Here is a 144,179-nt window from a genome sequence, read left to right on the forward strand (position 1 = left end):
TGTCCTTTATCAATGTACTTATAATGACGGGTAGTTGTTCATGTACCATCACTCTGCAACTTATTTTCCTTTGCCCTCCATTTTCTACACATCAGATCTACATTTACTCTTACCATAAGGTTGGTACTGAAGAAGTTTAGCTACGCATTGCTCTTGGCTGTAACTTTTGCCTGTATCACTGCACTTACATTTATAGCTACTTGGTTATGTAGCATCACTCTTCATCTTATCTTAAATATTCTCCATTTTTCGTATATTATCACATCTATATTTACTCTTAACAAAATATAGAATAAAGGCAATGCTTTTGAAGAAGATTCTGTGGTAAACTTCTTGAATTCCCCCCCCCATCAGCATGGACAAGGCCTTTATATAGCCTGTCTTCACCAATAATGTAAGTTTGTCCATCTCAAGCCTTCAAACTTTGTTGTATATATTTGGTTAGGCATTACTGCAACAGCTGTTTATTTTTGGTGTTTGCATCAAATTGCTTGTTTAAAGTTTATTATATGTAGTTCATAAACAGAAGTTCGTCCTTTCTCAATTTAAGTTTTCAGTTGTACAACCAAGTTCCTTCTTCATACCATGTAAATTAAACTATACAGAGCAAGTGATCTTCTTTTGCACTTCATGTATGCTTCTGTTCTTCATCTGTAATCCAGTGGTGTGGTGAACCTACCCACTACAGCACAATGTCATATTCTGCAATGTCTTAACTATGAACAATGTCATATCATTCTACTATTATTTAAACCGTCTCTTTGTTTGCCAATGTGAAATGGTATAAATTAACAGCACACTAACCATTGATACTTATGAGTTCTTGATCTGTAATCTAGTGGTGTCGTGAAGCTGCCAACTCCTTCACAATGTCATTTCCTGCCATGTCTTGACCTGAACAATACCATATTGTGTTAATGCAAATTTAAACTGTGTCACTTTATTTGTCAGTAAGAAATGTGATGAATTGTCAGCACTGATACTTTTATGTGCAAAACCTGTCATCTGTCTGCTTGTTTATCTTTCAGAGTGAGGAAGATACAAGTGTTAAACAAGCGCAGTCTCACCATCTTGCTTAGCTGCTTGCCCAGCAGCTCCCCAGCAGGGCTAACCTTTCTTGAACTCTATTGAAGTGATGTCGGTTTTGTATATTATTTTGTCGGCGTGTTTATTTGCACTGGTGGCGATCTTTGATGCCCAGTGTATGTAATATGCTGTCTCCTTGTGCTTTATTATCATAGTGGCGAACTTTGATGCCCAGTGGATGTAATATGCCGTAATTTCTTTATTGTATAGTCTAGGTTTTTTCTTATTCACGATGTTGCAGTTATTTTACTGTATATATATCTTGTCTTCACAGTAAACCGGCCAAACCGTAAAATTACGGTACATAATCGGGCCGTCATGCAATCACGATGTAGGTTGGGCCTGAAACGTGCCGATCAGCTCACGGGCCGGCAGCAGCCCGAAATGAACCCCGACCCATGATTGTGCGAATCAAATCATGGGCTTTTAACAGGCCGAAATATTGTCTCGGTCCTTGTTTAGCCCAATCAGATATCGGCTGCGAGCAGGCCGGATGCAAACCGGGCCGTAGTTAGGCCCAACTATATGACGGGCTTTTAACAGGCTGAAATTAATATAGGGCCAAAATGTTAAACGGGCCCTTAACAGGACCAAACTAATATCAGGCCGAATTACTAAGTGGGCCTTTAGCAAGTGGGCCCAAAAGCATAGTGTCCAGTTGACGGGCCGAATCTGATATGGGCCATATTTGAGCCCAAAGCGTCTTAAAGGGACGGACCTGATCTGGGCCGTAATTTGGCCCAGAACGTGGTAGGCCTTTAACGGGCCGAATCTCATATGGGCCACTATTAGGCCCGGAGCATGACAGGCCATTAATGGACCGGATCAAATATGGGCCGGCATTTGGCCCAAAACATGGCAGGCAGTTAATGGGCCGGCCTACTAGGGTACTCAAAATCTTGTGGGCCTACAGCTGGGTCGGCCCATTAATGTCGGCGAAATCTCGTGGGCCTTTAGCTGGGCTGGCCCATTATGATATGCCAGAATCTTGTGGGCCTTTACCTAGGCCGGCCCATTACGGCACACAAAAATCTTATGGGCCTTTACCTGGGCTGGCCCATTATGGCCCGCAAAATCTTGTGGGCCTTTAGCTAGGCCAGCCCATTATGGTCCGCAAAATCTCGTGGGCCTTTAGCTAGGCCGGCCCATTATGGTCCACCAAATCCAGTGGGCCGTCAGTTGGGCCGACCCATTTAAACTTGATGGGCCGGTCCACGTGTCAACATATCATAGGCGCGTCTCGCCCATTGGATGAGTTGACACGTGTCTCCTCCAGCCAATGATGATTTTACACGTGGAAAAGCCCCATTGGTTGTGGCTGTTAACGGGTTATCGGATCCAAAACCTGACCCGATAGCTTAACGGCGTTCCGTTATGGTGGATGCCACGTGTCGATCACCCTTGACGAAAGCACTTCTGTGACGCGTGATTTATTGTCATTGAAGTGGACACTTCCGTGATGATACTTTTGGTAATGTCATGGAAAACTTCTACGACAACACAGGTATGACTATCTTGATTCTGTCATAAATTTGTCATGGATGTACATGCATGACAAAAAAAGCGACCTACTGTGACAAACACGTATCATCACGGAAGTGTATTTTTTTGTAGTGTTATCAAGTATCAAACTTATCATAGTATTCAACACACTCATAAGAGAATTTTTATTATTAATCTTGTGTACCAAGCATATTAGGATTTTAAGCAAATTACCATGCTATTTAAGACTCTCAAAATAATCTAAGTGAAGCATGAGAGATTAATAGTTTCTATAAAACAAATCCACCACCGTGCTCTAAAAGATATAAGTGAAGTACTAGAGCAAAATTATATAACTCAAAAGATATAAGCGAAGCACATAGAGTATTCTAACAAATTCCAAATCATGTATGGATCTCTCAAAAGGTGTGTACATCAAGGATGATTGTGGTAAAATAACAAATAAAGACTCAAATAATACAAGATGCTCCAAGCAAAACACATATCATGTGGCGAATAAAAATATAGCTCCAAGTAAAGTTACCGATAGAAGTAGACGAAAGAGGGGATGCCTTCCGGGGCATCCCCAAGATTTGGCTTTTAGGTGTCCTTATATTATCTTGGGGGTGCCATGGGCATCCCCAAGATTAGGCTCTTTCCACTCCTTGTTCCATGATCCATCAAATCTTTACCCAAAACTTGAAAACTTCACAACACAAAACTTAAAGTAGAAAATCTCGTGAGCTCCGTTAGCGAAAGAAAATAAAAGACCACTTCAAGTACTGTAATGAACTCATTATTTATTTATATTGGTGTTATACCTACTGTATTCTAACTTCTCTATGGTTTATAAACTATTTTACTAGCCATAGATTCATCAAAATAAGCAAACAACACACGAAAAATAGAATCTGTCAAAAACAGAACAGTCTGTAGTAATCTGTAGCTAGCGCAAGATCTGGAACCCCAAAAATTCTAAAATACATTTCTGGATGTGAGGAATTTATCTATTAATCATCTGCAAAAATAATTAACTAAATATCACTTTCCAAATAAAAATTGCAGTAGTTCTCGTGAGCGCTAAAGTTTCTGTTTTTTACAGCAAGTTCAACAAGACTTTCCCCAAGTCTTCCCAACGGTTCTACTTGGCACAAACACTAACTAAACACAAAAAACACAACCAAAACAGAGTCTAGATAAATTATTTATTACTAAACAGGAGCAAAAAGCAAGGAATAAAAATAAAATTGGGTTGCCTCCCAACAAGCGCTATCGTTTAACGCCCCTGGCTAGGCATAACAAGCAAGAATAGATCTAGGTATTGCCATCTTTGGTAAGCAATCCATAAGTGGCTCTCATAATAGATTCATAAGGTAATTTAATTTTCTTTCTAGGAAAGTGTTCCATGCCTTTCCTTAATGGAAATTGGAATCTAATATTTCCTTCCTTCATATCAATAATTGCACCAATCGTTCTAAGAAAAGGTCTACCAAGAATAATAGGAGATGAAGGATTGCAATCTATGTCAAGAACAATAAAATCTACGGGCATATAATTCCTATTTGAAACAATAAGAACATCATTAATTCTTCCCATAGGTTTCTTAATAGTGGAATCCGCAAGGTGCAAGTTTAAAGAGCAATCATCAAAATCGCGGAAACCTAACAAATCACACAAAGTCTTTGGAATCGTGGAAACACTAGCACCCAAATCACATAAAGCATAGCATTCATGATCTTTAATTTTAATTTTAATAGTTGGTTCCCACTCATCATAAAGTTTTCTAGGGATAGGAACTTCCAATTCAAGTTTTTCTTCATAAGATTGCATCAAGGCATCAACGATATGTTTAGTAAACGCTTTATTTTGACTATAAGCGTGAGGAGAATTTAGCACGGATTGCAACAAGGAAATACAATCAATCAAAGAGAAATTTTCATAGTTAAATTCCTTGAAATCCATAATAGTGGGTTTAGGAACATCTAGGGTTTTAATTTCTTCCATCCCACTTTTATCAAATTTAGCATCAAGATCAACAAATTCCGAATTCTTAGAACGCCTTCTAGGTAAAGGTGGATCATATTCAGTCCCATCATTATCAAGATTCATATTGCAAAAAAAATTAATAGGGGACACATCAATAACTTTTAGATCTTCATCTTTAATTTCATAGGAACTAGAAGAACACACTCTTATAAAGGCATCTTTCTTAGCACGCATCCTAGCCGTTCTTTCTTTGCACTCATCAATGGAAATTGTCATGGCTTTGAGAGACTCGTTGATATCATGCTTAGGTGGAATAGATCTAAGTTTCAAAGAATCAACATCAAGAGCAATTCTATCAACGTTCCTAGCCAAATCATCAATCTTAAGCATTTTTTCTTTAATCATAGCATTATAATAATTTTGCGAAGTAATAAATTCTTTAATATTAGATTCAAAATCAGAGGGCATATTATTATAATTTCCATAAGAATTGTTGTAGGAATTACCATAATTATTAGAGGGATTACTAGGATAAGGCCTAGGATTGAAATTTCCTCTATACGCATTGTTACCAAAATTGTTCCTACCAACAAAATTCACATCCATAGATTCATTATTATTTTCAATCAAAGTAGACAAGGGCATATCATTTCAGAAGAAACACTCTTATTAGCAAATAATTTCATAAGTTCATCCATCTTTCCACTCAAAACATTAATTTCTTCTATCGCATGCACCTTTTTGTTAGTATATCTTTCAGTGTGCCATTGAGAATAATTAACCATAATATTATCTAGGAGTTTAGTAGCTTCTCCTAAAGTGATTTCCATAAAAGTGCCTCCCGCGGCCGAATCGAAAAGATTTCTAGAAGCAAAATTCAATCCGGCATTAAAAATTTGTATAATCATCCACAAATTTAAACCATGAGTAGGGCAATTACGTATCATTAATTTCATTCTCTCCCAAGCTTGTGCAACATGTTCATGATCAAGTTGATTAAAATTCATAATATCGTTTCTAAGAGAGACGATCTTAGCAGGAGGAAAATACTTAGAGTTAAAAGCATCTTTGCACTTGTTCCATGAATCAATACTATTTTTAGTCAAAGACGAAAACCAAGCTTTAGCATGATCTCTAAGCGAAAAAGGAAATAGGTTCAATTTAACAATATCATTATCCACATATTTCTTATTTTGCATGTCACACAAATCAATGAAGCTATTTAGATGGGTAGCGGCAACTTCACTAGGAAGGCCGAAAAACGGATCTTTCATGACAAGATTCAGCAAAGCAGTATTAATTTCACAAGATTCAGCATCGGTAAGAGGAGCAATCGGAGTGCTAATAAAATTATTGTTATTGGTATTGGTGAAGTCACACAATTTAGTATTATCTTGAGCCATCGTGACAAGCAAACAAACTAACACACAAGCAAACAAAAAAAGCAAGCGGGCAAAAAGAGGCAAATAGAGAGGGAGGATAGAGAGAGAGAGAGGGCGAATAAAACGACAAGGGTGAAGTGGGAGGAGAGGAAAACGAGAGGCAAATGGCAAATAATGTAATGCGGGAGATAAGGGTATGTGATGGGTACTTGGTATGTTGACTTTTGTGTAGGCCTCCCCGGCAACGGCGCCAGAAATCCTTCTTGCTACCTCTTGAGCACTGCGTTGGTTTTCCCCGAAGAGGAAGGGATGATGCAACAAAGTAGCGTAAGTATTTCCCTCAGTTTTTGAGAACCAAGGTATCAATCCAGTAGGAGGCTATGCGCGAATCCCTCGTACCTGCACAAAACAAATAAATCCTCGCAACCAACGCAAATAGGGGTTGTCAATCCCTATAAGGCCACTTACGAGAGTGAGATATGATAGATATGATAAGATAATATTTTTGGTATTTTTATGATAAAAGATGCAAAGTAAAATAAAGGCAAAGTAAATAACAAAGGAAATAACTAAGTAGTAGGAAATCAATATGATAAAGATAGACCCGGGGGCCATAGGTTTCACTAGTGGCTTCTCTCGAGAGCATAAGTATTCTACGGTGGGTGAACAAATTACTGTTGAGCAATTGACAGAATTGAGCATAGTTATGAGAATATCTAGGTATGATCATGTATATAGGAATCACGTCCGAGACAAGTAGACCGACTCCTGCCTGGATCTACTACTATTACTCCACTCATCGACCGCTATCCAGCATGCATCTAGAGTATTAAGTTAGAAACAGAGTAACGCCTTAAGCAAGATGACAGGATGTAGAGGGATAGACTCATGCAATATGAAGAAAACCCCATCTTGTTATCCTCGATGGCAACAATACAATACGTGCCTTGTTGCCCCTACTGTCACTGGGAAAGGACAGTGCAAGATTGAACCCAAAGCTAAGCACTTCTCCCATTGCAAGAAAGATCAATCTAGTAGCCAAACCAAACTGATAATTCGAAGAGACTTGCAAAGATAACCAATCATACATAAAAGAATTCAGAGAAGATTCAAATATTATTCATAGATAGACTTGATCATAAACACACAATTCATCGGTCTCAACAAACACACTGCAAAAAGAATATTACATCGAATAGATCTCCACAAGAGAGGGGGGAACGTTGTATTGAGATCCAAAAAGAGAGAAGAAGCCATCTAGCTACTAACTATGGACCCATAGGTCTGAGGTAAACTACTCACACTTCATCGGAGAGGCTATGGTGTTGATGTAGAAGCCCTCCGTGATTTATGCCCCCTCCGGCGGAGCTCCGAAACAGGCCCCAAGATGGGATCTCGTGGATACAGAAAGTTGTGGTGGTGGAATTAGGTTTTTGGCTCCTTATCTGATCGTTTGGGGGTACATGGATATATATAGGAGGAAGGAGTACGTCGGTGGAGCAACAGTGGGTCCACGAGGGTGGAGGGCGCGCCTGGTGGGGGTGGGCGCGCCCCCTACCTCGTGGCCTCCTGTTTTATTTCTTGACGTAGGGTCCAAGTCTCTCTGGTCTTATTCGTTGAGAAAATCACGTTCCCGAAGGTTTCATTCCGTTTGGACTCTGTTTGATATTCCTTTTCTTCGAAACCCTAAAATAGGCAAAAAACAGCAATTCTGGGCTGGGCCTCCGGTTAATTGGTTAGTCCCAAAAATAATATAAAAGTGGATAATAAAGCCCAATAATGTCCAAAACAGTAGATAATATAGCATGGAGCAATCAAAAATTATAGATACGTTGGAGACGTATCAGTCCAGTAGTAACTTGATCTGACGTTTCATGATCATCATCATTAGCTTCCTCTCTAGTTGGTGTAGGCATCACGGGAACAGATTTCTTTGATATGCTAATTTCCAATTTGAGAGAAGGTACAATTACCTCATCAAGTTCTACTTTCCGCCCACTCAATTCTTTCGAGAGAAACTCCTTCTCTAGAAAGGACCCATTCTTAGCAATAAAGATATTGCCTTCAGATCTGTTGTAGAAGGTGTACCCAATTATTTCCTTAGGGTATCCTATGAAGACGCACTTCTCCGATTTAGGTTCGAGCTTATCAGGCTGAAGCCTTTTGACATAACACTAGTACGTGTCAGTCTATATAAACGGTTTCTAACCCCTTTCCACGACGACATATGGAACCGTCGCCAAGTGAGTGTGGGCGAAAGGGGGTCCTTCCCACACGACCCAGAAACCGTCGGGGATTGGGAGCCTTGATGCATACAATTGTCCCTATATAACCGTTTTTGATATCTCGAATATCCCAAATGCTTCATCCTTGCTACTCGTTTGTGCTCGCATTGCCATCGTAGTCGGTGTTTTTTGGTTTTGCCTAAAACCAGGCAGATTCCACGCATGAGAGTTTTCTAGGCATGTACAAAACTGGTTCTACGTTTACGATGCCTGGCACATCACAAACAGTTCATGGTTATAAACCGTGTATGATAGGTAGATAATCACACACATTTAGTTTTCCCGCACCGTATGTGATAGTGTCTAACATCACACATGCTTTGCAAATAGCAACTGTGTGCATTGTTACACACGTTTTCTCTCTGTGAACCGTGTCGGATTATGATGTATATCACACAAGTTGTGAGTTATTAACAATGTGTGCTATAATGACCTGCACACTATAATTTCGACCTAATTTAATTGCTGCTATTTAAAACTATACCTAATTTAAACTTGAAAGTAGGCTATAGCTTTATTCATATCCATCAGGTTCAAACAACCAATGCATTATTCGATTTACAGGTACATATGTTTAAGAATTACATAAGCACCAAATAAAGAATGATGAACCATGGTTCTATACTTGTACTATTACAGATGGTAAAGAAAGAGGCGACAGACATTTTGGTTGCTAAACAAGGTGAAGCGGAATGGCCCTATTGTGCTCTCCTGGATGCGAAAGGCACGCACGACTCTAGTCCAACCCCTTGTGATGGTCGGCCGCCAATCATGTAGTTTGAGAGGTAATCTTGACTAAACTGCTTCAGGATCCACTGCAAAGGAAAAAGATTCAGACATTGTCATCTAACACAACTCATTACGGGCAGTAAAAAGAAGGCTACAGGGTTCTTAGTTACCATCCTGCAATTCACTGTTGTCTTGCATAAAGTGTAAACAAATAGTTCGATTGACATCTTTTGACCCATTTTAATAACAATCTTTATCAGTTTCCTCACTTGATGCTGGTTCATGAATATCTCATTGCCCCATACGCAAAAGGGTCAAAGTGTGGATCTTTGGCAATGGCATATGTACCTAACAGCATCAAGTTAATATTAGAAGCTAAACAACAATTGCAAAATGACGCAGTACAACACTCCTTCCATCCCATTATATAAGATTTTATTACATGTATATCTAGACTTCATCAGAACATTAAGGTAACACTCTTCCTTGTTGCTATGTAGCCTGGGATTGCATATTTAGTCATTCAGTACAATGCATGTTGCTATGTAGCCTCAGATATATTAAATATGGCCCTAGTTAACCTGCTGATAAATGGGTTACAGATATATTCAGTCAAGTGTTCGATTCGATGATTAGTCCCCTATCAGCCCTAAGGCTATATGGTACCAGCTACCGATATCCTGAACGGTGAGTACATATAAGCAATGCCATAAAACTAACCTCGATGGAAAATAGCACTGTTCTCAATATTGTCCTATATGAGTACATATAAAGGCATGTTAAGCATACCAGGCTAAATATCAACCAAATATATCCATGGTAGACAACATATTCTACAAATCATAGTTTCAGTGTGGAGGCTTAATCACGCTAGTTAAGCAAAACAAGAAGTGGAAAGTGTGTTAACTGCATCAGGCATAACATTTAAAAACAAGCAAATAGTCATTCAAACTGGTATTGTGTGATGTCGCTTGAAACTATGTCAGTATTTCCCCAAAGAGGAAGGGATGATGCAACACAATGGCGGTAGGTATTTCCCTCATATATGAAACCAAGGTTATCGAACTAGTAGGAGAACCAAGCAACACAATGTAAACATCACCTGGACACAAATAACAACTACTCGCAACCCGGCGTGTAAAAGGGGATGTCAATCCCTTTCGGGTAACGGCGCCAAAAATTGGCAAACGGACGTGAGAGAGTTGTAAATATTGATAGATCGAACTCCAAATAAAATAAATTTCAGCAAGGTATTTTTGTATGTTTTGGTTTAGTAGATCTGGAAATAAAAAGGCAAATAAAAATAGATCGCAAAGGCAAATAATATGAGAAAGAGACCCAGGGGCCGTAGGTTTCACTAGTGGCTTCTCTTGAGAAAAATAGCAAATGGTGGGTAAACAAATTACTGTTGGGAAATTGATAGAACTTCAAATAATCATGATGATATCCAGGCAATGATCATTACATAGGCATCTCGTCCAAGATTAGTAGACCGACTCCTGCCTGCATCAACTACTATTACTCCACACATGGACTACTATCCAGCATGCATCTAGTGTATTAAGTTCATCGAGAAACGGAGTAATGCAATAAGAATGATGACATGATGTAGACAAGATCTATCTATGTAGAGATAGACCATCCTTAGTAGCAACGATACATACGTGTCAGTTCCCCTTCTGTCACTGGGATCAAGCACCGTAAGATCGAACCCACTAGAAAGCACCGCTTCCCATTGCAAGATAAATAGATCAAGTTGGCCAAATAAAACCCAAATATCAAAGAAGAAATACGAGGCCATAAGCAATCATGCATAAAAGAGATCAAAGAAACTCAAATACTTTCATGGATATAAAAAGATAGATCTGATCATAAACTCAAAGTTCATCCGATCCCAACAAACACACCGTAAAAAGAGTTACATCATATGGATCTCCAAGAGACCATTGTATTGAGAATCAAACGAGAGAGAGGAAGCCATCTAGCTACTAACTACGGACCCGAAGGTCTACAAAGAACTACTCACGCATCATCGGAGAGGCACCAATAGAGGTGGTGAACCCCATCCGTGATGGTGTCTAGATTGGATCTGGTGTTTCTAGACTCTGCGGCAGCTGGAATTGATTTTCGTCGACTCCCCTAGGGTTTCTGGAATATTGGGGTATTTATAGAGCAAAGAGGTGGTCCGAGGGCACCCGAGGTGGGCATAACCCACTAGGGTGTGCCTGGGCCTCCTAGCGCGCCCTGGTAGGTTGTGCTCCCCTCGGAGGACCCCCCCCCCCCCCGAGGCGCTTCCTTGGCCCATCTGGTCCATAAAAAATCTTCTTAAAGTTTTGCTGCATTTGACTCCGTTTGGTATTGATTTTCTGCGATGTAAAAAACATGCAAAAAATAGCAACTAGCACTTGGCACTATGTCAATAGGTTAGTACCAAAAAATGACATAAAATGATTATAAAACATCCAATATTGATAATATAACAATATGGAACAATCAAAAATTATAGATACGTTGGAGACGTATCATTGTGCAGGTCTAAAGTACACTAGTTATTGTTAAAAAAGGCATGTTAACTGCAATATCCTTAACAGCAACCAAATATCATAATTCATAGTGGTATTGTTGAAACTGTTATTGTTGAAATTGAACTCCACGGCAAGTAGTTGCACATATAGAGCATCACATTGTGAAGAACTGAAATAAACAAGGCATAAGGCCATCTCTAACCGATCCTTTAAAAGTTAATGGACTAAAACCCTTAGTGGATATATATATATACACACACACATAAACACTATTCTGATCACAGAATCAGAATAATATTCTGATCACAACCTGACCTGCCCCGCTAATAGTACGTTGAACTTCCCTGTGAACGAGGTTGAACTTCCGCCAACATTGCCCAAATGGGGCTTGCGATATACCGTTGGAAAGCTATGGACACCAATATCATGACCCAACTTAAATTTTTGGCAAAATATAAGCGGTTTAAGAGCAGTTTTGAAAACCGTTTTTTCTTCACACAAAAAACGTGAATTGTATTTTTGATCGCATTTCTAAACTGTTTATCGGAATGAGGCATATAATATGGCGTTGGAAAGCTACTGCAAAACCGCTCCTTCCACATGTTGAATGTTCTCTCTAATTCCCTATGGTTAAAGAGTAATTTGAAAAAACGTAAAATTTCGAAAACCGAACAGTTGAGTTCATTTTTTCGATGTCATTTCTAAACGGCTAATCCAATGGAGGCATATGATATGGCCTTGGAAAGCTTATGAAAATGCGCTACTTTTTCATCTTGAAAGTTTTTTTCTAATTTTGAATGGTTTTAAGAGTAATTTAGAAAATGGTCCAAGTCCTACCGAGTTCGTATTTTCGAGCTAATTTTTTAACTGTGCGTCCGAATGCAGCAAATGATATGGCGTTGGAAAGCTGGAACAAATGCGAAATTTTTTGGTATGTATTGTTTTTCCCAATTCTTTACGGTTTTAAGTCAGTTTCGAAAATGGCGAAAAACGTATTTTCGCCGTAATTTCTACATTTTTATCAGAATTGGGCAAATAATATACCGTTGAAAAGCTACGAAAAATGTGAAACTTTTTCATCTTGATGGTTTTCTCTGATTCTTAGCCGTTTTCAAGTAATTTCGAAAACGGCGGGATCATTCGTTCTGCCTCTATCGTGAAACATATTCTTCGAAAATGCACCGCGTGAAGAATCTAAACTTCTCGGCACGTGTACCTGAACTTCACTCTGTTTTTTCACGTGCTTTTATTGCTCGTAGCTCTTCATCCACTGCTCGTAGCTCTCCATCCGCTCACTGGAATTGAGCAAGTGATATACCGATGGAAAGCTATTGTAAACACGCAACTTTCCCGTGTTGATCATTTTTTCATAGTCGCTATGGTTTTAAAAGTTTTTCATCTCAAATTCATTCACTATAGTAGTTGAACTTCGTTCTGTTTTCACGTTGAACTTCTGTGACGTATTTTCCTTTGTAATTTTCTCATCCATTTCGTCAGTGCTGCACAAATGATATTTCTTTTGTTCAAACCTCTCTCACAATAATTTTTTTTAACTTTCTTTGATCGAGGACTTGAACTTACACAGATGATATTCCTGTGGTTTTGAAGTAAATTAAAGAAATGAAGAGATCATGATTTCTGCCTTCATTGCAAATGGAAACGCACTGCGTGAAGTTGTTGGACTTCACGGGCATGTCTGTTTGAACCTCACACTGTTTTTGACGTGCTGTTTTTTGCACTGTGTGAAGTAGTTGAACTTCTGGGGCATGTCTGTTTGAACTTCACTCTGTTTCACTTTATTGGTTTTTTCCATATATGAAATACACACCATGTAGTACGTGAACTTCTGTTTTATTATCACTTTGAACTTCTCTCTGGTTTGAGAGAATTATTTTAAAACACGAAAAACAACATATTTTTTATGTATTTTGGACATCTAAATACACGGTGAACCTGTCTCACAAGAATTTTTTGAACTTTTCCTCACCGAGCACTTGAACTTCTAGCAACCATTTTTTCGTTTATGAGTTGTTTTTAAAAGTGCAAAAAATGGCGTTGTGATTTTTATTTTTTGAACAGGTAAATCCTAGGTTTTAATAAACTCTGAACTTCTCTGTTATTTCAATATGAACTTCACCTTTTTATATTTTTGAGTAAAGAATTGTATTCGATTTTTATACGGAAAAAATTGAACATGGAAATACAAGGTGAACCTCTCTCGCAAGAATTTTTTAACTTCTCCGGACAGAGCACTTGAACTTCTTTCAACTAACCTTTTAAGCTTTTATTTTTCTACACTTTTATTTTCTCACGTGAAATGCATTCCTTGCAGTACTTGAACTTCTCATTGTTTTCACCTTGAACTTCTATCACATATTTTTGTTTAACCTCTTTCACAAGATTTTTTTAACTTTCTAGGGCCGAGCACTTGAACTTCTAGCAACAAAAATCTAGGCTTTGCATTCTCATTCTTTTTCAATACAAATGCACACCGTGTAGTACGCGAACTTCTATCAGTTATCAATCTGAACTTCTGAGATCATGCGTTCTACCTTTATCGGAAAAACAGAGTCTCCAAAAATGCACTTCGTCAAGAGGTTGAACTTCTGGAGCTTTTTGAACTTCACTCTGTTTTTCACGTGTTGTTTTTCATACAAAATGCACACTGTGTAGTACGTGAACTTCTGGCTATTATTATTTTGAACTTCTCTCTATTTCGCTTTAGTAACGGAAAATGTCTGAGTTTTTTATAGACATCGAACCTCTCTAATTTTTTATTTGAACTTCTTTATGTATTTTTTGGAAATGTGAAAATTGGAGTTTTCTTAGAAACATCGAACTTCTTCGTTATTCTCAAATTTGAACTTCATGGTTTTATTCTTTAGTATTGAAGAAAATCCCCTTTTGGACTTCTTGGTTTTATTATTTAGTAATGAGGAAAATAAGCGTGTTTTTATAAACATTAAATTGCTACATCTTTCAATTTGGACTTCGTGTTTTATTTACCATTAACGGCAAAAATCCAAGTTTTGCTATAAATGAATAACATTGAACCACTCGCTAATTTCAATTTGACCTTCTAGGTTTTTTTTAGAAATGGGGAAAATCATTTTTTATAACTTCAAATTTAAAATGGGGGATTTTTTTAGAAATGGGGGAGATCGGGGGACTTGAACGGCGTGGGTTCACAGTGTTGAACGGCCTTTGTTCACCAATTTGTACTTTAAGAAAAATGAAATAATTATTTACTTAGCTTGTTCCAACCGAGGGATATCTGGACATACCTTAAGTCAAAAAAGAATATTTTCAATTATTCTCTCGGCTTGTTGCCATACTAACAAACACTCGTTGTATCTCTCATTTTTCACCACTGTGAACAAAAAAAGGTAGAAAAACATTTTTTGGGGATGGTCGGTGCTCCCTCAAGCTTGGAGAAATAACTACAGAAGAACGAAAACTGAATTTTTTATGTTGGCACTTGTTCGTGCTATAGGAACATAGAAACACAAAATAAATTGACTTAATAATGGGAAGTAGCTGAGCTAAAAAGCATACAGAAGATGAACTTATGAGTCTGCCTTTTGCTGCAAAAAATAGGAACAAGTATAAGACTTGAGGTTTGTTCAGGGGATGCCGGTAGAAGTTGTAGTCCGGCCGCCGAGCAAGCAAATGGACAGTCGAACTGGAGGTCCTCGAGCCTGCGGCTCCTTCTGCAGTATCCATTGTTTGTCGCCGTATCACAAGCCATGGCACGTCCACGACGGGGGCATTGAACAACCTGGGTGGAGGCAATGGACTTCCTGCACGCGGTGACAGTGTAGCCCCATCGAGAAGGAGGAAGAGTGGTGGCGGGGGAGTATCACCAGTTGCCGGAGGGCGGCGCCCGAGATATGCCAGCAGGATGAATGAGAACAAGGAGGTTAGGGGTGGCGTGGATCTGCACGATGAAGGTGGGTGGTGGGCGTGGGGAAGGAGGAGGCCGACATGTAGTGGAGGGAGGCGGCACGCGGGGGATGGAGGAGTACGACGCGCGGGGGAGGGAAGTGGCCGGCACAGGGGAAGGAGGAGGGCGGCGCGGGATCACCGGTGGTGGCCTAGTCGATATGGGTCGCCGCGTTGGACCTGGCCGGCGACCGACATGTTTGTGGGGAAGCCGCCGTCAAGCTTCCCGCACGGTCCAGCGGCTTGGCCGGTCCGGCGCTTTGATGGATCTGGGCGGGGTAGGTGGTTTGACGGTGAAGCGGGTTGGGTGACCACGCAGCGGCAGGAGGTCACGCGCGACCCCTGCGCCTGACCGGGACCTTCCCCTGGTCGCCGGATTTGGTGGGAGGCGCGCAGAGCCAGGGGAGGTCCAGGAACACCGTGGACGGGGGGCTGGTGGAGGGAGGCACGCCGGGGATTGGGGTGGGGTGGGCGGGGGGTTGGGCTGGATCAGGGAGGTACGTGGGCGCATCGGGTTGGTAAAGGAAATATGTTCTAAAGGCAATAATAAAGTTATTATTTATTTCTTTATATCATGATAAATGTTTATTATTCATGCTAGAATTGTATTAACCGGAAACATAATACATGTGTGAATATATAGACAAACTTAGTGTCACCAGTATGCCTCTACTTGACTAGCTCGTTAATCAAAAATGGTTATGTTTCCTAACCATGAACAAAATGTTGTTATTTGATTAACGAGGTCACATCATTAGTTGAATGATCTGATTGACATGACTCATTCCATTAGCTTAGCACCTGATCGTTTAGTATGTTGCTATTGCTTTCTTCATGACTTATACATGTTCCTATAACTATGAGATTATGCAACTCCCGTTTACCGGAGGAACACTTTGGGTACTACCAAACGTCACAACGTAACTGGGTGATTATAAAGGAGTACTACAGGTGTCTCCAAAGGTACATGTTGGTTTGGCGTATTTCGAGATTAGGATTTGTCACTCCGATTGTCGGAGAGGTATCTCTGGGCCCTCTCGGTAATACACATCACTTAAGCCTTGCAAGCATTGCAACTAATGAGTTAGTTGCGGAATGATGTATTACAGAACGAGTAAAGAGACTTGCCGGTAACGAGATTGAACTAGGTATTGGATACCGACGATCGAATCTCGGGCAAGTAACATACCGATGACAAAGGGAACAACGTATGTTGTTATGCGGTCTGACCGATAAAGATCTTCGTAGAATATGTAGGATCCAATATGGGCATCCAGGTCCCGCTATTGGTTATTGACCGGAGACGTGTCTCGGTCATGTCTACATTGTTCTCGAACCCGTAGGGTCCGCACGCTTAAGGTTACGATGACAGTTATATTATGAGTTTATGCATTTTAATGTACCGAAGTTAGTTCGGAGTCCCGGATGTGATCACGGACATGACGAGGAGTCTCGAAATGGTCGAGACATAAAGATTGATATATTGGAAGCCTATGTTTGGATATCGGAAGTGTTCCGGGTGAAATCGGGATTTTACCGGAGTACCGGGAGGTTACCGGAACCCCCCGGGAACCATATGGGCCTTAGTGGGCTTTAGTGGAAAGGAGAAAGGGGCAGCCCAAGGTGGGCTGCGCGCCTCCCCCCTCCCCTAGTCCTATTAGGACTAGGAGAGGTGGCCGGCCCCCTCTCTCTCTTCCCCCCCCCCCCGAGGAATCCTATTCCAACTAGGATTGTGTTGGGGAACGTAGCAGAAATTCAAAATTTTCCTACGTATCACCAAGATCTATCTATGGCGAAACCAGCAACGAGGGGAAAGAGAGTGCATCTACATACCCTTGTAGATCGCTAAGCGGAAGCGTTCAAGTGAACGGGGTTGATGAAGTCGTACTCGTCGTGATTCAAATCACCGATGATCAAGTGCCGAACGCACGGCACCTCCGCGTTCAACACACGTACAGCCCGGTGACGTCTCCCATGCCTTGATCCAGCAAGGAGAGAGGGAGAGGTTGATGGAGATCCAGCAGCACGACGGCGTGGTGGAAGTAGCGGGATTCCAACAGGGCTTCGCTAAGCGTTGCGGGAGGAGGTAGATGTGTCACGGGAGGGAGAGGGAGGCGCCAGGCCTTAGATTGGTTTGCTCCTCCTTTTTCCCACTATATATAGGGCCAAGGGAGAGGGGGAGGCGCAGCCCTTGCCCCTTCCTCCAAGGAAGGGTGCGGCCAAGGGGGGGAGGAGTCCATCCTCCCCAAGGCACCTCGGAGGTGCCTTCCCTCTTTAGGACTCTTCCCTTTTTCTCTTCTCTTGGCGCATGGGCCTCTTGGGGCTGGTGCCCTTGGCCCATATAGGCCAAGGCACACCCCCTACAGCCCATGTGGCCCCCCGGGGCAGGTGGCCCCACCCGGTGGACCCCCGGGACCCTTCCGGTGGTCCCGGTACAATACCGGTGACCCCGAAACTTGTCCCGATGGCCGAAATAGCACTTCCTATATATAATTCTTTACCTCCGGACCATTCCGGAACTCCTCGTGATGTCCAGGATATCATCCGGGACTCCGAACAACATTCGGGTTACCGCATACTAATATCTCTACAACCCTAGCGTCACCGAACCTTAAGTGTGTAGACCCTACGGGTTCGGGAGACATGCAGACATGACCGAGACGTTCTCCGGTCAATAACCAACAGCGGGATCTAGATACCCATGTTGGCTCCCACATGTTCCACGATGATCTCATCAGATTAACCACGATGTCAAGGACTTAATCAATCCCGTATACAATTCCCTTTGTCTAGCGGTATTGTACTTGCCCGAGATTCGATCGTCGGTATACCGATACCTTGTTCAATCTCGTTACCGGCAAGTCTCTTTACTCGTTCCGTAACACATCATCCCGTGATCAACTCCTTGGTCACATTGCGCATATGATGATGTCCTACCGAGTGGGCCCAGAGATACCTCTCCGCTTACACGGAGTGACAAATCCCAGTCTCGATTCGTGCCAACCCAACAGACACTTTCGGAGATACCTGTAATGCACCTTTATAGTCACCCAGTTACGTTGTGACGTTTGATACACCCAAAGCACTCCTACGGTATCCGGGAGTTGCACAATCTCATGGTCTAAGGAAATGATACTTGACATTAGAAAAGCTTTAGCATACGAACTATACGATCTTTGTGCTAGGCTTAGGATTAGGTCTTGTCCATCACATCATTCTCCTAATGATGTGATCCCGTTATCAACGACATCCAATGTCCATGGTTAGGAAACCGTAACCATCTATTGATCAACGAGCTAGTCAACTAGAGGCTTACTAGGGACATGGTGTTGTCTATGTATCCACACATGTATCTGAGTTTCCTATCAATACAATTATAGCATGGATAATAAACGATTATCATGAACAAGAAAATATAATAATAACTAATTTATTATTGCCTCTAGGGCATATTTCCAACAGTCTCCCACTTGCACTAGAGTCAATAATCTAGTTCACATCGCCATGTGATTAACACTCACAGGTCACATCGCCATGTGACTAACACCCAAGAGTTTACTAGAGTCAGTAGTCTAGTTCACATCACTATGTGATTAACACTCAATGAGTTTTAGGTTTGATCATGTTGCTTGTGAGAGAGGTTTTAGTCAACGGGTCCGAACCTTTCAGATCCTTGTGTGCTTTACAAATCTCTATGTCATCTCCTAGATGTAGCTACCACGCTCTATTTGGAGCTATTCCAAATAACTGTTCTACTTGGAGCTATTCTAAATTGTTGCTCCATTATATGCATCCGGTATCTCTACTCAGAGCTATCCGGATAGGTGTTAAGCTTGCATCCACGTAACCCTTTACGACGAACTCTTTTACCACCTCCATAACCGAGAAACTTCCTTAGTCCACTAGTTACTAAGGATAACTTTGACCGCTGTCCTGTGATCCATTCATGGATCACTCTTGTACCCCTTGACTGACTCATGGCAAGGCACACTTCAGGTGCGGTACACAGCATAGCATACTATAGAGCCTACGTCTTAAGCATAGGGGACGACCTTCGTCTTTTCTCTCTATTCTGCCGTGGTCGAGCTTTAAGTCTTAACTTCATACCTTATAACTCAGGCAAGAACTCCTTCTTTGACTGATCCATCTTGAACACCTTCAAGATCACGTCAAGGCATGTGCTCATTTGAAAGTACCATTAAGCATTTTGATCTATCCTTATAGATCTTGATGCTCAATGTTCAAGTAGCTTAATCCAGGCTTTCCATTGAAAAACACTTTCCAAATAACCCTATATGCTTTCTAGGAATTCTACATCATTTCTGATCCATAATATGTCAACAACATATACTCATCAGAAATTCTATAGTGCTCCCACTCACTTCTTTGGAAATACAAGTTTCTCATAAACTTTGTATACACCCAAAATCTTTGATTATCTCATCAAAGCATATATTCCAACTCCGAGATGCTTACTCCAGTCCTCAGAAGGATTGCTGGAGCTTTGCATACTTATTAGCATCTTTCAGGATTGACAAAACCTTTCGGTTGTATCATATACAACCTTTCCTCAAGAAAATCATCGAGGAAACAATGTTTTGACATCCTATCTGCAAGATTTCATAAATAATGTAGTAATCGCTAATATAATTCCAACAGACTCTTAGCATCGCTACGAGTGAGAAAGTCTCATCATAGTCAACTCCTTGAACTTGTCGAAAAACATCTTAATGACAAGTCGAGCTTTCTTAATGGTAATACTTACCATCATTGTCCGTCTTCCTTTTAAACCCATCTGTACTCAACAGCCTTACGACCATCGAGCTGTTCTGCCAAAGTCTACACTTTATTTTCATACATGGATCCTCTCTCGGATTATATGGCCTCAAGCCATTTATCGGAATCCAGGCCCACCATCGCTTCTCCATAGCTCGTAGGTTCATTGTTGTCTAGCAACGTGACTTCCAAGACAAGATTATGTACCACTCTGAAGTAGTACACATCCTCGTCGTCCTACGAGGTTTGGTAGTGACTTGATCCGAAGTCTCATGATCAATATCATAAGCTTCCACTTCAATTGGTGTAGGTGCCACAGGAACAACTCTTTGTGTCCTGCTATACACTAGTTGAAGTGACGGTTCAATAACCTCATCAAGTCTCCACCATCCTCCCACTCAATTCTTTCGAGAAAAACTTTTCCTCGAGAAAGGACCCGATTCTAGAAACAATCCCTTATTGCTTTCGGATCTGAGATAGGAGGTATACCCAACTGTTTTGGGTGTCCTATGAAGATGCATTTATCCGCTTTGGGTTCGAGCTTATCAACCTGAAACTTTTTCACATAAGCGTTGCAGCCCCAAACTTTTAAGAAATGACAGCTTAGGTTTCTCTAAACTACATTTCATACGGTGTCATCTCATCGGAATTACGTGGTGCCCCTTTTAAAGTGAATGTGGTTGTCTCTAATGCCTAACCCATAGACTATCGTGGTAATTCGATAAGAGACATCATGGTATGCATCATATCCAATAGGGTGCAGTTATGATGTTCGGACACACCATCACACTATGGTGTTCCAGGCTGTATTAGTTGTGAAACAATTTCCACAATGTCTTAATTCCGTGCCAAACTCGTAATTCAGATATTCATCTCTATGATCATATCATAGATAGTTTATCCTCTTGTCACGACGATCTTTCAACTTCGCCCTGAAATTACTTGAACCTTTCAATAATTCAGACTCGTGATTCATCAAGTAAATATACTCAACATCTACTCAAATCATCTGTGAAGTAAGAACATAATGATATCCACTACATGCCTCAACACTCATTGGACTGCACACATCAAAATGTATTACTTCCAACAAGTTGCTTTCTTGTTCCATTTTACTGAAAACGAGGCTTTCAGTCATCTTGCCCATGTGGTATGATTTGCATGTCTCAAGTGATTCAAAATCAAGCGAGTACAAAACGGTCCATTTGCATGGAGTTTCTTCATGCATATATACCAATAGACATGGTTTGCATGTCCCGAACTTTTCAAAAACGAGTGAGCCCAAAGATCCATCAACATGGAGCTTCTTCATGCGTTTTATACCGATATGACTTACGTGGCAGTGCCACAAGTAGGTGGTACTATCATTACTATCTTTTGGCATGAACATGTGTATCACTACGATCGAGATTCAATAAACCATTCATTTTAGGTGTAAGACCATTGAAGGTATTATTCAAATAAACAGAGTAACCATTATTCTCCTTAAATGAATAACCGTATTGCGATAGACATAATCCAATCATGTCTATGCTCAACACAAACACCAATCTCGATGGTAGAAGGAGCGTGCGATATTTGATTATATCAACATTGGAAACACTTCCAACACATATCATCGGCTCACCTTTAGCTAGTCTCCGTTTATTCCGTAGCTTTTATTTCGAGTTACTAACACTTAGCAACCGAACCGGTATCTAATACCCTGGTGCTACTAGGAGTACTAGTAAAGTACACATCAACGCAATGTATATCCAATATACTTCTATCGACCTTGCCAGCCTTCTCATCTACCAAGTATCTAGGGTAATTCTGCTCCAGTGGCTGTTCCCCTTATTACAGAAGCACTCAGTCTCGGGTTTGGGTTCAACCTTGGGTTTCTTCACTAGAGCAGCAGCTGAATTGCCATTTCATGAACTATCCCTTCTTGCCCTTGCCCTTCTTGAAACTAGTGGTTTCACCAACCATCAACAATTGATGCTCCTTCTTGATTTCTACTTTGGTGTCAAACATCGCGAATATCTCAAGGATCATCATATATGTCCCTGATATATTATAGTTCATCACGAAGCTCTAGCAGCTTGGTGGTAATGACTTCGGAGAAACATCACTATCTTCATTTGGAAGATCAACTCCCACTTGATTCAAGTGATTGTTGTACTCAGACAATCTGAGCACAAGCTCAACAATTGAGCTTTTCTCCTTAGTTTGTAGGCTAAGAAAAACGTCGGAGGTCTTATACCTCTTGACGTGGGCACAAGCCTAAAATCCCAATTTCAGCCCTCAAAACATCTCATATGTTTTGCGACGTTTCAAAACCGTCTTCGGTGCCTCAACTCTAAATCGTTTAACTGAACTATCACGTAGTTATCAAAATGTGTATGTCAGATGTTCGCAACATCCACAGACGACGTTCGAGGTTCAGCACACTGGGCGGTGCATTAAGGACATAAGCCTTCTAAGAAGCAATGAGGACAATCCTCAGTTTACGGACCTAGTCCGCATAATTGCTACTATCAACTTTCAACTAAATTTTCTCTAGGAACATAACTAAACAGTAGAACTATAGCGTGAGCTACGACATAATTTGCAAAATCCTTTTGACTATGTTCAGGATAATTAAGTTCATCTTATGAACTCCCACTCAGATAGACATCCCTCTAGTCATCTAAGTGATTACATGATCCGAGTCAACTAGGCCGTGTCCGATCATCACGTGAGACGGACTAGTCATCATCGGTGAACATCTTCATGTTGATCGTATCTACCATACGACTCATGCTCGACCTTTCGGTCTCTGTGTTCCGAGGCCATGTCTGTACATGCTAGGCTCGTCAAGTTAACCCTAAGTGTTTTGCATGTGTAAAACTGTCTTACACCCATTGTATGTGAACGTAAGGATCTATCACACCCGATCATCACGGCGTGCTTCGAAACGACGAACTGTAGCAACGGTGCACAGTTAGGGGAGAACACTTCTTGAAATTTTAATGAGGGATCATCTTATTTACTACCGTCGTTCTAAGCAAATAAGATGTATAAACATGATAAACATCATATGCAATCAAATAATAGTGACATGATATGGCCAATATCATATAGCTCCTTTGATCTCCATCTTGGGGCTCCATGATCATCTTGTCACCGGTATGACACCATGATCTCCATCATCGTGTCTTCTTGAAGTTGTCTCGTCATCGACATGCAAGTCGTGACTCCCTTGACAAGAACATGATCAATCTCATACATCACATATATCATTCATCACATCCTTTTGGCCATATCACATCACATAGCATACCCTGCAAAAACAAGTTAGACGTCCTCTAATTGTTGTTTGCATGTTTTATGTGGCTGCTATGGGTTTCTAGCAAGAACGTTTCTTACCTACGCAAAGACCACAACGTGATATGCCAATTGCTATTTACCCTTCATAAGGACCCTTTTCATCGAATCCGATCCGACTAAAGTAGGAGAGACAGACACCCGCTAGCCACCTTATGCAACTAGTGCATGTCAGTCGGTGGAACCTGTCTCACGTAAGAGTACGTGTAAGGTTGGTCCAGGCCGCTTCATCCCACGATGCCGCCGAATCAAGATAAGACTAGTAACGGCAAGCATATTGAACAAAATCAACGCCCACAACTACTTTGTGTTCTACTCGTGCATAGAATCTACGCAATAGACCTAGCTCATGATGCCACTGTTGGGGAACGTAGCAGAAATTCAAAATTTTCCTACGTATCACCAAGATCTATCTATGGAGAAACCAGCAACGAGGGGAAAGAGAGTGCATCTACATACCCTTGTAGATCACTAAGCGGAAGCGTTCAAGTGAACGGGGTTGATGAAGTCGTACTCGTCGTGATTCAAATCACCGATGATCAAGTGCCGAACGCACGACACCTCCGCGTTCAACACACGTACAGCCCGGTGACGTCTCCCATGCCTTGATCCAGCAAGGAGAGAGGGAGAGGTTGATGGAGATCCAGCAGCACGACGGCGTGGTGGAAGTAGCGGGATTCCAACAGGGCTTCGCTAAGCGCTGCGGGAGGAGGTAGATGTGTCACGGGAGGGAGAGGGAGGCGCCAGGCCTTAGATTGGTTTGCTCCTCCTTTTCCCCACTATATATAGGGCCAAGGGAGAGGGGGAGGCGCAGCCCTTGCCCCTTCCTCCAAGGAAGGGTGCGGCCAAGGGGGGGGGAGGAGTCCATCCTCCCCAAGGCACCTCGGAGGTGCCTTCCCCCTTTAGGACTCTCCCCTTTTTCTCTTCTCTTGGCGCATGGGCCTCTTGGGGCTGGTGCCCTTGGCCCATATAGGCCAAGGCACACCCCCTACAGCCCATGTGGCCCCCCGGGGCAGGTGGCCCCACCCGGTGGACCCCCGGGACCCTTCCGGTGGTCCCGGTACAATACCGGTGACCCCGAAACTTGTCCCGATGGCCGAAATAGCACTTCCTATATATAATTCTTTACCTCCGGACCATTCCGGAACTCCTCGTGATGTTCGGGATCTCATCCGGGACTCCAAACAACATTCGGGTTACCGCATACTAATATCTCTACAACCCTAGCGTCACCGAACCTTAAGTGTGTAGACCCTACGGGTTCGGGAGACATGCAGACATGACCGAGACGTTCTCCGGTCAATAACCAACAGCGGGATCTGGATACCCATGTTGGCTCCCACATGTTCCACGATGATCTCATCGGACGAACCATGATGTCAAGGACTTAATCAATCCCGTATACAATTCCCTTTGTCTAGCGGTATTGTACTTGCCCGAGATTCGATCGTCGGTATACCGATACCTTGTTCAATCTCGTTACCGGCAAGTCTCTTTACTCGTTCCGTAACACATCATCCCGTGATCAACTCCTTGGTCACATTGCGCATATGATGATGTCCTACCGAGTGGGCCCAGAGATACCTCTCCGCTTACACGGAGTGACAAATCCCAGTCTCGATTCGTGCCAACCCAACAGACACTTTCGGAGATACCTGTAATGCACCTTTATAGTCACCCAGTTACGTTGTGACGTTTGATACACCCAAAGCACTCCTACGGTATCCGGGAGTTGCACAATCTCATGGTCTAAGGAAATGATACTTGACATTAGAAAAGCTTTAGCATACGAACTATATGATCTTTGTGCTAGGCTTAGGATTAGGTCTTGTCCATCACATCATTCTCCTAATGATGTGATCCCGTTATCAACGACATCCAATGTCCATGGTTAGGAAACCGTAACCATCTATTGATCAACGAGCTAGTCAACTAGAGGCTTACTAGGGACATGGTGTTGTCTATGTATCCACACATGTATCTGAGTTTCCTATCAATACAATTATAGCATGGATAATAAACGATTATCATGAACAAGGAAATATAATAATAACTAATTTATTATTGCCTCTAGGGCATATTTCCAACAGATTGGGGGGGGGGGAATCCTACTCCCAGAGGGAGTAGGACTCTCCTGGCGCGCCCCTTGTGGCCGGCCAGCCTCCCCCCTTTGGTCCTTTATATACTGAGGTAGAGGCACCCTAGAACACACAAGTTGATCCACGTGATCTATTCCTTAGCCGTGTGCGGTGCCCCCAGCCACCATATTCCTCGATAATACTGTAGCGGAGTTTAGGCAAAGCCCTGCTGCTGTAGTGCATCAAGATCGTCACCACGCCGTCGTGCTGACGGAACTCTTCCCCGACACTTTGCTGGATCGGAGTCCGGGGATCGTCATCGGCTGAACGTGTGCTCGAACTCGGAGGTGCCTTAGTTTCGGTGCTTGATCGGTTGGATCGTGAAGACGTACGACTACTTCCTCTACGTCGTGTCAACGCTTCCGCAGTCGGTCTGCATGGGTACGTAGACAACACTCTCCCTTCTCGTTGCTATGCATCACGTGATCTTGCGTGTGCGTAGGAAATTTTTTGAAATTACTATGAAACCCAACAGTGGTATCCGAGCCTAGGTTATTTATATTGATGTTATATGCACGAGTAGAACACAAGTGAGTTGTGGGCGATATAAGTCATACTGCCTACCAACATGTCATACTTTGGTTCGGCGGCATTGTTGGACGAGACGACCCGGACCAACATTACGCGTACGCTTACGCGAGACCGGTTCCCCCGACGTGCTTTGCACATAGGTGGCTTGCGGGCGACTGTCTCTCCAACTTTAGTTGAACCAAGTGTGGCTACGCCCGGTCCTTGCGAAGGGTAAAACGGAGTCTATTTGACAAACTATCGTTGTGGTTTTGATGCGTATGTAAGATTGGTTCTTGCTTAAGCCCGTAGCAGCCACGTAAAACTTGCAATAACAAAGTAGAGGACATCTAACTTGTTTTTGCAGGGCATGCTGTGATGTGATATGGTCAAGACATGATGCTAAATTTTATTGTATGAGATGATCATGTTTTGTAACCGAGTTATCGGCAACTGGCAGGAGCCATATGGTTGTCGCTTTATTGTATGCAATGCAATCGCCCTGTAATGCTTTACTTTATCACTAAGCGGTAGCGATAGTCGTAGAAGCATAAGATTGGCGAGACGACAACGATGCTACGATGGAGATCAAGGTGTCACGCCGGTGACGATGGTGATCATGACGGTGCTTCGGAGATGGAGATCACAAGCACAAGATGATGATGGCCATATCATATCACTTATATTGATTGCATGTGATGTTTATCTTTTTATGCATCTTATCTTGCTTTGATTGACGGTAGCATTATAGGATGATCTCTCACTAATTATCAAGAAGTGTTCTCCCTGAGTATGCACCGTTGCCAAAGTTCATCGTGCCCAGACACCACGTGATGATCAGGTGTGATAAGCTCTACGTCCATCTACAACGGGTGCAAGCCAATTTTGCACACGCAGAATACTCAGGTTAAACTTGACGAGCCTAGCATATGCAGATATGGCCTCGGAACACGAAGACCGAAAGGTCGAGCGTGAATCATATAGTAGATATGATCAACATAATGATGTTCACCATTGAAAACTAATCCATTTCACGTGATGATCGGTTATGGTTTAGTTGATTTGGATCACGTGATCACTTAGAGGATTAGAGGGATATCTATCTAAGTGGGAGTTCTTAAGTAATATGATTAAATTGAACTTAAATTTATCATGAACTTAGTCCTGGTAGTATTTTGCAAATTATGTTGTAGATTAATAGCTCGCGTTGTTGCTTCCCTGTGTTTATTTTGATATGTTCCTAGAGAAAATTGTGTTGAAAGATGTTAGTAGCAATGATGCGGATTGGATCCGTGATCTAAGGTTTATCCTCATTGCTGCACAGATTAATTATGTCCTTGATGCACCGCTAGGTGACAGACCTATTGCAGGAGCAGATGCAGACGTTATGAACATTTGGCTAGCTCAATATGATGACTACTTGATAGTTTAGTGCACCATGCTTAATGGCTTAGAATCAGGACTTCAAAGACGTTTTGAACGTCATGGACCATATGAGATGTTCCAGGAGTTGAAGTTAATATTTCAAGCAAATACCCGAGTTGAGAGATATGAAGTCTCCAACAAGTTCTATAGCTAAAAGATGGAGGAGAATCGCTCAACTAGTGAGCATGTGCTCAGATTGTCTGGGTACTACAATCACTTGAATCAAGTGGGAGTTAATCTTCCAGCTAAAATAGTGATTGACAGAATTCTCTAGTAACCATCACCAAGTTAGTAGAACTTCGTGATGAACTATAATATGCAAGGGATGACAAAAGTAATTCCCAAGCTCTTCGTGATGCTGAAATCGACGAAGGTAGAAATCAAGAAAAACATCAAGTGTTGATGGTTGACAAGACCACTAGTTTCAAGAAAAGGGCAAAGGGAAGAAGGGGAACTTTAAGAAGAACGGCAAGCAAGTTGCTGCTCAAGTGAAGAAGCCCAAGTCTGATCCTAAGCCTGAGACTAAGTGCTTCTACTGCAAAGGGACTGGTCACTGGAAGCGGAACTACCCCAAGTGATTGGCGGATAAGAAGGATGGCAAAGTGAACATAAGTATATTTGATATACATGTTATTGATGTGTACTTTACTAGTGTTTATAGCAACCCCTCAGTATTTGATGCTAGTTCAGTTGCTAAGAGTAGTAACTCGAAACGGGAGTTGCAGAATGAACAGAGACTAGTTAAGGGTGAAGTGACGATGTGTGTTGGAAGTGGTTCCAAGATTGATATGATCATCATCGCACACTCCCTATACTTTCAGGATTAGTGTTGAACCTAAATAAGTGTTATTTGGTGTTTGCGTTGAGCATGAATATGATTTGATCATGTTTATTGTAATACGGTTATTCATTTAAGTAAAAGAATAAATTGTTGTTCTGTTTACATGAATAAAACCTTATATGGTTACACACCCAATGAAAATAGTTCATTGGATCTCGATCTTAGTGATACACATATTCATAATATTGAAACCAAAAGATGTGAAGTTAATAATGATAGTGCAACTTATTTGTGGCACTGCCGTTTAGGTCATATTGGTGTAAAGCGCATGAAGAAACTCCATGTTGATGGGATTTTGGAATCACTTGATTATGAATCACTTGATGCTTGCGAACCATGCCTTATGGGCAAGATGACTAAAACGCCGTTCTCCGGAACAATGAAGCAAGCAACAGATTTGTTGGAAATCATACATACTGATGTATGTGGTCCGATGAATATTAAGGCTTATAGCAGGTATCATTATTTTCTGACCTTCACAAGATGATTTGAGCAGATATGGGGATATCTACTTGATGAAACATAAGTCTGAAACATTTGAACAGTTCAAAGAATTTCAGAGTGAAGTAGAAAATCATCGTGACAAGAAAATAAAAGTTTCTACGATATGATCGCAGAGGTAAAATATTTGAGTTACGAGTTTGGTCTTCAGTTAAAACAATGTGAAATAGTTTCACTACTCACGCCACCTGAAACACCACAGCATAATGGTGTGTCCGAACGTCATAACCGTACTTTATTGGATATAGTGCAATCTATGATGTATCTTACCGATCTACCACTATCATTTTGGGGTTATGCATTAGAGACAGCTGCATTCACGTTAAATAGGGCACCATCAAAATCCGTTGAGACGACGCCTTATGAACTGTGGTTTGGCAAGAAACCAAAGTTGTCGTTTCTTAAAGTTTGGGGTTGTGATGCTTATGTGAAAAGTTTCATCCTGATAAGCTCAAACCCAAATCGGAAAAGTGCGTCTTCATAGGATACCCTAAAGAAAATGTTGGGTACACCTTCTATCACAGATCCGAAGGCAAAATATTCGTTGCCGAGAATGGATCCTTTCCAGAGAAGGAGTTTCTCTTGAAAGAGGTGAGTGGGAGGAAAGTAGAAAACTTGATAAGGTAATTGTACCTTCTCCTTTATTGGAAAGTAGTTCATCACAGAAATTTGTTCCTATGACTCCTACGCCAATTAGTGAGGAAGCTAATGATGATGATCATGTAACTTCAGATCAAGTTACTACCGAACCACGTAGGTAAACCAGATTGAGATCCGCACCAAAGTGGTACGGTAATCCTGTTCTGGAAGTCATGCTACTAGATCATGATGAACCTACGAACTATGAAGAAGCAATGGTGAGCCCAGATTCCGCAAAGTGGCTTGAAGCCATGAAACCTGAGATGGGATCCATGTATGAGAACAAAGTATGGACTTTGGTTGACTTGCCCGATGATCGGCAAGCAATTGAGAATAAATGGATCTTCAAGAAGAAGACTGACGCTGATGGTAATGTTACTGTCTACAAAGCTCGACTTGTCGCAAAAGGTTTTCGACAAGTTCAAGGGGTTGACTACGATGAGACTTTCTCACCTGTAGCGATGCTTAAGTCTGTCCGAATCATGTTAGCGATTGCCGCATTTTATGATTATGAAATTTGGCAGATGGATGTCAAAACTGCATTCCTGAATGGATTTCTGGAAGAAGAGTTGTATATGATGCAACCGGAAGGTTTTGTCGATCCAAAGGGAGCTGACAAAGTGTGCAAGCTCCAGCAATCCATTTATGGAATGGTGCAAGCCTCTCGGAGTTGGAATAAACGCTTTGATGTGTGATCAAAGCATTTGGTTTTATACAGACTTTCGGAGAAGCCTGTATTTACAAGAAAGTGAGTGGGAGCTCTATAGCATTTCTGATATTATATGTGGATGATATATTACTAATTGGAAATGATATAGAATTTCTGGATGGCATAAAGGGATACTTGAATAAGAGTTTTTCAATGAAAGACCTCGGTGAAGCTGCTTACATATTAGGCATTAAGATCTATAGAGATAGATCAAGGCGCTTAATTGGACTTTCACAAAGCACATACCTTGACAAAGTTTTGAAGAAGTTCAAAATGGATCAAGCAAAGAAAGGGTTCTTGCCTGTGTTACAAGGTGTGAAGTTGAGTAAGACTCAATGCCCGACCACTGCAAAAGATAGAGAGAAAATGAAAGATGTTCCCTATGCTTCAGCCACAGGCTCTATCATGTATGCAATGCTGTGTACCAGACTTGATGTGTGCCTTGCTATAAGTTTAGCAGGGAGGTACCATAGTAATCCAGGAGTGGATCACTGGACAGCGGTCAAGAACATCCTAAAATACCTGAAAAGGACTAAGGATATGTTTCTCGTATATGGAGGTGAAAAAGAGCTCACCGTAAAAGGTTACGTTGATGCAAGCTTTGACACTGATCCGGACGATTCTAAATCGCAAACCGGATACGTGTTTACATTAAACGGTGGAGCTGTCAGTTGGTGCAGTTCTAAACAAAGCGTCGTAGTGGGATCTACATGTGAAGCGGAGTACATAGCTGCTTCGGAAGCAGCTAACGAAGGAGTCTGGATGAAGGAGTTCATATCCGATCTAGGTGTCATACCTAGTGCATCGGGTCCAATGAAAATCTTTTGTGACAATACTGGTGCAATTGCATTGGCAAAGGAATCCAGATTTCACAAAAGGACCAAGCACATCAAGAGACGCTTCAACTCCATCCGGGATCTAGTCCAGGTGGGAGACATAGAGATTTGCAAGATACATACGGATCTGAATGTTGCAGACCCGTTGACTAAGCCTCTTCCACGAGCAAAACATGATCAGCACCAAGGCTCCATGGGTGTTAGAATCATTACAGTGTAATCTAGATTATTGACTCTAGTGCAAGTGGGAGACTGAAGGAAATATGCCCTAGAGGCAATAATAAAGTTATTATTTATTTCCTTATATCATGATAAATGTTTATTATTCATGCTAGAATTGTATTAACCGGAAACATAATACATGTGTGAATACATAGACAAACTTATGCCTCTACTTGACTAGCTCGTTAATCAAAGATGGTTATGTTTCCTAACCATGAACAAAGTGTTGTTATTTGATTAACGAGGTCACATCATTAGTTGAATGATCTGATTGACATGACCCATTCCATTAGCTTAGCACCCGATCATTTAGTATGTTGCTATTGCTTTCTTCATGACTTATACATGTTCCTATAACTATGAGATTATGCAACTCCCGTTTACCGGAGGAACACTTTGGGTACTACCAAACGTCACAACGTAACTGGGTGATTATAAAGGAGTACTACAGGTGTCTCCAAAGGTACATGTTGGGTTGGCGTATTTCGAGATTAGGATTTGTCACTCCGATTGTCGGAGAGGTATCTCTGGGCCCTCTCGGTAATACACATCACTTAAGCCTTGCAAGCATTGCAACTAATGAGTTAGTTGCGGAATGATGTATTACAGAACGAGTAAAGAGACTTGCCGGTAACGAGATTGAACTAGGTATTGGATACCGACGATCGAATCTCGGGCAAGTAACATACCGATGACAAAGGGAACAACGTATGTTGTTATGCGGTCTGACCGATAAAGATCTTCGTAGAATATGTAGGAGCCAATATGGGCATCCAGGTCCCGCTATTGGTTATTGACCGGAGACGTGTCTCGGTCATGTCTACAATGTTCTCGAACCCGTAGGGTCCGCACGCTTAAGGTTACGATGACAGTTATATTATGAGTTTATGCATTTTGATGTACCGAAGTTAGTTCGGAGTCCCGGATGTGATCACGGACATGACGAGGAGTCTCGAAATGGTCGAGACATAAATATTGATATATTGGAAGCCTATGTTTGGATATCGGAAGTGTTCCGGGTGAAATCGGGATTTTACCGGAGTACCGGGAGGTTACCGGAACCCCCCGGGAACCATATGGGCCTTAGTGGGCTTTAGTGGAAAGGAGAAAGGGGCAGCCCAAGGTGGGCTGCACGCCTCCCCCCTCCCCTAGTCCTATTAGGACTAGGAGAGGTGGTCGGCCCCCTCTCTCTCTTCCCCCCCCGAGGAATCCTATTCCAACTAGGATTGGGGGGGGGGAATCCTACTCCCGGAGGGAGTAGGACTCTCCTGGCGCGCCCCTTGTGGCCGGCCAGCCTCCCCCCCTTTGGTCCTTTATATACTAAGGTAGAGGCACCCTAGAACACACAAGTTGATCCACGTGATCTATTCCTTAGCCGTGTGCGGTGCCCCCAGCCACCATATTCCTCGATAATACTGTAGCGGAGTTTAGGCGAAGCCCTGCTGCTGTAGTGCATCAAGATCGTCACCACGCCGTCGTGCTGACAGAACTCTTCCCTTACACTTTGCTGGATCGGAGTCCGGGGATCGTCATCGAGCTGAACATGTGCTCGAACTCGGAGGTGCCTTAGTTTCGGTGCTTGATCGGTTGGATCGTGAAGATGTACGACTACTTCCTCTACGTCGTGTCAACGCTTCCGCAGTCGGTCTGCGTGGGTACGTAGACAACACTCTCCCTTCTCGTTGCTATGCATCACATGATCTTGCGTGTGCGTAGGAAATTTTTTGAAATTACTACGAAACCCAACAGTTGGATCCAGGAACAACTCGCCCGTGTCCTTATAGGGTCGACCGTGATCCAAATAACTATTCTAATCCTGGGATGAGAATAGTGTTGTCCTATATATATATATATACATAAACATTATTCTGATCACAGCATGAACTTCCCGACTAACGCGCCTGACCTTCCCCGAGTACTAGGTTGAACTTCAGCTAAAAGGTGTCCAAATGGGCTTGCGATATACCGTTGGAAAGCTATGGACATCAGTATCATGACCCAAGTTAAATTTTTGGCAAAATGTAAGCGGATTAAGAGCAGTTTTGAAAACTGTTTTTCTTCACACAAAAAAACGTGAATCGTATTGTCGATCGCATTTTTAAACCGTTTATCGGAATGAGGCAAATAATATGGCGTTGGAAAGCTGCTGCAAAACCGCTCCTTCCACATGTTGAAAGTTTTCTCTAATTCCCTACGGTTAAAGAGTAATTCGGAAAATCGTAGAATTTCGCAAATGGAACACCCGAGTTTGTATTTTTGATGCCATTTCTAAACGGCTAATCCAATTGAGGCAAATAATATGGCGTTGGAACGCACATGAAAATGCGCTACTTTTTCATGTTAAAAGTGTTTTCTAATTTTGAACGGTTTAAAAGTAATTTAGAAAATGATACAAGTTCCACTGAGTTCGTATTTTCGAGCTAATTGTTTAACCGTACGTCCGAATGCAGCAAATGATATGGCGTTGGAAAGCTTGAACAAATGCGAAACTTTTTTGTATATATTGTTTCTCCTAATTCCTTACGGTTTTAAGTCAATTTGGAAAATGGCTAGAAACGTATTTTCCCCGTAATTTCTACAAACTTTATCGGAATGAGGCAAATAATATACCTCTGAAAAGCTACAGAAAATGAAAAACATTTCCATGTTGATGGTTTTCTCTGATTCCTAGCCGTTTTCCTGTAATTTTGAAAACGGAGAGATCATTTGTTCTGCCTTTATCGCGAAACAGATTCTTCGAAAATGCACCCCATGAAGAACCTCAACTTCTCGGCGCGTGTACCTGAACTTCACTCTGTTTTTCACATGATCTTTTTGCTCGTAGGTCTCCATCCACTGCTCGTAACTCTCCATCCACTCACCGGAATTGAGCAAGAGAGATACCGGTGGAAAGCTACTATAAGCACTTAACTTTCCCATGTTGATCGTTTTTTCATACTCGCGATGATTTTAGAAGTTTTTCATCTGAAATTCATTCAGCGTAGTAGTTGAACTTCATGCTGTTTTCACGTTGAACTTCTGTGACGTATTTTCGTCTGTAATTTTCTCATCCATTTGTTAGTGTTACACAGATGATACTCCTTTTATACAAACCCCTCTCACAATATTTTTTTAACTTTCTTCGACCGAGGAGTTGCACTTATAATAACAAAACTTTTAGTCCTTGCTTTTTTATTCTTTTTTTAATACAAAATGCACACCGTGTAGTACGTGAACTTTTGGCAGTTATCAATCGAACTTCTCTCGGCTACGTGAAAATATCTGAGTTTTTTATAAATATTTATCTGAATTTCTTAATCCTTTTCTATAAAATTTTGAAGCGCTCTATTTTTAAAAGTTGAACTTCTTGTTTTTTATTTTTGAACTTCTTGTTTCCAATCTTTAATAACGAGGACAATCTGAGTTTTCTATAATCATCGAACATCTTCATCTTTTTAATATGGACTTCCTGATTTTATTTCTTTAATCTTTTTATGAAATTTTGAAGCACTCTATTTTTAAAAGTTGAACTTCTTGTTGTTTTATTTTTGAACTTCTTGTTCCCATTCTTTAATAACGAGGAAAATTTGAGTTTTCTATAATCATCGAACTTCTCCATATTTTTAATATGGACTTCCTCGTTTTATTTCTTAATCTTTTTTTATGAATAAAAATATTTTAAGACACCAAAACAACATTTTTGTGTGTGTCTTTGCATTGGTTTGCACATCAAACCTCTTCATCTTTAGAAACTGAACTTCTCCTTTTCTTTTTGTTTTCTTTCAACATTGTTTAGCACGTCGAGCCGCGTCATCTTTAGAAATTGAACCTATCATTTCTTTTTGTCCTATCAGCAGTAGTTGAACTTCCCCCATTGCTAGGTTGAACTTCCGCAAACATTGCCTAAATGGGGCTTGCGATATACCGTTGGAAAGCTATTGACACAAGTAGCATGACCCAAGTTAAATTTTCCGCAAAACCTAAGAGGTTTTAGAGCAGTTTTGAAAACAGTTTTTTCTTCATACAAAAAACGTGAATCATATTTTCGATCACATTTCTAAACCGTTTATCGGAATGAGACAAATAATACGGCATTGAAAAGCTGCTGCAAATCCACTCCTTTCCACTTTATTTTTTTATTTAGAAACCCAAGCAAAGTTTTTTATTTAGAAATGGTGAAAATCCTTTATACTTTACTTGAACTTCATACTTTATTTTTTTCGAGAAACGAGACGAACTGATTTTTTTGTATACATTAGACCCTCTGTTTTTCAAGTGAACTTATTGGCTTTATTATTTGGTAACAAAGTAATTCTTTTTTTGTAAATAAACATTGAACCACTTCATTTTATAAATTTGAACTTCCAGGTATTTCCTAGAAACATAAAAAAAATCTGTTTTTTAGAAACTCTTTTTGTACTGCTCTACTATTTTAATTTGACATTTTCAGGGTTATTTAAACCCATGAAAAACTATTTTCTATTACAAATATTGAACAAATTTGTTATTCTAATTGGAACTTTTTGGTTATTATTTTTTAATACTGGGAAAATCCATGGGAATTTTTTTAGTATAGTGATAAGGTTTTCTTCGAACTCTCTATTTTATCAAATTTGAACTTCTCAAGTTAACACTTTTATAGTTGAAGCTTTGTTTTTCTTGTTGGTAAATAACCACCGAACTTCCGTGTTATCTTAATTTGAACTTCTTGGTTTTTATTCTTTAGGAACTGGAGAAATCCAAGTTTTCTTTATAAACACTTAATCGCTCCGTTATTTTAATTTGAACGTGTAGGTGTTTTAGAAACGAGATCTTTTTTTCAAAAGCATTTTAAACCACACTATATTTTTAGTTTCACCTTTCCGACTTCTTGGTTATCTAAATTTGAACTTCATGTTTTCTTATTTAGATGCACGGAATCCCTTTTTAATGAAATTGTATTTTCATCAAACTTTTTCGAATTGACCGGTTAATCTTACTCAAAAAATATAATCTTGTGTTATTCTCTGAACTAGCTATGTTTTGTGGGGTGAACCTTGTTTGATTTTGCACTTCCAAAGCTTACATTTTCTACGTGAGGCATGTTTTCTTGTTGGTATATAAACATCAAATTGCTTTGTTATTTTAATTCAAAATTCTTGATTCTATTCACTTCAATTTTTTAATTCAAATTTCATGGTTTTATTTCAAAAAAATTGTGGGAATTATGTCTGGGTTTTGTAAAAAGAAACCCGCAAAAGGACTTTTTATAATGATGCTCTAGTGTTCTATTTTTTGAGCTGCAATGTCTCTCTCTCTCTCTCTCTCTCTCTCTCTCTCTCTTCTTAGTTCACACCACATTTGTCGCTTCTTTTCTTGAGGAACTTTTGTCATGGTCTCTTTATTTTTTTTCAGATGTAACTTCTTTTCCTCTATACTTATTTTATCTGGCTTATTGTTTTCAAACTTACCAACTTCTGAAACCTGAACTTCACACGTTCATTTGAACCCTTTTCCCCATGTAGTCATGAAAACTTTTTCTCCATGTGTTTTTACTTGTTTTTGTTTCTCCATTTTTCCATGATTTTTTTACCGATGAACATCATAGGTTGCAATCTGAATTTTTTCCAAAAATTTATAGGTGTTCTAGTACAGACCGATCATACAAAAGTGAGACATTATAATGCTATACGTTAGTGCTATATCATTGTTGACCAAGAAGTATCACCCTGTAACAAATACAATGCCCACATGAGCATTTGCACGAACACGTTCCATGCAACCAAATGGGGGAAGGAGCATAAGATTTGTACATCTCTACGACCTCGACGTGGGCAGGTCCCATCCTACTGGAGTGCGGGTCATCTCCATCAGCATGCCAAGTCCAAGTCGCCGCAAGAAGCTGAAGCAAGCTGGGGGACAGAAGAAGTGCAAGCCATGGCAATTCGTGTTGAGCGCGTGCGGCCGTGGGAGTTGCAAGCTTGGATGCCGGCCAGAGCTGAACAGGGTCAGGTGAGGAAGTAGGCAGGCAGAGGTGGGAGGTGCGCGTCGCCACAACCCTGCCACAACCTACGCTGCCGCCCTCACCCTACCCTCAACTGAGTTCGGCAACGACGTAGGAGCCGTGCAGTGGCTGGGACAGTAGGTGCCGTTCAGGCGGGTCGTGGGAGACGAGCTCTGGAGAGGATGAGCAGAGCACAGTGTCGGCAGCACCTCATCTCTCGCTGGGCTCGTCACCAGCGTGCCGATGAGCCACGATTGTCACCGTCGTGCCGAGGAGCTCGTGTGCAACGGGATGGACGCCAGCGCAAGAAGGAAACAAGGGCCAAGCAGGTGCTGGATGCCGGATCCAGAGACGGAGGAGACGACGGCCGGATCCGGACCGTGCGCGGCGCGGCGGACGGATCCTGTGGCGGGGGAGGAGCGGCGCTAAGACCAGATCCCGGCGAGTGGGGCGGCGCGATGGCTGGATTCGGGCGATTCGCTGTCTCGGGGGGGGGGGGTGGATCCATGCGCTGGGCGGCTACGACAGTGCCCTGCGATGGAGGACGTGGGCAAGAGATGTAGACACATTGAGAGGCGCGCCAGAGCCAGGGGCGGTTGGAGGCGCGCCGGAGCTAGGGGCGGCGGCCGAAGGCAGTCTGGTGGCACACCGGAGATTGGGGCGGTGGCGTCTGGAGGTAGGGGAGGCGGGGGCGGCGGCTCCGGGAGGTAGGGAAAGTGGGGAAGGCGGCGCCGGGAGGTAGGGGAAGCGTGGGGAGGTGGGAGTGCGTTTTTTATTTTCTGCACCGCTTCGGGGGAGTTCGGGAACACCTAATCGGGCCTATACAGGGCCTGATCGTGATCCAAATAACTATTTTAATCCTGAGATTAGAACAGTGTTGTCCTATATATATATACTTCAGCAATTTTTGGCCATTTCTAGTCGATTCCCTAAACTTAACGTTGTAAACTTTAATTTGATCAAGTACAAAGCAGGTTTAACCGAGAGTAGCATGCATTCAAACATAAACATAGATAGTTTTGCATAACCGACCATAAAACATAAATTTAAACTAAGCTAAACTACTTTCGGTCGAAGTAGAGGTCGAGCCAATCCTTCTCGTCAGGTATAGTGTGCCGCAAGCAGGGTCTGGGCCGGTGTCGTCGTCGGTGTCATCGGGGAAGACACTCCTCCACTCGTCGATGTCGGTCTCCTCGTCCTCGCCGCCCACCTTGACGCCCTTCGCGCCGCCGTCCTCGCCGCCCTTCGCGTCGGCAAAGATCGCCTACTCCACCTCCACGAGCTCCGGGTGCTGCCGGCGGAGCTCTTGCATGTAGGCCCCGTCGGCGACCTCGGTCTCGAGGCGCTCCCATGCCTCGCGGTCCTCTCGCGCCATAGCCGAGCTCACCACCCCTGGCACCGGCAGAACAAGGTCGACCGGACGTGTGCCGATGGGGAAATTGAGCCTAGCCACAGCTTTGTGGTAGTGGACTTGCCAGAGGTTGTACACCATGGCCGCGAGCTCGGCCGTGTGGAAGATTCCGAGGCACCAGCGGGTGTGGGAATCCCGATCAGTAATCTCGGCGACCCACGTCCCCCACCGCCGCTACCGGACCCCGAGGTAGGACCTCATCGGCTGTCGGGTCCGAGGGAGGATGGGGAAGTCCTCGAACCGGCGTAGGGGTGCGGCGGCGGGCAGATCGGGGGACAGGCGATGGCAGATCGATAAAGATTCCACAGAGGACGACGGGGACACCTCGACGGCCACCTCGCGGGCGTCGGACGAAGAGGCCGCGATAAACCTCTTTTTGGCCATTGGCTCCTCGAGCTCCCCGGCACACATGCAGAGGTTGAGGATGGAGGCGGCGGCGATGGCGGCGACCCACCAATGGTTTTGGGGGTGGTGTGTGTCTGTTAGAGCGGAGATTTTTGGAGTGTGTGGTGTGTGTGGAGGGGGCAAGGTGGTGTTTGAGGAAATACCGCGGCAACTGAAAATTTTACTACGCGGGGTAACAAGGCGGGGCTACTGAAAATTTGGATCAAGGGCAAGTAGATATTTTTGAGATTGTGAGGGATGCAGAGGCAGGAGCAAAATGCCGGGGCTACTAAAAATTTGAATCAAGTGACTGAAGCAGAGCGGGAGTAACAGACATCACACACGGTCCGCACATATTAATCGTGTGCTATCAAACATTAAAACCTTCCGGGCGGTAGATATTTTCGATATTATGAGGCAGCAGATATTTTTGAGACCGGGAGGCAAGCGTCGTGGAGCCCAATCTAATGTGCTGAAGTGAGGGACTGCAGGGCACGGGCGTGGCACACGGGTGGTCTGACCGAACCGTGTGTGTTGCGTACCCAATCGCAGACGGTTTGTACATCCAAATCGTGTGCTGTTTATAAATTTGGCAAAAAGAATAACGCGGGAGAGGGTCAGAACACGAACACACTTGCATGTGGACCAAATATATGTATGAAAAGGGTGGTTTGATGTTGGAATACCCAATGCACAACTTTGATGTGGCACCTATCGCACAAAAGCACAATATTTCTAGTCAGCCACCCCCTACGAACCCCACTTTGTGTCAGCGGTATGGGAATCCTAGCTACGAATGCATGACCCCAAATAGCTAGGTCTGAAATATCACCCTACCGTAACACAAAACCTATAGGAGTCCATCATATATGTATATGGTCAAACTTCACCATTCGCTTCTCGGGAAAGGTGGACTGTGTGCCGACCCACAAATGTGTGCTTGTGGCGCGAGATGGGTGAGACCACATATGAACCACATGTAGGTGGACCTACCATATGTATGAAAAGGGTGTGGTGTGTGATATTTAACTACCATTCACAACTTTTGATGTGGAAAATGTGCCTCGCAAATTAACCGGACTTCACCGACCCCACGGAGGTTGCAGGTAGCGCGAAGTAGCCCCCCAGACACACACACACGTCGAGGGGTGATACATCTCCAATATATCTATATTTTTGATTATTCCATGCTGTTATATTATCAATCTTGGATGTTTTATAATCATTTTATAGTCATTTTTTGGTACTAACCTATTGACATAGTGCCAACTCCCAGTTGTTGTTTTTGCATGTTTTTACATCGCATGAAATCAATACCAAACGGAGTCCAAACGCAACGAAACTTTACAGAGATTTTTTATGGACCAGGAGACACCCAATGGACCAAGGCGGCGCCTGGGGGTGCTCCGAGGGGAGCACAACCCACCAGGGCGCGCCCTGGTAGGTTGTCCCACCTCGAGTACCCCCTGGACCACCTCTTCGCTCTATAAATAACCCAATATTCCAGAAATCCTAGGGGATTCGACGAAAATCAATTTCAGCCGCCGCAGAGTCCAAAACCACCAGATCCAATCTAGACACCATCACGGAGGGGTTCACCACTTCCATTGGTGCCTCTCCGATGATGCGTCAGTAGTTCTTTGTAGACCTTCGAGTGCATAGTTAATAACTAGATGTCTTCCTCTCTCTCATTTGATTCTCAATACAATGGTCTCTTGGAGATCCATATGATGTAACTCTTTTTGCGGTGTTTTTGTTGGGATCGGATGAACTTTAAGTTTATGATCAGATCTAACTTTTTATATCCATGAAAGTTATTTGAGTTCCTTTGATCTCTTATATGCATGATTACTTATAGCCTCCTATTTCCTCTCCGATATTTGGGTTTTGTTTGGCCAACTTGATCTATTTATCTTGCAATGGGAAGAGGTGCTTTATAGTGGGTTCGATCATACGGTGCTTGATCCCGATGACAGAAGGGGAACCGACACGTATGTATCATTGCCGCTAAGGATAAAATGATGGGGGTCTATCTCTACATAGATAGTTCTTATCTACATCATGCCATCATTCTTATTGCATTACTCCGTTTCCCCATGAACTTAATACACTAGATGCATGCTGGATAGCAGTCGATGTGTGGAGTAATAGTAGTAGATGCAGGCAAGAGTCGGTCTACTAATGTTGGACGTGATGCCTATGTAATGATCATTGCCTGGATATCTTCATGATTATTTGAAGTTCTATCAATTTCCCAACGGTAATTTCTTTATCCATCATCTGATATTTTTCTTGAGAGAAGCCACTAGAGAAACCTACGGCCCTAGAGTCTCTTTCTCATATTATTTGCCTTCGCAATCTATTTTATTTGTTTTTTATTTTTAGATATATTAAAAAAATACAAAAATACCTTTCTGCGTCTTATTCTTATTTATTTTATTTGGCGTTCGATCTATCAATCTACTACTATTTTATTCACGTCCGTTTGCCCATCTTGGGGCGCCGCTACCCGAAAGGGATTGACAACCCCTTTTACACGTTGGGTTGCGCGTAGTTGTTATTTGTGTGCAAGTGTTGTTTATGTTGTGTTGCTTGGTTCTACTACTGGTTCGATAACCTTGGTTTCACATCTGAGGGAAAGACCTACCGCCGCTGTGCTGCATCATCCCTTCCTCTTTGGGGAAATACGGACGTAGCTTCAAGCGACATCAAAAGGAATTTCTGGCGCTGTCGCCGAGGAGGATCTTCAACATATACCAGGTTCCTAATCACAAATCTCATCTCCTCTCAATTTATAATATTTGCCATTTGCCTCTCATTTACCACTCCCCCACTTCACAAAAATTTGTCATTTTATTCGCCCCTCTTTTTCGTTCACTGTTTTCTTGCCGGATCTGTTTTTGAGTGCAATCTTATTGCGTAGTCATCATGACTCAAGAGAACACCAAATTGTGTGATTTCTCAAATAGCAACAACAATGATTTTATCAGCACTCTGCTTGCTCCTCCCGCCACTAGTGCAGAGTCTTGTGATATTAATACTGCTTTGTTGAATCTTATTATGAAAGATCAATTTTCCGATACTCCTAATGATGATGTCGCGTCCCATCTTAATACCTTCGTGGAATTATGCGATATGCAAAAGAAAAAATATGCGGACAATGATGTTGTGAAGATGAAATTATTTCCGTTTTCTTTGCGTGATTCTGCAAAAATTTGGTTCTCTTCTTTACCTCGCAATAGTATCGATTCTTGGAATAAATGCAAAGATGCTTTTATCACAAAGTAATTTTCACCCACAAAAATTATTTCCCTTAGAACCCAGATCATGAGTTTCAAGCAACTTGAACATGAGCATGTTGCACAATCTTGTTAAAGGATGAAAATGATGCTAAGGAATTGCCCAACTCATGGGTTAAATCTTTGGATGATCATATAATTTTTTTATGCGGGATTGAATTTTGTTTCTCGTAATCTTCTAGATTCTGCCGCGGGTGGTACTTTTATGGAAATTACTTTGGGTGAGGCCACCAAATTGCTTGATAATATCATGGCAAGTAATTCACAATGGCATACCGAAAGAGCTCCTACTAGTAAAAAAGTTAATTCGATTGAAGAAATTTCTTCTTTGAGTGAAAAATTTGATGCTCTTATGAAATTGGTTGCTAGTAATAGTGCTCCTATTGATTTTAATGATATGCCTTTTTCTACCTTGATTGAGCAAACTAGTGATGCCGTAGATGTTAATTTTATCTCTCGAAATAATTTCAACAACAATGCTTATAGAGGTAATTTTAATCATAGGCCTTTTTCCTAGTAATTCCTCTAATAATTATGGTAATTCCTATGTAAATCCTTATTATAATAATAATAGTAACACCTCTGATCTTGAGAATAATATTAAAGAATTTATCAACACGCAAAAAAAATTAACACTACCATAGAAGAAAAGTTGAATAAGATTGATGATTTGTCTAGAAGTGTTGATAGAATTTCTCATGATGTGGAAAGTCTCAAGATGAAAATTTTTGTGCCTAAGGTAGAATCAATTAAATATCTTTATGTTTATATGTATGAAAGTAAGAAAAGAACCGCTATGCTTAGAGCTAAAAGAGAATTTTTAGAAAAAGTGTTTTCTAGTGATTACTTTCACAAAAGTGATGAAGATCTTAAAATGATTGGTGTTTCTTCTATTGGTCCCTCGTTTAGTAAAATTAATATTGATGAAAAGGGACTGGATAAGAGTCAACTTTAGTTAGAAGGCGTCCCGATAATTCGGAGGGTGAAAATCTTATTGAGAAAAATTATAAAAGTGGGTTTGAAGAGGTCAAGACTTTAACTAGTGATGTGCCCACTCTTTTGGATTACAAAGACTTTAATTATGATAGTTGCTCTTTGATTGATTGTACTTATTTGTTGCAATCCATGATAAATTCACCCCATGCTTATGAACAAAATAAAGCTTTTACTAAACATATTGTTGATGCTATGATGAAAGCTTTTGAAGAAAATTGAAATTAGAAGTTTCAATTCCTAGAACATTGCATGATGAGTGGGAACCTACTATCAAAGTCGAGATTAAAAATTATGAGTGCTTTGTTGTATGTGACTTGGGTGCTAGTGTTTCTACAATTCCGAAATCTTTATGTGATGTGCTTGGTCTTACCGATATTGAATAATGTTCTTTGAATTTGCACTTGGCAGATTCTACTATTAAAAAGCCTATGGGAAGAATTAATTATATTCTTATTCTTGCAAATAGGAATTATGTTCCCATAGATTTTATTGTTCTTGATATTGACTGCAATCCGTCTTGTCCAATTATTCTTGGTAGACCATTTTTATGCACTATCGGTGTCGTGATTAATATGAAAGAAGGCAATATTAAGTTCCAATTTCCTTTGAGGAAGGGTATGGAACACTTACCTAGAACAAGAATTAGGCCACCATATGAATCAATCATGAGTGCATCTTATGGATCTCTAAACAAAGATGACAAAACTTAGAACCTTGCTTTATGCCTAGCTAAGGGCGTAAAACTATAACGCTTGTTGGGAGGCAACGCAATGAATAAAATTTATTTTTGCCTTTTGCTTTATGTTCTTGAGTGTTTGCACAATTATGCTACTGTTATGATTGTGTTTTTTGTGTTTTAATTAGTGTTTGTGCCAAGTAAGGCCTTTAGGATCTTCTTGGGTGATAGTTGTTTGATCTTCCTGAAAAAACAGAAACTTTTGCGCTCATGAAAATAATTTTCATTTTTAACCAGAGAGCGATCAAATACCAATTCCTTTTGCAGTAGATTAATATACAAATTTCTCAGGTCGTCCTAATTTTTCGGAGTTTTCGGAGTTATAGAAATATTCAAAATATCCAGGTTGCTACAGACTGTTCTATTTTTGACAGATTTTGTTTTCTTTGCGCTGTGTGCTTATTTTGATGGCTCAATGGTTTTGTTGGATGAGTTTTTGCCATAGAAAACTTGGAATATAGTAGATATAATGCAAGAGCATAATATGAATTGGTTTGCTACATCACTTATAGTAGTGATTTGTTTTCTTATACTAACGGATCTTACAAAGGCTTTTATTGAGTTTTGTGTGATTGAAGTTTTCAAGTTTTGGGTTATCTTACGATGGATGAAGGAATAAGGAGTAAGAAGAGCCCAAGCTTGGGGATGCCCTGGCATCCCAAGCTATTATCCAAAAGAGAACAAGCAACTAAGCTTGGGGATGCCCCCGAGTGGCATCCCCTCTTTCTTCTAACGACCATCGATATTTGACTCGAAGCTATATTTTTATTCGTCACATACTATGTGTTTTGCTTGGAGCGTCTTGTATTATATGAGTCTTTGCTTGTTTTATTTTGTGTTTTACGTCTTGATTCCTTACAGGACACACCTATTTGAGACAGCCAAAATTATGCCATTACTTGCTAGAATTGTTTTCTATGCTTCACTTAAATTTTTATGAGTTATGGATTTGCTCTAGTGCTTCACTTATATCTTTTTGAGCACGGTGTGCTTTAGTATTTTTGAAGAACTGCTCTCTTGCTTCACTTAGATTTATTTGAGAGTTATTAAAATTTTCAAGAAATTCTATCTTGCTTCACTTAAATTAATTTGAAAGAAATAAATATTATGCTCATGATCTTCACTTATATTTGTTTGAGCTTTTCAAAAGCAACGCATGAAAATTAGTCCCAAAGTGTTAGATATCCAAGAAGGATATAATAAAAACTTTCATGAAGATCATTGGACAAAATAAATTTGATTCTTAGTAATAGTGTTGAGATATGATGATGTGATATGTGAGTTATGTTGATGAGTAATTATGCTTTAGTAAGAATATTGGTGTTAAGGTTTGTGATTCCCTATGAAAGCACGAAAGTCAATAGTCATGCAATGAAATTACATCCTACTTGTGGTGCATTATTCGGTGTTAATTATGCTTAATGCTCGCTTATGAGATTATTCGTTTCTTGGTTGGTCGATTCTCAAACTTTTGCTAGCCTTCATTTTGCACTAAGTATGATCACTACTTGCGCATCCAAAATCCTTTAAACTAGTTTTGCCACATGAGTCCACTATATCTACCTATATGCGGTATTCTTTTGCCGTTCTAAGCAAATTTGTAAGTGCCATTGATAATTTTCAAAATAAACTTCTCATTTGTGTGTTCGTTCCGCTCGCAGAGCGGTGAGGGGTGGCTAATATTTTCCATGCTAGATGTGTTATTCTCACGATGAGTGTTTATTCACTTGTCATTGCATGAGAGTAAGGCAAAGGTATTAGGGATGCCCAGTCCCGAAATGGAACATGAAATTACTTTATGTTGTCAAATAATAAATTCCTTAGAAAGTGTTGGTATGGAAGGCACCCGTGGATACGGTTAGCCATGAAAAGTGAAAGTATGGTGGAAAAAGGAATAAACTTCAATTTCTGTTTGGGAACCGCCTATGATATATCTAGCATGGAAAGTGTTGGGAATTCAAGTCGTTTTCGTTGGTGGGAAGGACACACCTCCAAAAATATTGTATCTCTAAGTTTTTCGCTTTGAGCTCTGGCACCTCTACAAATCCCTACTTCCCTCTGCGAAGGGCCTTTCTTTTACTTTATGCAATTTTTAGTTTTGAATTTGAGTCTCCATCTTCTCTTAAAAAAGCACCAACTAGGAGGCACTGTGATCGTACTTGAGCATTGGGTGTTGTTAATATGTGAGTGTGTTTCATTAATGGATCATTGATTGAGCATGATGGGCTAGGGATAGCTTATTTTATCGTTGATATTTTGAAAGACATGGTTGCTTGTTGATATGCTTGAGTATTTAAGTAATCATGTCAAAACTAGACTATTGCTTAACAATATAAAAGTCCAAATGTCCATGCTATAAAGAAAAGAAATATGATATGACATGTTAGGCAGCATTCCACATCAAAAATTCTGTTTTTATCACTTACCTACTCGAGGACGAGCAGGAGTTAAGCTTGGGGATGAAGATACGTCTCCAACGTATCTATAATTTTTGATTGTTCCATGCTGTTATATTATAAATCTTGGATGTTTTATAATCATTTTTTATCATTTTTTGGTACTTACGTATTGACATAGTGCCAAGTGCCAGTTGCTATTTTTTGCATGTTTTTTACATCACAGGAAATCAATACCAAACAAGTTATCCTGACAAAAGGTGGTCTTCACCTGCCAAAGGCTCTGGTGGTGACGCCGTCGTGGGCTCCGTGATGACCTCCATCTTGCCGTCCTGCTGGTCTTGGTCTCGTTGCACCGATATGGAAACCTTTGCCCGACGCATCGAGACTCCTCGCCTGCGCCTGCCTCTTTAGCACCAAAGAGGAAACTGGCACTCTGCGCCCGCCTGGCCTTGGTCATCATGGCTCATGTCACGGAAACCTCACGAGGTGCCCATTGCCTTGATCTCTCCGCTCCTCGTGAGCCAGCCTAGCGAGGCTGCCCCTGAGGAGGTCTTGTGTCGTCCGCCTCGCGAGGCTTGGCCCCTCGCGAGGGTCTTGAGCGTTGGTTGATGAAGATGGGCCGTACCAGGTCGCTGGTGGAGCCACGCCCTGGGCCGCAGGAAGGCAAGTCTGGGCACCCCCATTCCCCGGAGGCCGACGGTAGCCCCCGGGCCCAAGGCGCACTCGCGCTTGGCTTCGCGGTGAAGACAAGGGTCATGTGCGGAGCGGCGCGGGCCCTAACAGCCTGCGGCCTTGATTGACGCATAGCGATTGACGGGACGTGGGTGTCTCTGCTTCCCCACGCTGCCTCGGCAACTGCCCGACTTGACGAGTCCCTGTTAGATGCAGAAAAAGGTCATTATTACCTTAGATCATGGAGCCCGGCGGTTGGCCTCCTTGTGGCTATAAACGGGAAGGGGGGCGGAGCCCCCGTCACCCATCTCTTCCTCCACTCCTCCTGCTTCTTCCTCTTCCTCGCCGCGACACCCATAATGCCAGTGAAGAGGTTCTCGGCTGCCAAGAAGGGGAAGGCTCACCAAGAGGGGCCTGGCTCGCCACCGCCTAAGAGGGGACGCGGCCGCCCACGCAAGCATGCCGCGACCCCTGCTGCGGTCCCTCATGGGCGTGGGCGGACTCCTTCAGGGTCCGGCGCCGTCCTTGGTAGACGGGATGGTGCTCCTTCGCGCGACGAGAGCCGCCTTGGCCGGGCAGCCCCGTTGATGAGGGGAGGCGCGTCTTGGTCGCTCGGCCTCCCCGGCCGCGCTTCCACTCGGCGGATGTGCTGCCGGAGTTTGTCGTGTGGTCGGCGAACTCGACCGGCACCTGGCTTCAACTTCCGCGCTCCTTTGCCGGCGAACTGCCAGCCCCAGGTCCCGACAGCCTCTGGCTGCAGGCCGACGGCTGCTGATGACCCACAAGTATAGGGGATCTATCGTAGTCCTTTCGATAAGTAAGAGTGCCGAACCCAACGAGGAGCAGAAGGAAATGATAAGCGGTTTTCAGCAAGGTATTCTCTGCAAGCATAGAAATAATAGGTAATAGATAGTTTTGTGATAGGATAATTTGTAACAAGTAACAAGTAACAAAAGTAAATAAAGTGCAGCAAGGTGGCCCAATCCTTTTTGTAGCAAAGGACAAGCATGGACAAACTCTTATATGATGTAAAGCGCTCCCGAGGACACATGTGAATTATCGTCAAGCTAGTTTTCATCATGTTCATATGATTCGCGTTCGGTACTTTGATAATTTGGTATGTGGGTGGACCGATGCTTCGGTGCTGTCCTTACTTGGACAAGCATCCCACTTATGATTAACCTCTATTGCAAGCATCCGCAACTACAACAAAAGTATTAAGGTAAACCTAACCATAGCATGAAACATGTGGATCCAAATCAGCCCCTTACGAAGCAACGCATAAAGTAGGGTTTAAGCTTCTGTCACTCTAGCAACCCATCATCTACTTATTACTTCCCAATGCCTTCCTCTAGGCCCAAATAATGGTGAAGTGTCATGTAGTCGACGTTCACATAACACCACTAGAGGAGAGACAACATACATCTCATCAAAATATCGAACGAATACCAAATTCACATGACTACTAATAGCAAGACTTCTCCCATGTCCTCAGGAACAAACGTAACTACTCACAAAGCATATTCATGTTCATAATCAGAGGGGTATTAATATGCATATAGGATCTGAACATATGATCTTCCACCAAATAAACCAACTAGCATCAACTACAAGGAGTAATTAACACTACTAGCAACCCACAGTTACCAATCCCGGGCTTGGAGACAAGAATTAGATACAAGAGATGGTGCTGGTGAAGATGTTGATGGAGATTGCCCTCTCCTGATGGGAGGAGCATTGGTGATGACGGTGGCGATGATTTCCCCCTCCCGGAGGGAAGTTTCCCCGGTAGAACAGCTCCGCTAGAGCCCTAGAATGGTCCTGCCAAGGTTCCGCCTTGTGGCGGCGGAGTCTCGTCCGGGAAGATGGCTTATGATTTTTTCCTCGTCGAAAGACTCCATATAGCAGAAGATGGCCATCGGAGGGCCACCAGGGGGCCCATGAGGTAGGGGGCGCGCCCAGGTGGTAGGGCACGCCCCCACCCTCGTGGGCAGGGTGTGGCCCCCCTGGTGAACTTTTTGCGCTCAGTATTTATTATATATTCTAAAAATGACTTCCGTGAAGTTTCAGGACTTTTGGAGCTGTGCATAATAGGTCTCTAATATTTGCTCCTTTCCAGCCTAGAATCCCAGCTACCGGGATTCTTCCTCTTTATGTAAACCTTGTAAAATAAGAGAGAATGGGCATAAGTATTGTGACATAATGTGTAATAACAGCCCATAATGCAATAAATATCGATATAAAAGCATGATGCAAAATGGACGTATCAACTCCCCCAAGCTTAGACCTCACTTGTCCTCAAGCTAAAGCCAAAATCGGAAAATATATCCACATGTTTAGAGATAGAGGTGTCGATAAAAATAAAATACGGACATGAGGGCATCATGATCATTCTTAGAACAACAACTTATATAATTCTTGTCATATGATCTCTTATGCTAAAGTAACAATTCAATGACAATTTCAAGTATGAATCATAAACTTCATTGAAAACTAACAAACTATAATCTCAGTCATTGGAGCAATTGCAATTTATCATAACATAGGAAAGAGTCAATATAAGAGATTTTCAGCAAGTCCACATACTCAACTATATAGATCACGGACACGATTACATAGAAGGATCATAAAGAAAAACTCACAACTATGTCATACTAAAAGCTTTTATTCTACTAGATCAAAATATTATCAAAAGAATCGAACTAAGAAAAGCGGTAAAGATAAAGGTGATGGTGATACGATACGATACCGGGGCACTCCCCCAAGCTTGGCAGTTGCCAAGGGGAGTGCCCATACCCATGTGATTATGTCTCCTTTTTTGGTGAAGAAGATGGTGGTGATGATGGGTAGTCGCACATTGAGCGTAGGAGGTCTTCCAACTTGCGGATAATGCCCTTGAGTGCCATGATATGCTCCTTCAACAAAATATTTTCATTTGTGAGATACTTGTTTTGTATACGGGCTAGCTCAATCATGTTGGATGCTTCGATCTCAGTTGGGGTAAGAAGATTGTGATCAAGTTGAAGGATGTCTTCTGTTGCCGGAACTTGGTCCCCCGTGGCCTTCTTGATCCCTTCATCCTTGTTGATCTCCATGGGTTCTTCTCTCTTCAGCTCTATCTTCATTAGCCAAGTGTCGTTGCCCTCATTGTTGGAGGAGGAGGGAGATGACATGATGCTTAGCTTTGACAACCCTGGCAGAAAACAGCTCGAAACAAGAACAAGAGATTTTTGCGTGATACGGTGGTCAAAACTTTCGAGAGATTATGTAATGAACTTTTACCGACCAAAATGCGTAACGTGTAAGGAAACGAAGTCCGGAGAGCACACGAGGTGCCCACGAGGTAGGGAGGCGCGCCCAGTAGGGTAGGGCGCACCCTCCACCCTCGTGGAGGCCTCGTGTCCTTCCCGGACTGCTTCTTATTTTTCTATTTTTCTAAATATTCCAAAACGGAAGAAAATTGCCATTCGAACTGTTTTGGAGCCGGTTTACTTACCATACCACGTACTATTCCTTTTCGGAGTCTGAAACATTCCGAAAAGTGTCCCTTATGTATTCCTCCGGGGTTACGGTTTCAATAACATTGGTTTCAACATTTATAGGATTACCTGAGATATAATGTTTTATTCTTTGACCGTTCACCACCTTCGGATTTGTGCCTTCGAAGTTGTTGATTTTTATGGCACCAGAACGATAGACGTCCTCGATAACGTAAGGACCTTCCCATTTAGAGAGAAGTTTTCCTGCAAAAAATCTTAAACGAGAGTTGTATAGCAATACATAATCACCTACATTAAACTCACGCTTTTGTATTCTTTTGTCATGCCATCTTTTAACTTTTTCTTTAAACAACTTGGCATTTTCATAGGCTTGGGTTCTCCATTCATCAAGTGAGCTAATGTCAAATAACCTCTTCTCATTGGCAAGTTTGAAATCATAATTGAGCTCTTTAATAGCCCAATATGCCTTATGTTCTAGTTCTAGAGGTAAGTGACATGCTTTTCCATAAACCATTTTATACGGAGACATACCCATAGGATTTTTATATGCAGTTCTATAGGCCCATAATGCATCATCGAGTTTCTTGGACCAATTCTTTCTAGATCTATTAACAGTCTTCTGCAGAATTATTTTGAGTTCTCTATTTCTCAATTCTACTTGACCACTAGATTGTGGGTGATAAGGAGATGCAATTCTATGATTAACATCATATTTAGCAAGCATTTTACGGAAAGCACCATGAATAAAATGTGAAGCACCATCAGTCATTAAATACCTAGGGACTCCAAACCTTGGAAAAATAACTTCTTTAAGCATCTCAATAGAGGTGTTATGATCAGCACTACTAGTTGGAATAGCTTCTACCCACTTAGTAATGTAATCAACAACAACTAAAATATGTGTACAACCATTAGAGGCAGGAAAAGGTCCCATATAATCAAAGCCCCAAACATCAAATGGTTCAATAACAAGTGAATAATTCATAGGCATTTCTTGACGTCTGCTAATATTACCAATTCTTTGACATTCATCACAAGATAAGACAAACTTACAGGCATCCTTGAAGAGAGTAGGCCAATAAAACCGGATTGCAATACCTTATGTGCAGTTCTATCTCCAGCGTGGTGTCCTCCATAAGCCTCAGAGTGACACTTGCGTAGGATCTGTTCCTGTTCATGCTCAGGTACACAACGTCTAATAACACCATCTACTCCTTCTTTATAAAGGTGCGGGTCATCCCAAAAGTAATGTCTCAAATCAAAGAAGAACTTTTTCTTTTGCTGGTATGTGAAACTAGGTGGTATAAATTTAGCAACAATATAATTAGCATAATCAGCATACCATGGAGCAGTACGAGAAGCATTTATGACATTTAATTGTTCATCAGGAAAGCTACCATCAATAGGTAGTGGGTCATCAAGCACATTTTCTAACCTAGACAAGTTGTCTGCCACGGGGTTCTCAGCTCCCTTTCTATCAATAATATGCAAATCAAATTCTTCTAGCAGGAGAACCCATCTAATAAGTCTAGGTTTAGCATCTTTCTTTTCCATAAGATATTTAATAGCAGCATGATCCGTGTGAATAGTTACTTTAGAATCAACAATATAAGGTGTGAACTTATCACAAGCAAATGCAACTGCTAAGAATTCTTTTTCGGTACTAGCATAATTTCTCTGAGCATTGTCTAGAGTTTTACTAGCATATTGAATAACATTTAATTTCTTATCAACTCTTTGCCCTAGAACAGCACCTACAGCATAATCACTAGCATCACACATAATTTCAAACGGTAAATTCCAATCAGGTGGCTGAACAATCGGTGCCGAGATCAATGCTTTCTTAAGTATTTCAAATGCTTCTACACAATCTTCATCAAAAACAAATGGTATATCTTTTTGTGATAAATTAATCAGAGGCCGAGAAATTTTTGAGAAGTCGTTAATGAACCTCCTATAAAAACCGGCATGACCAAGGAAACTTCTTATACCTTTGATGTCCTTGGGACATGGCATCTTTTCAATAGCATCAACCTTGGCTTTATCAACCTCAATACCTCTTTCAGAAACTTTATGCCCCAAGACAATACCTTTATTAACCATAAAGTGGCACTTTTCCCAATTCAAGACAAGATTAGTTTCTTCACATCTCTGCAAAACTCGGTCAATGTTTCTTAAGCAATCATCAAAAGAGGATCCATAGACGGAAAAATCGTCCATGAAAACCTCACAAATCTTGTCACAAAAGTCAGAGAATATAGCCATCATGCATCTTTGAAAGGTAGCAGATGCATTACATAAACAAATAGGCATATGTCTATAAGCAAAAGTACCAAAAGGGCAAGTAAAAGTAGTCTTTGATTGATCATTGGCTGACACAGGCATTTGAGAGAAACCAGAATAACCATCTAGAAAGCAAAAATGTGTATGTTTGGATAATATTTATAGCATTTGATCGATAAAAGGTAAGGGGTAATGATTTTTTTAGTAGCTTTATTTAATTTGCGGAAATCAATTACCATACTATAACCTGTAATAATTCTTTGCGGGATCAACTCATCTTTATCATTAGGAACGACAGTAATACCTCCCTTCTTAGGGACACAATCGACAGGACTTACCCACTGACTATCAGCAATTGGATAAATTATACCTGCCTCAAGAAGCTTTAGTATTTCCTTCCTTACCACTTCCTTCATCTTTGGATTCAGCCGTCGTTGATGATCACGAACTGGTTTGGCATCTTCCTCCAAATTTATTTTGTGTTGACACAGAGTGGGACTAATGCCCTTAAGATCATCAAGAGTATATCCAATAGCAGCACGGTGCTTCTTTAGAGTTTTCAATAATCTCTCTTCTTCATGCTCTGAAAGTTTAGCACTAATAATAACAGGATATATCTTTTTCTCATCAAGATAAGCATATTTAAGAGTATCAGGTAACGGTTTAAGCTCAAACATGGGATCACCCTTGGGTGGAGGAGGATCCCCTAGGATTTCAATAGGAAAATTGTGTTTCAGGATGGGTTCCTGTTTAAAGAATACTTCATCTATTTCCCTTCTTTCATTCATAAACATATCATTTTCATGGTCTTGCAAATATTGTTCTAAAGGATCACTAGGAGGTACAACAATAGAAGCAAGACCAATAATTTCATCTTTACTAGGCAATTCCTCTTCACGGTGTTGTCTATGAAATTTAGAGAAATTAAATTCATGAGACATATCACCTAAACCAATAGTAACAACATCCTTTTTGCAATCTATCTTAGCATTAACAGTGTTCAAGAAGGGTCTACCAAATATAATGGGACAAAAGCTATCTTGTGGGGAACCAAGAACAATAAAATCAGCAGGATATTTAGTTTTCCCGCACAAGACTTCAACATCTCTAACAATTCCAATTGGTGAAATAGTATCTCTATTGGCAAGTTTAATTGTGACATCAATATCTTCTATCTCAGCAGGTGCAATATCATGCATAATTTCTTTGTATAAGTCATGAGGTATAGCACTAGCACTGGCACCCATATCACATAAGCCATGATAACAATGATCTCCTATTCTAAAAGAAATAACAGGCATTCCTACCAAAGATCTAGGTTTATCTTTAGCACAAGGTTTTGCAATTCTAGCAGTCTCGTCACGGAAATGAATAACATGCCCATCAATATTATCAGACAAGAGATCCTTAACAATAGCAATATTAGGTTCAACTTAAATTTGCTCAGCAGGTGTATAAGTTCTAATATTCCTTTTATGAAGCATAGTTGAAGCTTTAGCATGATCTTTTATCCTAACAGGAAAAGGTGGTTTCTCAACATAAGCAGTAGGAACAATAGGATCATAAAGTGATAGTCTTTTCTTTATCTTTAATAGGTGTAGCTACTTTTACTTCTATGGGAGGATGATATTTAAACCACTTCTCCCTAGGGAGATCAACATGAGTAGCAAAAGATTCATAGAAAGAAGCTACTATCTCAGAGTCAATTCCATATTTAGTGCTAAATTTACGGAAAACATCGTTATCCATAAAAGATTTAACACAATCATACTTAGGTGTCATACCTGACTCCTTACCTTTGTCGAGGTCCCAATCTTCAGAGTTGCGTTTAATTCTTCCCAATAAATCCCATTTGAATTCAACAGTCTTCGTAATAAAAGAGCTAACACAAGAAGTATCGAGCATGGTGCGATTGTTATCAGAAAGCCGAGCATATAAATTTTGAAAAATCATTTCTCTTGAGAGCTCATGATTGGGGCATGAATATAACATTGATTTAAGCCTCCCCCAAGCTTGAGCGATGCTTTCTCCTTCGCGAGGCCAAAAATTTATATATAATTGCGATCACGATGAACAAGATGCATAGGATAAAACTTCTCATGAAATTCCAATTTCAATCGTTTGTAGTTCCATCACCCCGTATCATCACATAGCCTATACCATGTCAATGCATCTCCCTTCAAAGATAAAGGGAAGACCTTATTCTTCATAACATCTCTGGGCACACCTGCAAGCTTAAATAATCCACAAACTTCATCCACATATATTAGGTGCTCATCAAGATGTAATGTTCCATCTCCTGCAAAAGGTTTAGCTGGCAGTTTTTCTATCATACCCGAAGGAATTTCAAAGCAGACATTTTCATTTTCATTTTCAGTAGGTTCAGTAGGTTGAGGAGCAACTCTTTGCTCTACTGGTCGGGGTGAAGATACCCCGAACAAGCCCCTCAGAGGATTACTTTCCATAGTAACAAGTGACAGTAAATTTCAGCACACTATATAAATTTTTCCTTACCAAATTCCACCTACCAAAGGCGCTTCACTCCTCGGCAACGGCGCCAGAAAAGAGTCTTGATGACCCACAAGTATAGGGGATCTATTGTAGTCCTTTCGATAAGTAAGAGTGTCGAACCCAACGAGGAGCAGAAGGAAATGATAAGCGGTTTTCAACAAGGTATTCTCTGCAAGCACTGAAACAATAGGTAACAGATAGTTTTGTGATAGGTTAATTTGTAACAAGTAACAACTAACAAAAGTAAATAAAGTGCAGCAAGGTGGACCAATCCTTTTTGTAGCAAAGGACAAGCCTGGACAAACTCTTATATGATGTAAAGCGCTCCCGAGGACACATGGGAATTATCGTCAAGCTAGTTTTCATCACGTTTATATGATTCGCGTTCGGTACTTTGATAATTTGGTATTTGGGTGGACCAGTGCTTGGGTACTGTCCTTACTTGGACAAGCATCCCACTTATGATTAACCTCTATTACAAGCATCTGCAACTACAACAAAAGCATTAAGGTAAACCTAACCATAGCATGAAACATGTGGATCCAAATCAGGCCCTTACGAAGCAACGCATAAACTAGGGTTGAAGCTTCTGTCACTCAAGCAACCCATCATCTACTTATTACTTCCCAATGCCTTCCTCTAGGCTCAAATAATGGTGAAGTGTCATGTAGTCGACGTTAACATAACACCACTAGAGGAGAGACAACATACATCTCATCAAAATATCGAACGAATACCAAATTCACATGACTACTAATAGCAAGACTTCTCCCATGTCCTCAGGAACAAATGTAACTACTCACAAAGCATATTCATGTTCATAATCAGAGGGGTATTAATATGCATATAGGATCTGAACATATGATCTTCCACCAAATAAACCAACTAGCATCAACTACAAGGAGTAATTAACACTACTAGCAACCCACAGGTACTAATCCCGGGCTTGGAGACAAGAATTGGATACAAGAGATGAACTAGGGTTTTGAGAGGAGATGGTGCTGGTGAAGATGTTGATGGAGATTGTCGGGGGTTGGGTGCGACATATGCCAAAGGATGGCTTATCATGGTGGGAGCGAGTAGAACATCGCCGGTGCCCGGAAACGGGATAAGGCGAAGGCATGCATGCCGGCGAATCTTACCCAGCTTCGGGGCTCTCCGTGGAGATAACACCCCTACTGCTGCTGTGCGGGGTCTCCGCATGATCACTATGGCATAGTGTGTACACGGTTGCTCCTTGAGCTGTTTCCTGGAGGTAGGAGAAGGCTAGGCTAGCTCTCTCCTTCCTCTATGATCTGGTCTAGTGCTAATGGATTCCAACCCTTTGCATGGGTGCCCTGGGGGTTTATATGGGCCTACCCTCCAGGGGTACAATGGTAATCCGGCTGGACACGGGCCCAGCCGCCAGTCTCTCTGGCCGCTGTCTTATCCGCCGACCCCTGGGGCCCGCCGACTGGCTCGGTACGGAGCCGAGAAGCCGCGTCCGCCGCTGGCGGGTCTTGCCGGCTGCAGATTACTGTAGTCGTGCTTCTAATGACGCGGGCTCGGTCATGGGGTCGTGGCAACAGCTCCGCCATTCGGCGGGCGATCACTGTTGCCATTCCCTGCCGCGTCTGGTTAATGGCGCGTGGGGCCCGTGGGAGGGGCCGGACGACTCCTGGGGGCCGACTCCCCACTGGGGCCGACTGGTAGCGCTCCTGCCGTCTTCCGTACACCCGCCGACTGGTGGGACCCGTCATCCCTGGGTCGTACCGGCAGGCCGTCGTGGGCACAGGACTCCGCCCTCTGGGGCTGACGTCAGGGCCGGCATGGCAACAGTGTCGCGCCGGGCGGAGATCTCCGTGGGTATGGCGTACTGTGGCCACGCCTGCCCTTGGAAAAGGGTGGGAGTGGACCTTACTGTGGCCACTCCCCGTCCTGTCCCTCTTTATGAGGGCATGGGGGTTGTTGGCGTCACGGGCCGACTCCCCATGGCCAGCTTTTCTAGAAGTCGCCAGTCAGGAGTTGGCTCATCCTGAAGTCGTCCTCGGGACTCGACCGCGAGTGGGCAGTCGGCTCCCTCGCCACCGACTCTCAGAAGGCGGCTCTTCGCCCTGGGGTCTTGGGGGGTGCAGCCTGCCCCGATGTCTTGAAAGGTTCTAGGCCTGGGTCAGCCTACCCGTGGCCCATTACTCCGACAGTAGTCCCCGAAGCTGGTGAGGCACCGAGGGCGATATGTCGAGGAGCCTCAACAGTTTCTTCTTTCCGGTGGTTGGATCTGGGCCTCGCTGGCCGTCTTTTGTCAAGCCGACTAGTTGGAGCCGGACTTGCTTAAGGCCGACTTTCCCCTGAAAAAGTTTGAACGTCGCGGCGGAGTCCAGGCGGCGTGCCTGATAAGCCTCCAGGTTGCCGCCCGTTGTGGACCCGTCGCGAGGCGCCACGTGGCTGAGCCAGCCTGCCCACCCACGCGCGCGACGGGACAGTCCTACAGGTGGGTCCCGCCACTACCGCGCCTCGGCATGTGAACGGATCCGTTGTGGCCGTGCGGAAGGTTGGGGTTCCCACGTAGTTACTGCACGCAGTAACTTCGCGTGGTAAATCGTGGGGGTCGTGTGTTCCTGGGCACAGTTAATCCCACGACTGCCCCATCGGCTTCTTAGGCCACGAGCCTATAAGTAGGCGGGGGGGGGGGGGGGGGAGGGGGGCGGCGAAGCACGCGCGCCCATCCTCCCTACTCCTCTTTCGCTCCTTCTTGCTTCTTCTTCCTCTCGCCGCTGCTGCTCCGAAGTACGCCACGCCCGCAGCGATGAGCTCTTCCTCCACCGCCGCGCCTCCTGTTGTGCGCTCCGGAGTGTGGGATGGCTCCGAGGTCGATGACGACGACGTTGAGATCCTCCGCAAGACACGGCGGCTGCCCGGCAGGGGCTTAGTGCGGGTCCGCCTCGCGTCGGAGGGGGAAATATCGCCGGCGCCGGAGGAAGGCGAGCGGGTCATATTCCGCTCGCACCTTATGCGCGGCCTGGGGCTGCCGGCGAGCGGCTTCTTCCGCTCCTTCTTGGAGTTCCACGGGCTCCAGCCGCACCACCTTACTCCGAACACGGTGGTGCTGCTGGCTGCCTTCGCCACCCTGTGCGAAGGCTTCCTCGGCGTTCTCCCCACCATCGGGCTCTGGGGTGAGTTCTTCCAGTCCAAGCTTGGCACACACGTTGCCGGTGTGCCGTCCCAGTGCCGTGCGTTTATCGCGATGCGGAGATCAGTGGCCGACAATCCGTTTCCCACCATTGCGCTGATTAAGTCGGTGAAGATGTGGCAGCGGTCCTACTTTTAAGTGAAGAACGTCGCCCCAGAAGGCGACTGGGTCAACCTGCCGGCTTACGAAGCCAGCGCGCCGGCTGGAAGACTCCCCAGCTGGCCACACCGAGCCAGGACGTTGTCTCCTGCTGGTGCCGCCGCCGTCGCGCGACTCCGAGTGCTGACGCAGTCGGAGGGCTTGACTGGGGCCGACTTGCTGGCCGCCTTTGTGGCGCGCCAAGCCCTGCCACTCCAAGGCTGACCTCACCTGATCTGCCAGATGATGTTCATCGGGACCCGAGTCGGATGTGCTCCAAGGACATGCCTCACGCGGAGGTGGTGGACATGGTGAACTACATCGCGAACTGCAGTCTCACGGTGGATTGGCGGTTCGGCAAGGAGCCGTACTCACGCGCCAACCCCCCTCCTATTGTAAGTCGTCTTCCTTCTTCTTCTGTTTCTTTCATTGCCGAGTCCGACTTGTCCAGTCTGACTGTTTTTGTTTTTGAATCAGAACCCTCTCGTCCATCCTTCGGCCGGCACCACGGGGCCGGCTCGTCAGTTTGTCCCCGATCGGGCGGAGAGCGACGTCGATGATCCTGACTTGGGGGTGGCGGCCATGAAGGCCTACGCCGAGGGAGGAGGAGAAGCAGGCGGCTTCAGGCCAACGGCCACTTTCGCCGACTGGCCTGATGACGATGCCGAGGGGGAAGTCGCCCCGCGTCACCAGCCAAAGGTTGGCCAGCCAAGCGCGAGTTCCTCCGCCGTCTTGGACGCTCAAGGCGGCGCGAAGAAGCACCGGGCCGGGCCGAGTACACTTGGTGGCCGGTCGAAGAAGTTTAAGGGAGCGGCCGTCGTGACCAAGCGGGAAGAGGCGGCCGCGAAAGCCAACCGCTTCCGCAAGGAAGTGAAGAAGCCACCGCTGGTATCTGCGTAAGCGCCTCCGTCCCTCATCTTTATTTTCTCTTTGTTGATCTTGTCTGAGTCTTTCATATGCTTCCCTCGCTTCAGGGCTCCCCTCACTCTTGAGAGGGTTGCCACCGCCTCCGTTATGGGGTCGGCGGAGACGTCTGCCACTACTCGGCGGATTGACCCTGCCGCTGACCTCCGGGAGGCGACGGAGCGGAACGCGCATGAGAAGCGCGAGGAGGAGGAGGCCGCCCGCCTGAAGAAAACGGAGGCCGAGAAGGCGGAGGCCTCCGTCCTGAAAAAACTAGAGGAGGCCGAGGCCACCGTCGCGGCAAAGCGGGAGGCTAAGGAAGTCGCGCACCGGCGGTCGGCGGTGTTCGTCACCCCTCTGAACTCTGCGCCACCGCCCCCAGAGTTCACGGGTCAGTCAGGGGAAGCCGGCGGCGAGTTCCCGATCATGGAGAGGGGCGGCGGCGACGCCTCCATGCTGGACGCGGTCGTGCCGCCCCCGCCGCCGTCTAGGAGCGCGCAAGGAAAACAGCCGGCGGACCCGCCCTTGCCGCCGACTGAAGACGAGGCCGTGGCGAGGCTACTCCTTCAAGTCGGCTCGCTAACGCGCCACCGTCTTGAGAAGGCGACTTCGGCGCCACGCCCCTTGGAGACCGGCACCGTCAGCTCGACGATCCCAGATGCCGAAGCGACGAGCGGCGCGCCCATTGGGTGGGTGCGAGGAGGCGGTACGGGCCCGCTGAACCAGGCGCTTCTGGATGTCCAGACAAAGCTGCGAGCTGAGAGCGACGCTATCCAAAACTGCACCAAGGCGCACCTGGCGTCGCGGGCAGCCATCTGGGTATGCTTTCTCCTTTGTCTTTGTTTTCTTGTTCCTCTCTGTGGGGGCGTGCCAGCGCACCCACTTGGTGTAGTCCCCGAGTTTTGAGCCGGCTGCTGAGCAGGCGGCCCGGAACTCCAATTGGCGAGTTCCAGGTACTAACTTTTGTCTGAAATACTTGTCACAGGACTATCACAACCTCCGTGTCACCGCCTTCAACCGCAACGTTGAAGAGCTGGGCAAGCGGACCGCCGACTTGTCGGAGAGCCGGAGTGAGTCCTTTTTCTTCTTTGCGGGGGCGCGGTGACGCACCCGCGGGCTGTAGTCCCCGAGATTCGGGCCGACTGCTGAGCAGTCGGGCCGGATCTCCCCGGCGACCTTCTTTCTTGATGATTTAACGCCTTCTTTCTTCTTTCTCTTCAGAGGCCAACGCCACTCTTCAACAGCAGCTGAGCAAAGCGAACACCGCGTTGCGCACCAAGGGGGAGGAATGCAGCAAGCTCGCCGCAGAGCGCGATCTGCTGGCCGCACAATTGGCAGAGCAGAAGGAGCTTCTCAAGAAGACGCAGAAGGAGGCGGAAGAAGAGGAGGCCGCCCTCCTTGCCGAGTTCGCGAGCGAGCGCTCCTCCTGGACTGACAAGGAGGCAATGCTGGCCTCCGGCTTCCACGAGATCGAGGACCTCGTCGACAGTGAGCTTCTTTGCTTTTCTTCTTCGAGCTGCCGACTATAGGTCGAGCCAACTCCTGGTTTTTTGACTTGTTCTTCATTCTTTTCGTCTTGGCAGACTTCTTCCCCAGCCACTCGCTGGCCGCCAATCAAGCTATCGAGGCTGATCGCGAGGGGCGGAGGGCAGATGTCGCGGAGATCGCCGCCGACGCCCCCGGACCCTGGACGAGCATATTATCAGCATTGGGGCTCGTCTGCGGCCGGCCCACCGGATGCTGCGCCGGCTTCAACGTGTCGGCGCCCAAGCGATCACTGCCCTGTGGCCAGACATGCAAGCTCCGTGCATGTCCAGTCGGACTGCCGACTGGCTGGAGGTCGCGGCTGGCCGTCTTGAGGCCTGGAAGCGTTCCTCGGCCTGGGCTGGAGCGCGCCGAGCCTTGGAATTTGTGAAGGCGTGGTATCTGGGGCTGGACCTGGACCGGCTAGCCACACTCCGGTCAGAGGCCTGGGCGGAGCTGGCAGCCGTGGAAGACGCCCTTGTCAAGCGCGCGGCGGCGATCGCCGAGTACACCGACACCGGCATCTTTGTCTCCGAGCGGGCTGAAGACGGCGGGGAGGTACCGCCGGAGTGGTTTGGGATGAACCCAGACTACGGCGAGGACTCGGCGGAGGTGATCGGCACCAGCATCGAGGAGGAGGACAAGGCGGAGGATGGAAGCGAGACGGAGGCACCGGAAGACGGAGCGAACGGCCAGCCTCAGCTCGACCGCACCTCTAGCAACGAGCCGTGCCCACCGAGCCGTCTGCCGCCGGAGGTGATCAAGCCGAGACCGCCCAGCCGGCCGCCCCAACATCCGACACCGCCGTCTCCTCCGATCCTCCGAACCCGTCTGCCGCCTCCTAGGTTGCCACCTTATCTTTGTTTTATCTGCTTTAATAGTCTTTGAAGAACTTGTTAATTCGCACAATTCCACCGGCGGGCTGTATTTTGAAATTCTGCTCGAAGATTCGGCCAAGGGCCTTTGTTATGTAAATATTCATCCGACTTCTATCTTTTCTTGCTCATTGCTTGTTTGGCTTTTTCCTTTGACGCCTTCCCTCAGTTGCCGTCTTTGTCAGTCAGGCAGCCGCTCTGTGGACTGCCCCTAGATCAAATTATTGGTTACTTTGGGAAGGCAAGTACTTAGCCGTTTTAGAGTTGTTTAGCAAGTCGGATAGAAGGCGGCAAGCCGACTGCTCAAGAGTCGGTTTGCGAAGAAGAAAAAAAAAGGCTGGAAGCCGGCTTTAAGCTATGTTTATGCTTTGAGTCCTTAGCCATTTTTCATGTGGATGCCCATTCTTCCTTACTCCTACCCACCAGGCAGTCGCTCTGCGAGCTGCGGCTTCTGACAGGAGACGGCTTAGGCGCCACACACTACTTGTCCGGCTGCAGGAAGCATTTCATAGCGCAAGGCGGCAAGTCCCCGGGCCGACTAGTCGAACCTGGTGCCAAGCGGCATAACAAAAAGTAACATACTCGAAGGCATAATTCTTATCATATAGATAAAAGAGGGCAGTCCCCGAGCTCTTCTCGGGGGGCCCGAAGTCTTGGTACTTTTAATACAAAAGGTACCATGGTACATACTGCGTTTTAACTGTAAAATTTTCGGAGGAGTTTTGCATTCCATGGCCGCTCTGTCTCTTTGCCGGAGTCGTCCCTCTTGCGTGCCCGTGGCTTTTGAGCGTCAATAAGGTAGTAGGAGTCGTTGCCCAGCACTTTGCTGATGACGAAGGGGCCTTCCCAAGGCACCGACAGCTTGTGCTGGCCGGCTATTCGCTGGATCAGTCGGAGCACAAGGTCGCCCTCTTGGAAAGATCTCGACCTGACCTTCCTGTTGTAGTATCTGCGCAGGCTCTGCTGGTAGATGTTGGACCGGCTGAGTGCCAACAGCCGGCCCTCTTCTAGCGGATCGACGTCATCTTGACGTGCTTCTTCTGCTTCTTCCTCGGTGTACATGGTGACTCGCGGGGAGTCAAACTCTATGTCCGTTGGGATGACGGCTTCAGCACCGTAGACGAGGAAAAAAGGCGTGAAGCCAGTTGACTTGTTTGGAGTCGTGCGCAGACTCCAGAGGACGGCTGGCAACTCATCGAGCCAGCAGCCAACCGAGCGCTCCAGAGGCTCGACCAGTCGGGGCTTGATGCCGGACAGGATGAGGCCGTTTGCTCGCTCCACCTGGCCGTTTGACTGTGGATGGGCGAAGGACGCTAGGTCCAGTCAGATGCCCTGTGTCACGCAGAAATGGGCCAAGGCGCCTTTGGCAAAATTCGTGCCGTTGTCAGTGATGATGCTGTGTGGTACGCCGTACCGAATTGTGATGTCGGAGATGAAAGTCACGGCAGTTGGACCATTCAGCTTCTTGATTGGCTTCGCTTCTATCCACTTGGTGAACTTGTCCACCGCGACAAGTAAGTGAGTTAGGCCACCTCGTGCCGTCTTGAATGGTCCCACCATGTCTAGGCCCCAAACTACGAAGGGCCAGGCAATGGGGATGGTCTTGAGTGCAGAAGCCGGCTGATGCGGCTTGGAGCGGAACTTCTGGCACCCTTTGCATTTTTGGACCAATTCCTTGGCCTCTTCTAAGGCCGTTGGCCAGAAAAAACCGTGTCAGAAGACTTTGGCGACGAGTGCTCTTGAAGCCACATGGTGGCCGCACTCGCCTTGATGGATGTCTTTGAGAATTGCTTGGCCTTGCTCTGGCTCTACGCAGCGCTGGTAGACACCAGTGACGCTGCGCCTGACCAGCTCTCTGTTGACTATCATGTAGGCTGCCGCTCGGCGTTGTACTTGCCGAGCTAAGATCTCATCAGTCGGCAGCTCTTTGCTCACCAGGAATTTGAGGATGGGCTGGGCCCATGAGGGTGCTGCTATTTCTTCGACTGCCAGAACTGCGACTTGGACGAGGGCGGCTGGGCTGGGAGGCGGCGGGCTGGAGTCAGCAACCGCTTCCTGGATTAATGAAGTCCCCGAGCCGACTGGTGCAGCCCTCGGACCGAGTTCTGGAGTCTTCAGGCTGGCCGTCTGTAGGATCGAAAGTATGTCTAGAGGGGGGGGGTGATTAGACTACTTGACCAAATAAAAATTTAACCTTTTCCCAATTTTAGTTCTTGGCAGATTTTAGCTATGTTGGAACAAGTCAAGCAATCATCACATAATTCAAGCAAGCATGCAAAGAGTATATGGGCAGCGGAATGTAAAGCATGCAACTTGCAAGAATGTAAAGGGAAGGGTTTGGAGATTTCAAACGCAATTGGAGACACGGATGTTTTTCCCGTGGTTCGGATAGGTGGTGCTATCCTACATCCACGTTGATGGAGACTTCAACCCACGAAGGGTAACGGTTGCGCGAGTCCACACAGGGCTCCACCCAAGGGCAACGGTTGCGCAAGTCCACGGAGGGCTCCACCCACGAAGGGTCCACGAAGAAGCAACCACCCACAAAGGGTCCACGAAGAAGCAACCTTGTCTATCCCACCATGGCCAACGTCCACGAAGGACTTGCCTCACTAGAGGTAGATCTTCACGAAGTAGGCGATCTCCTTGCCCTTACAAACTCCTTGGTTCAACTCCACAATCTTGTCGGAGGCTCCCAAGTGACACCTAGCCAATCTAGGAGACACCACTCTCCAAGAAGTAACAAATGGTGTGTAGGTAATGAACTCCTTGCTCTTGTGCTTCAAATGATAGTCTCCCCAACACTCAACTCTCTCTCATAGGATTTGGATTTGGTGGAAAGAAGATTTGAGTGGAAAGCAACTTGGGAAGGCTAGAGATCAAGATTCATATGGTAGGAATGGAATGTCTTGATCTCAACACATGAGTAGGTGGTTCTCTCTCAAAACAAATGAGTTGGAATGATGTGTGTGTTCTGATGGCTCTCTCATCGAATGAGAAGGAGGTGGAGGGGTATATATAGCCTCCACTCAAAATCCAACCGTTACACAGTTTTCCAATCTCGGTGGGACCGAATAAATAAACTCGGTCTGACCGAAAATGTAAACCTAGTGACCGTTAGGAATTTCGGTGGGACTGACATGCAACTCGGTAGGACCGATTCGGTTAGGGTTTGGGCATAACGTAATCTCGGTGAGACCGATTACACAAAACTCGGAGTTTGGTAATTAGCTAACCAGAGAGTTGGTCAGGCAAACTCCGTGGGACTGATTTGCTCTTTCAGTGGGACCGAGTGGAATTCGGTGAGACCGAAAAGTTACAAAGGGGAAACACTGAGTTTACATTACAATCTCGGTGGGACCGATTCGCTCTTTCGGTGGGACCGAAAAGTTATGAAGGGGAAACAGAGAGTTTGCAACCCCATCTCGGTGGGACCGAGATCCTTATCGGTAGGACCAAATTGCTAGGGTTTGGCAGTGGCTAATGACAATTGAAACTCGGTGGCGCCGGATAGGAAAAATCGGTAGGACCGAGTTTGGCTTAGAGTTTAGGTCATATGTGGATATGGGAAAGTAGTTGAGGGTTTTGGAGCATATCATTAAGCACATGAAGCAAGAGGCTCATTAAGCAACACCTCATCCCTCCTTGATAGTATTGGCTTTTCCTATGGACTCAATGTGATCTTGGATCACTAAAATATAAAATGAGGAGTCTTGAGCTTTTGAGCTTGAGCCAATCCATTGTCCTTAGCATTTTGAGGGTTCCACTTTCACATCCATGCCATGCCAATCATTGAGCTTTCCTGAAATAATCAAATTGGAATAGCATTAGCTCAATGAGCTATATGTTGTTATGAATTACCAAAACCACCTAGGGATAGTTGCACTTTCAATCTCCCCCTTTTTTGGTAATTGATGACAACATATAGATCAAAGCTTCGACAAATGATAATAAGCATGAAGTATATCGTCGCTTTGAGAAGTATGTGATAAGTAAGAGCTCCCCCTAAATTTGTGCATATATAAAATTTGCTTTGGACTGCAAATGCACAAAGAGTTAGAGTCATGGGTTACTCTTCCATGTCACATACATCTTGGTGGAGCGCTCAAAATGATAAGATTGAAATACATGCACTCATCACCAAGAGTAGTGAATGATCACAAACGATAGATAGCATGATAATATTTAAGCAAGCATTAAGCAAACATTAAGTGGCTTATGATCAAACACATGATCATCGATGTCTCACAAATAATGACATAGTATCAAGCACTGAAAAGCAGAAAAAGGTTCAAAAAACCACCAAATAAAGCAAGAGAGAAAAAGCAACACTCTCTCTCTCGAAGCCTATGATCTATACATCTTCTCCCCCTTTGGCAACAAGTTACCAAAAAGTTCCTAGAAAATGCATAGTGCTAAGTCGTCGCTCAGGCTTGATCTTCAGGTGGTGGTGGAGTCCGAATCACTCCAAGGACGAAGGCTTCTGTAGATGTTGAAGTAGTCGCTGGAGTTGGAGCTGAGGTAGACGCTGGAGCTGAGGCTGTGGCTGGTGCAGACATTGTAGCTCTGGTGTCAGCAACTGGCAGTGCAGACGAACTCGGACCTCGTGGCACTCTAGAAAAAGCATGAGTTGTGGTCCTGCCTCTCCTCTCATTCATGTCCTCCTGGAGCTGCTCCACTACAGACTGGACTTCTGTTACCTTGACATCCAAGTCATAGAACTTCTGTTCCATGATCCTCTCTAGGCTCTACTGATTTTTAGTGAGGTTGGCTAGACTTTGCTCAATTCTCAGCGAGGATGCAATCAAGTAACTGAGCTGCTCTTGTTTGGTCTTCAAGAAGTACTCAGATGCCTCCTCTTGAGTAGGCATCCTGGCAGCTTTTTCCTTCTTCGCCTTCTCCTTCTTTGCATATGCTTGTGCAGACGATGGCTCATTCTCTGTCATCACAACTTCATTGTTCTCAAAATCTGGCTGGATGGGCAGGTGTTCCTTATCCAACAAATATATGCCCGTGCCCATCTTGGAGTTGATGAGCTCCTGAATCTGAGGGGCATATCCACAGCTCCTCTTCTGATCTGCAGCTGTCCTCTTAATGGTTTCCACAATGAGACTCATGACCTTGAATTTCTGAGGCACGTCAAAAACATGAAGCAGGTTGATCGCGTGGCCTCTGATCATCTTGTGATCTCCAGACTTGGGCAGAAGGGTGTGCCTTAGTATCCAATTGATCATAGGCAATCCTGAGAGAAGATAGTGCACTGACCCAAACTTGAATGTGTCAAGAGCTTCATTGGGAATTTCCTTGTACATGTTGGACATGGAGTTATGGTCCATTTTCTTCTTGGCATAGATGTCCAAGTCCTCATCTTGCTCTTCTGGGGCATTGATGATCTGTGCCCACTCAGCCACGGTAGATTGGTACCTTGTACCCTCAGACATCCAAGTAATCCTTCCATCCGGGTAAAAGTGAGCTGTGGAGTAGAACTGCATGATGAGTTCCTTGTTCCACTTTGTGAGCTTCTGCCCAACAAAGTCCTCTACTCCACACGCTCTGAAGCTGTCCTGAACTCCTGGGTAGTGCTCTTCATTCTCCTTTATGTAGGTCCGGTCGACCCATCTCATGTCACAAACGATTGGCTTCTTGTCAAGCAAAACAGTCTCATAAAAGTCTTGTTGCTCCTTTGTATGAAACCTGTAATCCACGGCAGTCCTTCTCCTAGAAGCATACGGGTCTGCTTCTCTCCACTTCCTCAGCCCTGAGTCTCTCCTGAGCTTCATGTCCTCAGCCACAGGATGAGCATCGTTGTGGTCTAGGATCTTGGGCTTGAGCTTTCGAAGGACACTCTCTTCCTCTTCTTCAACAGCTTCAGGCACTGGGGCCTTGTTCTTTTCTGCAGCAGGTATACTCCTTGTGTTTCTCTTTGGAGCTGTCTTAGGCTTAGATGCAGCCTTAGGAGCTTCCTTGGGCTTGGATGCAGCCCCCCTGACCTTATGGCATCTCCCATAAGTTTGGCTGCCTTGGGTGCTGGTGCAGCAACCTCTTCTTCCTCCTCCTCTTCTACCATGATGGAGGCTCTCCCAAGCACTTTGGCTACAGTCTTCTTCACTCTCTCTTTCCTCTTTTTGCCCTCAGCAGCAATGGGCTCAATGGGAGCAGGTGCAGGCTTCTCAGTTGAGGCTCTAGCCTTTGACATTGGCTGCCTGCCTGCTGGCCTCTTGACTTTCAGGCCTGGCTTTGAGCCTTGAGCTAGCTGGCTCAACCCTTTTGGAAGTGGCCTCTTCCTCTGCCACATAGTCTTCATCCTCAGAATCAGACGTTCTCTTCTTCCTTTGACGTGTGGCAGCCTTAGGCAGATTGCTGGGGGTGCTCTTGCTGCCATCATCAGAAGAACTTGAGGGGCTAGTGCCCTCACTCATCACAACTTGCTGCTCTGAGAGGTTCTGGCTGTCACTTTGATCAGACATGTTGCAAACTGACTGCTGACCCTGTGAATAGATTATAGAAGAGATAGAGTGGATGAGCATCACAAAAAGCAGAGATTTTTGCAAAAGATTAATTCAAAAACCTTAGTTTTAGTTTTCCACAGAAAGCATCTCGGATCTACCGATTTTCAAACTCGGTGACACCGAAGCAGTTTTGGCACCAGAACTGGTGAACTCGGTCAGACCGAGTCACAGTTCGGTGGCACCGAGACTGCTAGGGTTTCACAGAATTCCAAAATCGGTCGCACCGATAAGTTATTCTCAGTCAGACCGAGTTTAACTTGTGCAATGGCAAAAGCCAGATCGGTGGGACCGAGTTTTTCAACTCGGTGGGTCCGAGATGGTTTCGGCAGAAACCTAACCCTAAAATTTTCGAATTAAACCTAATCTACGAGCGTTTTGACTGGATAGGAGTTTATCAAACGTGGCAGGATACATCATGATCACAATGTGCTAGGAATCAGATTGAGGAATAGCACAATGATCAAGTCCATACCCTAGTTCGGCGTGGACTTGCTACGGCGGCAACGGCGGGGTAGAAATCCATTGACGGCGGCGAAGACCAGTGACTGGAGGCTGTTGGCGGCGAGGAGACGATCCGGAGACCTCGGGGGCAGAGCAGGCTATCGCACGGGCGAGGAGGTTTCGGAGAAATTTCCAAAATTCTGCCCGTCACTATATATAGCCCGACCCTGTCGGTGTGATCGAGTGGAACAACTCGGTGGCACCGAGATGCAAAACTGTGTGCCGTTATTGCAACTCGGTGTGACCGAAAAGTTCAAATTGGTTGCACCGAGATCAAAAACCTAGATCAACTTAATGGACTCGGTAGGACCGAAAATGGAGTATCGGTCAGACCAAGATTCATAAAGAGGTTTTGGAAGTTTAAGTCCATGACGAATCGGGGACTCCGAGCGCTCCTCACACAGAGTGGTTCGAATCTGACTTGATCAAATTTTGTGATGCAGCATGAATAGAGTTTGAGACGAGAAAAGCATAGATAGCTAGAGGAGGTTCTTAGGCATTCTTGTCCATCCACTTGGCAAAAGAAGATAAAGCCAAACAATCAAAGCAACAAGTGGATGTCCTCGAATGAGTAAAATATGCAATTAGCATGCTCACACAATAAGATAGCAAATGAAATATGTGGCAAAGCATGCACAACCAATTCTAGCATCTATCAAGCACTTTGCGATGACTAGGTCATCTATATATGAGTGTATTGACTTAGGAGTCAAGTGAGAACACTTGATCGTAGGTCATACTCATCGTTTAAGCTCAAGTGGGGTTACCACTTTTACATGAAGCATTGTTTTGTTCACATCTTTAGAGTTGCTTTAGCTCAAGTCTTAGAGTAAAGCTCCCCCTAGATGTGATATCCCCCCTTAGAGGGATGAACTAACCTTGGGTTTTGTCGATGATGACTTCATGTAGATATTGAAGATGTGGATGCTCAATGTTGATGTAGATCTCTTGGAGCTATCCTTTTGAGTGAATTGCACTTTCAATACCTACATGGGTTAGTCCCACAAGGAACAAACAAGGATATCCATAGACATAGAGTGATGCACGCAAAAGATGATGTCCATGAAAACTTTTAGGTTACCTTGTCCCTTGTCTTACCAACAAGAGGGTTCGTGACTCCTTGAACTAGTGCAAGATGTGGAAGTTGATTGCACTTGTTCTTGCCAAAATGATAAGAGTGAAGTATGTTGGCGGAGTCACCCTCAAGAACTCTCTAGTTTTTCTTCTTTTGGATCCACATCATCTTGATGGGAATCCTTGGAGTTGTAGTCGTACTTGATGAAGTGGAACTTGAAGTAGTCTTGGGAATCCACTTGACCAAGGTCTTAGGAGCTTCTTCAAATGCATCAATTTCCTCTTGAAGCTTGTCCTTGCCCCTTTGCTCGTAGTGTTGTGGTGGAAGATCATCTTGAGCTTGTGTCCCCTTGAAAGAAGTATACTTCTCTTGTTGAGGGACAAACTTCGTCTTGGGGTATTGATCTTCTTCCCATTCAACTCCATTGGCATTGAACTTTCGTTCAAAACCAACACCTTGATTCTTCCGGTGCATTCCTTGCTTGCGCACAATTTCCTCGAATTGCTTACTCCCGGCAAGGCTCTTGTACACTCCTTTCTCTATAATTCCCTTCAATAAGCTATTTTCTTGCTCAAGTGTAACTTGGCTAAGAGAATCATTAGTGGAATCAAGAGAACTACTAGAAGCAACAATATTGGATTTAGCATGATCATTGTTACTACTAGAGGAAGAATCTTTCTTGTTTCTAGACTTGACTTGAGGCCTGTAAGTGGATAAGAGTAAATGCTTGGCAATGTAAGAAGAACTTTTCTTACGGAGATCATCATTGATTGCCTTTAAGAACTCATGCTCTTGCTCAAGATTGAGCTTTTCAAAGCGTAACTTCTCATGAGCTCTTAAAAGTTCTCGATGATCTTCGAAGATAGTGTCATGAGCTAACTTAAGAGTTTTTAGTTCTTTAGTTAGAGCCTCAATCTTCTCCTTATCATTGTCATTCGTTTTATCTTGATTAGCATGATTAATTGGTCTTTCATCATAGTATTCATCACTAGAGTTGTCACCAAGCAAATCATCACCTAACAAGTCATCTTCATCACTATTGAAATCAACATACTCGGGGTGTGTTACCTTAGGACCTTTGGCCATGAAGCATCTTCCAATTCCTTCATTTGGTGAGTCAAATATGTCGTAGGAGTTGGTTGACACAAGTGCTAGACCGGCAACACCTTCATCTTGAGTATCTTCGGAGTCGGAGTGATAACTTCTCTCGGAGTGGCTGTCGGAGTCGGAGCCGGATACCCATTCACCAACATGAGCTTGATGTCTTCGTCTTGTGTAGCTCCTTGATGATTTTTCCTTCCTTTCCGAATCCTTGCTTCTCCGTGAGTATCTTCGTTCATAACGATCATCTCTACTCCTTCTCTCTCTTGGCGGTGATCCTTTGCTTCTTCTTCTTGGAGAATCTTCTCTTCTCTTGTAGGGAGCCGTACACTCATTGGAATAGTGTCCGGGTCTTCCACAATTGTAACAGTTTCGCTCTCGACTAGAAGATCTTTTGTCATTGTAGGACCTTGACTTGGAGCTTCTATCTTTGCTTCTACTCTTGTAGAACTTGTTGAAGTTCTTCACCATTAAGCTCAATTCTTCATTGAAATCTTGTTTCTCACTTGATGATGTAGGGGCTTCACATGAGGCTTTGTAGGCACCACTTGATTTGTTGTGAAGTTCCTCTTTATCCTTAAGTGACATCTCATGAGCAACAATTCTTCCAATCACTTCCGTTGGCTTGAGATCTTTGTAATTGGGCATCATTTGGATCAATGTGCACACGGTATCATATTTTCCATCCAAGGCTCTTAGGATCTTCTTGATGATGAATTTATCGGTCATCTCTTCACTTCCTAAGCCGGCAATCTCATTTGTGATGAGAGCAAGTCTAGAGTACATTTTGGCGACACCTTCACCATCCTTCATCTTGAACTTGTCAAGTTGGCTTTGAAGCACATCCAACTTGGATTCCTTGACGGAGTCGGTACCTTCGTGCATATCAATCAAAGTGTCCCAAATTTCCTTTGCATTCTCAAGGCGGCTGATTTTGTTGAATTCTTCGGGGCACAATCTGTTGAAGAGAATATCACAAGCTTGAGCATTGTATTGCAACATCTTCAACTCATCCGCGGTAGCTTCACGGTTTGGTTCTTTCCCATCAAAGAAGTCACCTTGCAAGCCAACACACACAATAGCCCAAACGGCGGGGTTATGTCCAAGAATATGCATTTTCATTTTATGCTTCCAACTAGCAAAATTAGTACCATCAAAGTAAGGACCTCTACGGTGATAATTTCGCTCGCTAGACGCCATACTCTCCTAGGTTGTGAAACCAAGGCTATGACCACCAAAAGCTATGGAGATCAAGCAAATGGAGACCAAAGCTCTGATACCACTTGTAGGATCGAAAGTATGTCTAGAGGGGGGGGGTGATTAGACTACTTGACCAAATAAAAATTTAACCTTTTCCCAATTTTAGTTCTTGGCAGATTTTAGCTATGTTGGAACAAGTCAAGCAATCATCACATAATTCAAGCAAGCATGCAAAGAGTATATGGGCAGCGGAATGTAAAGCATGAAACTTGCAAGAATGTAAAGGGAAGGGTTTGGAGATTTCAAACGCAATTGGAGACACGGATGTTTTTCCCGTGGTTCGGATAGGTGGTGCTATCCTACATCCACGTTGATGGAGACTTCAACCCACGAAGGGTAACGGTTGCGCGAGTCCACACAGGGCTCCACCCAAGGGCAACGGTTGCGCGAGTCCACGGAGGGCTCCACCCACGAAGGGTCCACGAAGAAGCAACCACCCACAAAGGGTCCACGAAGAAGCAACCTTGTCTATCCCACCATGGCCAACGCCCACGAAGGACTTGCCTCACTAGCGGTAGATCTTCACGAAGTAGGCGATCTCCTTGCCCTTACAAACTCCTTGGTTCAACTCCACAATCTTGTCGGAGGCTCCCAAGTGACACCTAGCCAATCTAGGAGACACCACTCTCCAAGAAGTAACAAATGGTGTGTAGGTAATGAACTCCTTGCTCTTGTGCTTCAAATGATAGTCTCCCCAACACTCAACTCTCTCTCATAGGATTTGGATTTGGTGGAAAGAAGATTTGAGTGGAAAGCAACTTGGGAAGGCTAGAGATCAAGATTCATATGGTAGGAATGGAATGTCTTGATCTCAACACATGAGTAGGTGGTTCTCTCTCAAAAAAAATGAGTTGGAATGATGTGTGTGTTCTGACGGCTCTCTCATCGAATGAGAAGGAGGTGGAGGGGTATATATAGCCTCCACTCAAAATCCAACCGTTACACAGTTTTCCAATCTCGGTGGGACCAAATAAATAAACTCGGTCTGACCGAAAATGTAAACCTAGTGACCGTTAGGAATTTCGGTGGGACTGACATGCAACTCGGTAGGACCGATTCGGTTAGGGTTTGGGCATAACGTAATCTCGGTGAGACCGATTACACAAACTCGGTGAGACCGAGTTTGGTAATTAGCTAACCAGAGAGTTGGTCAGGCAAACTCGGTGGGACCGATTTGCTCTTTCGGTGGGACCGAGTGGAACTCGGTGAGACCGAAAAGTTACAAAGGGGAAACACTGAGTTTACATTGCAATCTCGGTGGGACCGATTCGCTCTTTCGGTGGGACCGAAAAGTTACGAAAGGGAAACAGAGAGTTTGCAACCCCATCTCGGTGGGACCGAGATCCTTATCGGTAGGACCGAATTGCTAGGGTTTGGCAGTGGCTAATGACAATTGAAACTCGGTGGCGCCGTATAGGAAAAATCGGTAGGACCGAGTTTGTCTTAGAGTTTAGGTCATATGTGGATATGGGAAAGTAGTTGAGGGTTTTGGAGCATATCATTAAGCACATGAAGCAAGAGGCTCATTAAGCAACACCTCATCCCTCCTTGATAGTATTGGCTTTTCCTATGGACTCAATGTGATCTTGGATCACTAATATATAAAATGAGGAGTCTTGAGCTTTTGAGCTTGAGCCAATCCATTGTCCTTAGCATTTTGAGGGTTCCACTTTCACATCCATGCCATGCCAATCATTGAGCTTTCCTGAAATAATCATCTTGGAATAGCATTAGCTCAATGAGCTATATGTTGTTATGAATTACCAAAACCACCTAGGGATAGTTGCACTTTCACCGTCACAGTCCCTGGGCCGGGTTCTGCAGTCCCTGGGCCGGCTTTGACTGTGGCGGCTTTGGAGCCATCTGCCAAAATCCTCGTACCGTCTGCCGGAGCTATGGAGTCGGATCCGACTTCTTTGGGAGGAGCCGGCACAAAGATTGAGTCTGATTCTGGTGAAGGCTTGACAGACGGCTTGAGGAGGCGCTGAAGGGCGACGCCGGATGGTATTGCTTGGCGGGTGGAGCCGATTCGTGCCAGGGTGTCTGCTTGGTCGTTGTCGTTTCTTGGCACATGGAGGAACTCGCACCCCTCGAAATATCCACTGAGTTTCTGCACGAGGAAATGGTAACTCGCCATGTTTGCATCTTTGGCGTCCCAGTCGCCAGACGACTGCTGGACCACTAGGTCGGAGTCGCCATAACACAGGATCCGGCGACTGCCAAGTTCTTTGGCAAGCCGGAGCCCGTGAATGAGCGCCTCGTATCCGGCGACGTTGTTGGAGGCGACAAAGTGGATTTGCAGTGCGTATTTGAGCTTGTCGCCTTTAGGAGAAGTGAGGACAACACCGGCTCCCAAGCCAATGCGCATCTTGGAGCCGTCGAAATGCATCCGCCAACGGGTGGAGTCGGGCGCTGGTGGTAGGTACTGGGTCTCGGCCTAGTCGACGAGGAAGTCGGCCAGTGCTTGTGACTTGATGGCGGTGTGGGGCTGGTAGTAGATGGTGTAGGGAGCTAACTCTATGGCCCATTTGGCCACTCAGCCAGAAGCATCTCGGCTTCCGATGATCTCGGCAAGTGGGGCCGTGCAGACCACAGTGATTGGATGCTCTTGAAAGTAAGGCTTCAGCTTCTTGGCGGCAAAGTGCACGCCATAGCACATCTTCTGGTAGTAGGGGTAGTTCTGCTTGGAGGTCGACAACACTTCGCTTAGGTAATATACCGGTCTCTAGACAGGTAGTGCCTTGCCTTCCTCCTTGCGTTTCACTACAATGACTGTGCTGACTACCCGGCTGGTGGCGGCGATGTACAGGAGCATGGGCTCCTTAGGAGTCGGAGCCGCTAGAATGGGTGGAGTAGTCAACATCTTCTTCAACCGGAGAAAGGCTTCGTCCGCCTTGTGGTTCCACTCGAAAAAAGTGGTCTTCTTCATGAGCTGATATAAGGGGAGAGCTTTCTCGCCCAGCCGACTGATGAATCGGCTGATGGACGCCAAGCAGCCAGTGAACTTTTGCACGTCCAGCAGTTGGCTGGGTACCTCCATCCTCTCAATGGCCTTGATCTTTACAGGGTTACACTCTATGCCGCGTTTAGAGACCAGGAAGCCAAGGAGTTGGCCGACTGGTACTCCGAAGACGCGCTTCTCAGGGTTGAGCTTGATCTGGAATCGGCGCAGGTTCTCAAAGGTCTCCTTGAGGTCTTCCAGCAGTGTTCCATGCTTCTCCGTCTTCACCGCCACATCGTCCACGTAAACGTGGGCGATTCTGCCGAGTTGCTTGAGGAGGCACTTCTGCATGCAACGCTGAAAGGTGGCGCCGGCATTCCCTAAGCCGAATGTCATGGTTAGGTAGCAGAAGGCTCCAAACGGTGTGATGAAGGTGGTCTCCAGTCTGTCAGCCGGGTTCAGCTTGATCTGGTGATATCCTGAATATGCATCTAAGAAGCTCAACAACTCGCATCCGGCTGTGGAGTCTATCACCTGATCAATTCTTGGCAAAGCAAACGGGTCCTTGGGGCAAGCCTTGTTGAGGCTTGTGCAGTCAATACACATTCGCCACTGCTTGTTCTTCTTCAGTACCAGGATCGGGTTGGCTAGCCACTTTGGAAAGAATACTTCCATAATGAAGCCGGCTGCTAGGAGTCGGGCTATCTCTTCTCCGACAACTCTTCTATTTTCTTCTGATAGGCAGCACAGGGGCTGCCTGACTGGCTTCACATCAGATTGGACATGTAACTTGTGCTCGATGAATTCCGTCGATACGCCTGGCATGTCCTTGGGGTACCATGCGAAGATGTCCCGATTCTCACGGAGGAAATCGACGAGCTCGCCTTCCTATTTGCTGTCGAGGTTTGCGCCTACGACAATGTACCTCTCTGGGTGCTCCGGGTCCAAGGATATCTTCTTCGTCTCTTTGGCCGGCTTGAACGAACCCTCAGCCTCCGACTCCTTGGGGTTAGGCGACACCTCTGGCTGCTTGCCGGCCAACGCCACAACCCGGTCAAGGAGCCGCTTCTCGGCCGTGATCACCAGGGACTCGGCCAACCGACTACTTTCAGCCGCACAGGCAGACGACTTCCGGTAGTCGCTGGCTACGGTCAGAATCCGCTTAGAACTAGGCATCTTCATCTTGAGGTAGGCGTAGTGGGGGACTGCCATGAACTCGGCCAGGGCGGATCGGCCAAGTAATGCATGGTATGGGCTCTCGAGATCCACCACCTCAAACCAAACTGACTCCCGGCGGAAGTGATCTTTGTCTCCAAAGAGGACGTCTGTCGGATTTCGGGTTTCGGCAGACCCTTGAGGGTCGAACACTGGGGTGCGCGCAGAGATTTCGCCTCCTACTCCGCCATGCTAGGATCTAAAACTAAGGAAGGAATAACACAAGAGACACAGGGTTTATACTGGTTCGGGCCACCGTTGTGGTGTAATACCCTACTCCAGTGTGTGGTGTGGTGGATTGCCACTTGGGCTGATGATGAGGAACAATACAAGGAAGAACAGCCTCGCGAGGGTCTGTTCTTGGCTAGGGCGATGAACTGCTTGGAGGAGTTCAGTCACCTCTCTCTCTCTCTCTCTCTCTCTCTCTCTCTTTCTCTGCTTCCTCCAACCGACCGAACCCCCTTGCTATGTGGGTGGCTGGTCCTATTTATAGAGGCCCTGGTCCTCTTCCCAAATATCGAGCGGGAAGGGAGCCAACAATGGCGGGCTAATTTGAAGGGGGACAGCAAGTATCAGCTATCTTGACAAAAGTGGTCTTCGCCTGCGCAAAGCTCTGGTGATGACGCCGTCTTGGGCTCCACGGTGAACTCCGTCTCGTAGTCCTCCTGGTCTTGGTCTCGTTGCACCGAAATGGCAACCTTTGCCTGATGCCTCGGTACTCCGCGGCTGCGCTTGCTCCCTTTGCACCAAAGAGGAAAGGAGGACGCTGCGTGGGCTGGCACCCGCCTGGCGCCCTGAGTCGTCATGGCTTGCATCACGGGCACCTCACGAGGTACCCCACCTTGATCTCTCCGCCTCCTCATGAGCCAGCCTGACGAGGCAATGCCTGAGGAAGCTCCGCGTCGTCCGCCCCGCGAGGCTTGGCCCCTCGCGAGCGTCTTGGGTTTGTGTTGGTGAAGACGGGCCGTGCTGGGCCCCCCTTTGAGCCACGCCGCAGGCCACAGGCAGGCAAGTCTGGGGACCCCCGTTCCGAGAACACCGACAGTAGCCCCCGGGCCCAAGGCGCGCCCGGACTTGGCCGTGTAGGGAGGCGAAAGGGCAAGAGCGAAGCGCCGCGGGCCCTAACAGCCTGCGGCCTTGGGCGCCACGTGGCGGTTGATTGGACGTGGGCGTCTCCACTTCCCCATGGCGCCTCGGCAACTGCACGGATTAGACAAGTCCCTGCATGCAAAGCGGGTCATGATTACCTGCGATCGTGGGGGCCGTCGGTTGGCCCTCGCCAGCTATAAGTACTGATCGACGCGCGCCCTTCCAGTTTATGTCCCCTCGTTTCTCCTTCTTCTTCATGGCCCCGTCGAGGAGGTTTTCGGCTGCGGAGAAGGGGAAGTCTTGCCAGGTTGGGCGTGCCTCTCCTCCGCCCAAGCGCGGTCGAGGGCGCCCCCGCAAACATCCTGTGGCCACCACGGCAGCTTCCCGCGGCCGCGGAGACGCTTCCCAGCACGGTGGAGGGCAGATTGCTGCGACCGGGGGGTGCGCTCCGGCTGCGCGTCCCCCCATGCCGCGCTTCCGTGCTGCCGAGGTGCTGCCGGAGTTCGTCGTGTGGTCAGCGGAGCCGACTAGCACCCGGCTTCCTCTTCCTCGCTTCCTCCTTGGCGAACTCTCGGATGGCCTCTGGCTTCAGGCCGATGGCTGCTGCAGCCGGGCCTCATGGGTTTCACTGGAGGTCTCCGCAGCCGGGAGCCTGGCCCTGGCCCGCGGTTGGCAGTCATTTGCCCGCGCGCGCGGTCTGGGCCGTCAGTGCACCCTACACTTCAAGTTCGACGGTGATGCCACCCTCTACGTGAGGGTGTTTGGGGAAGATGGTCGCCGCGCAGGGTGTTGCCCCGAGGGTGATGACCGCGGCTAGGAACCCGGCTCCAGCGATGACGGAGAGGCCAGCGCTCACGCGGCAGGCGGCGCTCAAGGTTCTTCAAGCTTCTCCGGTTCTTCTTCAGGCGGCGACTCTTCTAGCGGTGGCCGAGGTCAGCCTCCACGCCGTCGTATCTGCTTGGGAGGTGGTAGCGTGTCCGCCCACCGTCGCGCCTTGGTGAAGCGCGAGAGGGAGTCCGCCTGAGCTCCGGAGGCAGCTCGGGCTTGGTGCGAGGCGAGCTGCACCAGATTTGTTCTTCCTTTTCCCTTTTTCCTGCGTAAAAGGACAGTAGTGTGGAGCCCCGTGGGGGCGTGTATGGGTTATTGCTGTTAATCATCGTTTTGCTTTCTTTATCGTACCTTCCGGCTACGTGCCCACGCGTGGATGGTTCCCGGCCCCAGCCGTGGGGGTGACCGACCCAGGCCCTGTGTCTGTGTCGCGGTGCCCGAGGGGCACGGACTGGAGGGGTGCTCCTGTAAGGGGCCCAGGTCGCGAGCCCTTTGAATGACTAGGATAGGGGCTCTCGCGAGGGCGCTCGGCTGCCCCCCTCGCGAGGCTTTGCACTGGAGAAATCAAGGCAGGAGAATGAAAGGTCGAAGAACCGCAAGCCAAAGACGGCGACAACTTCAATAAAACTTCGAATGAGAAGGAACAAGCCAACTGCGGAAAGCAAATGAAAAGCCGCGTCTGGCACCTAATCTAGTCTTCGACGTCTTCTCACCAACGCGTTGCTAAGTGCTGCCACTGGGCATGGGAGGGAGCCCCTGGGTCTGAGGCCAGCACTCCTGAGACTCCGGGGCGTGTACAGCCCCAACTCATTATTACGTGAGAGTGTCACGGGCGGCGAGCTTCACAGGCGTTGGCCTTCTTCACAGGCTCCGGGCCTTTTCCAAAATGCGATAGCTTCACAGGCACTCGCCTTGCTTCACAGGCTCTGGGCCTTTTTCAAAACGTGATAGCTTCACAGGCACTCGCCTTGCTTCACAGGCTCTGGGCCTTTTCCAAAACGCGATAGCTTCACAGGCACTTGCCTTGCTTCACAGGCTCTGGGCCTTTTCCAAAACGCAATAGCTTCACAGGCACTCGCCTTGCTTCACAGGCTCTGGGCCTTTTCCAAAACGCGATAGCTCCACAGGCACTCGCCTTGCTTCACAGGCTCTGGGCCTTTTCCAAAACGCGATAGCTTCACAGGCACTCGCCTTGCTTCACGGGCTTTGGGCCTTTTTAGGGGTAGAACCTCCGGAGGTGCTGGATGTTCCATGCATTCTGGACCAGCACTCCCTCTTGAGTCTCCAAGCGCGCGGAGCCGGGCCTGGAAACATGAACAACCTTGAACAGGCCCTCCCACATGGGAGAGAGCTTGTGCAGTCCCTCCCTGGAGAGAACCTGCCTGAGCACGAGGTCTCCTACCTCAAGAGTCCTAGGGCGGATGTTGCAGCAGTGATATCGCCGTAGCGCTTGTTGGTACCTCGCCGCTCGCAGCGCGGCTTCTCGGCGACGTTCCTCCCCTAGCACAAGGTCCATCCCCCGCATGACGTCCTGCTGCGCCTCGTCGAACGCCAGGACCCGCATGGAGCGACGTCTCACCTCGTGAGGGAGGACCGCTTCCGCTCCGTAGACCAGGAAGAACGGGGTCTCTCCAGTCGGCTTGGTCGCAGTGGTGCGGATGGACCACAGCACGGACTGAAGCTCGTCGTACCAACCTCTGCCGCAGGCCTCCAGCTTCTTCTTGAACATCCTGGTCTTGAGGCCCCTCAGGACCTCCGCGTTTGCCCGCTCGGCCTGGCCGTTGCTTCGGGGGTGCGCCACTGAAGCGTAGCATATCTGCGTTCCAAGGTTAGCACAATATGTTTTGAACAGGTTACTGGTAAACTGCGAACCGTTGTCCGTGATGATGCAATTCGGCACCCCGAACTGGCTCATGATGCCCTTGATGAACTTGACCGTGGAACCCGCGGGAATGGCGCGGACAACCTCCACTTCAGCCCACTTGGTGACCTTGTCCACGGCAACGTAAAGGTAGCGGTAGCCCCCTGGCGCCCGAGGAAACGGGCCCAAGATGTCCAGCCCCCAGACTGTGAATGGCCACGAAAGGGGGATAGTCTGCAAGCCTCCTGCTGGCTGATGAATCTGCTTGGCGTGGAACTGGCAGGCTTCACAAGCTTTCACTAGTTCCACGGCGTCATTGAGCGCCGTGGGCCAATAAAACCCACTGCGGAACACCTTGCCGACGAGGGTCCGTGATGATGAATGATGTCCGCAGTCTCCGCCGTGTATATCTCCCAGTAGTTCCTTCCCTTGCTCCCTGGAGATGCAGTGCAGGGATACATCGTTTGGTCGCTTCCGGTAGAGCTCTCCATCTTTGATGCAGTATGCCGTGGCCTGGCGTGCCACTCGCTCTGCTTCCTCCTCCTTCTCCGGCAGGGTCCCTTGCGTTAAGTAGCTCCGGAGCTCCGCGATCCAACATCCCTCCTGAGGTTCCATCGTCAGGAGCAGGCGAGCTCCCGAGGCCGGGCCACAGGCCGGAGCTCCTGAGGCAGGTGGCTGGGGGAGCTCCTCCCGAGGCTGAGCCGTGTTCGATAATCACGACAGGGCTGAAGGCTTGAAGAGTCGCTCCTCGAAAACGCCAGGCTCCTGAGGTAACCACCTGGACGCGCGTTTGGCGATGTCATCGGCTTCCTGATTGGTGCCACGGGGCACATGCTGCAACTCCAACCCCCAGAACTGCTTCTCCATCCTGCGGACCTCCGCAAGGTAGGCTTCCATGTGCTCATCCTTCGACTCGTACACCTTGTTGGGGAAGTTGACAAGGAGCTGCGAATTGCCCTTGATGGTGAGGCGTTTCACCCCCAGGGCAGCTGCGGCCTTCAAGCCCACTATTAGACCTTCATACTCCGCTATGTTGTTGGAGACCTTTTCGCCTTGCTGGAAACAGAGCTGCACGGCGTAATAGAGCTTGTCCTGAGTGGGCAATATAAGCATCACCCCAGCCCCAGCGCCGTGCCTGGAGAACGCCCCATCGAAGTACATGACCCAGCCTTCTGGCGCCTCGCTTCCCGGGGACAGGGACCGATCCTCGTCGGCCTTGAGGCCTGGCGCCTCCGTCCATTCTGCCACAAAATCCGCCAACACTGCTCCCTTGATGACTCTGGTCATGCTGAATTCGAGCTGGAACGCTTGCAGCTCTATGTTCCACTCGGCGACCCTCCCAGCTGAATTGGGGCTCCTGAGCACTCTCTCCAGGGGGTATGACGAGACGACCTTGATGGGGTGACCCTGAAAATAGTGCCGCAGCTTGCGCGAGGCCACCAGTAGCGCGAGGAGGAGTTTCTGAGGCATGGGGTACCGTGCCCTTGCATCCCGCAACACCGTGCTGACGAAGTACACTGGGTGATCGACAAGGTGGAGTGCGTCAGTGCTGGTAGCTCCCTTCGAAGACCTTGGCGCCTCTTGAGGCACTGAGGACTCCTGAGACTGGCCATCTGGGAGTGGGGCCTCTTCCGCTTCCGGTGCGCCCCTCTGCGGCGGCTGATCCTCCTCAGCCGCTGTAGCGGTTTCCGTGGGCCTTCCCGGTTCCTGTTCCTCCTCATCCCGGGCCGCTGCTGCGGTTTTGATTCGACGCTCCTCTTTGACTGCCACCAAGGCTGCGCTGGCGGAGTAGGGAGTGGCGGCGAGGTAAAGCACCAGGGGCTCTTGAGGGCGCGGAGCCACCATGACCGGTGGACTGGTCAGGTATCTCTTGAGATCCTGGAACGCCTTGTCGGCCTCTTCAGTCCACTCGAAGGGCCCCTTTTTATTCATTAGCTGGAAGAAAGGTAGCGCTCGCTCCCCCAACTTGGAGATGAAGCGCCCCTAGAGCGGTCACGCGCCCCGTGAGCTTCTGCATTTCTCTGAGGGTCTTTGGCGGGCTCATGTCTTCCACTGCCTTGACCTTCTCCGGGTTAGCCTCGATGCCTCGGTGGGACACGAGGAAACCCAAGAGCTTGCCCGAGGGGACTCCGAACACACACTTCTCTGGGTTGAGCCGTAGGTTCACTGCATTGAGGCTCGCGAAGGTTTCCTCCAGGTCTTGTATCATGGTCCTGGCCTCCCGAGATTTTACCATGATGTCATCGATGTAAGCTTCGACATTCTTCCCGAGCTGCGGGCCCAGGGTGATGTGCATCAGCCGCTGAAAGGTCGGCCCTGCATTACGCAGCCCGAATGGCATGCATGTGTAGCAGTCACCCCACACGGGGTTAGGAAGGCTGTCTTCTCGACGTCTTCTACCGCCATCTTGATCTGGTGATACCCATAGAAGGCATCCAGGAAGCATAACAAGTCGCATTCCGCAGTGGAATCGACGATCTGGTCGATGCGGGGGAGTGGGAACGGATCTTGCGGGCACGCTTTGTTGAGGTTGGTGAAGTCGACACACATGCGCTCCTTCCCTCCCTTCTTTGGCACAACGACAGGGTTGGCCAACCAATCTGGGTATCGAACCTCGTGAATGACCCCAGCGGCCTCTAATTTGTGGGTCTCTTGGACAATGAAGGCCTGCTTTTCTGTGGACTGCCGCCTGGCCTTCTGCTTCACAGGGCGCACGTTGGGGCATACGTTGAGGTGATGCTCGATTACACTCCTGGGAATCCCTGCCAACTGGTCCGTCTCCCAAGCGAATACCTTCTTGTTTGCGTGCAGGAACCCGACCAGGGCCTCTTCCTGCTCGGGTTTGAGGTGGGCGCCTATGGTGAAAGTGGCGTTGGTGGACCCGTCCTCATCGACGGGTATCTGCTTGGTTTCTGCCTTGTCTTGGGTGAACAACTGCTTCTTCTTGGCGGGCGCATCTCCCTTGGGCTCGGGAGCCTCCAAGTCGGCGGGCTGTGCCGACGCCGCTGTCTTGAAGACGAGCTTGAGCACCCGCAGAGCGCCCCGGTGTCCCCGTGCACGGTGAGGACACCGCTGCTCCCGGGCATCTTCATGAGGTTGTACGCCGGGTGCGTCGCTGCCATGAACTGGGCCAGCGCTGGGTAGCCGAGGATGGCATTGTAGGGGAGGCCGATGGGGGCGATGTCAAAGTCGACCAGCTCCGTGCGGAAGTTGTCGTAGGTGCCGGATGTTACTGGGAGCCGGATCTGTCCCAAGGAGCTGGACGATCCTTCCCCAACGCCTGAGAAGGGCCGGCTAGGTCTCAGCCGTTCTTGGGGTATGCAGAGGAGATTGAGGGCCTCAACCGAGAGCATGCTGAGGCCCGCATCGCCATCGATGAGGGTTCTGGTAATGGCCACCTAGCAGATGGTGGGGGTGCACAGCATGGGGAGCGCACCCGAGCAGGCCGAGTTGGAGGGGTGGTCCTCCGAGCTGAAGGTCAGGCCGGTCTCGGGCGCCGCCTGATACAGGGGAGCCCCCGGCCGCGTGGAAGCGGCGCTGACCCAGCGGATGAACGGCTTGACGTGGTGACTTGTGGGCGGCGCCTGCGAGCCGCCCAAGAGGGCCGCGACGACCGGGGGTGTTGATGCAGCGCGATAGACGGGGGAGAGGTTGCCGGGCTCCATGGGCGCGCGGAGCGCGCGGGGCGAAGAACCAGCTGGGGCGAGCGAGGGAGTTGCGGTGCGGCCGTCTTGCCGCACGGATGGATGCTGAGACGATGCTTGCTGTTCGTCCCCCGCCGGGCCGGTGGCGACGTTGACGGCAGGTGACGGGGAACGGCGTGGATGCCCGCCGGCAGGGGCCGTCTGGGCGACGCGGGAAGCGAGTGCGGCCCGGCGCTCGGCGCGGGCCCGACGAGCGTCAGACATGGCCGTGATGGTCGGAGGAGAACGGGGTGGTGGAAGACGAGTCCCGGCGCACCCCTACCTGGCGCGCCAAATGTCGGATTTCGGGTTCCGGCAGACCCTTGAGGTTCAAACACTGGAGTGCGTGCGGAGATTTCGCCTACTACCTACCTGCACCCCTCCGCCATGCTAGGATCTAAAACTAAGGAAGGAATAACACAAGACACACAGGGTTTATACTGGTTCGGGCCACCGTTGTGGTGTAATACCCTACTCCAGTGTGTGGTGTGGTGGATTGCCACTTGGGCTGATGATGAGGAACAATACAAGGAAGAACAGCCTCGCAAGGGTCTGTTCTTGGCTAGGGCGATGAACTGCTTGGAGGAGTTCAGTCACCTCTCTCTCTCTCTTTCTCTGCTTCCTCCAACCGACCGAACCCCCTTGCTATGTGGGTGGCTGGTCCTATTTATAGAGGCCCTGGTCCTCTTCCCAAATATCGAGCGGGAAGGGAGCCAACAATGGCGGGCTAATTTGAAGGGGGACAGCAAGTATCAGCTATCCTGACAAAAGTGGTCTTCGCCTGCGCAAAGCTCTGGTGATGATGTCGTCTTGGGCTCCACGGTGACCTCCGTCTCGTAGTCCTCCTGGTCTTGCTCTCGTTGCACCGAAATGGCAACCTTTGCCTGATGCCTCGGTATTCCGCGGCTGCGCTTGCTCCCTTTGCACCAAAGAGGAAAGGAGGACGCTGCGCAGGCTGGCACTCGCCTGGCGCCCTGAGTTGTCATGGCTTGCGTCACGGGCACCTCACGAGGTACCCTGCCTTGATCTCTCTGCCTCCTCATGAGCCAGCTTGACGAGGCCGTGCCTGAGGAAGCTCCGCGTCGTCCGCCCCGCGAGGCTTGGCCGCTCGCGAGGGTCTTGGGTTTGTGTTGGTGAAGACGGGCCGTGCTGGGCCCCCTTTGAGCCACGCCACAGGCCGCAGGCAGGCAAGTCTGGGGACCCCCGTTCCCAGAACGCCGACAATGTCCATCAGGATCTTGCCGATTGGTGAGCAGGAAAGGCCAGGAACAATGCCGTGGAATACAGTCCGGCTGTTCTGAAGCTGTCTTTGCTTGATTCCTAACTTCTCCATGGTGTCCTTGTACAAGATGTTGATGCTGCTGCCTCCGTCTATCAGAACTCACGAGAAATGAGCAGCTCGTCTATCCATGGCAAAGGTGGCATCCAAGACCAAGGCATAGGAGCCCGGATTCGGCATTACCTCTGGGTGACCAGCTCTGCTCCAGCTGATAGGCTTCTCGGACCAGTGCATGAATTCTGGTGTCTCTGATGCTACTGCATTCACCTCTTGCTGCGTCGATCACCAGCCACGCTGGTAAATACCACATAGGCTCCATGCTCTTCGGGGTACTCGTCTTGTACTGCGTCGACTGGCCTGACAGCCGGTTGCTGGGGCGGAGGCGGCTGCCCAGCAGGCGGGGAAGGCAGGAGGCTGTCTCCTTTGGCGATCCTGGTGAGCCAGTGGCACTTCCGGGTGGTGTGGTTCGACGGCTTCGCGCCGCTGTGGAACTTGCAAGGGCCATCCAGAGTCTGCTCGTATGAGAAAGCCGGCAACCAGTTGGGCTTGCCGCCTTTCTGTCGCTTGGGTGGAGGCTGCCCTCCCGGCTGCTGGTCTTTGACTGTCGCCACCTGCCGGCTGCTGGAAGCCAGCTGTGGGGCCTTGCGCTTGTGGTCGCTCTGCTGTTGTCGCCGACTGGCGTCTCCAGCCGGAGTTCTAGGAGTCTGAGGGGCCACTTTGCCAGTCGCATTAACTTGAATCTCCGCCTTCATGGAGGAGTCGGCCGTGGCATACTTGTCTGCTATGATCAGCAGCTCGTCGAGGGTTTCTGGCTCGTCGCAGAGGAGCTTGTTCTTGAGGAGGGTGTCTTCTCTGCACCCGGCGGTGAAGTACTCGATGGCCTGCACCTCGTGCACGCCCTCGCAAGAGTTCCGAAGCTCGGCCCAACGCGTGAGGTAGTCGCGAGTCGACTCGTTGGGGCCTTGCACGCACAAGGAAAGCTGGCGAGGCTTGGGAGGACGCTTGTACGTGCTTGTGAAGTTGCGGACGAATGCATCGGTGAAGTCGACCCAGCTGTTGATGCTGCGGGGTTTCAGGCTGTTCAGCTATGTCCGGGCCGTGCCCTGGAGCATGAGCGGAACGTATTTTACGGCAACATGCTTGTTGCCGTTCGCTATGTTGACGGTCGTGGAGTAGTCAACCAGCCAGTCCTCCGGCTTCACGAAGCCGGTGTACTTGGGCGTGTCTCTTGGGAGCGTGAACCCTTTGCGAAAGGGCTCGTCTCGAACGCGGGGCCCGAAATAAGGCGGACCCAACTCGTCTTCTTCTTCCAGCGCCAGGGATCGGTGAAGTCGGTCGATCCGGTGGCGGGCGTCATTTTCTCCGACTCCCTCTCGGCGGCCAAGGCGGTCGTTGAGAGTCGGATGGTCAACAGGCGGCGGGGAGACTCGCCTTTCCTTGCGAGGAGGAGGAGGCGGACAGTCGTCCCGTCGTTCCACTGCTCTTGGGCGGCCTTCTTGGTCGCGCTCTATGGTAATGCGAGTCTGACTGCGGCTGACAGCCGGATCCTTGTCTTTTCTTCTGCGGGCGCCGCCAGTCGGTGTCCGAGACGTCGCGCCTTGGTCTCGGCGTGGAGGTGGGTCATCGTTTTGTCGCTGCGGCGCCTCTGTGTGGCAGCCGGCCTCGTTCTGCATGGAAGCCGCATCGAGGAGCCGCTGGACTCGCTCCGTCATCAGGCGGCGTTCTTTACCCTCGAAGTTGTCCAGCTCATCCGCCGCCGCCTGGGCGGCTCGAATGTTCTCTGCAGGCGTGGCGTATACAGGGCGATTTGCCCCGAATAGGTTGGCGATGGCCACGCCGTGCTGCTGGACCGCGCCTAGGCGGCTGGGCCCAGTTGGGGCTAGCGAGCCACCTACAGCGCGATCCATCTCACGCTGGTAGGCTTCTGACAAGCGTCTCATGCTAGCCAGCTTCTTCGCGCCTTCGACGAGTTGAAGGCGGCGCGCCTCCAGCGTCTCCGCATCAGCGTCTTCCGGAATGGGCGCGGTCAGGTCTTGCAGTGCCGCGCCAAGTGGGTCATGCGCTCCTCCGCCGGGATGCTCGTCATGACTAATGACGAGCACCTCTGTAACGGTGCTTCCGTCGCTCTCTGCGCGAGGGAGCGGCTCGTCGTAGACCACCACATTGGTGGGGAACGCGTCGAGCGACGCGGTATCAGAGTCGACCAGCATCGGGTCGGTGGAGCCTACAGACTCCAAGTCCATGGCAGGCTCGCCGGCGATGTGGAGTTGGTCAAGGAGGCCCGCAAGGAGGCTCTCGGGGCCGCCCGTGCCTGTGTCGGATGCAGGCTCGTCGGAGAGGTGAACGCGTCGTGCAGCGCGTCGGTGCAAACTCCGTCTAGCGAGCCAGGCTGGCTACGCTCGCCAGGGAGGAAAAGGGTTCCCGTCCAGAGCAGGCCTCCGGACGACGGTGCACCATGCCCCACGGTGGGCGCCAAATGTCGGGGGTTGGGTGCGACATATGCCAAAGCATGGCTTATCATGGTGGGAGCGAGTAGAACGTCGCCGGTGCCTGGAAACGGGATAAGGTGAAGGCATGCACGCCGGCGAATCTTACGCAGCTTCGGGGCTCTCCGTGGAGATAACACCCCTACTGCTGCTCTGCGGGGTCTCCGCATGATCACTATGGCGAAGTGTGTACACGGTTGCTCCTTGAGCTGTTTCCTGGAGGTAGGAGAAGGCTAGGCTAGCTCTCTCCTTCCTCTATGATCTGGTCTAGTGCTAATGGATTCCAACCCTTTGCATGGGTGCCCTGGGGGGTTTATATAGGCCTACCCCCCAGGGGTACAATGGTAATCCGGCTGGACTCGGGCCTAGCTGTCAGTCTCTCTGGCCGCCGTCTTATCCGCCGACCCCTGGGGCCCGCCGACTGGCTCGGTACGGAGCCGACAAGCCGCGTCCGCCGCAGGCGGGTCTTGCCGGCTGCAGATTACTATAGCCGTGCTTCTAATGACGCGGGCTCGGTCATGGGGTCGTGGCAACAGCTCCGCCATTTGGCGGGCGATAACTGTTGCCATTCCCTGTCGCGTCTGGTTAATGGCGCATGGGGCCCGTGGGAGGGGCCGGCCGACTCCTGGGGGCCGACTCCCCACTGGGCCGACTGGTAGCGCTCTCGCCGTCTTCCGTACGCCCGCCGACTGGTGGGACCCGTCGTCCCTGGGTCGTACCGGCAGGCCGCGTGGGCACAGGACTCCGCCCTGTGTGGCTGACGTCAGGGCCGGCATGGCAACAGTGTCACGCCGGCCGGAGATCTCTGCGGGTACGGCATACTATGGCCACGCCTGCCCTTGGAAAAGGGTGGGAGTGGACCTTACTGTGGCCACTCCCCGTCCCGTCCCTCTTTATGAGGGCATGGGGGTTATTAGCATCGCAGGCCAACTCCCCATGGCCGGCTTCTCTGGAAGTCGCCAGTCAGGAGTCGGCTCATCCTGAAGTCGTCCTCGGGACTCGGCCGCGAGTGGGCAGTCGGCTGCCTCGCCGCCGACTCTCAGAAGGCGGCTCTTCATCCTGGGGTCTTGAGGGGTGCAGCCTGCCCCGATGTCTTGAAAGCTTCTGGGCCCGGGTCAGCCTACCCGTGGCCCATTACTCCGACAGAGATTGCCCTCTCCCGATGAGAGGAGCGTTGGTGATGACGATGGCGATGATTTCCCCCTCCCGGAGGGAAGTTTCCCCGGCAGAACAGCTCCGCCAGAGCCCTAGATTGGTTCTGCCAAGGTTCCGCCTCGTGGCAGCAGAGTCTCGTCTAGGAGGATGGCTTATGATTTTTTCCTCATCGAAAGACTCCATATAGCAGAAGATGGCCATCGGAGGGCCACCAGGGGGCCCACGAGGTAGGGGGCGCGCCCAGGGGGTAGGGCGCGCCCCCCACCCTCGTGGGCAGGGTGTGGCCCCCGTGGTGAACTTCTTGCGCTCAGTATTTATTATATATTCTAAAAATGACTTCCGTGAAGTTTCAGGACTTTTGGAGCTGTGCAGAATAGGTCTCTAATATTTGCTCCTTTTCCAGCCGAGAATCCCACCTGCTGGCATTCTCCCTCTTTATGTAAACCTTGTAAAATAAGAGAGAATGGGCATAAGTATTGTGACATAATGTGTAATAACAACCTATAATGCAATAAATATCGATATAAAAGCATGATGCAAAATGAACGTATCAGCTGCTGCAGCAAGGCTTTGTGGGTCGCGGTGGAGGTCTCTACTGCGGGCAACGTAGCCCTGACCCGCGGCTGGCAGACGTTCGCCCGCGCGGGTTGCCTGGGCAGGTGGTGCGCCCTCCACTTCAAGTAAGACGGCACGGTGACCCCTCTTCGTGAGGGTGTTCGGGGAAGACGGTCGCCGCCCCAGATGCTGCCCTGAAGACGACGACGATGGCGGCGAGGTGCTTGGCCTTGGCGATATCCGTGACGATCACGAGGGCGACCTTGCCCGTGGTGGCGACCGTGGTTCGCCCAGCTACGACAGCTCCTCCTCCGACGAAAGCTCCAGCAGCAGCGGCTACGACCAGCCGACACGCCGCCGTGCCCGCTTCGAGGATGGTGGCGGGTCATCCCGTCGTCGCACCGCGGTGAAGTGTGAGGAGTGCTCTGGCTGAGTCCGGGGGCCACCCTTTTTCTTGTCCTCTCTTTCCCTTTCCCCTGCATTGTCAGAAATGAATTCGGGGCCCTACGAGGGCTTGTAATGAACCATGGTGCTTATGTTGCTTTTATGATGCGTTTATTGTTTCCGGGTTGTGTTGTGAGATCTATGCCTTATACGGGTGTAGAAGGGTAACTTAGCTTGATGCGTCCGGGGTAGCTTTCACCTCATGAGGGCACGCGTCTGTGGGCACTTGGTGGGGCCTCCCCACTGTTGATTCGGGTAACATTGCGAGGCTGCATCGCGGAGCTGCAAACACTTGTTAAGAAATCTTTACACCTTCCTGCGCGAGTCCTCGGGTATGGGCTGGTTATGCCAGATGCACCGCATCACGGTAGCAATGGGGCACGTACTAAAGGTGGATGCGCCGCTCAAAAGCTCAGACGAGAATGCCTCACGGGGACTATGGGAGTGCACACGCGCATACCACCTGTCCAGCCCCCCTCGCGGGGCAGGCGAGAGAGAGCATCAGGCAACTCCCGCCCTCCCTTGCGAAAAACAAAGAATCGAGGGAAGAACTAGAAAGAAGACGCAATCCACCGACAAACGCTGGAACTCCAAATTTCATTAACGGAAAAGAGGCAAGCCAACTACAGAAAGCAAATGAACAGCCGCATCCGGCACCTAGTCTAGTCTTCTCACCAGCGCGGAGCTAAGTGCTACCACTAGGACGTGGGAGGGAGCCCCCGACGCCCGAGGGCGGCACTCCTGAAACTCCGGGGCGCGTACAACCCCACTCATTATTACGTGAGGGTGTCACGAGCGAAGACCTTCATAGGCACTGGGTCTTGCTTCATGGGTAGAACTTCCGGAGGTGTTGGATGTTCTAGGCGTTCTGGATGGGGACCCCGTCCTGCGTCTCCCGGCGCACGGCGCCAGGCCTGGAGACACAACCAATCCTAAACGGGCCCTCCCACATGGGTAAGAGCTTATGCAGCCCTTCCCTAGAGAGCACCCGCCTCAAGTTGAGATCACCCACCTCAAGCGTCCTGGAGTAGACACTGCGACAGTGGTATCGTCGCAGCGCCTGCTGGTATCTTGTTGCTCGGAGTGAGGCTTCACAGCGGCGTTCCTCCCCCTGCACGAGGTCCATCCCCCGCATGGCGGCCTACTGCGTCTCATCAAACAACGCTAGGAACTGCGCGGAGCGATGCGTGAACTCGTGAGGGAGAATCGCTTCTGCTCCGTAGACGAGGAAGAACGGGGTCTCGTCTGTTGGCTTGGTGGCGGTGGTGAGGATGGACCACAACACAGACTGGAGCTCGTCCTGCCAGCCCCTGCCACAGGCTTCGAGCTTCTTATTGAAGGTTTGGGTCTTGAGGCCTCTCAGGACCTCGGCGTTGGCGCGCTCAGCTTGACCGTTGCTCCTGGGTTGTGCCATTGAAGCGTAGCAAATCTGCGTTCCAAGGTTAGCACAATAGGTCTTGAAGAGATTGCTAGTGAACTGCGATCCATTGTCGGTGATGATGTGGTTAGGGACCCCGAACTGGCTTACTAGGCCTTTGATGAACTTAACTACTGACCCGGCTGGGATGGTGTCGACTGCTTCAACCTCTGCCCATTTGGTGAACTTGTCGATGACGACGTAGAGGTAGCAGTATCCCCCAGGCGCCCGTGGGAACGGGCCCAGGATATCCATCCCCCACACTGGTGGATTTGCTTGGCATGGAACTGGCAGAGCTCGCAGGACCTTACCAGCTTGGTCGCGTCGTTGAGTGTCGTGGGCCAGTAGAACCCGCTGCGGAACGCCTTGCCAACCAGGGTACGTGACGATGAGTGATGCCCGCAGTCTCCACCGTGTATGTCAGCCAGCAGCTTGTTCCCCTGCTCCCTAGAGATGCATCGCAAGGAAACATCATTTGGTCGTTTTCTGTATAGCTCACTGTCCTGGATGCAGTATGTTGTAGCCTGCCGGGCCACATGCTTCGCATCCTCCTCCTTCTCCGGCAGCGTCCCATGCACCAGATATGCCTTGAATTACTCGGTCCAGCACCCCTCCTGAGGTTGGAGCGCCAGGAGCAGACATGCTCCTGAGGTAGGGCCGCAAGCGGGGGCTCCCGAGGCTGGTGGCTGAGGGAGTTCTTCTCAAGGTGATGTAGTCTTCGAGGCCACAGGGGTCGCTGAAGGCTTGAAGAGTCGCTCTTCGAAGACACCAGGTTCTTGGGGTAGCCGCATCGATGCCTTCTTGGCGATTTCGTCAGCTTCCTTGTTGGTGTCGTGTGGCACATGCTGTAGCTCTAGGCCGAGGAATTGCTTCTCCATCTTGCGCACTTCCGTGAGGTATGCCTCCATATGCTTGTCCCTTGGCTCATACACCTTGTTGGAGAAGTTGACGAGGAGTTGCGAGTCACCCTTGATGGTGAGACACTTCACCCCCAATGCTACAGCGGCCTTGAGGCTAGCGATCAACCCCTTGTACTCCATGATGTTGTTGGAGACCTTCTCACCCCGCTAGAAGCAGAGCTGCACGGCATAATATAGCTTGTCTTGGATGGGTGAGATGAGCACAGCGCCAGCCCCCGCGCCTTGTCGTGTGAAAGCGCCATCGAAGTACATGACCCAGCCATCCGATGCTTCATCTCTCGGCGAGAGGGATCGGCTCTCGCCCGCTTCGGGCTCAGGAGCATCGGTCCATTCCGCAACGAAGTCGGCAAGTGAAGCTCCCTTGATAACCCTGGTTGTGCACAACTCCAGCTGAAATGCTTGCAATTCAATGTTCCATTTTGCGACTCTCCCCACGGCATTGGGGCTCCGAAGCACCCTCTCCAGGGGGTAGGCTGAGACGATCTTAATTGGGTGGCCTTGGAAATAATGGCGTAGCTTGTGTGAGGCCACCAGGAGCGCGAGTAAGAGCTTCTGCGACATTGGGTACCATGCTCCTGCGTCCCGTAGCACGGTGCTGACAAAGTATACTGGGTGCTCGACGAGGCGGGAGCGTCAACGGAGCCTGCGTCCTCCGGAGGTTGTGGTGCCTCCTGAGGTGGGGGACCTCAGGAGCCAGGTCGTCCATCTGGGCCTTCGTGGGCTCTTGTACGCCGTCTTGTGGGGTGTGATCGTCTGTGGGTATCGTCTTGGCTTTAGCGGCGCCGTCTTGTGCCTTCACCATTCCAGCTGAGGGTGCGGTATTGCGCTGCGGGTCCTTGGTCTAGCGCTCCTCCCGAATCGCCACCAACGCCAAGCTGGCGGAGTGAGGCGTAGCGGCCATATAGAGCACCAGAGGCTCGAGGGGGCAAGGTGCCACCATTAATGGTGGGATGGTTAGGTATCTCTTGAGGTCTTGAAACGCTAGCTCTGCCTCTGGGGTCCATTCGAACGGGAATTTCTTCTTCATCAGCTTGAAAAACAGCAGAGCGCGCTCCCCCAGCCTGGAGATGAAGCGCCCCAGCGAGGATACGCAGCCGACAAGTTTCTGCATTTCCTGGAGAGTTTGTGGTGGGCTCATGTATTCTATTGCCTTGACCTTTTCGAGGTTAGCCTCGATCCCTTTGTGAGAACCGATGAAACCCAGTAGCTTGCCAGAGGGGACACCGAACACGCACTTCTCCGGGTTGAGCCGCAAATCCACCTGGCGCAGGCTAGCGGAGGTCTCCTCCAGGTCCTGAATCAGGGTTCTCGCCTCCCGAGATTTAACCACGATGTCATCGACGTAGGCTTCTGACTTTCTGCCGAGCTGCTGACCCAGGGCAATGTGCATCAATCGCTGGAAGGTCGCCCCAGCGTTGCGCAGTCCGAACGGCATGTAGGTGTAGCAATACACTCCGCCTTTGGTCAGGAAGGCAGTCTTCTCAACATCCTCCACTGCCATCTTGATCTGGTGATAGCGCAAGAACGCGTCCAGGAAGCACAATAGGTCGCACTCAGCGGTGAAGTCGACGATCTGGTCAATACGCGGAAGCGGGATCGGGTCTTGGGGATAGGCCTTGTTGACGTTGGTGAAATCAACACACATGTGTTCCTTCCCGCCTTTCTTTGGCATGATGACGGGGTTCACCAGCCACTCCGGGTACCGGACCTCATGAATGATGCCTGCCGCCTCCAGCTTGTGAGTTTCCTGGACGATGAAGGACTGCTTCTCCGTGGACTATCGCCACGCCTTCTGCTTCACAAGGCGCACGTTGGGACACACCCTTAAGTGATGCTCGATTACCCCCCTTGGGACCCCTACCAGCTGCTTGGGTTCCCAGGTGAATACCTCCTTGTTTGCGTGCAAGAACTTCACCAACACCTCCTCTCGACCCAGGTCTAGGACGGCGCCTATGGTGAAGGTGGCCCCCGAAGATCCATCTTCCTCGACCGGCACTTGCTTCGTTTCGGCCCGGACTTGAGTGCAGAGTTGCTTCTTCTATGCCGGCGCAACCTCCTTAGTCCCTGGGGTAGCTTCGCCGGCCGGGCGCGCTGCCGCTGCGGCCCTGAAGGTAAGCTTGAGGGTCGCCAGAGCTTGCTTGGTGTCTCCGACCACGGTGAGGACGCCGCTGCTACCCGGCATCTTCATGAGGTTGTAGGCCAGATGGGTCGCTGCCATGAACTGAGCCAAAGAAGGGTACCTGAGGATGATGTTGTACGGGAGGCCGATGCGGGCGATGTCGAAGTTGATGAGCTCGGTGCGGTAGTTGTCCCGGGTACCAAAGGGGACCGAGAGGCGTATCTGCCCCAAGGGGATGGTGGGCCCGCTGCCGACTCCAGAGAAAGGCTTGGTGGGGCAAAGCCGGCTGTACGACACGTGAAGCAAGCCGAAAGCTTCCACGGAGAGCACGTTGAGGCCCGCTCCGCCGTCAATAAGGGTCTTGGTTATGGCGACGTGGCAGATGGTGGGCGTGTAGAGCATCCGGGGTGCACCCGAGCCGGCCATGGTAGCTGGGTGATCCGCTGAGTCGAAGGTGAGGTCGGCCTTGGGCGCCGCCCAGCCTGGAGGGGCTCCCCGTTGCACAAAGGCGGCGCCGATCTGGCGAAAGAACTGCTTGGTGTGGCGGTCCGAGGGTGGCGCCTGCGAGCCGCCGGGGAGGGCCGCGACGGAGACAGGCACAGGTGCTGCGAAACGTGTGACGAAAAGGCCGCGTAGCTCCTCCCAAGAAGCTACAGAAGATCCCGGCAGATTGAGCAGCCAGGCGCACGGCGCGCCAACGAGGGCCATGGGGAACTTGTTGGCCATGAGCTTGTCGTCGCCCCAGCATCCAAGACTGCCTCCTCGATGCTCAGCTCATAGAGTTGCAAGAACTCCACAGGGTCGGGGGTGCCGTCGTAGCGCAGAGGCAGATCCGGCTTGAACTTGCCTGGCCAAACGACGGTGCGCAGCTCGGGAGTGAAGGCTCGGCAACCCGTTGTGGTCACCGGAGCCCGTCGTGGCAGTGGAATCTGGTCTTGGAACCCACGCACCGCCACAACAGGCGGCGCGCGGTCTTGACGTAGTGGTGCGGGAAGTGCGGGAGCGTTTTCTTGCGGTTGAGGGACCTCCTGGCAGCTTCTTTCTTCGTGCGCAGGCACACGGCATGGCAGATCACGTCGCGGGACCACACGTCTTGGGGCGAGGACACTGTCTTGATGCAGAGGAGGCGGGGGCACTCCATGAGCCATGCGTCTCAGCACGAGGGCACCATCTTGATGCCAGGGCGGCGGAAGCGCTCCGTGAACTACGTCCCACGCGGCTGGAGGCGGGCGAGGTAGCGAGAGGGATGGTGCAGGAGAGCCCCCAGCAGCACTGACGAGCTCGGCAATGCGGTCCAGCTAGTCTTCGTAGAGGTTGTTGACCGGGTGGTAATGCAGGAGCTCGTGTGCCATGAGCAATGCGGCCTACGCATCCATGGGCGCACGACGAGCGTGGGACGACGAGCCGGCCGGATTCAGCGGCGGGGTGGCGGTGCGGTCGTCCCGCCGCACAGAGGGGTGCAGCGATGACGCTTGCTTCTCGTTCATTGTCGGGCCGGTGGCGGCGTTGGCAGCACGTGATGGAGAACGGCGGGGAGGTCCGCCAACGGGCGCCGTCTGGGCGACGGGAGCGGCGAGGGTGGTGCGGCGCTCAGCACGGGCTCGGCGAGCGTCTGACATGGATGCGGTGGAGCTGCGGAACATGGATCGACAGAGGGAAAGCTTCAGCGCACCCCTACCTGGCGCGCCAAATGTCGGATTATGGGTTCCGGCAAACCCTTGAGGTTCGAACACTGGGGTGCGCACAAAGATCTCTCCCCGTAGCTCACGCTCTCGCAACGATCGCAAAGCCTAGCTCGCCGAACCCAAGGAATAAGGGACACAAGAGTTTATACTGGATTGGGCCACCGTTGCGGTGTAATACCCTACTCCAGTGTAGTGTGGTGGGTTGCCTTGTAGGCTGGGGATGAACAAGTACCAGGGAAGAACAACCTCCTGAGGAGAGGTGTTCTCGAGCTCGACGAGCTTGTGTGGTTGCCTTTGGTGGAATGGATCTAGTCACCGATCCCCCCCGCCGACTACGGTGGTGGCTAGTCCTGTTTTAGAGGCCCGGGTCCTCTCCCCAAATATTAGGCAGAAGGGGTCCCACAACGGCCAGTTTGAAGGGGGGCAATGAGTACAAGTTATCCTGACAAAAGGTGGTCTTCGCATGCCAAAGGCTCTGGTGGTGACGCCGTCGTGGGCTCCGTGATAACCTCCGTCTTGCCGTCCTGCTGGTCTTGGTCTCATTGCACCGATATGGAAACCTTTACCCGACGCCTCGGGACTCCTCGCATGCGCCTGCCTATTTAGCACCAAAGAGGAAACTAGCACTCTGCGCCCGCTGGCGCCCGCCTGGCCTTGGTCATCATGGCTCACATCATGGAAACCTCACGAGGTGCCCCTTTCCTTGATCTCCCCGCTCCTCATGAGCCAGCCTAGTGAGGCTGCCCCTGAGAGTTCTTTGTCGTCCGCCTTGCGAGGCTTGGCCCCTCGCGAGGGTCTTGAGTGTTGGTTGATGAATATGGGTCGTACCAGGCTGATGGTGGAGCCATGCCCTGGGCCGCAGGAAGGCAAGTCTGGGTACCCCCGTTCCCAGGACGCCGACAGTAGCCCCCAGGCCCAAGGGTCAAGTGCGGAGCATTGTGGGCCCAAACAGCATGCAGCCTTGATTGACGCATGGCAATTGACGGGACGTGGGCGTCTCTGCTTCCCCATGCTGTCTCGGCAACTGCCCGACTTGATGAGTCCCTGTTACATGCAGAAAAAGGTTATTATTACCTTAGATCGTGGAGCCCGGCAGTTGGCCTCCTCCTGGCTATAAATGGGAAGGGGGGCGGAGCCCCCGTCACCCATCTCTTCCTCCACTCCTCCTGCTTCTTCCTCTTCATCGCCGCGACACCCATGGCGCTAGTGAAGACTTTCTCGGCCGCCAAGAAGGGGAAAGCTCACCAGGAGGGGCCTGGCTCGCCACCGCCTAAGAGGGGGCGCGGCCGCCCACGCAAGCATGCCGCGACCCCCGCTGCGGTCCCTCATGGGCGTGGGCGGACTCCTTCAGGGTCCGGCGCCGTCCTTAGCGGATGGGACGATGCTCCTTCACGCAACAAGAGCCGCCTTGGCCGGGGCAGCCCCGTTGATGAGGGGAGGCGTGCCTTGGTCGCCGGCCTCCCCGGCTACGCTTCCACTCGGCGGAGGTGTTGCAGGAGTTTGTCGTGTGGTCGGCGAACCCGGCCGGCACCTGGCTTCAACTTCCGCGCTCCTTCACCGGCGAACTGTCGGCCATAGGTCCTGGTGGCCTCTGGCTATAGGCCAACGGCTGCTGCAGCAAGGCTTCGTGGGTCGCGGTGGAGGTCTCTGCTGCAGGCAACATAGCCCCGACCCACGGCTGGCAGACGTTCGCCCCCGCGCGTGGCCTGGGCAGCCGGTGCACCCTCCACTTCAAGTACGACGGCGCAGTGACCCTCTTCATGAGGGTGTTCGGGGAAGACGGTCGCCACGCCAGATGCTGCCCTGAAGACGACGACGATTGCGGCGAGGTGCTTGGCCTTGGCGATGGCCATGATGAGCACAAGGGCGACCTTGCCCGCGGTGGCGACCGTGGTTCGCCCAGCTACGGCAGCTCGTCCTTCGGCGAAAGCTCCAGCGGTGGCAGCTATGACCAGCCGCCACGCCGTCGTGCCCGCTTCGGGATGGTGGCGGGTCATCCCGTCATCGCACCCCGATAAAGCGTGAGGAGGGCTCTGACTGAGTCCGCGGGCCACCCTCGTGAGTAGCCATGTCGCAGGAGCTGCTTTTGCTTGTCCTCTCTTTCCCTTTCCCCTGCATTGTCAGAAACGAATTCAGGGCCCTATGAGGGCGTGTAACGAACCATGGTGCTTATGTTGCTTTTATGATGCGTTTATTGATTCCGTGATGTGTTGTGAGATCTATGCCTTATACGGGTGTAGAAGGGTAACTTAGCTTGATGCGTCCGGTGTAGCTTTGACCTCATGAGGGCGTGCGTCTGTGGGCACCTGGTGGGGCCTCTCCACTGTTAATTCGGGTAACATGGCGAGGCTGCATCGCGGAGCTGCAAAAACTTCTTGATAAATCTTTACTCCTTCCTGCGCGAGGCCTCGGGTATGGGCTGGTTATGGCCAGACGCACCGCGTCGCGGTACCCGTGGGCACGTACTAAGGGGGAATGCGGCGCTCAAAAGCTCTGATGAGAACGCCTCGCAGGGAACAGGGGAGTGCGCACGCGCATACCACCTGTCCGGCCCCCCTCGCGGGGTGTGCGAGGGAGAGCGTCGGGCAACTGTCGCCCTCACTGGCAAAAAACAAAGAATCGAGAGAAGAAATAGAAAGAAGAGGCAAGCCACCAAGAAAAGCTGGAACTCCAAATTTCATTAACGGAAAAGAGGCAAGCCAACTACAGAAAGCAAATGAACAGCCGCGTCCGGCACCTAGTCTAGTCTTCTCACCAGCGCGGAGCTAAGTGTTGCCACTAGGACGTGGGAGGGAGCCCCGAGGACCGAGGGCGGCACTCCTGAGACTCTGGGGCATGTACAGCCCCACTCATTATTACGTGAGAGTGTCACGAGCCGAGACCTTCACAGGCACTAGGCCTTGTTTCATGGGTAGAACTTCTGGAGGTGTTGGATGTTCCAGGTGTTCTGGATGGGGACCTCATCCTGCGTCTCCAGGCGCACGGAGCCAGGCCTGGAGACGCGGGCAATCCTGAACAGGCCCTCCCACATGGGTGAGAACTTATGCAGCCCTTCCCTGGAGAGCACCCGCCTCAGGACGAGATCGCCCACCTCAAGCGTCCTGGAGCGGATGCTACGACAGTGGTACCGTCGTAGCGCCTGCTGGTATCTTGCTGCTTGGAGTGAGGCTTCACGGCGGCGTTCCTCCCCCTGCATGAGGTCCATCCCCCACATGGCATCTTGCTTCGTCTCATCGAACAATGCCAGGACCCGCACGGAGCGATGCCTGACCTCGTGAGGGAGAACCGCTTCTGCTCCGTAGACGAGGAAGAACGGGGTCTCGCCTGTTGGCTTGGTGGCGGTGGTGCAGATGGACCACGGCACAGACTGGAGCTCGTCCTGCTAGCCCCTGCCGCAGGCTTCGAGCTTCTTATTGAAGGTCCGGGTCTTCAGGCCTCTCAGGACCTCAGCGTTGGTGCGCTCAGCTAGACCATTGCTCCTGGGGTGTGCCACCGAAGCGTAGCAAATCCGTGTTCCAAGGTTAGCACAATAGGTCTTGAAGAGATTGCTAGTGAACTGTAAGCCGTTGTCGGTGATGATGCGGTTAGGGACCCCGAACCGGCTTACTAGGCTTTTGATGAACTTAACTACTGATCCGGCTGGGATGGTGCAGACAGCTTCAACCTCTGCCCATTTGGTGAACTTGTCAATGGCGATGTTGAGGTAGCGGTAGCCCCGAGGTGCCCATGGGAACAGGCCCAAGATGTCCAGTCCCCAGACCATGAAGGCTCACGAAAGCGGGATAGTCTGGAGGCCCTGAGCCGGCTGGTGGATTTGCTTGGCATGGAACTGGCAGGCCTCGCAGGACCTTACCATCTCGGTCGCATCGTTGAGTGTCGTGGGCCAGTAGAACCCGTTGCGGAACACCTTACCAACCAGGGTAAGTGATGATGAGTGATGCCCGCAGTCTCCACCGTGTATGTCAGCTAGCAGCTCGTTCCCCTGCTCCCTAGAGATGCATCGCAAGGAAACATCAGTTGGTCGTTTTCTGTATAGCTCACCGTCCTGGATGTACTATGCCGTAGCCTACCGGGCCACACGCTTCGCGTCCTCCTCCTCCTCCGGCAGCGTCCCATGCACCAGATATGCCTTGAATTCCTTGGTCCAGCACCCCTCCTGAGGCTCGAGCGCCAGGAGCAGACGTGCTCCAGAGGTAGGGCCGCAAGCGGGGGCTCCCGAGGCTAGTGGCTGAGGGAGTTCTTCTCGAGGTGGTGTAGTGGATATGTGTTGAGGGAGTCCCGGATTAGGGGGTCCCCGGGCGTCCGGGCTATGTGTTGTGGGCTGGACTGGTGGGCCATGAAGATATAAGATAGATGGCTTCCCCCGTGTCCGGATGGGACTCTCCATGGCGTGGAAGGCAAGCTTGGCATTCGGATATGAAGATTCCTTTCTCTGTTAACCGACTCTCCACAACCCTAGTCCCCTATGGTGTCTATATAAACCGGGGGGTTTAGTCCATAGAGGCAATCATAATCATATAGGCTAGACATCTAGGGTTTAGCCATTACGATCCCGAGGTAGATCAACTCTTGTAACCCCTATACTTATCAAAGTCAATCAAGAAGGAAGTAGGGTATTACCTCTGTTAGGAGGGCCCGAAGCTGGGTAAATATCGTGTCCCCTGTCTCCTGTTACCATCGATCCTTAGATGTACAGTTGGGGACCTCCTACCTGAGATCTGCCGATTTTGACACTGACATTGGTGCTTTCATTGAGAGTTCCTCTATGGTGTCGACAAAGGATTCGATGGTTCATTCGATCATACACAATGATGCTGTTTCGGGGGAAGATTCCCCCCCCCCCCCGGGCAAAATTTTCGTATTCGACGGTGATACGTCTCCGTCGTATCTATAATTTTTGATTGTTTCATGCCAATATTATACAACTTTTACGTACTTTTGGCAACTTTTTATATGATTTATTGGACTAACCTATTGATCCAGTGCCCACTACCAGTTCCTGTTTTCTGCATGCTTTTTGTATTGCGGAGTATCCATATCAAACGAAGTCCAAACGCGATGAAAATTTATGAAGAATTATTTTGGAATATATGTGATTTTTGGGAGTTGGAATCACCGCAAACGGAGGCCCACACAGGGCACAATACACCAGGTGCGCCAGAGGCCCCTGGCGCACGGTGGTGCGTTGTGCCGACCTCGTACGTTGGTTGGACCTCTACTTCGGGCGCAAGGAAGCTTATATCTAAAAAATCGTGTTAAAATCTCAGCGCAATCGGAGTTATGGATCTCCAGGAATATAAGAAACGGTTTTCGGACAGATCTGGGGGACAACGAAACAGAAGAGAACAGAGAGGGAGATCCAATCTCGGAAGGGCTCTCGCCCCTCCCATGCCATGGGAGCCAAGGAACAGATTGGAAATCCTTCTCCCACCTAGGGAGGAGGCCAAGGAATGAGAAGAAGGAAGGGGTTCTCTCCCCCTCACTTCCGGTGGCGCCGGAGTGCCACCGGGGCAATGATCGGGACGGCGATCTACATCAACAATCTTGCTACTGTCAACACAAACTTTCTCCCCCTCTATGCAGTGGTGTAACACCTCTTCACCCCGCTGTAATCTCTACATAAACATGGTACTCAAGTCCATATATTATTTCCCAATGATCTATGGTTATTCTATGATGGTTGTGTAGATCTGTTTTGTCCCGTGGGTTAATCGTGATCTTGGTTGGTATGATTGTATATTTTATTTATGGTGTTGTCCTATGGTGCCCTCCATCTTGCGCAAACATGAGGGTCCCTCGCTGTAGGGTGTTGCAATATGTTCATGGTTTGCTTATTGTCAGTGTTGCGGGAGTGACAGAAACTTACACGCGGATAGGTAGGCTATGGCGTATGGGAGTAAAGAGGACTTGATACTTAATGCTATGGTTGGGTTTCACGACCTTAATGATCTTTAGTAGTTGCGGATGCTTGCTAGAGTTCCAATCATAAGTGCATATGATCCAGGTAGAGAAAGTATGTTAGCTCATGCCTCTCCCTCATATAAAATTACAAGAATGATTACCGGTACTTGTTACTGATTGCCTAGGGACAAATAACTTTCTTGTTGACAAAAGCTTTCTACTAAAACTAATTTAGTTGTGTATTTATCTAAACAGCCCCTAGATTTTATTTACGTGCTCTTTATTATCTTGCAAACCTATCCTATCACACCTACAAAGTACTTCTAGTTTCATACTTTTTCTAGGTAAAGCAAATGTCAAGCGTGCGTAGAGTTGTATCGGTGGTCGATAGAACTTGAGGGAATATATGTTCTACCTTTAGCTCCTCATTGGGTTCGACACTCTTATGTTGGGGAACGTAGTAATTTCAAAAAAATTCCTACGCACACGCAAGATCATGGTGATGCATAGCAACGAGAGGAGAGAGTGTTGTCTACGTACCCTCGTAGACCGTAAGCGGAACCGTTATATCAACGCGATTGATGTAGTCGTACGTCTTCATGATCCGACCGATCCAAGCATCGAAAGCATGGCACCTCCGAGTTCTGCACACGTTCGGCTCGGTGACGTCCTCACCTTCTCGATCCAGCAAGAGGGGCGAAGTAGTATATGAGTTCCGGCAGCACGACGGCGTGGTGACGGTGTTGGTGAAGAACAATCTCCGCAGGGCTTCGCCTAAGCACTACGAAAACTATGACGGAGAATAAACTAGAGGGGACGGGGTTGCCGGCACACGGCTTGGTGTTTCTTGATGTGTCTTTGGTGCTAGCCCTACCCCTCTATTTATATGTTGAGCCCCGGGGTCGAAACTTGGAGTAAAAGCCTCCTCAAAGTCGGTTTCACCCGAAAGGCAAGTGTCCTTCTCGGACTCCAGGGCTAGACGTCAGGGTTCCCGGCGTCTAACCCCTAGACGCCAGGGTTCCTGGCGTCTAGCCTCTGGTCTCCACAAAACTTCCTTTTGCACTTTCCAAAAGCCTCATGGGCTTTCCCCTTTGGCCCAGATAAAGTGTTCTCGTGCCCAAACATTTCGGGAAACATCCGGAACCCCTTCCGGTGAATTCCGGAACCCTTCCGGAGATCAAACACTACTATCCACATATCAATCTTTACTTCCGAACCATTCCGGAGTTCCTCGTCATATCTATGATCTCATCCAAAACTCCGAACAACATTCGGTCACCAACATACATAACTCATAGTACTCTATCGTCAACGAACGTTAAGCGTGCGGACCCTACGGGTTCGAGAACTATGTAGACATGACCGAGACACCTCTCTTGTCAATAACCAATAGCGGGACCTGGATGCCCATATTGGCTCCTACATATTCTACGAAGATCTTTATCGGTCAGACCGCATAACAACATACGTTGTTCCCTTTGTCATCGGTATGTTACTTGCCCGAGATTCGATCGTCGGTATCTCAATACCTAGTTCAATCTCGTTACCGGCAAGTCTCTTTACTCGTTCCATAATACATCATCCCGCAACTAACTCATTAGTTGCAATGCTTGCAAGGCTTATAGTGATGTGCATTACCGAGTGGGCCCAGAGATACCTCTCCGACAATCAGAGTGACAAATCCTAATCTCGAAATACGCCAACCCAACAAGTACCTTTGGAGACACCTGTAGAGCACCTTTATAATCACCCAGTTATGTTGTGACGTTTGGTGGCACACAAAGTGTTCCTCCGGTAAACGGGAGTTGCATAATCTCATAGTCATAGGAACATGTATAAGTCATGAAGAAAGCAATAGCAACAAACTAAACGATCAAGTGCTATGCTAACGGAATGGGTCAAGTCAATCACATCATTCTCCTAATGATGTGATCCCGTTAATCAAATGACAACTCATGTCTATGGTTAGGAAACATAACCATCTTTGATCAACGAGCTAGTCAAATAGAGGCATACTAGTGACACTCTGTTTGTCTATGTATTCACACATGTATTATGTTTCCGGTTAATACAATTCTAGCATGAATAATAAACATTTATCATGAATTAAGGAAATAAATAATAACTTTATTATTGCCTCTAGGGCATATTTCCTTCATCTTACTCATCGAAAAAGGCTACAAACGATCCCCTATACTTGTGGGTTATCATGACCTTTTTCTGGCGCCGTTGCCGGGGAGCAATAGCATGGGGTACATATTCTCATGTGTGCTTGTTTGCTTTATCACTAAGTAGTTTTTATTTCCTGTTCTAAGTTGTTCTCTATCTTTAGTTATGGATATGGAACATGAAACACCAAAAAAATTAGTGGTACTTGCTACTCATGGAGATGGGGAACCTCCTAAAACCCTCGATGCTCGTTATGTGAAAAATATTATGCACTACTTTGATAATCCTGAGAAAACCCCATTCAACTTGATAATGGGAGTAACGTTGGATCAACATGAATACTTTAAGGATTATCGCTAGACTCATAAAGGTAAATTGTTATGGGATCAAATTCAAATGTTGCATTGGTATGCTTGGGATTTATGCCAGAGATATGATTATACTTGTTGATCTAGGATGAATGCTCCACATCTTCCCTTTTCATGTGAATTTAATGATAATAAAACCTTGTCTTCTTATGCTATAGGTATATATGATTATTATGATGTGGAACGAATAGAAGTATTTGTTGCTTTCAAGGGTGCATGTGAAATTGAATCTTTGTTTAAAAAGTTTGAAGATTTTGATGATTCAGTTTATAGACCTAAAAATCTTGCTATCCTTAAATATTACTATTATAATTATAAACACAATTCCGATATTGATGAATTTATTCAGAAAGTCTCTGTTGTCCAAGAATTGTAGGAGTCTATGGAAGAAGAAATTGATGAAACTGTGAGCTCATTCGATGAAAAAGGTGATGAGGGGAGCGAAGAACAAATGGAGGAAGACCGGATTGGTCACACGTGCCCACCTTCTAGTGAGAGTAACTCTTCAACTCATACATTGTTTAATTTCCCTTCGTTCTTACCGAACGATGAATGCCATGATAATTGCTACAATCCCGTTGATTCGTTTGAAATATCCCTTTTTGATGATGCTTGCTATGTTTGTGGTCATGCTGCCAATTTAAATGATGCTCATGGAGAAGAACTTGCTATAGTTTCTTATGTTAAACATGAAATTGTTGCTATTGCACCCACACATGATAGTCCTATTATCTTTTTGAATTCTCCCAACTACACTATATCCGAGAAGTTTGCACTTATTAAGGATTACATTGATGGGTTGTGTTCTACTGTTGCACATGATTATTTTGATGAATATAATATGCATGTGTTTGCTGCTCCTACTTGCAATTATTTTGATAGAGGAACTACATCTCCACCTCTTTATGTTTCCAACACGATAAAATTGCAAGAAACTGCTTATACTATGTATTGGCCTTTACTTGATGTTCATGAATTGTTCTTGTATGACATGTCGATGCATAGTAAGAGAGTTAGACTTCGTCATTGCTTGACATATGTTGCTTTGTGCTCACTACTAAATGCCAAACCATTGCTAATTAAAATTGGCTTTGATATGCCTTGGGATCCGGATGGATCCATTACTTGAGCACTTTATGCCTAGCTTAATGGATTTAAAGAAAGCGCTGCCAGGGAGACAACCCGGAAGTTTTAGAGAGTCATTTATTTTTGTGAGTGCTTTTATAAAGTCTAAAAACAAAAAATATAGAGGGGAACACAAAACTTTTCAAAAAAGAAAAGTGAAAGTGAGATAGACGAGCATTGTGAAAGTGGGGGACGCCCTTGAACTTTGTTCATGCTCACGAAAACTTTGTGAATCTTAATTACAGAAATATTTCAACAAAAATAATTATCCCTTGTACAATTCCATTGTATTATAAAAATAATGTGACAAGATTTGCCTTTAGGATGTTTAGATTGCTTGTTGGTTTGTGCGGTGCAAAACAGAAACTTTGGCTGTAGTGCACGATTTTACATTTTTTTTCCCTGGAACGTCAAACGGTTCTGAAATTTTTTGCACTGTATTTCTATACAAAATGCTTATTTTTTATAATTTTTTTAAGAATTTTTGGAGTACCAGAAGTCTGGCTAATGTTTAGATTACTACAGACTATCCTCTTTAAGACAGATTCTGTTTTTGATGCATTGTTTTGCTCGTTTTGATGAAACTATCGATTTTTATCAGTGGTATAAGCCATGGAAAAGTTATATTACAGTAGCTACAATTCAAAAATAAAATATGAATTGCTTTCCAACAGTACTTATAGTGATGTTCTTTATTATACTAATGGATCTTACCGAACTTTCTATTGAGTTTTATGTGGATGAAGTGATCAAAGATCGAGGAGGTCTCGATATGAGGAGAAGGAGGAGAGGCAAGAGCTCAAGCTTGGGGATGCCCAAGGCACCCCAAGTAAATATTCAAGGAGACTCAAGCGTCTATGCTTGGGGATGCCCCGGAAGGCATCCCATCTTTCTTCAACAAGTATCGACATGTTTTCGGTTTCGTTTCGTTCATGTGATATGTGCAAATCTTGGAGCGTGTTTTGCATTTAGCTTTTCCATTTTTCTTTTATGCACCATGCTGGTATGAGATAGTCCATGGTTGATTTATAGAATGCTCATTGCACTTCACTTATACCTTTTTAGTGTGGCCTTATAGAATGCTTCATGTGCTTCACTTATATAATTTGAAGTTTGGATTGCCTGTTTCTCCTCACATAGAAAACCGTTGTTTGAAGAATGCTCTTTTGCTTCACTTATATTTGTTAGAGCATGATCTTTTGTAGAAAGAATTAAACTCTCATGCTTCACTTATATCTATTTAGAGATTCAAAAGGAATTGGTAAATTGCATGGTTAGTCATAAAATCCTACATAAAACTTATGGATCACTAAATATGATATGTTTGATTCCTTGCAAAAGTTTTGCGATATAGAGATGCAATATGTGGGAGGTACTAGTAAACGGTTGTGTTTAGTAAGAATATTGGTGTTAAGGTTTGTGATTCTCGAAGCATGCATGTATAGTCTCTCGTTATGCTATGATATTGGAGCATGATTTATTATTGATTGTCTTCCTTATGAGTGGCAGTCGGGGATGAGCGATGGTATTTTCCTACCAATCTATCCCCCTAGGGGCATGCGTAGTAATACTTTGCTTCGAGGGCTAATAAACTTTTACAATAAGTATATGAGTTCTTTATGACTAATGTGAGTCCATGGATTATACGCACTCTTACCTTTCCGCAATTTGATAGCCTCTACAGTACCATGCATTGCCCTTTCTCACATTGAGACATGGTGCAAACTTCGCAGGTGCATCCAAACCCCGTGATATGATACGCTCTGTCACACATAAGCCTTATTATATCTTCCTCAAAACAACCACTATACCTACGTATTATGGCTTTTCCATGGCCATTCCGAGATATATTGCCATGCAAATTCCACCGCTTCCATTTGATGACTTGAGCATTCATTGTCATATTGCTTTGCATGATCATATAGCTGACATAGTAGTTGTGGCTCAGCCACCATTCGTCATTTTTCATACATGTTACGCTAGATCATTGCACGTCCTCGTACATGCCAGAGGCATTCATATAGAGTCATATTTTGTCATAGGTATCGAGTTGTAATTTTTATTTTCTTTTGAGTCATAAGTAAATAGAAGTATGATGATCATCATTATTCATTTTTAGAGCAGTGCCCTAGTGAGGAAAGGATGATGGAGACTAGGATTCCCCCACAAGTCGGGATTAGACTCCGGACAATGAGAGAGAGAGAGAAAATATGAAAAGAAAAAAAGAAAAAGAAATCTAAAAAAGGAAAGAAAAAAAGGAAAATAAAAAATAAAAAATCAATAAAAAGAGTGAAGGGGCATTGTTAGTATCCTTTACCACACTTGTGCTTCAAAGTAGCACCATGTTTTTCATATGCAGAGTCTCCTATGTTGTCACTTTCATATACTAGTGGGAATTTTTTATTATAGGACTAGATGCACACCCACTTAGTTTCATATTGAGCTTTCATACACTTATAGCTCTTAGTGCATCCGTTGCATGCCAATCCCTACTCCTTGCATTGATATCAGTTGATGGGCATCTCCATAGCCCATTGGTTACCCGCATCGGTGTGAGACTTTCTTACTTTTTTGTCTTCTTTATATTTACCCCTATCATTATACTCTATTCCACCTATAGTGCTATATCCATGGTTTGCGCTCATCTATTGCGTGAGAGTCGAAAAGGCTGAAGTGCGTTAAAAAGTATGAACCAATTTGATGAGGACATGGCTACCACAGTTACACCCACAACCTCTGCTACTATACCTGTTGGACCAATTACTAGAGCTCGCGCACGCCAGTTAAATTATCAGGTACTTTCGTTTCTTGGTAATGTTTCTAATGTTCATGAGAATGTGATGTTTCCTAACTTGGATATGTTTATGTTGATTAGAGTTGAAGGGCCTAGCATGGGCCAGAAGGATGAATGTTGGAGTATGATCAACCATGGAGATGAAGGCACGCGCGAAGGGAACAAGAATAGTGTTTCCAGTGAAGATTTCCGCACTTTGAAGCCACCATGGTGACATACAAGAAGATGGATGAAATATACAAGATACCCATTCATAAAATTCATTCATTGCTTATTATAGGTGTTGCGCCACCTTATTTTTGGGCCAGGCCCATGTATTCTCGAAATACTACTTCATAGGATATTTTTAGAGTCCATATTGTAGGGGAAACGACTCAGGAGGTGTTTTAGTCCCACCTTGCCAAGGGTGGACAAAGTGCCCTCGCTTTTCCCCTATAAATATAGCACTTAGGGCATCGATTAGACTTGGGTTTTATTTAGTTAAAAGTTAGCCATTGCTGCAACTTCGTGTACTTCGTTTGTGTCCAACGACCAGACAAAGACCCTTCTAGAACCCCACTTTTATCAACACTTCATATATATTCATGATATTCAGATTGCTTTATCATATTCTTGCATGTTCTTTGATTGCTTGCAGGAATAGACCTTTGTGTTCAGGCCGATCGTACTTCCAGCATCGTCGGTAACCTCAGAAGATTGGTTTAGCGATTGCTAAGGCGCAATGTCGTGCATGTTTGTAGTCGGATCGTCAAAGTCGACTCCATCAAATCGATAGTTATCATCCTATTGAAAGATCAAGACACTTCGCCTCTATCAAGTGGTATCAGAGCTCAGGTTGCTCGGTGTGATTTTCTAGTTTATCATAGCCTTAGATTGCATCTGTTCTTCATACCTATAGTCGAAAAAAAAACCACAAAAAAGTTTGATTAGTTCATCCGTGTCCCAGACAGTCCGAGCCTTTTCGCCATTATCACTTAGTTTTTGCATTGTTGAATTTTCGGTTGCATCGTGTGTCGAGTTGCTAGTTTAGGTCTAGTCTTTTAAAGTTTCGAGTTCTGAGCAGGTTTTGTTCATGCCGCTTCCGCAAAAACCATCATTAATCTCGTTGTCATACTCCATTGCTGTGAACTTCATCACCATCTATCCGCTTTTGTCTTTCATCGCCATCATCACATTAGTTCATCTTGGAGCCGAATTCATCTTGTGGAAAAATAATTGAGAGAAAAAAAAGAGATACACATACTGTTGTTTCCTTGGAGGAAGAGCTTGTGGTGATGTGAAATCTGGAGAGATTGATTCGGTTTCCTCACAATAAGGGAGCAGCCAACGTGAAAAAGGAGAAGTGTTGATCTGTTTCATATATCTCTATTTTTTTGGAGAAAATAGGGTTCGGTTGGTGGTTTCCATACTGTGGAAGTTTCCTTGGCAAAAATAAAGGAGAATTTTTTTTAAAGACGAACAAGAGCAGCCAACGTTACAAATTAATAGCAAGTTTTGGTTCCGCCAAAAAAATAGGCCGACTGACTTTTGAGTGAGATCTCGTGGTACTATATCTGACGTGATCTTCTTGGCATTTTAGAAGGAAAGACATCAAGTGAGCCATTTGGAAATGTTGTGATCAGCGAAAAAAAGGAACAAAAGAGATCAGTTGGAGTTTGGGAAGTGATACACGTTGGTTGTTTAGCTTTGGAAAGGAATAACAGAGAGAGAGAGAGAATAAAGGGAAGTCTGATCGTCATAAAAAACTGCTGTTATTTTGGAAAGTTAAATTCGGCAAGAATATTCTTCGGATCAGTTTCCATAGGAAGCATCAAGTAAATTCGAAAAGAGATCTGCTATTTGTTTGGAAATCACGTTTCTGAAGGGTTCTGGTGAGAGAATAAGAAAAGGCAATCATGAAATAGGAAAAATCTGTTGTTGTTGGGAAAGAAGAAAAAAAAGGAGACGTTGGCTGGGTGCACACGGGAGGGAGAGCCATTGAGCCAAGCAAAAAAATGAAGAATAGGATGACGTGGTGTACTACATGAAGAAATGCCTAGTTTGCCACGTTGGGTTTTTTAAGAAAAAAAGTGTGGACTAGATTTATGTTTGATCTGAACCGAATTAAAAAAAAGGCAGAGTGGATTCAACCAGATTTTGTTGCCCAACCTTGTTAGTTTTTTCTTTAAAAAAAGAGAGAGAAAAAAATAATAAAGGGGGAGTTTGGAAGCTCACATTGGCAATTGGAAAGGCTAAAAAAAGGGAGAGTACACGTCAGCTTTTGTTTTCTTTGTGTGTGTTGCTTCAACTCAACATATTCAGTACGCCCATTCAGCTGGTTTTTTTCTCTGCTTCTGCATACACATATATATCCACTCGTTGTTACGTGAATTTGTTTGTGTCTTAGGCTCGCGTCTCTAACACGATCTAGCCTAAGACCAGCACTCGACCACTTTGAACGAATTTTCAGCTTGCATTTATTAACGTGGTTGTAGCATTTTTTTCCACATATATAAAGCCAACCCAGCTCCACATATTTTTACACTGTGTATACATATGTTCACCTGGCAATCGCTTTATCCAACCTTTGGAGTAATTTGACACCGCTGGTTGCCGGTCATCACCTCATGCATGGTATGAACTTGTAAGACTTTGATTTGCTATACTGTGAGCATTTTATCACCACTTCCCAGTAGTTCATAGGAACATTATTTTTGGATTTTGTTTCTTGTTTCTACTAATCATGATAGGATCCAGATTCAATTCACGGGCTTCATCGATCGCGGGAGACGTGGCACCACCTATGCAAAAACCACAACCATCATGAGAGCTGCACAAACATCCAAATACACATAATTAGGTTAATGTTTCCATGCCACCCTTTAATGGTCGTTTTAGGCCTGATTTATATATTGAATGGGAGTTCAACATAAATAATATATTTACTTCCCATAATTTTGATGAACGTAAAAAAGTTAAGGTTGTGGTTGGTTCTTTCATTGGTTATGCTTTAGTTTGGTGGGGTGAATATTGTCGTTTACACCCTGATTATATACCTACTACTTGGGATGATTTGAAACTTGCCATGCGACATACTTTCGTCCCCTCTTATTATACTCGTGACATGATTAAAAAGTTGCAACATTTAAAACAAGGTAGTGACACCGTAACAAAATATTATGATGATTTACAAACTACCTTGTTGCATTCCTCTTTGGAAGAAAGTGAAGAAGATTTTATGGATAGATTTTCGGGAGGATTAAACCGTGGCATTTAGGAGATACTAATTCATGAAAAGTGTTATCCTATGGACCATTTGTTTCGTCTTGCTTGCAAAGCTAAACAGGAGATAACAAGACGTGTTGCCCACAAGACAAACAAGCGGAAGGTGCAAATCCCAAGAGTTGGGACGGCTGTTCCTTCCACCACTGCGCCTACTATGACAACAACATCCATTGTTGAGAGCACTACAACACCTCCACCATGTGACGCGTCGCCACCTAGAGTTCCTTCATCATCTGAGTTGACCATAACAGGTAATGACAAAGGTATTAATCTTCCACCTCCACATGAGTATGATGAATGTCTTGTCAATTTAAATGCACCATGTGATGAGCTACCGACTACTTTAATCACACCACTATTTTAGAGGACTATGTTCATGATTTGACTTCACCATGTGATTAGACGAATGCAATAACAACAATTTTGAGTGCACCCATTGAACTAACTGTTGACGCGAAAGAACCATGTGAATCAGGGAATAACTCCGATTTGGATCAAATACATTTGAAAATAATTGCGCCAATGTTTAATCATTTTAATATGACCTCCAATCTTGGTGATGATTCCGTGTCGAATAACTTGTTGCATGTTTGCTTATTTAAGAATGTTGTAGCATGTAATTTTGAAACAACTAAAGTTTATTCAACAATGTTGGGATGGTTTAATGATAAGCATTGTCAATCTTTTGATATGAATAATGGCTTCACTTATATGTGCAAACTAAGTTGCAGTATTTTCATGCCTTTGACTTCTTGTGATAATATATTGGCTTTATATTTCATAACTTTTGAAGTGTGCTCTTGTATAACTCTGTCACATGTGCCACAACTGAGATCAGTAAAAAAGGATGACATATACATATACAACGTGTACACCTTATCTCTTTTGTTAGCCACATTTCAGATTAAGCAACGCCGAGGACGGCTTTGTTTTCAAGAAGGGGAGGATGATGATGACATGGCTACCACAGTTACACCTACAACCCCTGCTACTATACCTGTTGGACCAATTACTAGAGCTCACACACGCCAGTTAAATTATCAGGTACTTCCGTTTCTTGGTAATGTTTCTTATGTTCATGAGAATGTGATGCTTCCTAACTTGGATACGTTTATGTTGATTAGAGTTGAAGGGCCTATCATGGACCAGAAGGATGAACGTTGGAGTATGATCAAACATGGAGATGAAGGAACGCGCGAAGGGAACAAGAATAGAGTTTTTAGTGAAGATTTCCGCACTTTGAAGCCACCATGATGACATACAAGAAGATGGATGAAATATACAAGATACCTGTTCATAAAATTCATCCATTGCTTATTATAGGTGTTGCGCCACCTTATTTTTGGGTCAGGCCCATGTATTTTCGAAATACTACTTCATAGGATATTTTTAGAGTCCATATTATAGGGGAAACAACTCGGGAGGTGTTTTAGTCCCACCTTGCCAAGGGTGGACGAAATCCCCTCACTTTTACCCTATAAATATAGCCCTATGGGCATCGATTAGACTTGGGTTTTATTTAGTTAAAAGTTAGCCATCGCTGCAACTTCGTGTACTTCGTTTGTGTCCAACGACCAGACCAAGACCTCTTATGAAACCCCACTTTTATTAATACGTCATCCATATTCGCAATATTCAGATTACTTAATCATATTCTTGCTTGTTCTTCGATTGCTTGCAGGAATAGACCTTCATGGTCAGGTTGATCGTGCTCTAGCATGGTCAATAACCTCTTGGAGTTGGTTTAGCGATTGCTAAGGCGCAACGTCGTGCACGTTTGTAGTCGGATCATCAAAGTCATCTCCACCAAATCGATAGTTATCATCTCATCAAAAGATCGGGCCCCTTGCACCTATCACAATTGCTCAACTTGTCATCGGGGTTGTGCATGATAAATACTTTGTGTTAAGAAGACAGAGCATGACAAGACTATATGATTTTGTAGGAATAGCTTTCTTTAGCATTGATATTTTGAAAGACATGATTGTTTGTTGGGATGCCTGAGTATTGATATCTTGATGTCAAATTATAGACTATTGCTTTGAATCACTTATGTCTTAATATTCATACCATGATTACATATATGATCAAGTTTATGCTAGGTAGCATTCCACATCAAAAATTATGTTTTTTTATCATTTACCTGCCCGAGGACGACCAGGAATTAAGCTCGGAGGATGCTGATACGTCTCTGTCGTATCTATAATTTTTGATTGTTCCATGCCAATATTATACAACTTTTACATACTTTTGGCAACTTTTTATATGATTTATTGGACTAACCTATTGATCCAGTGCCTACTGCCAGTTCCTGTTTTTTGCATATTTTTTGTATCGCAGAGTATCCATATCAAACGAAGTCCAAACACGATGAAAATTTATGGAGAATTATTTTGTAATATATGTGATTTTTTGGACTTGGAATCACCGCAAACAGAGGCCCACACAGGGCACAATACACCAGGGAGCGCTAGAGGCCCCTGGCGCATGGTGGTGGGTTGTGCCCACCTCGTACGTCAGTTGGACCTCTACTTCGGGCTCAAGGAAGGTTATATCCAGAAAAAAAATCATGGTAAAATCTCAGCTCAATCGGAGTTACGGATCTCCGGGAATATAAGAAACGGTTTTCGGCCAGATCTGGGGGACGGCGAAACAGAATAGAATAGAGAGGGAGATCCAATCTCGGAGGGGCTCTCACCCCTCCCATGCCATGGGAGCCAAGGACCAGATGGGAAATCCTTCTCCCACCTAGTGAGGAGGCCAAGGAAGAAGAAGAAGGAGGGGGCTCTCTCCCCCTCGCTTCCGGTGGCGTCGGAGTGCCACCGGGGCAACGATCGGGACGGCGATCTACATCAACAATCTTGCTACAGTCAACACCAACTTTCTCCCCCTCTATGCAGCGGTGTAACACCTCTTCTCCCTGCTGTAATCTCTACTTAAACATGGTGCTCAACTCCATATATTATTTCCCAATGATCTATGGTTATCCTATGATGTTTGAGTAGATCTGTTTTGTCCCGTGGGTTAATCGTGATCTTGGTTGGTATATGATTGTATATTTTATTTATGGTGCTGTCCCATGGTGCCCTCCATCTCGCGCGAACGTGAGGGTCCCTCGCTGTAGGGTGTTGCAATATGTTCATGGTTTGCTTATTGTCAGTGTTGCGAGAGTGACAGAAACATACACGTGGATAGGTAGGCTATGGCGTATGGGAGTAAAGAGGACTTGATACTTAATGCTATGGTTGGGTTTCACGACCTTAATGATCTTTAGTAGTTGCGGATGCTTGCTAGAGTTCCAATCATAAGTGCATATGATCCAAGTAGAGAAAGTATGTTAGCTCATGCCTCTCCCTCATATAAAATTACAAGAATGATTACCGGTACTTGTTATCGATTGCCTAGGGACAAATAACTTTCTTGTTGACAAAAGCTTTCTACTAAAACTAATTTAGTTGTGTCTTTATATAAACAGCCCCTAGATTTTATTTACGTGCTCTTTATTATCTTGCAAACCTACCCTATCACACCTACAAAGCACTTCTAGCTTCATACTTGTTCTAGGTAAAGCAAACGCCAAGTGTGCGTAGAGTTGTATCTGTGGTCGATAGAACTTGAGGGAATATTTGTTCTACCTTTAGCTCCTCATTGGGTTCGACACTCTTACTTATAGAAAAAACCTACAAACGATCCCCTATACTTGTGGGTTATCAGGAGGCTTCACGCTGCATACCAACTCGATTGGCCACATCGAGCAGATCGATAGCTATCTCCTTGGTCATCCGATCAGTTTCAGGAACTTAAACTACGTCGCCGATATCCGAGGAGATTGGATCTTCGAAGGGTTCGCGGCCCCAATCACCGCTCTGGCCTTGGATCAGGAGCAGGCTGTCAGGTCCGAAGATGGGAGTTTAGAGTCCGCCGGACTCTCTGCAGTTAGGGAACTTGTTACCAAAGATCCGGAGGGGACGACATCATCGGCTAACCCGAAGACGAACCGAACCCCCCTTGTCACTCAAGCACCGGATACCCCACCAGACCCGAAATCCGAACTCTCGAGGTCCGTGTCAAGCGGGCGCCGCCAGGAGGCTCCAACTCCGGACAGCCCCACGGACTCTCGTTTCTCTGTCCAACCCTCGCCTTTAAATGAGGCTCTGGACTAAATGCGATCACTCGCCATTACGGAAGGATCGCTTCTGAATTATGCCCATCCCAGACTAGGGGCTGAAAGCGGGTAATTTTATGTCCCACCCAGCACCCACTTCATAGCCACTGTCAAAAATCTAACCAACATGCTGGACTATACCTCCGAAGACATCGACGGTATGGACAACGATGCTGGAGATGAACAAGGCCAAAACCTTCCGTTTACCGGACGATGGACGGCCACCTCCACATATGACGTGTACATTGTGGACACACCCAAAGAGGATGGCGATGACGGCAAGGAGGATCCGGTTCAGGACAAGCCTGCCGAAGCCCCTCTGAAGTGTCGACGTCAGCGGCGCCGCTCAAAATCACGTCGCGACAAAGACGACAATACCGGCACCCAAGACAATAATACTCCGGATAATGCCAAAGACCCCGAAGCCCTTGTAGATCCAACATCCGAACAGGATGATTGGGAGGATGGGAAGGTAAACCCCGACGATCCTGTCGAGAATGAGGGCTCGGAGGATAGTAACTACCTACCGATCTCCGAAGAAGATGTGAGCCTCGGTAACGAAGGGTTCATCGTGCCGGAGGAACCCCTCGAACAAGAGTACTTTAAGCGCCGGCTAATCGCCACCGCAAGAAGCCTGAGAAAGAAGCAGCAGTAGCTTCAAGGTGATCAGGACTTACTCAATGACAGATGGACTAACGTCTTGGCAACCAAAGAATACGATCTCAAACACCCAACAAAGAGCTACCTGAAGCGCAAGCTACTACACCAATTCGACGATGAGGCCCTGAAGCCCATACTGCCAATGTGTGGCGCTACTGACATACCTGACCGACCACCACGTGGCCGGGATAGAGCGGCAACACAAGAAGAACACCAGACCGCACCACCTCGGCGTAAAGTCAGAGGAATAGCGGCTCCGGGATACACCTACGACCTACAACAGGACCTGGACAATAGAGCCGGTCAAACCAGATCAATATATGGATCAAGGGGATGTGCCCTAGCGCGAGAGGACGACCGTCAAGCCTGGCGCGACAAGCACAACCTCACTCGGCCCGAAAATCGCATACGGACTTCATTCGAACTACGCCGCAACATTGCCCGATATAGGGGCACCGCACACCCCCAATGCTTCACCGATGAGGTAATGGAGCACCAGTTCCCGGAAGGATTTAAACCCGTGAATATCGACTCATATGACGGCACGACGGACCCCGCAGTCTGGATTGAAGATTTTCTTCTCCACATACACATGGCTCGCGGTGACGACCTACATGCCATCAAATATCTCCCCTTGAAATTTAAGGGGCCGGCACGGCACTGGTTAAACAACCTCCCAGAAAATTCTATTGACAGCTGGGAAGATTTGGAAAATGCCTTTAGAGACAACTTCCAAGGTACCTATGTACGGCCCTCGGATGCCGATGACCTCAGTCACATAGTCCAGCAACCCGGAGAGTCAGCCCGGAAACTCTGGACAAGGTTCTTAATTAAAAAGAACCAAATTGTTCACTGTCCACACGACAAAGCCCTCACGGCCTTTAAACACAGCGTCCGCGATGAATGGCTCGCCCGACACCTTGGCCAAGAAAAGCCAAAGTCCATGGAAGCCCTTAACACATTAATGACCCGCTTTTGTGCAGGAGAAGATAGCTGGCTAGCCCGCAGAAGCAATAGCACCAGCAACGCGGCACCTCTGAAGCCAGGGACGGCAATGGCAAACCACGACGCAACAAGCACAAGCGTCGAATCAATAATGAAATAACCGAAGACACATCGGTCAACGCTGGATTCAGCGGCTCTAAACCCGGTCAATGGAAGAAGCCATTCAAAGGAAAATAGAGATGGTCCATCTAGTTTGGACAGAATACTTGATCGGCCTTGCCATATTCATGGCACCCCCGGAAAGCCTCCCAATCACACCAACAGAAACAGTTGGGTCTTTAAACAGGCCGGCCAGCGAGCATGGCAATGAAGAGCCTCGCCCACCGAACATGGGAGAAAGAAGAAATCCCCCCCATGGTAAAAACGGTGAGTATGATATATGTCACACATATCCCCAAGCGGGAGAGCAAGCGCGCGTTAAGGGACGTCTACGCCGTCAACCGGTCACCCCAAAATTCAACCCATGGTCGGTGAGGGAGTCCTGGACTAAGGATGGCTCGATCTTCGAATTCAGCACCGCAGATATCTTCCAGCACTCGCCTTTGGGTGATGTGCTAAACTCATTAAAAACCTGTCCTTGGCGGAGGACTCACAGCCGAACTATATCCGGCTCGAACTAGGTGCTGACGGTGGAGAATTTTGCTTCCCACCCGCCACCCACTTCATAGCCACGGTCGAGGATTTGACCGACAAACTTGATTGCGACTCCGAGGACATCGACGGTATGGACGACGATGCCGGAGAAGAAGAGGCCCAGAACCCGCCGTTCACCGGACGCTGGACGGCCACTTCCTCGTATGATGTATACATGGTGGATGCACCAAAAGAAAACCGCGGCGATGACAAGGAAGATCCAGCTGAGGGTAAACTTTCCGAAATACAATCCAAACGTCGGCATCAGCGGCGCCGCTCTAAGTCACGCCGCAGTAAAGACAGCATCACCGGCACAGGAGAAGATAATACCCCAGAAGGTGCCGAAGACAACGAAGACCCCGTTGAAACAACTAATGAACAAGATGAACGGGAAGATGGGCAGGCTAGCTGGCAAGCAGGCCACGCACGAAGACTCGGAGGACGTAAGCTATCTTCCGCTCTCCGAGGATGAGGTGAGCCTCGGCACCGATGATTTCATTGTGCCTGAGGAACCTCTGGAGCAGGAGCGCTTCAAGCGCTAGCTAATCACCACTACAAGGAGCCTGAAAAAGAAGCAGAAGCAGCTTCAAGCTGACCAAGATCTGCTCAATGATAAATGGACTGTTGTCCTAGCAGCCAAAGAATACGGCCTCAAGCGCCCAACCAAAAGCTACCCAAAGCGCAAATTGCTACCTCGGTTTGATGAGGAGGCACCGAAATACATACCTCCATCGTACAATGCGGCTGACCGACCACCACGTGGTCGAGACAAAACGGCAACTCATGTCGAACACCAGCCAGCCCCGCCTCAGCACATAGGTAGAGGTAAATTAGCCCACGGTTATACATATGACCTCCGGCAAAACCTGAACAATAAAGCAGGACATACTAGATCAATCTACGGATCGCGAGGACGCGCCTCGACACGCGACGATGGCCACCTATTCGGACGTGAAAAACTTAGTCATGCGTGGATTGAAAACCGCAGACAGACTCCATCAGAGCTACGTCGCGATATGGCCCGATATAGAGGCGCCGCACACCCTCATTGCTTCACCGATGAGGTCCTGGATCATGAATTCCCATAAGGGTTCAAACCCGTGAATATAGAATCATACGATGGAACCACGGACCCCGCGGTGTGGATCGGAGACTTCATTCTCCACATTCATATGGCCCGCGGCGATGACCTCCACGCCATCAAATACCTCCCTTTAAATCTCAAGGGTCCAGCTCGGCACTGGCTCAACAGTCTGCCTGCAAATTCTATTGGCAGCTGGGAGGACTTGGAAGAGGCCTTCCTCGATAACTTCCAAGGCACATATGTTCGACCTCTAGACGCTGATGACTTAAGCCATATAGTTCAACAGCCTGGAGAGTTCGCCAGGAAATTCTGGACTAGGTTCTTAACTAAAAAAGAACCAAATCGTCGATTGTCCGAATGCCGAAGCCCTAGCAGCCTTCGAAAACAGCATCCGCGACAAATGGCTCGCTCACCACCTCGGCCAAGAAAAGCTAAAATCCATGGCAGCCCTCACGGCACTCATGACCCGCTTTTGTGCGGGTGAGGACAGTTGGTTGGCCCGTAGCAAAAACAATGCACGCGGCCCCCCTGAAGCGAAAACTAGCAAAGACAAGTCTCGACGCAACAGATACAAGCGTCGAAACAACAGTGATAACACCGAGGACACGACAGTCAATGCCGGATTCAGCGGCTCTAAGTCCGGTCAGCGGAAGAAGCCGTTCCAAAAGAACAATTCGGGCCCATCCAGCTTGGACCGCATACTTGATCGTCCGTGCAAGATTCATGGCACCCTAGACAAACCACCCAATCATACAAATAGAGATTGTTTGGTTTTTAAACAGGCCGACAAATTAAAAGCCGAAAACAGGAAAAAAGGGATCGCAAAGCGAGGACGATGACGAAGAGCCCCAGCAACCGAACACAGGGGGACAGAAGAAGTTTCCCCCTCAGGTCAAGGTGAACATGATATACGCTACCCAGATCCCCAAGAGGGAGCGCAAGCGTGCGCTCAGGGACGTCTACGCAATAGAGCCAGTCGCCCCAAAATTTAATCCATGGTCGTCATACCCGATTAGTTTTGATCGCCAGGATCATCCGACCAGTATCCGTCACGGTAGCTCAGCCGCACTGGTCCTAGACCCAATAATTGATGGGTTCCACGTGACTCGCGTCCTTATGGATGGAGGTAGCAGCCTCAATCTGCTCTATCAGGATACAGCGCGAAAAATGGGCATTAACCCATCTCGGATCAAGCCCACCAGGACTACCTTCAAAGGAGTCATACCAGGTGTAGAGACCTGCTGTACGGGCTCAATCACACTAGAGGTTGTCTTTGGATCTCCAGACAACTTCTGAAGCGAGGAGTTAATCTTCGATATCGTCACCTTTCGCAGCGGCTATGACACACTAATCGGACGAACTGCGTTCGCTCGATTCAACGCAGTACCACACTATGTTTATCTCAAGCTCAAGATGCCCGGTCCACGCGGCGTCATAACAGTCAACGAAAATATGGAACGCTCCCTCTGTACAGAAGAGCACACAGTTGCCTTAGCAGCAGAAGTACAGAGCGGCCTTCTCAAGCAGAATCTTAATTCGGCTGTCGAGCCCACGGACACCGTTAAGAGGGTCCGAACTACTCTGCAGTAGGAGAGCTCGGCTCGTCAGGAGCTCGACTAGCAATCCGGCCTCCGTCGCAGTTCCGATCAAGTGGTGGCATTCGTGCCGCGCGTACATAACTACACACTCAAAATTCCATGGGCATCGATGGAGGCATAGCTAGCTTGTGGTCCGTAGTACAGCTCAACCGACATCGGATACACACATACTTTCACTTTTACTTGTTTCCTTTTTAGGTCTCAATCCCACAGGCACCATCTGATGGCCTGGTCATCGGTCCGCTTGAAGGATAAAACACACCAAGACGGCGGGAAAGCAGTCATATGGGGGACATTTTAGGTTATTCCGTTAACAATAACTCTACCTATTTTTCAGGACCCGCGTGCAGCTCTCCCTTGGTTTCGGCATGTCAAATACCCTGTTGCTTATCGCACTACATGTATCAATGCGCCTTGGCGTACTAATTAAATTACAATGATTCGGCTGGAGCTGTAGGACTCCAGCTTTTTACCTTCGTATCTTTTCTGTTTCCTTCCTTTTTTCAGCTCCCCTGTGGATAACCTTATCAGGTAGCACCCGAACACTTTGGTGCATTTCATGTTCGCCAGGGACTGCACAGCACCCCACACTATGGCAACAAAAGCCCGAACACTTTTTATAAGTATAGTTTGGCACCCCGAATTTAGCATTATATGCATTGGCTCCGAATCATGTCTTTGGTCAATAGTTGGGTTGCCCGGCTCCTGTGCTTGCTACCTTACGTTCCGCTAAATCATCTAAGGTAGTAAAGGGAGAACTACTGCGATTGTGCCTTGGTTTATCCAAAGGAGCACCTCAGTAGAGAAAGCCGAAAACTGACTGTCATGATGCGGCGAGAGCCGGTCAGCTATTTGGAGGTTGCAAATCATTGGAGATTTCTTCTGCATTACGCGAAGGATTGGTACTTCTCGATCAGACGCTTATAGCACTCTAGTTCGTATACTAGGGGCTGCGCCCATGCTTTTATTGTCGCACTCCTATGGCTAAGTGAGGTCGTTACAGCCGCATAGTCTGATTGCCTGGTTCGTTGTGCTAAACAACTCCTTCAAGGACCATCTAATTGGATCAAGATTGTTTAGATTCCATCCCAAACACCCCCGTACTACCTACGTGGGGGCAGAAGCCGACGACTGGTTAACCCTCAGATTTCATACAACACGTCCGCACAGGAAGTAAAAATTTGAAAACATAATAAGCATTATATTGCATAAACATTTTGTTTCATCATATAAGGCAGAGGGAGCTCGAATACATTCATTCAAAGATGGTGTCTTTCGCACAATGATCCACAACAATGCGGGACCCCTCTAAGACATCGCCGAAGTATCGCTCAGGTGTGCGGTGCTCCTTGCCCTCCGGTGGCCCCCCAGTCGCTAGCTTGAAAGCATCCAGCTTCGCCCACCAGACCTTGCAAAAAGAGAAGGCCGGACACGCGCCCTCGATGTAGACAGACCGCTTGATGACATCCAGCCGAGGACAGGCATCCACCAGCTTCTTCACGAGGCCGAAATAGCTGCTGGGAATAGCTTCGGCCGGCCACAACCGGATTATCATATCCTTCATGGCCAGTTCGGCCACCCTCTGCAGCTCAACCAGCTATTTCAGCTAATCGCTGAAGGGTACCGGATGTTCTGGCGCGTAATATTGCGACCAGAACAACTTCTCCGTGGAGCTCCCTTCTTCGGCTCAGAAGAACTCCGCAACGTCGGTCACACTGCGTGGCAGATCAGCAAAGGCCCCTAGAGAACTCTAGATCTGGGTTAGTAAAAGAAATTTCCTCTTCACACTCCTGCTTTGCATATTGAATGCCTTACCTGCCGCGATCTTCCTGGCCTCCTGGGTCTCATGGAGAGCATCCTGGGCTTCAATCCGGGCCGCCTCCGCACTCTTATGAGCCTTGGCAAGTTCGGCCTCTTGAGACGACGCATTGTGCTCCAAGGTCTCGCACTTCCTCACCGCGTCCTGGAGCTCCTGTTGGACTTCATTGACCCGGGCCTTGAGCCTCTTACGGGCGGCCTGCTCCTTGACAGCCTTCCCCTCGGCTTCGACCAGGGCCGCTTTCAGGGCCTCAACCTCGGTTGTCGCCTCTGTTCACATCATGGTATTTCGGTCATTGCATATCATTTTCCCTTTTTCGAATCCATAACAGGTTATTACTTACCTTGTTTTTCCTGGAGCTGCCTCTTCACCTGGCCCAGCTCCTCCTCGGCCTCCGCCAGTTTTTGCTTCAGTCCAGAGATTTAGAAAGTATGCGAGGCTGCGGCCAACAGCGACGCCTGCACATACATTTCGGACAAATTTAGTTAGTTTCCTGCAATAGGAGATTGATCCTCTATCCGGTTTTCTCTTTTCGAACACCACACAGTGTCTCAAGGGCTACTGTCTACATTGGGATTTTCTCCTTTTTGGCGCTGCTTACCTCAAAACCTATCAACAGGCTGTTGCAGGCTTCAATTAGTTCGCTCTTGGCGGACTGAACCCTTTCAATTACCGTGCCCATAAGAACATGGTGCTCGTCCACAATGGAAGCGCCTCGCAGCACTTCCAGCAGATTATCCGGTGCCCCTGGTTGGACAGGGTCACCGGGGGAACAAGCATCCCCCTTCTTTCGAAGGAGGTCGCGTGCCGGATTCTGGAGCAGCCTCGGTCTCCGGAATTGAGTCCGGCTGAGGGTCGAACTGAGTACGGCCCTCCCCAACAGTCTCCATGGGAATTGATTCCCCTTGGTGTCCGGCGACGGGGATTTCGCCTTCTGGCGCCTCCTAAGCCTGTCCCCCGCCTGGAACAGTCCTTCGGGACAGCACCTCCGCATCATCATTGGCCTTGGGGGAGTGAGCGGCTGGCGGTGAATCACTGGCCATCGCCTTGGAATCCAGCAAGCCTCCTGACGAGGATCGCGGGGAGCTATTGTGGGCCGGACTACAATAAACATAACCAATCATCTCAATGTAGTGAGGAGGAGAAACTTTATGGGTGGATACAAGTCTTCGTACTTACAATGCGGCCCGAGGCTTAGCGCGGGGGCGTCTCTCCCTACTGTTGTCGACGTCCCATGTGGAGTTATCCGCGAGGGAGCCCTTCCCCTTCTTGGGCACCTCCGCCTCCAGAGTTGTGGAGGCCTCCCTCTTCTTCCTTCCCTCATCAGGGGGAGAGTCGCTTTCCTCCACCTCATCCTCGTCGTCTTCGGCGGCAGGGGAACGGGTCTTGTCTTCGGACATCACGTCCAAAGTGCCCTTGCAGCGAGGGCCACTCCGGACCCCCTTGGCCTTTCCCGTGGCCTTCTTTTCTGGTGCCTTATAAGGCGCCGACTCCAGCAACTTCGCTAAACGCGGGATGACTGGTTCTTCAGGCACGGGAGCCCGACACCGGATCTGCTTCGCCTTCTTCAACCACTACTGAAATAGCAATGATAATAAAAGCTTAGATGTCACCCTTGAAACAAGCAAGTAGGGGATGTTGAAAATAACATACCTCGTTGGGGAGGTGATTTATGTCGTTACCACGGTCCGAATCTGTGGCCGGCGGTATCTCGTTGCCCTTAAAGAGCAATTTCCAGGCATCTTCATGAGTTGTTTCGAAGAGCCTCTCCAAGGTGTGGTGTTTTTTCAGGTTGAAATCCCATAGAGGGCGGCTTCGGCTCTGGCAGGGGAGGATCCAGCGCACCAGCATCACTTGGATTACGTCGACAAGCTTGATGTCCCTATCGATCATGCTTTGAATGCGCGTTTGCAGCGCAATCAGCTCGTCTGAAGAACAGCAGTTCGGGCTCTTCTCGACCCAGGAGGTGAGTCGCACGGGAGCGCCAGAGTTGAATTCGGCAGCCGCGGCCCAAGTGTCCTCGCGGGGTTCGGTAATGTAGAACCATTGTTTCTGCCATTCCTTGACAGACTCCAGGAATGTGCCTTTTGGCCAAGAGACGTTGGTGAGCTTGCTCACCATGGTGCCCCGCACTCTACGTGCTGGCCATCCACCACCTTCGTCTTCATATTGAAGATTTTGAGCCATAGCCCGAAGTGGGGTTAGATGCGGAGGAAGGCCTCGCACACGACGATGAACGCCAAGATATTGAGGAAGGAGTTTGGGGATAGGTCGTGGAAGTCTATCCCATAGTAGAACATTATCCCACGGACGAAGGGGTGGAGTGGAAACCCTAGCCCGCGGAGGAAATGGGGGATGAATACCACCCTCTCTTTGGGCTTCGGTGTGGGAATGATTTGACCCTACGCTCGAAGATGGTGGGCGATTTCCTTCGCCAAGTACCCAGCCGCCCGAAGCTCGGCGATGTCCTCCTCCTTGATGGAGGAAGCCATCCACTTGCCTTGACCTCCAGATCCGGACATGGTTGAGTGCTTTCTCGTGTGGGAACAGATGAGAACTTGGGCGCTGGAGCTCAAGAGTGGAAAGGCAGAAGAAGAGAGAAGGTGTGGGAGAAGAAAGGGGAATCTTATCTCCTTATAAGGGTAGCGAATATCGAACGCCTCCCTGCTCGCCTTAAAGCTCGTCTATTCCAAGGGCTATGTAAATGGCATGGTTGGGTTACCCACGCCCGTATTGATGAGAATCCCGTAATAAGGGGACACGATCTATGCTTTGACAAGACGTGCCAATGGAAACCGCATCTCGAAACACGGGATGGCAGACAAAACAGTTCGATATACTGACAGGGCAGACGTGATGTCATATTATAGAAAATTATTAGCAGATTGGATTCGTAAAATATTATCTTCTCTCTACGATTGTGTGTGGTGTGAGTTACAGGTCCGGATACATCGGTACGACCGAAGACTATTTTGGAGTTCGGAAAGAAGGGAACCCGCCTTGCAAAGCCGAAGACAAATCTGCGCGCTGGACTCCTCGTCATTGAAGCCAGGTTTGGGGGCTACTGAGGGAGTCCTGGACTAAGGGGTCCTCGGGGATCCGGTCTGTTAGCCATGGGCCAGACTGATGGGCTATGAAGATACGAAGACCGAAGACTGTACCTGTGCCCGGATGGGACTCTCTGATACGTCTCCGTCGTATCTACTTTTCCAAACACTTTTGCCCTTGTTTTGGACTCTAACTTGCATGATTTGAATGGAACTAACCTGGACTGACGTTGTTTTCAGCAGAATTACCATGGTGTTATTTATGTGCAGAAACAAAAGTTCTCGGAATGACCTGAAACTTCACGGAACATCTTTTCGGAAATAATAAAAAATCCTTGCAAAAGATGAAGACCAGGGGGCCCACACCCTAGCCACGAGGGTGGGGGGCAAGCCTGCCCCCCTAGGGCGCGCCCCCTACCTCGTGGGCCCCCTGGAGCTCCTCCGACCTCGACTCCAACTCTATATATTTGCTTTTGGGGAGAAAAAAATAAAGGAGAAGGATTCATCACGTTTTACGATACGGAGCCACCACCAAGCCCTAAAACCTCTCACGAGGGCTGATCTGGAGTCCGTTCGGGGCTCCGGAGAGGGGAATCCATCGCCATCGTCATCATCAACCATTCTCCATCACCATTTTCATGATGCTCACCGCCCTGCGTGAGTAATTCCATCATAGGCTTGCTGGATGGTGATGGGTTGGATGAGATTTATCATGTAATCGAGTTAGTTTTGTTACGGTTTGATCCCTAGTATCCACTATGTTCTGAGATTGATGTTGCTATGACTTAGCTATGCTTAATGCTTGTCACTAGGGCCCGAGTGCCATGATTTCAGATCTGAACCTATTGTGTTTTCATCAATATATGAGAGTTGTTGATCCTATCTTGCAAGTCTATTGTCGGTGTCAAAACCGGCGGATCTCGGGTAGGGGGTCCCGAACTACGCGTCTAGGCCGGATGGTAACAGGAGGCAAGGGACACGAAGTGTTACCCAGGTTCGGGCCCTCTTGATGGAGGTAAAACCCTACGTCCTACTTGATTGATATTGATGATATGGGTGTTACAAGAGTAGATCTACCACGAGATCACAGAGGCTAAACCCTAGAAACTAGCCTACGGTATGATTGTATGTTGTGATTGTTGTCCTATGGACTAAAACCCTCTGGTTTATATAGACACCGGAGAGGGTTAGGGTTACACAAGGTCGGTTACAAAGGAGGAGATATCCATATACGTATTGCCTAGCTTGCCTTCCACGCCAAGTAGAGTCCCATCCGGACACGAGACGAAGTCTTCAATCTGTATCTTCATAGTCTAATAGTCCGGCCAATGGAGATAGTCCGGCTGTCTGGAGACCCCCTAATCCAGGACTCCCTCAGTAGCCCCCGAACCAGGCTTTAATGACGACGGGTCCGACGCGCAGTATTATCCTCGGCATTACAAGGCGGGTTCCTCCTCAAATTTTGTGTACCTGTCGAAACAATGTTCGGTTCCTTGTGATGGTTTGTACTTCTTGGCTTCTACGCCCAATAATGGCTACTTTCCACGTGTCGAGCGAATGTGAAGAGCCAGGGTGTTTTCACATTTACCCCCCTAGCTATGTAAATGAGCCGTCTACTTAAAAAGACGAGGATTCGGATCCAAATCACATCATCCTCCCTTGCCGAGTCTTCATCAGAGCATACCCAACAGAGATCCATTCCACCATGGCCGGTTGACGCAGCTCCTCCTCTCACACCTCTAGTTCCAAGCATGGAGATTGGGAGAGATGTTCCATCCCGCACAGCAAATTGGTGATGCTTCAGTCCAAGGGATTTCTTCCCCCAACGTACCTGGTCCCGGTTCGAGCCGGGCTTGCCACTTGTAATGGCGGAGAGCAAGCGGAGAGCCGTCCCAATCCCTCCAAGGGAGAGCGGGTATGCCTTGTCCCTAATCTGGTAAGAGGGCTCAGATTGCCAATCCATCCATTTCTCCGAGGGCTTCTGGAGTTCTATGGCCTCCAGCTGCACAGCCTCATGTCTGCCTCTCTGTTGCATATCGCGGGATTCGTAGCCCTTTGCGAGTTATTTTTGGGCTGTGAGGCTCATTTCGCTCTGTGGAAGAAGTTGTTCTGCCTGGTGCCCCATTCTAAGAAGAGATCAATATATCAAGTGGGCGGAGCCGAAGTGTGGCATATCGCCGGGACCGGATACCTATCCGGGACCCCAAGGAAGACGTCCGAAGACTGGCCTTCAGAATGGTTTTATATAGAAGATGTCCCCCTTCCGGACCCTATTCGGATCGGCCTTCCAGAGTTTGACAACGCCCCTTTGAAGAAGCGTCAGAGCTGGCGTCCACGGAGCCCCCTGGAGGAAGACGACCGGGACATTCTTTATCTGATGAGCCGGATAAGCTCTTTAGCTCGATCCGGACTGACCATGATCGAGGTCATGGCTATATGCATTATGCGGGGGGTGCAGCCGCTCCAGTATAGAGGCCACCCCATGTGGGATTTCAATGGGGAGGATGACGCCACCCGCCACGGCCGCAAAGGGCCGAGATCGGCTGCTGATCTAATAAAGATCTTGTCCACTTTGTACAAGGGAGAAGAGGAGGAATTCCTCCGTGTCAACCCGTAGGGCGGATTCTCCATGTACAATCCTCCGAGATGGGTAAGCGGAGATTTTTCTCGCCCATCTGTTTCGTATTCCCGTAGTTTAAGTATTCATTCTAGCGATTTCATCGCAGGAGCTGCGCCAGGCAGTAAAGGAGATAAACAGCCCTCCCCCACAGCCCGAGGACCCTGGACGGTCCCTTGACCCGGCCTCCCAGGAGGATCCGGACATATCCGTGGAGCTGATCGACGGGGTATTTTACCAAGGGAGTAATGACAATACCTTGGTGGCCATTACGGCCGATTACCCTGGGCTAGTTCCAGCCTCACAGGTGACTGAGACCGAAATCCCAGCACTTAAAAAGGGATCCGTCCTTGTGCTATTTTTATTGTTGTATAACAGTCGTGTCTTGCAGGGGAGGTCCTCGGGGAAGAAGGCCGAGCCCGTGGCAACTAGCCAACAAGGGGCCGCTAGGACAGGCAGGCTGAAAAGATCCGCAGTCCGGATTGAGGCACAGCGCAGCGGTATGGCGCGCTGTCTTTATTACAAGACATTATTTACAGAGGCATACTAACGCCCATGCCTTATTTTCAGGAAAAAGAGCGCCCGCCGGACTATACCCGGAGAGGCTACCAATCGCGTCTCCACAAGCCAGGCTCCAAGGCCAGACTCAAAGGTGGGAATGAGTACAAGGCGTGCGTCGGGTGCTCCTCCGACAGAGGATACGGATAGACTGTCCGCAACCCGTTCTGAGGTGGAAAGTTCCATGAACCACAGGCATCGCCGGACTGTTCTTCGTGACGCTTGTTTCTCCCCAGAGGCATTGGATGCCTTCAACTCGGGAGACGCGCACCTCCGTGCCGCTCAAGATGGTCTAGCCAGAGCCACGGAGCAGAATGTAAAAGACATACGGGTGAGAAAATTTGATGATTATATATATCCGTAGACCCTGAGACTTGAAACAGTTAGGATAACTGATTTAAGGATCATTTGTCATGTAGGTTCTTACAGAAAAGAATACTCAACTGTCCCAGGAGCTGGAAGAGTGCAAAGCCCAACTTCAGGCCGCACTGTCTGCCGCAGGGGAGCCCAAAGAGACCCCCGCTGGTATCATATCCGTCAAATGATAAGTATCATATTAGAGTGCGGCTTTATATGCAAATCTGATGAAAAATTGCAGATGACGCTGGAGTGAATCTGGATAAGCAACAGCTCAAACGCCAGCTGAAGGCTGGTGAGAGCATGCTTACAAGGGTGAGGCAGGAGAAGAATGATCTCCAAGATGCCAACACCAAGCTGGGCGTGGAACTGAAAGATGTTCGTGCCCAACTATAGGACTCTGTTAAGGAGAATCGACGGCTTTGGCGCGACATATTTAGTAAGTGCTTGAACGGACTTAAAAAGAGTTCAGCGGGGAAGCTGGCTGACAGAGTTATGTCTGTAGATACGTTAACAGGTCATCCTGCCGAGGAGATGCCTAGTTCGACGGGTGATCTTCTTCCCGAGATCTCACAGTTGCACGAACGAGTTCGGCAGGTGATGCAAGGCATTGCCCAGGCCTTGTGGCCCTCCGTCTCCCTACCCGAAGGCCTTGGAGAGATTGCAGAAAAGCTGAAGGGAGCATGGCGGTGCTTCGGATTATGGAAGATATCGGCTTGCCGTCAGGGCGCCAGGGAAGCTTGGGCGATGGTGAAGACACGGTACACGAAGGCTGACCCGAACCACATGGCCGAAGTCGGACCTGTGGGGCCTGATGGCAAGGAGATCCCTGTAAATTTAGTGTACGGCCAAGTAGAATTGGCCGCAAAGTATTCCCAACAGGACTGTAGACTAGACAGCCTATTGGATGGCATTGAAGAGGAATTCAACCAGTCAAATTGACTATGTAATTGTAAAGTGACATATATGATGCCTTCTAGCCGGATTGTAGATCGTTTGTCGTGGCGGACCTTTTCGCTTCAACCTCGGGACCCGATACTCCGGAGTGTATCCGAATACCCTCTCGGTTATATAAGAACTGGGGCATGCGTGGAGACTAGGCGTAGGGGTCATTAATGCTTTATCAGACAAGTGCCCAACTAGTTATGTTATATTACATGGGTAGTAAGAAACATCTTCCAGAGAGAATAGTTCCGTTAAGGGTTCCTTTCCCTGGGTAGGCATGCCCTAAAGTGCATGTCCGGACTACGACAAGAAGCGCAGTAAAAACGTCTAGGGGCAGATATGGTTAATAAATAAAAGTCATCTTTTGTTCACCGACCGAATATTCTCTTAAGAACGCTAGCTTTCGGCTTCACCCAGTCTGAGGTACACGTCCGGCTGACCCGGCGGTAACAATCGCAGAGGTGCTCCCCTTATGCCCTAGCCGAATTAACGGGAACGTAGGGCATAAATACAAGAGCCAGGCAACCCAGCTTGGCCAAAACTTAAGTCATATCGATGCATATAATGGTGAAAAAAGGTACATGCGGAAGTATAACGCATGTGTTGGGCGTGATGCCCAGGTAAATAATTTAAGCTTCTGTGAAAGAAGCCCCCAGGTGTAGATAGTGCGGCTAGCACCTCTGTAGTGTACAAGTGCGGCACAAGGTGACCCTTGAAGGCCTAGAGGAATAAAAGAAAGAAAGGGAAACAAGACAGACGACGCATATGCAGAAAATGGACAAAGGGAAGGGAATAACACAAAGTCCGGTGCTAGGCGTAGAATCTTCGGAGCCTCACTGCGTTCCATGGGTTCGGCTCGAGCCGACTAGTCGATGCATCCCGCAGTCGGTACGCTCCGCCGGTCAGAACTTGGTCGATGACGAAGGGACCTTCCCATTTGGGATCTAGCTTGTTCTTTTTCTTATTCGGAGAACTAGTTCGCCAACGTTATACATTTTGGCTCGTACTTCTCTGTTTTGGTATCTGCGGGCCTGTTGCTAGTAAAATGCGGAACGGGCTTTGGCTACGTCGTGCTCTTCCTCCAAGGTGTCCAGACTGTCCTGCCGATCGAGCTCGGCTTCTCTTTCTTCGTACATGCGCACTCGAGGTGAGTCATGAATTATGTCACAGGGTAGGACTGCCTCTATGCCGTACACCATAAAAATGGTGTGTATCCGGTACTACGATTCGGCATGGTCCGCATCCCTCAGAGTACAGAGTCGAGCTCCTCTACCCAGTGCATGTCAGACTCTGTTAAGGAGCGCACTAGTTTGGGTTTAATGCCGCTCATTATAAGACCATTTGCTCGTTCGACTTGACCGTTGGTTTGTGGATGGTAGACTGAAGCATAATTGATCTTGATGCCCATTTTACTGCACCAGAGTTTTACCTCGCCGGCCGTTAAGTTCGTGCCGTTATCAGTGATGATACTGTGGGGGACGTCGTAGCGATGTACAACCCCGGATATGAAATCTATCACCGGTCCGGATTCGGCTGTTTTAACTGGTTTGGCCTCTATCCATTTGGTGAATTTATCCACCATGACCAATAAGTATTTTTTTTCTTGTGGGTTCCACCTTTAAGGGGTCCAACCATGTCAAGCCCCCAGACGGCAAAGGGCCATGTAATGGGGATTGTTCGGAGGGCGGTGGGTGGCATATGGCTTTGATTTGCAAAGAGTTGGCAACCGGCGCAATGCTGGACTAAGTCCTGCGCGTCTGCCCGGGCCGTTGGCCAATAGAATCTTGTACGGAAGGCCTTGCTCACAAGAGCCCGGGCTGCGGCGTGATGACCGCCGAGTCCGGCATGAATTTCTGCCAAAAGGTTCCGTCCTTCCTCTTCGGAGATGCACCGTTGAAGGACTCCAGTAGCGCTTTTTTTGTACAATTCTCCCTCATGGACCTTGTAGGCCTTTGATCGCTGCACTATGCAGCGTGCCTCATTTTTGTCCTCCGGGAGTTCCTGTCTAGTTAAGTAGGCCAGGGATGGTTCTGTCCATGGGGCAATAATAGCCATTATTTCGTGGGCTTATTGTGTTATTTTGGTGGCGGAGCCTCTGATTGTGTCAGAGAGTTTGGTATCGGGTATTTTGGCCGGGTCCGGACTGTTGTTATCAGTGTCCCCTTCCCATGCTACCGATGGCTTGAAAAGCCTTTCCAGAAAAATGTTGGGAGGGACCGTGTCGCGTTTTGCGCCAATGCGGGCGAGGATATCCGCCGCCTGATTGTTTTCCCGAGCCACATGGTGAAATTCGAGCCCCTCGAACCGGGCTGACATTTTTAGGACAGCATTGCGATAAGCGGCCATTTTTGGATCCTTGGCATCAAAGTCTCCATTTATTTGGGATATTGCAAGGTTTGAATCCCCGCGCACCTCTAGGCGTTGAATGCCCATGGATACTGCCATCCGGAGACCATGTAGAAGGGCCTCATATTTGGCTGCATTGTTGGAGTCCGTATACATTATCTGCAGTACTTATTGAACTGTGTCTCCTGTTGGGGACGTCAAAACGACGCCGGCCCCCAGACCAACCAACATTTTGGAGCCGTCGAAGTGCATGATCCAGTTTGAATATGTGCCGTACTCTTTAGGGAGTTCGGCTTCCGTCCATTCAGCGACGAAGTCAGCCAAAACTTGCGATTTAATAGCTCGTCGTGGCTTGTAAGTTATGTCGAACAGGAGGAGCTCAATGGCCCATTTGGCAATCCGACCCGTCGCGTCGCGGTTGTTTATAATATCGTTAAGTGGTACTTCCGAGGCTACTGTTATCGAACACTCTTGAAAGTAGTGTCGCAGCTTCCTGGATGCCATAAATACTGCGTGCGCTATCTTTTGATAATGCAGGTACCGCGATTTGCATGGAGTAAGGACAGTGGACACGTAGTAAACCGGCTTTTGAATGGGAAATTTGTGTCCGTCCACTTCTCGCTCGACGACAAGCACTGCGCTTACCACTTGATGAGTTGCCGCAATGTATAATAGCATTGGTTCGCCAATGTTTGGCGCGGCCAGGACTGGGTTTGTTGCCAACATGGATTTTATTTCGTTGAGTCCGGCTGTGGCGGCGTCCGTCCACTCGAAGTGTTCGGTACGCCGGAGGAGGCGATAAAGGGGTAATGCCTTTTCTCCCAATGAGAGATAAAGCGGCTTAGAGCCGCCACACATCCAGTTAGTTTTTGCATTTGTTTGAGGTCTGTTGGGGTAGCCAACTGCGACAACGCTCGGATTTTGGCCGGATTAGCTTCAATACCTCTACTGGAGACAATGAATCCCAGGAGCTTTCCTACTGGTACGCCGAAGACGCATTTTTTCTGGATTGAGCTTGATGTCATATGTTCGGAGGTTGTCGAATGTGAGCCTCAAGTCGTCTACTAGAGTTTCGACATGCTTGGTTTTAATGACCACGTCATCCATGTATGCCTCCACTATTTTGCTGATCTGGTTTGCCAGTCATGTCTGAATCATGCGCTGATATGTTGCACCGGCGTTTTTTAGCCCGAAGGGCATTGTGTTGAAGCAGAATGGGCCGTATGGTGTGATGAATGCCGTTGCGGCTTGGTCTGGCTCTGCCATTTTGATTTGGTGGTAGCCGGAGTATACGTCGAGGAAACACAATGAATCGTGTCCTGCGGTAGCATCGATGATTTGATCGATGCGGGGGAAGGGGAAGGGATCCTTTGGGCAGGCCTTGTTAAGGTCCTTAAAATCGACGCACAAGCGCCAGGATTTGTCCTTCTTTGGTACCATCACCAAGTTTGCTAGCCAGTCCGGATGTTTTATGTCTCTGATGAATCCGGCCTCCAATAGCTTGACTAGTTCCTCTCCCATGGCTTGTCTTTTAGGCTCAGAGAAATGTCGAAGAGCCCGCTTGACTGGCTTGAACCCTTTTATGATATTTAGGCTGTGTTCAGCCAGCCTGCGTGGGATTCCTGGCATGTCTGAAGGGTGCCAGGCAAAAATATCCCAGTTCTCACGTAGGAACTCTCGCAGTGCGGCATCAACATCGGGGTTTAATTGTGCCCCGATGGAAGTTGTTTTTGTAGGGTCCGTTGGATGGACTTGGAATTTGACTATTTCGTCCGCCGGTTTAAAGGAGGTGGACTTGGATCTTTTATTGAGTATCATGTCGTCCCTGTTTACCGTGGAGCGCAGCGCAGTTAGTTCTTCGGCCGCTAGGTCTTCGGATAGTGCCTCAAGGGCCAGTGCAGCTGTCTTATTTTCAGCGCGGAGTGCTATGTCCGGATCACTAACAAGAGTGATGATTCCGTTGGGCCCGGGCATTTTGAGCTTCATGTACCCGTAATGGGGTATGGCTTGGAAGATTGTGAACGCCTCCCGCCCTAATAGAGCGTGGTATCCGCTACTGAACGGGGCCACTTGGAATGTAATTTCTTCGGACCTGTAATTATCCGGCGTGCTGAATACCACGTCTAGTGTGATTTTTCCGGCGCAGCGTGCTTCCCGACTGGGGATGATTCCTCTAAAGGTTGTGCTGCTTTGCTTAATGCGGCTCCAGTCTATTTCCATCTTTTGAAGAGTTTCCTCATAGATGAGGTTTAATCCGCTGCCGCCGTCCATGAGTACCTTGGTGAGTCGAAAGCCGTCCACGATTGGACTGAGGACCAGTGCGGCTGGTACTCGGGCTGTTCGGAATTTAGGTTCATCACTGGCGTTGAAGGTAATAGCCGTGTCGCTCCAAGGATTTGTTTCTGCTATGTGGCGGATTTCGGACGTGCTGCGGAGTGTTCGCTTCCATCTTTTATTTGACGCAAAGGTCTTGAAGACCGTTAAGACCGTACTGTTGTCCTCGGGGTGGTGCTCTTTGGTTTTTGGGAGGAGTAGATCCTCACCACTTTTGGCCACCTACCGGAGTATCCAGCATGCTCTAAGGCTGTGTGTTGGTATTGCATCCGTTGTACTATGAATTTTGCAGGGTCCGTTGAGCCATCCCTCCAGTACGGTTCCTTGCCCCGTAGAGGGCTTTTGCTTTTTGGTAGTTAACCCAGGTGTATTGTGATAATGCACCCTTTTATTTTGGACTGGGTTTGTATTCAGGGCCGGATTATACCAAAATTTTATTTCGGTTTTCCAGGCGCTTTCCATCGCACAGTACTTTCGCACTATGGACACCAAGTCGGCAAAGCGTGTAATTTCGCGACGACTTATGGCGTTGAGGATTCCCTTGTCCGTGCAATTATTACAGAAGAATGAAATTGCGTTTTCCTCGCGGCAGTCCTTTATCCTATTCTTGACCAGGAGGAATCTGGCCCAGTAATGGTGTACTGTTTCTTCGGGCTCTTGCCTAATTTGGGATAGATCGCGTCTGTTTGGGTGGGTGGGTGGAATTGAATCCGAATCCTCACCCGATCTGAGGCTCAGTGGCCAAGGAGTTTCTGAACTCGAAAGCTTGGATTCTTGAACGTTTTCTGGTAAATCTAGCCCGCTGCCTGATTCTGGGTTCAGGCTTTGAGTGACGTCCTCCCCTCCGCAGGTACCGGTTTGGGGGGATCGGGAATCCGGACGCAGCTAGTCCTTAAGATAGATGAAGTTTTGTCGCATTGTTCTTCCACCACTGCAACGTGGTGGGTGACCTGGGGAGAGTTAATTTCTCTTAGATCGGGTTTAGGCCCAATCTGATCGTAGTCTGTAGCGACTCCCAGAGCGGCGATACGATCCAAGAGCTCGTTCAGGGAAGAGAGCTCCATTGGATCTAACTTCTCGGCGAGTTCCGAGTTGATGTGAAGATTGCTTTCGATGACCCGAGAAGTCATCGTCGGCGCAGCGGCCGAACAGGCGGTCATAAGAAAACCACCTAGCCGGAGAGTTTGGCCGATAGCCAGAGCTCCCTCAGCGATAGTGTCGTCTTTAAAGACGGGACGGGACATCCTTCCTTGTGGCGACGGCACAGCGGAACTCTCAATGAAAGCACCAATGTCAATGTCAAAACCGGTGGATCTCGGGTAGGGGGTCCCGAACTGTGCGTCTAGGCCGGATGGTAACAGGAGGCAAGGGACACGAAGTTTTACCCTGGTTCAGGCCCTCTTGATGGAGGTAAAACCCTACGTCCTGCTTGATTGATATTAATGATATGGGTGTTACAAGAGTAGATCTACCACGAGATCAGAGAGGCTAAACCCTAGAAGCTAGCCTACGGTATGATTGTATGTTGTGATTGTTGTCCTACGGACTAAAACCCTCCGGTTTATATAGACTCCGAAGAGGGTTAGGGTTACACAAGGTCGGTTACAAAGGAGGAGATATCCATATACGTATTGCCTAGCTTGCCTTCCACGCCAAGTAGAGTCCCATCCGGACACGAGACGAAGTCTTCAATCTTGTATCTTCATAGTCTAATAGTCCGGCCAATGGAGATAGTCCGGCTGTCCGGAGACCCCCTAATCCAGGACTCCCTCATCTATAGTCACCTATTATGTGTTATGATCCGTTAACCCTAAAGTGACAATAATCGGGATACTTACCGGTGATGACCGTAGTTTGAGGAGTTCATGTATTCACTATGTGTTAATGCTTTGGTCTGGTACTCTATTAAAAGGAGGCCTTAATATCCCTTAGTTTCCGCTAGGACCCCGCTGCCACGGGAGGGTAGGACAAAAGATGTCATGCAAGTTCTTTTCCATAAGCACGTATTACTATATTCGGAATACATGCCTACATTACATTGATGAATTGGAGCTAGTTCTGTGTCACCCTAGGTTATGACTGTTACATGATGAACCGCATCCGGCATAATTCTCTATCACCAATCCATTGCCCACGAGCTTTCCATATATTGTTCTTCACTTATTTACTTTTCGGTTGATGTTGCTACCATCACTACAAAATACCAAAAACATTACTTTTGCTACCGTTACCTTTTGCTACTGTTACCACTACTATCATATTACTTTGCTACTAAATACTTTGTTGCAGATATTAAGTTTCCAGGTGTGGTTGAATTGACAACTCAACTGCTAATACTTGAGAATATTCTTTGGCTCCCCTTGTGTCGAATCAATAAATTTGGGTTGAATACTCTACCCTCGAAGACTATTGCGATCCCCTATACTTGTGGGTTATCAAGACTATTTTCTGGCGCCGTTGCGGGGAGCATAGCTCTATTCTTTGAGTCACTTGGGATTTATATCTGCTTATCATTATGAAGAACTTGAGATATCCAAAAACCAAGATTTATCCCTCAACTACGAGGGGAGGTAAGGAACTGCCATCTAGCTCTGCACTTGATTCACCTTCTGTTTTGAGTAAGCTTGTGACACCTAAACCCGCTTCTGCTATTCGTTCTGATATGTCGCATATTATTGATGATGCCACTTCTGCTATGCATGATACTTATGATGAAACTACTTCTATGCTTGATACTAATGTGCCACTTAGTGAATTTCTTGATGAACAACTTGCTAGGGTTAGAGAGATTGAAAATATTGAATCTGATAATATTGATGAAAGTGAGGATGAAGACTCTCCCTCTAATGAATATGAATCACCTGTTATTCCTGAGGGTTATGTTTTTGAACAAGAAGCTGCTTTAGCTATTTTAGCTTGAAAAGATATATACGAACTCAAGAGGTTATTAGCTAAATGGAAGTAGCAATCTCTTAATGCTAGAATGAAACTTGACCATGCTTTTGCTACTTCACCTATCTGTGTTACCGATAACGATTATGAATTCTCTGTTGATCCTGATATAATTACTTTCGTTGAATCTGATCCTTTTCATGGCTATGAATCTAAAACTGTTGTGGCACATCTTACTAAATTGAATTATATAGCCATCCTGTTCACTAAAGATGAGAGAACTCGCTACTTTTATATCCTTAAAATATTCCCGTTCTCATTAAAGGGTGATGCTAAGATATGGTTTAATTCTCTTGATCCTGGTTGTGTTCGTAGTCCCTAGGATATGATTTATTACTTCTCTGCTAAATATTTCCCTGCTCATAAGAAACAAGCTGCCTTAAGGGATATATATAATTTTGTGCAAATTGAAGAAGAGAGTCTCCCACAAGCTTGGGGGAGGCTTCTCCAATTACTTAATGCTTTGCCTGATCACCCTCTTAAGAAAAATGAAAAACTTGATATCTTTTATAATGGACTAACCGATGCTTCCAGAGATTACCTGGATAGTTGTGCTGGTTCTATTTTCAGGGAAAGAACACCAGATGAAGCTAAAATTCTATTGAATAATATGTTGACAAATGAAAATAATTGGACACTTCCTGAGCCTATTCCTAAACCAACTCCGAAGAAGAGAGGTGTTTTATTTCTCAGTAGTCCTGAAGATATGCAAGAGGCAAAGAAATCTATGAAAGAAAAAGGTATTAAAGCTGAAGATGTTAAGAATTTACCTCCTATTGAAGAAATACACGGTCTTAATTTACCGCATGTTGAAGAAACATATGATCTTAATCCATTACCTATTGAAGAAGTACATGGTCTTGATAACCCGACATAGGTAGTAAAGGTAAATTCTCTCTATAGATATGATAAAGCTGAAGTCCCATTTACTAACTTTGCTAGCCCATGCTTAGATGAGTTTGATAAATTTATGGTTAAGCAAGAAGACTTCAATGTTTATTTTGGTAGACAATTGAAATACAATTCAAATATGCTTGAACACTTGGGCGATTATATGGCTAATGTTAAAGGTGAACTTAAACTTATTAGTAAACATGCTTCTATGGTTACCACTCAAGTAGAACAAGTACTTAAATCTCAAAATGATTTTCTCAATGAATTGAATAGTAAGAATAATGCTTACGCTGTTAGAGTGGCTACTAGAACTGGTAGAATGACTCAGGAACCTTTGTATCCTGAAGGCCACCCTAAGAGAATGGAGCAAGATTCTCAGAGAAATAATATAGATGCACCTAGTCCTTCTAAAAGGAAGAAAAAGAAAAATTATAGGACTTTGCATGCTTCTAGTGAACCTATTGCTCAACCACCTGAGAATCCAAATGATATTTCTATTTCTGATGCTGAAACACAATCTGGTAATGAACCTGAAACTAGTGATAATGTTAATGATAATGTTCATGATGATGCTCAACCTAGTAATGATAATGATATAGAAATTGAACCTCTTGTTGATCTTGATAACCCACAATCAAAGAATCAACGTTATGATAAGAAAGACTTTGTTGCTAGGAAACATGGTAAAGAAAGAGAACCATGGGTTCAGAAACCCATGCCTTTTCCTCCCAAACCATCCAAGAAAAAGGATGATGAGGATTTTGAGAGCTTTGCTGAAATGATTAGACCTATCTTTTTGTGTATGCGATTAACGAATATGCTTAAAATGAATCCTTATGCCAAGTATATGAAAGATATTGTGACTAATAAAATAAAGATACCGGAAGCTGAAATTTCCACCATGCTTGCTAATTATACTTTTAAGGGTGGAATACCAAAGAAACTAGGAGATCCCAGAGTACCAACTATACCATGCTCCATTAAAAGAAACTATGTTAAAACTGATTTATGTGATCTTGGAGCCAGTGTTAGTGTTATGCCTCTCTCTTTATATCGTAGACTTGATTTGAATAAGTTGACACCTACTGAAATATCTTTGCAAATGGCTGATAAATCAACTGCTATACCTGTCGCTATTTGTGAGGATGTGCCTGTTATAGTTGCAAACGTTACTATTTTAACGGACTTTGTTATTCTTGATATTCCCGAGGACGATAGTATGTCTATTATTCTTGGAAGACCCTTTTTGAATACTGCAGGGGCTGTTATTGATTGCACTGAAGGCAATGTCACTTTTCATGTTAATGGTAATGAGCATATGGTACACTTTCCGAGGAAACAACCTCAAGTTCATAGTATCAACTCTATTGGAAAAATTCCATCGATTATATTTGGAGGGTTTGAATTTCCTCTTCCTACTGTCAAGAAGAAATATGATGTTCTTATTATTGGGGATGTGCATATCCCCGTTGAGGTAACATAGTGTTATTTGAAATTTCTCAGGTTACATGTTATTCAGAATGAGTTCGTTAACAAGACTTGATCAACCTTGTTAATGGATTCCTTTTGATGAGCATGAGATGGATGAAACTAGAAGGCACAACCTTCTGTACCCGCCTTTTACTTTCTGTTATTTAGTTGAAATAAAGTAAAAATAGTATTTTTCTGTCTGTTATCTGAATTATCCGTGCAATATAAAAATACCCCAAAAATAAAAGTTCTCCAAATGCCCTGAAATTTAAATATGATTTTTCTGGAATATTTGAGAATATTTGGCACCAAGAACACAGCACGGAGGGCATCCACCTAGCCACGAGGGTGGAGGGCGTGCTCCCTGCCTCGTGGGCCCATGGTGGCCCTCCTCCACTTATTCCTGCACCCACACACTCCTTCTTCCTCCCACAAACACGAATATCCAGCTCAAACCCGGGTCCAAGCTCATTTTGCTGCCATTTTCGATCTCCTTGCTCAAAGCACCTCTCACAAAACTGCTTGGGGAGATTGTTCCTTGGTATGTGACTCCTCCATTGGTCCAATTAGTTTTTTTTCTAGTGCTTTATTCATTGCAAATTTGTGCTGCCTAGGTGACCATGTTCTTGAGCTTGCATGTCAAATTTATATGGTCAAAAGTAGTTCTAATGCATGATATAGGCTCTAGGCACTTGTAGGAGTTGTTGCTATCAATTTTGTTGAGCTTAGTTCACTTTTGTTTGAAATTACTAAAAATTTCAGAAATTTTTTAGAGGAGGAAATATGCTTAGGAAAATGTACCAAGGTGGTTCTTCAAGGAAGCAAGGACCCAGGCTTGCAATGAGTGATGCTGATTGAGGGAGTCCTGGATTAGGGGGTCTTCGGACAGCCAGACTATCTCCATTGGTCGGACTGTTAGACTATGAAGATACAGGATTGAAGACTTCGTCTCATGTACGGATGGGACTCTACTTGGCGTGGAAGGCAAGCTAGGCAATACGGATATGTATATCTCCTCCTTTGTAACCGACCTTGTGTAACCCTAACCTCTCCGGTGTCTATATAAACCGGAGAGTTTTAGTCCGTAGGACAACATACAATCATACCATAGGCTAGCTTCTAAGGTTTAGCCTCTCTGATCTCGTGGTAGATCTACTCTTGTACTACCCATATCATCAATATTAATCAAGCAGGACGTAGGGTTTTACCTCCATCAAGAGGGCCTGAACCTGGGTAAAACATTGTGTCCCCTGCCTCCTGTTACCATCCGGCCTAGACACACAGTTCGGGACGCCCTACCCGAGATCCGCCGGTTTTGACACCAACACTGATGAAGAACCACCAAGAGACGCTCCAGTGCGTCCTTGTGAATGGCCTTTGGAAAACTTTTTGGATCGAGCGGGAATTAAGGAAGAATTTAATGCATATTTGCATAACGCTGATCTTGTGAGCTTCGAGGAAGAAAAGTGCCGCCAGTATCACTATCTCACTAGTTCCTTTGTGAGGAGGTTTGAATTTTCATCTTCACATAATTCTCCAACTGTCCTGTTTGATCTTTATGAAAATTCTTACACTATGGACTCAGAGGATTTTACCACTGCTTGCAAACTTCCACAATGGGGTAGTGTCATGGAACCTCGCAAATCTGAATTTAGAGATTTTCTTGCTAGTATAACTGTGGGGGAATCTAGAGATATAACACAAGCTACCATAGGGAGCATTCACTTTCCTGCTATACATTATTTCGCTCTCTTCATAGGTAGATGCATTAATGGTAAAGATGAGGCATGTCACATGTGTGTGTCTGACCTCAGTATTCTTAGGAGTGCTGTGTTAGGAGATAAATCTTATAATTTGGGAGCCATTGTTGCACGTAGGTTGCATCTTAATAGATTTAATGGAGATTTCTTTGGTGGAATTTATGCAACTCGCATAGCTAATTTTCTTGGTATAGCCATACGTGAAGATGATATTGAGTTGCCTCCTGCCTATTTGGATTATGAGGCTATGGTTCACCACCAGTTTGTCGAGAGGAATGAATCACCTCTCCAGTATCGCTTAATCTTTGACAGACGTCGTGCTGTCCGTATCACTCTCCCTGCTCCTGCCTTATTTGATTATCAGGCAAAAGGAAGATATGTTATTACCAGAGCGGAGGCAGATGAGTACGAGAGGAGGGCGGAGGCCGCTCATCGCCACGCTGCAGCTCAGGAGGCGATAGCCGCTGCATCGCAATACGACCCCAACTATTACTATGGATATCTGCCAGGCCAGCCGTGGCCATAGACCAACTTAGGCCAAAAGCCTAAGCTTGGGGGAGTACGTATTTCCCACCGACATTACATTCATGTTCACACACTCATTGCTAGATGTCGGTGCTCATACTTTTTCATTGTATCATCCATGCTAGTTTGTTCTCCTTTTTATGCTTTCTTCTTGTGTGTTTAATAAACCTTAAGAAAAACCAAAAAAATTAGTTGTAGTTTTTAATTAGTTTACTTTCCATGCTTGTAGTAGTAATTAAAAAGAAAACCCAAAAAGGTTTCCTGTTCTTCTTTTGCTTGTTGGGAGCTTTCCCGTGTAAATAGTTTTATTTCTTTTCTTTTCTTTGTGGGTCGATAGCAGAAGACCATAATTAAATGGTTGAAGCGGCTCTTATATGCATTACTGTTGATCTGACAAAAGAGCCCATATTGCCTTGTCTTCTCCTGTTTATTGAATGCTTGCAGATTCCAGCTTAGTCCAATGCACGTGCACTCTTATTATTATCCACATCGTTCGGTCATGCAAGTGAAAGGCAATTATGACGATATATGATGGACTGACTGAGATGAGAAAAGCTGGTATGAACTCGACCTCTCTTGTTTTTGTAAATATGATTAGTTCATCATTCCTGATTCAGCCTATTATGAATAAACATGTTTGCAATGACAACTAGAGATCATAGTTTCTTGTGCCATGCTTAATTAGCTAGGAGCTTATAATGGTTTACCTTGCGTGCCAACATGCTATTAAAATGGTTGTGATATGGTATGATAGGGTGGTATCCTCCTCAGAATGATTTAAGTGACTTGACATGGCGCATGTTCACGCATGTAGTTGAAACAAAATCAACATAGCCTTCACGATATTTATGTTCATGGTGGATTATATCCTACTCATGCTTGCATTCGGTGTTGATTAATTTTAATGCATGTCCATGACTGTTGTCGCTCTCTAGCTGGTCGCTTCCCAGTCTTTTGCTAGCCTTCACCTGTACTAAGCGGGAATACTGCTTGTGCATCCAACTCCATAAACCCCAAAGTTGTTCCATATGAGTCCACCATACCTACCTATATACGGTATCTACCTGCCGTTCCAAGTAAATTTGTATGTGCCAAACTCTAAACCTTCAAATAAATATCCTGTTTTGATGCTCGAATAGCTCATGTATCAACTAGGTCTATCCATATCTTCCATGTTAAGTGGGTTATTCTCAAGAGGAGTGGACTCCGCTCCTCACTCATGAGAAAATGGCTGGTCATCGGGATGCCCAGTCCCATGCTTTATGCAAATCAAATCAAAATAATTGCAAAAAAAACTCCCCCTGGGACTCTTGTTAGTTGGAGGCACTCGTTGTTTCGAGCAAGCCATGGATTGATGCTTGTTGGTGGAGGGGGAGTATAAACTTTACCATTCTGTTTGGGAACCGCCTATAATGTGTGTAGCATGGAAGATATAGCCATCTCTTGGTTGTTATGTTGGCAATGAAAGTATACCACTCAAAATATTATTCACCTCTATTTCAAAACCGAGCTCTGGCACCTCTACAAATCCATGCTTCCCTTTGCGAA

The sequence above is a fragment of the Triticum urartu genome, chromosome 7A (assembly GCF_056163025.1).
Source record: "Triticum urartu cultivar PI428250 chromosome 7A, HENAU_Tu73, whole genome shotgun sequence".
NCBI classification, from domain to species: Eukaryota; Viridiplantae; Streptophyta; class Magnoliopsida; order Poales; family Poaceae; genus Triticum; species Triticum urartu.